Source organism: Platalea leucorodia (assembly GCF_965183815.1).
Source record: "Platalea leucorodia genome assembly, chromosome: 9".
Classification (NCBI taxonomy): domain Eukaryota; kingdom Metazoa; phylum Chordata; class Aves; order Pelecaniformes; family Threskiornithidae; genus Platalea; species Platalea leucorodia.
Window position 1 is genome coordinate 42,103,637 of NC_138831.1, and position 131,668 is coordinate 42,235,304.

General features: G+C 44.6%; 2 protein-coding genes across 2 annotated transcripts; both read right to left on the minus strand.

Moving 5' to 3' along the window:
• Window positions 1-6,047: 6,047 nt before the first annotated feature.
• On the minus strand, window positions 6,048-63,986 carry LOC309595293 (cell surface hyaluronidase CEMIP2-like; the record flags this gene model as incomplete). Its single annotated transcript, XM_082322057.1, has 25 exons — window positions 6,048-6,268; window positions 8,356-8,465; window positions 9,754-9,914; window positions 12,208-12,309; window positions 13,065-13,278; window positions 15,177-15,359; window positions 26,685-26,893; window positions 35,060-35,275; window positions 40,564-40,741; window positions 42,622-42,774; window positions 43,620-43,655; window positions 43,776-43,907; window positions 45,255-45,340; window positions 46,363-46,491; window positions 47,116-47,185; window positions 48,803-49,008; window positions 52,799-53,008; window positions 53,872-54,041; window positions 54,402-54,590; window positions 54,914-55,083; window positions 55,375-55,936; window positions 56,069-56,209; window positions 60,912-61,409; window positions 63,723-63,872; window positions 63,962-63,986. The coding sequence occupies 25 exons, from the start codon at window positions 63,984-63,986 to the stop codon at window positions 6,048-6,050; spliced, it is 4,521 nt and encodes a 1,506-aa protein (XP_082178183.1).
• A 4,797-nt stretch (window positions 63,987-68,783) lies between these two features.
• ABHD17C (abhydrolase domain containing 17C, depalmitoylase) lies at window positions 68,784-97,697 on the minus strand (the record flags this gene model as incomplete). Its single annotated transcript, XM_082321036.1, has 3 exons — window positions 97,111-97,697; window positions 72,916-73,095; window positions 68,784-69,003 (listed from the first exon to the last, which is right to left on the minus strand). Exons 1-3 carry the CDS (start codon window positions 97,641-97,643, stop codon window positions 68,784-68,786), a joined length of 933 nt encoding a protein of 310 aa, XP_082177162.1. The 5' UTR covers window positions 97,644-97,697.
• Between the last annotated feature and the right edge of the window lie 33,971 nt (window positions 97,698-131,668).

Consider the following 131,668-nt stretch of genomic DNA (forward strand, 5'->3'; position numbering starts at 1 on the left):
GCTGTTACAGAACAGTAGAAAAGAGGAATGCACTTAGTAACGCTATAACTTTGAATGATATACGTTATCAGAGAGCAATACCGTCGCCGTGGAATGTGTGCCAGAACCAGGCTGCACGTGTCTGACATTTTAACAGCATTAACCATCAATGTTTGATAAGCCAGGGCTCTTTTAAAGGAACGTTATTAGACGTACATCCGAAGTACAGCAGTCACCATTAAAATGTCAAGATTTATTAGCGATTATTACACAGCCTAATCTGCAAACCCAATCGCTAGATTCTGCTTTAACGATAGAGGAAAAACTAAACGAGTGGTAATACTACAGGATGGTCAGTACAGATAAATGTGTTTCTTATAGCGTGGACACAGCTGTATGTTAGTGTTGCATAAAGCCAGATTCCAACTGGTAAGGTATTGGCCATAAAATACAATCAGATGATAGAGTTCACAGAAATAAAAAGAAGGGACTGAATTTCTGACAGTGATGGCATGCATTTTCTCTCCTGTTTCTTCATAGGTGGCAAAGAAATTTCTTTGCTCTGGCCCATTAAAAACTCCGAGGAGCATCTCTGCTCCATCCAGCTCATGATCGTGTTTTGGACAGTAACCTATAGCAAAGAGGGAGGAAATAAGTGTAAGAAATTTCACAGCCTTTGCTTTCTTTAGAGCCAAGAACTGCACAGTACTTACCATCAGGTTGTGCAAAATGGCTTCTGCTATTACATCCCCGGTTGCTCACCAGGGACTGCTTCCCTGATTACATCCATCTTCATCAGCAGAGATCAAAACAAGCAATCAGAGACTGGAAAGTCATGTCATTTTTGGAGGTGTCAGCTGTTTGCCAGGCTCCAATGTTTCTGTAGTGTCTGATCTACCACAGTCCAAAGAATATCCTGCTTATTTTGTGACTGAGGTAGGGTGTTTGATTCGTCTCGCAGTGAGCCCGAGTTCATTGCAGTGTTAATACTAACTGGCACTCGGGTTGGAAAGGCTGAGAGCCGAGAGGGCCAAGAGGATCCGGCTCCTCTGATTCAGCTCTGACTAACACGCTGCTGGAAAAACGCTCCTCGGAGGGTAATCTCAGGAATTTTCCTTCAAAGGCTCTCAATTAAGCCTCTTTCCCAAATATTAGACACAAACAGTGACATGTTTGATTTTGCTGTTAAATATAAGAGGAGGAAGAGATAGTGACTCTTTTCATTAATGTCTCCTGCTGGGGAAGACTCGGGAGCAGTTATCTCCTGCCAGCCAGCCGTTTCATTAGCTCAGCGCTCGGAGCCGCGTGGGGATACAGCAGTACACTACATCTCACTTGAACAGGCGCCACGTGGCTGAGTTCAGCTCTGATGTAACCAGCAATGTCAACAAATCTCCCTGCAGACTTGGGCACTCTGAGAGCGTAAGGGCCATACAAGTGTCCTCCTAAGGCTATCATCTCCAACGTTTCTCAAATACCATCTGTGTCTCCTCTCTTGGGTGAGAAAAGCTTTTTCATCTAGCCATTAAAAGCTGCCTGGCAATGGCAAGTGGGACTCATATCCCTGGATCTGGCAAGGCAGACTTTCTGAAATGATTCCCAGCTGCTGGATCTTTCCAAAAAGTGAACAATAGCAGCAGACAATGCTAAAAGTAGATGCAGGAAACCATTAGTTCTCAGCTGGCTGCTACCGCAGGTGTCAGCAGCGATACTGTACTAGAAAGCACAGTGCATACACAGGATCCACTGCCCTCCCTGCGGTTTTAATGCTGGAGGCAACACAGAGCAGACAATCCCGAGAGCAAAACACCAAAGAAATGCTCTGAGGAAGCTGGATTGTCAGCTTAGGACACCCCAAATCCCGTGTGGCAGAGCAGAGCTCTCCGGAGCGGCACAGCCAGCCGTTCAGAAACACACGCCAGGCTCAGACCTCAACTCACCACCTTGCACGATTCTGGGCCAACCACTCAAGCCTGGCACCAAAATTTTAAAAAAAGTAACTCATGATATTGGGTGTCTTAACATGCTTTTTAAGACTGACTTGACACACTTTGGAGGATGTACCTTCAGCATCTGCTGCAGATGAGGCTCCTTTCTGGTATGTCAAGCAGGGCATAACAGGAGCATTAACCATCGCTTACAAACACAGCAAGGATGGGAAAAAAGCAGCAGCTACCTGATCTCCCCTGAAAAAGATGTCAAACAGGAGCAAGGAACCTGCCCACAACCTGACGGCTGCTACTGTTGCTACTGCCCAGCAAGAGAGGCCACAGACCTGTGTGGGGGCAAAGCGGGGATCTGGAGTCATCCCCAGAGAAGAGCAGGAAAAGCTCACATGGAAAAGGTGCCTTTTAGCCTGGCGGAGAGTGAACTGTCAGCAGAAATTAGTTTGCACGGGTACTTGAGAAGACCTGTGAGTAAAATCTGTGTTCCCCAGGGACCATCTCTGCAAGGTGAGATGCTCCAGGAGACCCTGATGGGTCAGTGCCAGGGCCATGGTGCACCCTGTGTGCTCCGGGTGGCCAAACCTGGACACTCCCACTGCCATAGCTGATGCTGAAGTTTTAGTGGTTTGATGGCTAGGTCTGAATTCCTGAGAGAGGGAAGAGCTGTTTAATTCGTGCCTCTGCTACATTCTTGCTGACATTGCATGGCAGCGACTGTCCTCTCACCCCACTCGGGGAATTTTGCATTTTAGCCCCAGCTGGGAAGATGGATTTGAGGAGCACATTTGCCTTTCTGACCCGAGGACATGCCTGCTCTTGCTACAGTGACATTCCTGTGCAGGGGGAGCCTTCACACACCCAGCCGCAAGCCCAGCTAAAGCCTTCAGATGGCCTTACAAATAAACAAACACATTTCTAGGATCGCTAATGGAAATGCTTTCCCAGTCCCGGCGCATGACGGCAGCATAGCTGCCGCTGCTCTTCATCTTGATCTTGTGCTTACCACCCAGCCATTAGCTGCTCTTTTTTACTGGCAAGTAGAGGAGGATTAAAGTCAGGAACAGACTTTACTTCTCAATGAAATCAATACTGGAGTCAAAAGCAGCACTCTGACTTTTTTCCCAATGAACCTTGGTTTCTTATAAATTTATCTAATATCTTTCTCTACAAGGAAGAAGGTTCTGCTCATGTATTCTGTATATAAACATCACCGCAAGTTCCTCCATTCCTGATGTTCATAAAAACAGATTCTGAACAAGGAACAGGAGTTAAGAGGAAATTTTTGCAATGAATAAATTAAACTAAGGTGTTTGCAATTTTGTTGTAATACTGGCAAACTATTTTAAGACAGAAATAGAAGGGGGAAAAAAGAGTTATTTTAAAGCTATGCTTTTTTTCAGAATTAACTTTTTTTTTTTTTTTTTTTTTGCAGAGGCTTACAGACCTTGAAAAGGAAAGGAAGCAATTTTTGGCTCAGCTAAAACAAAATCATTTGCAATTCATATCACTCCACCCATCCGAGGCTGACTCCCAGTTTCACATGCTTTCGAAGTGTTCAGCATTTCACTGAATTAAACCCTCATCCACCACATGAAGTTTTCAAAGCATCAGAGTGGTGGGAAGCTGGGTCCCATTTTCAGAGGTTCAGGGCGCACTGACTTTGCTGTGCCTGCTGACGGTAACTCAGTGTATAGCCAAGTCAATGCTTTCAGGGAGTGCGAGAGCCACTGTGTTCCCACTGCAGAAATGCTCTGGGGATAACCAGGACGGCCATAAGTCCTGAATGCATTATGTGTACTGAACATGCCTGGGTGAGCTGCAGGTCCACGTGGACACACACAGTCCATGTGGACTCCAGCATGCGGGTGGAGAGCCTGATGCTCAGGAAATCCCCGGGAGGAATGCGACAGCTTTCCGCAAGTGCAACACCCACGCGACACTTACCCCTGCAGCTTCACACACAGAGACTTCTGGTGCATGCCAAGTTAGCGGTAGGCTTTGAAAACATCGTCTTGAATGTCCCAATGGTCCGTGGAGGAACTGTACCCTCTGCAGAGCGTCCCTGGTTTTGAAGCCTTTTTTCCCTCCCAAGGTAAGAAAAGCGTGTGCAGTGGCTGAAGAGGATCACAGCATCCTGAATCCTCTTCAAACTGCTGCTTTTAACTACCCAAATAACTCCATCAGGATGTAAATATTTTTCTTTTTGCTTTTGTGGTACTTTACTGTTTGCATCTGGCTCGCCACGGCTCCACGCCTTCCTCTCCAGGACATTTGCCATTTGCTCTCCTTCTAGGGCGGGAGGAGGAATAGAGATTTTTCAGAGGTTTAGGCACATTCCTCTCCTTCCTTCACCAGGCTCTTCCTTTGCCAATTGTTTAGTCTCAGCCTGGGGTTAGAGCTCTGCAAAGTTTTATTGGGATCCACGTCTGGACCTGTCACAGATTATCAAATAAATCTCCAAGAAGCTCAAAGCTTGCTCTGTAAGTAGCTGTTCCAATGTTGGGCTTACGCTCACAAGCCAAAAACATCTTGCTGTTCTTCCCCTGCACAGCCTCAGAAATCATAACAATTAGGTACTAACAGGAGTTCAAAAGGACTTCAGGGAGCTCCTCGGAGGGTCAGCCCCAGCCACTCAGGCTCTTGTACCACTCCTCATCTCCACCAAGGACATCAGTCTCCATCGCTCCCCACGGGGGCAGCTCAGGCCCATGATGTCCTGTGCATCACTCTCTATCTTACCTTTACTGAGCAGCATTAGTGATTTCTTCACACTTTCTAGCAAGCCAGGACCTCTCCCCTGGCCAAACCTGACTTCCACCTCTCATACCTGGTGTGGGGATGGAGCCACAGCTGACTCCTCTGCCTGTAAACCTTTCAGGTATTTTCTCACCCCACATCCAAGGACCACCAGGCGGTATGTGTCTGATGGAGGCAAGCGCCCCAGCTGAGGAGCTCAGTCCCCACTCAGAGGCACAATATCAGCTGGCTGGTGCGCAGATGCCAGAGCGACTAACTCACCAGGGAGCAAAAGTCTGGCCAACAAAACACTAACCTTTCCCTGTAGCAACTTGTTTGGCCATTTCTGAGAAGTTCAAAGAAATGACGGGGCATTAGTAACAAAGCCTTCACCTACCTGTTTGAGTAACCCATGTGACGAAGACATGGATCGTCTCATATCACCTGCCCCTTCACTGCTGTCACCAAGTAACATCATGTTCAAACCAAAATGAGTATGTCATCATTTCAGGGTAATTTTGTACTTTAACTGTAGTCAGTGAGGTCATCAGTTGTTTCTCAGTTTGCATACAAAGCTGTATTTTTGTCTTTACTTCAAAAAGCAGCAGCATAAACAAAAAAAATCAAAGAGAATTAGACACTAATACTGGCAGTATTTCAGTCCTCAATGGGAGCAGAAAGTCAATACGAGCATTGTCTGAAAGGAACGCAAGAATTTATGCAACACAGCACATACTTTATCCTGAGTTTTATTCCTGTAGGTCTTTAATTAAATGTTCACATCAGTTGGACAAACATCATTTCACCAGTCATTAGCCAGAGACAGAAACACATTTATAACTCCTTATTGCACCCTATATATTCAGTTTGATTAGAAGACATTATTGTAAGATCACTGCATGCTTACCCATTGATGCAAGCAGATGTTACTGAGTTCACCTAAGATGCCACGGCAGATGGACACTTAGTTTTTTTAAAAGCAGACATTAATGGAGGGAAAACAGGACTGAAGGGAGAATTCCCTACCTCTACTGAGGTTCATCTGTTTCCCTGGACGTTGCTAAAGTTTCCATGCCAAATTTCATTTCCAGTCCCTGTGATACCGGAGAGCAGGGTTTCGCCTTCGAAACTTACCTTTTGATACGAAATCATGGATATTTTGAAACATTTCTCCTTAGGAAAGGCATCCCACAGGCTTTTTCTATCCTGCCCTGTGAGGCACTGCTTGAAAAATAAAGCTCTACCACAGAGCTTTAACATGAGAATATATTTATTAGTTATAAAATAGACAAGTGAACACCTTTGGTTTGGTACAATCCCGTAAAAACAAGAGCAGGTTTTGGTGACAGCGGTGGGCTTTGCCTGGCTGGTGTTGCCCCAGAGCTGCTAATCCCGGGGCGCCGCGGGCTCTGCAGAGATGTGCTCTGAGTGGTTCTGAGAAAAAGCGAATTTTAGCAACTTGTCAGCATTAGCTGGACATTGATATTCTTTCAGCTTCAAGGGAACATAATGCTGTAGAGAAGCAGCTTTCTGATAACCAGCATGATTAAGGACTTTAATCCAGGAGGGTTTGGCTTGTCCTTTATAGCCAAGCATGGCAAAACTCCCTGAAAAACAGACACAAAGAGAGTGACCCTCTGGATGGGTCGGTTCACTTATTAGCAGCACAGCACAGACTCCCTCCACACAGCACAGAAACTTCTTAGCCCTTCTTTTTTCCCTTGCATTAAAATAACAGAACACTTAGGGGAGAAAAAGGGTGATGAAAGAGAGAACGAGCCTCCCTGAAGCCATAACCTCACTGCATCCCAGATCTGCAGGTATTTCAATAAGCTAAGATAGGTTCCCAGATGTCAGTTAGCAGGAATATTGTTTTACTCTTTATTTTTAAGCATTGGTACTTTTTCTTATTTGACTACATGAAAATAGTTAGGCACTTTGAATCCTTCTTTTATTAGTTTACATCAGTTTCTTCCTGTTATGCCTAAACTATTCCCCATGTTGACGCTGCTCTGGTCCTCTGCTGTCACAAAGTACAAAGGCATTATGTATTCTTCGATTTTAATAATAATGTCTTGTGTTTATGTTATGCTTTTCATTGCAAAGACTCCCAAGGCTATTTGCAGCTGCTTGGATCAAGACTATTCCCGTAAACACTTCTAATTTAAATAAGGTTTTGCAAAACCAGGCAACAAGACCCTAAATCCTGATCCCGATGGGGCCAAGGGGATCAGGGGTTTTTTTTGCATTATCCCTGGCAGAAGCAATATGCACTTGGGAGAAACGCTCCAGCCTGCCCTGAAACGCAGCCCCCCCAGCGTGGACCAGTCCTGCGTGCGATCACTTTTGGAGCTGTGAAGTCAAATAGCGTGCATACCTGAATCAGCAGGAGAAAGCTCATGAAGCAGAACATAATTACCCAGACTGGAAATCAGGGCAGACACGTGGGTGAACACCTTGCCCAAGCAAAACAGGGGTGGCACGTGATCGGCCAGCAGCGGCTTAGTCCCACCGCCAGACACCAGCATCCCACCAAAGTGGCAGGGCAAGGAGATGGCCACCAAGCAGTGTGTCCCCACGGCTTTGGTGGTCCCACTTGCTGCTTTTTGTGCCCCAGGAGCAGTTGGGGCTGGAGGCTGAACCAAGCTCCCAAAACGACCTGGAAGTGCTGCGCCCAAGCGAGCAGCACAGGTGGTTCAGGGAACAAACTTCGACAAAACAAACAAAAAAGATTGCTTTTTAATAAAAAAATTCCTTTCAAAAGTATTCAGGGCTTTGATGAAAGAATGAAACAATGAAGTTTCAGGACAAAAACAAAAAAGAAAACCTCAAACTTTTGCTTTTAAAAGGATGAAAGAAAAAACAGCTTCCTGGGAATCAAACAGGCACCAAAGTGAAATCACTGTCTCTGCTGTAAAGACTCTGCTGTCCTCCCCTGGAATGGTCACAGCAATGAGCATTGAAACTGGAGCCAGAAATTGATATAAATTTCAGTAAAGCACTAGGGGAAAAAAATCCCCAAACCCCCAAGAAAAAAAAGAAGCTGGAAATACAGCCAATTCTCCACCTGATCTCTGCTTGAGAGACTGCAAATGAAATCTGAATCAAGCTGGCTGGTTGTTTTCTTGATTTCCTTATCACTCAAATTATTCATCCAAATCTGGACTCAAGAGCCCCCAGTTTTCCAGTAGGAAACCCAGCATGGATTTCCTGGACCAATGATACCAATGGGTTTCTTGCAGCAATCCAAGGTAAAACTGTAATAAGAACTTTCCAAAACTGGTGATTTCACCGTCATTCCATCCAAAAAAATAAATAGCTCCTATTTCAGGCTATTTTCTTTTTCATCAGCCTTTCAGTTTGTGATTGTTTTTCCTTGCAAAGCAGTTGAATTTTAGAGATGGAATCTTTATCAAATGTTTCTTTTTTTTTTTTTTTTTGGTTAGAAAAACAAACTCCCTTTAGGATGAAAAATTTGCAGCATACAGCTTCTCACTGGTGAAGTAGGGTCAAAGCCCCAAAATAACTCTCCTACTTCTCACCATCCCCATGAAGAGGTTTTTACTAGGTTACACTGGCATATTGTGGTAGGAAAGATATTGATAAGCACTATATAAGTATGTGTACATTTTTGGTAGGGAAACGCACCAGTAATTCTTAAGCAAAAGAAACACGGTAGAATAAATACACTTACCTTCCTTGTGGAAGACAATAGGCTTTGCTGAACCTAACCTGGTAAAAACAGACATTTCAGAGCTCCCCACCACATCTGCAATATCTCTAGAGCACACGAGAACAAGTGATCTGAAAAGAAGGACAGTAATTACCGCATGATTGCAAAATATTACTTCATTAAGAATCTGCAAGACCTTTAAGCTCCAATTCAGAGAAGTACTTAAGAGCTTGCTTAACTTTAAGAACATGCTTAAATCCCTTTGATTTCAGTCACACGTAAGCTTTCCTAAGTTTAAGCCTCTGTTTAAATGTTCCTAAATTAAACCTGTGCTTCACACGGAATCAAAACAAGCACAGATGACTGTTTGCGAGTGCATCCCTTATGGGAGAGGGACACTCAGCCACAGAAGAAATCCGGTTGCTCTGCAGTGCTGAGACTCTGAAACCATCTATATCCTGGGTCTGATTTTCAATCAGGCTTCAGTCTGGCTTTGGTCCTCACAGATGTGCTTTCAGCCCCCAGTGAATTGTACCTGCAATGAATTACAGGCACAACTGGTTGCATTCAGCTGAATGCCTGCACTTGCAAAATACACATCCTACCAGAAAATCAAACCGAATATACAGGCATCATATGGATATATGTCACTTTATGCAGGTTTCATACATGTACATACTCATGTGCATAAATACAGATGTAACAACTCAGGAGTGTTCAAATCTTTGGTCATGAACTGCTCAGAAATGTCTTGGACTAAGTCTGTTTTCTGGTTATTTGACCTGCTTCTGCCAGCAGCCAAGAATTTATCTATAAATCTCTGTTGTTCCATGTTTATGTGGCGACACATAAAACCACAAGGAATGTGGGGCAGACACAAACAGATGATCCAGACCATTGCCAGGACACATGCAAGGTAACAGAGCCCGCAGGCAGGCAGGTCTATTCATTGGCTCACCCAAGAAAAGTCCTATTGGAAAATCTGGCACACCTATGATTTTCATCTGTCACAAGAAGCAAAAACAATCAGTAAGAGTAAACAGAAATGAACTCGTTTCAGAAATGGAAAACTGAATCATCGGCTGCCAGGAAATTGCTGGACACTGGGATAGGTGCGCAGGATTGCAAATGTCATGGCAAGGACCTTAGCTACTCCATGCTGGAAAATGAATGGTTAATTTAGAAGGAATTGCCAGTTTTCCAGAAAATCTGTCTCTGTCTGCTCTAATCTGTGCAATCCTGGGAGAGAGAGAGACGCTGCTTCTCTTATTATCTGGGTGATATTTGGGATTTGTACATATTTAATCTGTGCCAGATTTCTTCAGAGCACAGGTTTGATTATGAAAGTAGGTCATTTTCCTTTCTTTGTCTATCAGCCACGGGTTGCTACATGAACGGGGCTCTCAGCAGTTTGCTTACCTCTCTTTTATAAATGTTTGAACGTAATCAGTTATTGCACTGGCAGCGTTTTCACCAGTAACTGCGTCAAAGTGCTGCCTACTCACGACTGCTCCTGAACATGCATCTAGCACCACGAAGAATATCCCACGGCTATTGAACAGGAAAACCTGATCATTTATCTGCAAGAAAAAACAGAGGCAGGTTTTATGGAGGCAGGAGCTTCAGACTCTGATCCTGCTTTTCCATAGGGGAGTTACAAGCAAGGAAAATATCAAGGGTGTACACCCTATAATTTTAAATGTATAATTAGTACAGATGAAGTGACATCACTGATAGATGGTCAGCAGCAGGAAGAAGCAAAACCCTTAGTTCTCAATGGGGTACAAAAACATGAGAAATGAGGTCATCGACATCTTTTGTGTATTAGGAAAATACATTTGGGAAGCCGAGAACCCTGGGAGTAAAATGCTTAGTTCAGTCTTAATACAGTTTCTTTCCATGTGGGGGAAATTACTGTCACTTGGCAAAGCAGATTTGACCACGGAGCAAGGGAGAGGTGCTGAGACAGCAGATGGGCGAATAGAGGCGACACATGGACTTCTTTTGTTTTCCCTAGAAATGTAAATATCCAAACCAAAATATTCCTTCTTGGTAGGGCTGCCCTAGTGCTTCAAAGAAGTTGCAGCACATGTGGCTCCTACTCTTCTCCTTTCCTACAGCAAGGGCTCCTTCCCCAGGTTACACCTCTCAGGTTGTGCCATGATAGTTGGTTTTAGAAAGGCAAAGGCTCTCTGAGGTGCCCGGCACTGGTGCATCTCCCCAGTATCCCAGAGGCAGCCCAGTCTGGGAGGACACAACCTCCACCAAGGATGGCAACAGCGTACTGAGGTCAGGCTGTCAGAAAGCTGAGCCCAGGATACACAACACGACACTGTAATCCACACAGTCATCCAAAGCCCGCAGGCACCAGGGAGCTCAGATACATCCCACCAATCTGAGCCATGTGAATGCCTCCAGGGAATATAGGGCCAGACTGAATGAGGGAGCCAAGTGTTAAAAAGTGGCTTCTGCAAGATGTCGGAGGATGCTGAATGCAATAGGGGGTCAAGGGTAAGGGAAACATCAATGTCTGGGCCATGAGTGGGCAGGGGGGAGTGAGGAGGAGCAAAGACAGACTAAAGCTTTTGCCCAGTGCTGGCTGTCGCACACTCCTTAGCCTGGGAAGTGTGTCAAAGTCTGGGTGCACAAGGAGCAGAGAGCAACCACCACTGCAAATCAACCTAAACATGAGCTGCTGGCAAAAGAAGGAGCCCTGCTGTGTATCTCCCCGTGTCCGCATGCTGCAGACCCGCCGAGGAGCCAGCACAAGGGCTCACGCAGCCCCGCGGGAGCTGGAGCAGGGCACCACTGCACCCAGTTCCCTCACTCCTTGGGGCAGCTTGGATTATAAATTTAGAAGATTTCTGACTTTTGCATTTCATTCAGCAAAACAAGAACAAAACATGTGTCTCGGTAGTGGGGGCTCCTCCGCTTCACTTATTTCCAAATTTCCTGCAACTTTTAAGATTCAGGGTAAGAATCCTCCTTTAGACATTAATCTTTATCATTTGCCTAGCCCAGCCTTGTACTTCAGCTAGGAGTACATGTGTCTGAAATAAAACATCCTTTGAAAAATGACAGATTGAATTAAAGCTTTGGAAAAGGCCAAGAAGCTTTGAAGATACCCCTGGTTTTCCAAACCTCGCTGACTACGCCCGTCTGTGCTGCACACATGCAGGTCTTTGCACTTCACCACAGGTGAGGATGCTGCCCCCATAACACCTGCTTGCTAATGGTTTTGAATAAATTTTTGATGATGCAGCATGTGCATGTGGCAAGAAATCTTGGCTGCTCAGACTCCTTAAGGATGCTGTACCAGCTTTGCTTGGCATTTGTTAGCATTAATTATAATTCAGCAGCACACAGGCATGTAAGCCTGGACAACGTCCTTGCAAGCATGATCTCAGTCACCCTTCACCATCTAGACAGACATATAAGGCATGTGCAGGGACAACCTGACCGCTCCAAGCCCCTTCAGTAGTGAAATATAGTTATTTTTATCATTTACTGCAATGCCAGCAGAGAAAATCAGAAAAACAAACGTGTTTTTTCCCCTACATCCTTTGTAAACAATGACTTCTGGTGTGCTTTTTTCCCCCCTTCCTCTACATTAGAGTGGTGGTGTTAATTCTTCTCCTGAGGTGGTAAAAGGCCTTTTTTTTCCCTAAGGGCTCAAATCCTCATCTGAATAGAATACAAACTCCCAGTGACTTTAATGGAGCTAATTGTGGGGGAGAACAATGCACTTGCCTCTTCCAGGGGAACTTCCCGTTTCCTTCCACCAAGGCTCAGCAAGATTTTGCAGTAACTTTCCTTGGAGATAAGGCTTCCCTTGTTTAATCACCATTTCAAATGTGATAAAACACAGCATACCTTAATGAATGCGGATGTCAAGTGGTTTTGTATGTCCGCCCTGCTGAGAGACTGGATCTGGATCCTTATATACTCGACCGAGGGTGTGCTAGTGATAGCAAGCTGCAATTACACCAGAGACAGAAACTTAAAAATTGGCTTGCTAACTGGTTTTCATCAACAAAATGACACCAGGTATCAATGCTCGTGTATATGATTGATTGCAAAACTTTAAGAATTCTTTTTTCAAACTGTGATCCCGGTTCACAAGTAAGTGCTCATTTATCAAAGGATCGTGGCAATGCTGGTTGGAAGGGACCTCTGATGGTCACTCTGCCACTAAGCAAGTTTAAAAGTTCATTATGAATTTCATATATTTTGCCTGGCTATAAACTCAAGTGCAGATTTGTATGAGCCTGAAACAATTCTACAGGATTTAGAGTGGGGTAAATTTACAGTAAATGAGAAGAGAACCTGGCTCTAATTTTCCAGTTATTCCTATTAATCAGAATTATTTCCCAGTTTGAAATTCAGCAGCAATGTCGTACTTTGGAATTCAAAGCTAATCCAATCTAAGCCCCCTCAAGAGTCCTTTTTTTCTTGTTTAAAAGAAAGAAATGGGGGAAAAAAGGTGCCATGAACGTGCATGCACATGCTTCCAGATGGGCAATTTCTTTAAGGCTATCTTTGAAGCATAGTACAAAAAGCTGCAGAAATTCAGAGCAAAACCCTTCCCCCTACACAGGTTACATGATGCTGGGCAGATTCACAAGTGGGAATTCCCTACGACTTTTCCGTATATGCTGTGAAAACGAATTGCCCTCATGTGGATGCACATACACTGCATAAGCTCAGATGCTGTTTCATGCGGCGGGTACCTGCGGGGCCCCACACGCCCTGCACGGCCCAGCCGGGCGCTGGGACACGGGGTGCTGGGCAGCTGCTGGCCTCTCCGGGAAGGGGTTTGGGTCACAGCTCCAGGAGGTCCCTGGGGACATATGCGCCGTGATTTTAACACGTTCGCAGCCTTGCTGAGAGCAGTAACTGTGTCCTTTCCGAGCTTCATGGGCTTGCAGGTGAACAAATAGGTACCTACAAATGGGAGCAAATGAAGGGATCAGAGCCACCGTGAGCTTAGAGGAAAAGCTGAGTAGAGGCAGGGTCTGCACTTGCTAAATTGCATTATCCCTCCCATTTCCCAACATCACAAACCAGCTCTGTCTTAGATCAGTGTAATACCGCACAGCCATTGCAAAATGGGTCCTGCAAGGATGCAGGTTGAGCTCCCCTCTCATCCTGGCATGACGAGACCTGCAGCACTTGCAGCCCATACGCCCAAGCCAGCTGTCTTCACCAGGCAAGCATCGTGTGGGGCAGGCACCCCATGCTGCCCCCAGGCATCCCACCAGAGAAAGAGCAGCAGTGGTCCTCAGCTGTTGTGCAGAAGACAGGCTTGCCTGGAAATAGCATCTCCCCTTTGGCTGTGTTGCACGGTCCTGGCCCGCAGGCTGAGCTTAGCCTTAGGCATGCATGACAAAAGCTCGAAGGCAGCCAGGTTTCTGGCCTCTGGAGTTCATTTTTTTTTTTCTAGTTGTTCTAAGTATGTTTTCAATCGTGTCCATTCTGCAATTCAGTCTGAGGAAATTATATAAACAGCTCAGTTCAGCTCCAGGATCAAAAAGATACATGAGCTTTAAAAGGGTTTTTCTTTCTATTTCTTTTAAAACTAAATATTTGTTTCTATTTGTCTGGAAGAAGGAATGAGTAAGCTTGGGTCCTCTCCAAGGGTCCAGCATGTGGGGTTAAAAAAAGAAGGGGAAACATCCCACCCATTATGAAATAAAGTCTAAAAAACAACAACAGGAAAAGAAAAAAGCCAATCCCCTAACTTCTGTACTCTGAAAGGGTAAAAAAATCACTGCTGAATTAAAGAGAAAACCAAAAGGCTGATACTGTCAGAATTCAGTTAGGTTAGATCCATCAATCTGCATGTACCAGGTCCAGATGGCTGCTGGCAGCTAATGGCTCTTCCCCCACAGACCCGCATGTGTAACCATTTTCCCCGCTACTCAGTAGTAAACAACCTGTTTACAGAATTTGGGCAACTTTCCCTCACCCCCCCCAGAAAAAAAAAAAGGAAGATTAATTAGCAATTGTTGTTTCACAGTTCCTATCATGAGAGAGACTTGGCCATCAGCAAGGAGCCTGGTTAACAGGGACAGCATTCCGGGATTCGATTGCTCATGTGTTATGGTTGAATGAATAAATATATCCCATCTCATTTTCAAATCTGGCACTTGTGGATTGATTCCTGAAGTAGCTACTTAGTCAGGTGAAGCGTCACAGGACCCATGGTTAGACCACAAAACACTTTTTTCCTCCCTAACTATTTTAGCTGACTGAGAAACATGGTTTCGTAATATGTTTTTTTAACCAAAGGTGTCCTAGAGTCTTATAAAGATAGCGCAAGATCTCTAGGACTCTTTTCATGCCTTCAAAATAAGGGATGTACTATGGTGCTCTCCTTTTTTCACAAAATCTGATTTTTAGAGTGTCATGATTTTAGAAATCTCTCTTCATGGGAATATGAAGAAGTTGAAACTTCCCAGACTATCTCAGTGCTGGAGCTGCAGCAGTCACGAGAGGGCTCCTTTTCATGGCCATTTGGGGTCCAGTGGATTTTAACAATATTTACAGCGCACTCACACCTGCAGCAATCTCAGCAGCAGGGATGCCTCAAAGGAGCAAAGTCCAGGCAAGAAATCAGCCATTTTCTTAACAGCAATGCAAATCGCTGCTCAGTGATACAGAAATAGACCTAACCCAGGTACTCCAGCCTGTAAATCCATTTTGACCTGAAATCAGTGAAAAGACCACACAAGACGGATGGGCCTGAAGTTTAACTACGAGGAAGGGAAAGGAGGTGCTGGGCCTGGTAAGAGAAAGACCCCGAGGGTTTGCTGCCCATTCAGGGGCAAAGCAGGGCTCACCCCGATGCTCTGTCAAAGTAGAAGAGCTGCTCGCCGGTCCTGTTGAGAGCGCTGGCCCGGGAAGGAGCAGCGAGGTAGTGCTTTACGCTGTGCACCGTCCCTGTCCGTCGCTGGTAGATATCTGCCACCACCTGAAAAACGGCTTCCCTGGGATAGCAGAGGGCAACGTGCAGCCAGTCTCCTCTGTCGGCAAAAAGGGGAGGCAGGGGGAAAGAGAGAAAATGCACTTAAGGGCTTGAGTACAGGAGAGATGGTCTGCAGCCAAGAGTACAGTCTTCAGGGGAAAACAAAGAAATGTCCTTTGAGGTTCTCTTCCTCCTTTAAAAAAGCACAACAAATCCTCAAAGCCAAAGAAAATCAGATTTTTTTTGCTTTGTCTGGAAACAACGGCTGCTTATTACAAAGGTCTGATCCAGGGACCCCGGCTGACCTCAGAGGACTTTGTGTCAGGTGCCAGGATGGCTTAAAACCAGAGATTTTCTCTTCCTTGCCCCATAAGGCTGCGGTACAACCAGTCACATACCCACTCACGTCTCCTGAGGCAGCCAGGGCTTGTTTTAGTTCATCCGGAGCTGCTGCGGGAGAGGGAACCGGCATCCAGCAGACGTTTCACCGGGGGCACAGATTCAGGAATTAGAAAGTAATCTCTGACTTGAACCAGAGCCACGGTCTAAAGAGACCTGCTTCCTCCACTTTACAGCAAGGTTTATTATTATGGTTTCCATTAAAATCTCCCTCTCCCCTGCTCCTTCTTCAACGCCAGTGTAGAATAACTAAGGGTAAAGTTAAATCATCTTTTAACTCTTGTGTATCACAATTTCAGCATGCACATTCACAAAAAATTGCCCCCATAGCTTTCCTTTATCCTGTGATTTGCATCATAACCCTCATGGAGAGAAAAACTGGCTCCAGACTAGAAACCTTTGTTACACGACTCAGAGCCAAAAGACGCAGCTACGGTGCACTTTGGATACTGATGGGAAGGATCTTCCACAAAACCCGACACCCTTTGCTGTCTGCGGGATGCACTTGTACTGTACAAAGCAGAAAGTCACAAGAAGTTTACACTTGAAAAGAAAAACCAAATACCAAGATAATTAGCTTAATTATTTTTTTTCTTTCCACCCTCTGAAGTGGCTCAGTGTACCACACCAAAGTGCCTGAACCAGCACCATGGTTAGCTTTCCTTATATTACCAAAACCATCCAGGCTTTAAATGGATTATTTTAATCACCTGGCTTCCTGGTTAAAATGTGAGAATATAAATTTGGCTTAGAGAAAGACAAATACCACCTTCATCAGCTGTCTTTCTGGGCCCTACAAAGCTGAGGAAGACAAAGTTTATCCAAAGGCTCCCCTGAAATGACCTGCCATCCATCCCTGCCTGCAGAGCGATAAATGGGGGGAAACCACTTTGATTTGGAGAAATCTGGGAATCTGCATGCCTAGACCTCTACTTTGCGTTACATGTGGAGAGCTCAAAAGCAAAGCTATTTCAGCCTTTTTCTGGTTTTCTCATTAAAACAAAACAAAACTATCTGCAGGATGGAAGAGGGGACAGGCTGTTCTAGAATAATAAATCAAAGCCACACAAAGACCCATCAGCTTAAGCCAGATACTGCCCTCTAGATTTTAACCAGCTCCAGCTGTGTCATAACACAGGACAGCTAGAAAACAGATATATTTTCAGATGATTTGGCCTCCGACTAGAGGAAATGAAAGAAATGCACCAGAGCCATGTTTGTGGAATATTTTTAGGACGGAGTCCCAAGACATTTGGCTGTTTCATAAGGGTGATTTGCATTGCGTTAGCACATTTCATCCCCTCAAGACACCATCAAAAAAAGGGCTTGTCATCTCCCTCAGATGCTGGGAACCAGCTTTGGTGCAGTGCTACACTGACTGCCACCTCCCTGGGGAACAAGAAAGGCACTAGAAAAGGCAATTGGAGGGTGAAAGAAAAAAAAAAGTGTGAAAAAACCCACAGCTGCGACCATCTTGAGTTGCTGGAGCATTTGGGAATACGAGTGCTAGAGCCTAGTGCGCACGTGCGCAGGCTGAGTGAAACGCTGAAATACGTTATACCAAGATTGAAAGGATCAAGCGAAAAGCACCTACTTTAGAGTCTGTGGAGGAAGAGATGGAAATAAGTGCATTCCCACAACAAAGGGCTTGGGAGGAGATGTGAGAAGGCAAGGCATTAGAAGTTATCCTTTATGTAAATACAGGAAAGAATAAGGTGGTTATTTTCTCTTTAATTTAGTGGTATTTTAACAGCTTCCTATTTAGTTCTTTACTTCAGTTCTGTTTCTTCAGCTTGTACAAATCCGCCGTAAATCCTCCCAAATACCTGGCTGTGTGGCTGAACCGGGCTCCACCACCTCCAGGAAAAGCAAAGCACGAAACGGCAGCGCTGCTGCGTGACGGCCACAGGGCTCTGCCTCGCAGCTGGCCAGCGGATGGGGCTTACATGCCTGTTCTCCAGCCACTGCCAAAACTGAGGGAGAAATGCAACCTCAGGCAACAAGCAGTAATCAGTCATGGTATGTCTTGGACATTGCGTTCAAGGTAAAACAGATGTCCGTGTGCCTTCCTCAGCCACTGCGCTGGCCACCAAGGACCTCCCGGCTGGGTCTCAAGTGCAGGAAGCCTTCATCTTTTTCCGAGCGGTCAATAAACTGTGGCTCCTGCTTTATTTCTCTGCCTAAACCCCTCCATTCTGTCTTATTTACCAGCTGCTACTCTGGGGTGAATATTTGCAGACAGAATAAGAAAAATAAGTCCTTGTTCTGCCGCTCTCAGTACCAGCACGTCCACTGGGATCTTTGCAGATGCCCCGGAGGCTTGGGGACACAGGCAGCACTAGCAAGAAGAGAAAACACTGAATTCATAGTAGATCCCAAATTACAAATTCAGAGTAATTTTAGACCCCTGCCTGAATGCTGTAGCTTTAGATGCTCTTCTGCTTAAAGACCAGCACAAACAAAGGGAAAAAAATAATAATTTAAAAAACAAGGGGTAGAAGTCAGAATATCAATGCACAAAATGCTGTCCAATGTAGTAATACACAGGACTTTTTTTTTTTAAACTTTCTTTCTTAGGAGTTTCTTGCAAGACAAGCAACTAAAAATATTCTCAGGTGGAAACTCTGACTTTGGAATTAGCTGTCAGTTTAAGTGAAAGCCATATTAACATGTGTAGGAAACTGACTTGAGCTATTTAAGATATTTAAGATATTTTCACCCCAAAACTAAGTAACTGTGTTCACAACCTTTTCTAGTGATAAAGTTCAGATAATTTTAGAAGTACGGAACATTCTTCTTTCTTTTTTTCTTTCTTGTTCTTAATCACACCAACATTTTCCTATGTGTTTATACAAAAAAAAAAAAAAAGGCATTTGAAGGAGAAAATCTAAATATGCACTAGCAAAAAGTCAGTGTTTAGCAGGTCCTAACAGTTTCAAACACCACTAGGAAAATTTTTGAGAGTCTGCCGACACTAGCATGTATAAAACCTGACACTTCTGCCCCTCTGTTACTGTCACTCAGCAATCCCCACAGCGCGTTTCATGCATTTTTATGAATGTATTTAGCCTGTTTATTTCCTTTTGGAAATGACTGGGTGAAACAAACCCAAGAAGCCTTTCTTTTTTTCACCAGGATATTGGCATTTGCAGTTCTGGCTCTTGCAGGTGAAGCAAAAACATCAGGCAAAGTATTAAAAAAGTATTCTTATGTTTTGGCAGTGAGCAGGCTTCCTGGGATAAGCAAAAGCAAAAAAGGATGAGGGAAAGGCAAAAAAAGCAGGCAAGAGGTTTCCTGTTCTTGGACATGTGGTAGATACAGATCTGCACGTACACACATACATACCTCATTTACAACCCTCAGAACAACCCCCCCAGCTCAACCCCAAACTCCCAAAGGCAAAGCCACTCAGAGAAATGCGATCAAGCAGGCAAAGGAGGGGAGACTTTGGTGAGTGGTGGGATGTGAAGTGAGTCATGTAACTGGGAGATGAGATTTGGCCGGAGTAAACATAGAAAGAGTGCATGTCTGGGACTCTCACCACCTGGGAAAGGACAAATAACACTTGTTCAATATTGGGAACATGCCCCTTGACTACATCGGATGGAGTACCAGTCCTGGGCAAATAGGTGTGATCTAGTGCTGGGGTTGCTGGTTATGCTGGACATCAATCCTGGCTGTATTTTAGCTAAGGGAACTTCTAAGCTGAGGAATATTACTCTAGAAAACATCTCCACTATGTTTATTGACACGGCGTGTCACGTAGCTGATGACCATGGAAGTGTACAGTCCAATTCCTGATCTCACTGATGAAAATCTGGGGTAAGCTAATGAGGGAATGCTGTAGAGTACAACTAAAAATTACTTATTTTTTCCTTGGGCTCGAAAAAACAAGAGACTTTCATCCAGTGAGTCAGTCTCCCCCAACTGTTATTAGTCCTTTTTAAAAACAACCCCTCTGACATTTTGGTCAACATCTACGTGAGCTGAACTTTCAAAGGCAGTGAGACAACCGGGAATTTGAAACTTTTCTATTCATAATATGGGAACTGAGCAGAAATCCCCACATGCTGCTTTCGTAAGTTTGTCTCTCACAGGCTGAATTTTGAACTTCAAAAGACAAAAAAAGCAAAGCCACCATTCAGCCTCCAACCCATCCGAAGAACAAATCACAGAAGGTCAATGCTCCTTGCTCTCAGTCAGGATACAGTTGTATTTTCTCTCAAAAAATGTCTCCCGGCCTCACAACCTGCCTAGCACCAGGCTGAATCTCTTCTGGCACAAAACCTGCTTTCAGGGCAAGCCACCTCCTCTCCAACCAGCATCACTGGTGGGGAAAATGGAGCGAGAAATACCCACACATCTCAGAGGTGCTGAGAAGAGTGGAGAAAGGGCTGCAAGGAACCTGGCCATGTCCTCACCACCTTCTCTCAGTTCAAGCTCTTTCCCTTGAACCCACGTTTCCCACCAGCTCCCTCCAGCTGTCACTCGCTCCTTCTCTTTTTCTAGATTTCTTTTAAATTTTCTGCCTTCAGCTCAAGTCCATTAAACACATCCAACCCACCCGCGATGAAAAACACGGCTACTGAGCGAACATCCAGAAATTTTTTTCAAGACCTTGTTATTAAGGATAGACTCTTCTGAAAGACCGCTTGCTGCAGGGTTAGTAACAAGTTAGGTGTGTGTTTAGCTAACTAGAGTTGTGTGTATTGGGATTTAAATGCCTATCCTAAATGTTGCCATTTAAGAAATGCCATTAAAAATTCAAAAGCACAAGCCATCTCTTAATATAAATTAAAATTTATATTTGGTTTTACCCATGTGCCTCCTTAGGCAAAACAACTTTCTGCTTTTGCGAAGCTCAACAAATTATTGAAGGGATCCTGCCCTGAGGTACACTTCTGCTGATACTCATGAAACCCGGGTCTGACTCAGACAGCATTTGGCTCACAGACAACTGTATTCAAGCAAAAATAAGAACTTTCTGCATTTAAATACAGTACATCATCTTATCATCTTTTTTCCCACCCTACATGCTTTCATGGAGGAATCGCATCCCAATTCAATTTGTATCTTTTTTTAATGCATTCCCAAGTACTCTATTGCTGACTATTGTGTAATTTGTATTTTTCTGCTGCTGTGCCTTGGATGCACATCAGGTCGGGAAAGGCTGGTGGCCTGGAGGAGCCCCAAGCCCTACTCCATGGGCCAGGAGAAGGGTGAAAGCAAGGAAAAACCTTTAGGTTTCATGTGCCAGGCTTCAAAGCAACAAGCAGCCTGTTTGCCACGGCCATCTGGGGGACTGTCTGATGCTCAGATTGCTCTAATTCATGCTGTAAAATGAGCAGCTCAGGAAGGACGTCTCTCCTCTCCAAGCCACCTTGTTAATCCCAGCTGCTGCCACCGGCCCAGCTGCAAGCGCAAGCTGTGGAGGAGAGAGAGCAGCAAGGGTTGCAGGCGGGGAGGCAAAGACGGGGCTTTAGGGTCGCTTGAACATGGCAATGTCAGCACCCGCTTTGGCCCAGCTGTACTAAAACAGTGCAATCTGCAACCTGGTGTTCTGGCAAATGTTTTAGCTTCTTTCCAATTGGAAAAAAAATATCTTGTGGCTTTCATCCACTGGTTGACCTGTGGGTAATTTAAGGGATTTAAATAGGCAGAAGGGAATTCAAATATATCTGCTGACTTCTGTGTTGTGTGGATGATTAACTCTGAATTACAGATTTTATCAGAAGGGGCAGGCTATGAAACCCAAGTAGCACTTTACTTATTATTATTATTATTGGAAATAGTGCTGGTGTTACTTGTATTAAATCCAGATCTGGGGGATCGAGGTCAGAACTCATTTATGTACAAGAACAAGAAAGCAGTCACAGCCTTAAACTGTTAGCTCCACTTTGAAATACTAATTTTGCCTTCCTGTGCATTTATCAATCTGGGAAGCAAGAGGAAAAGCTCATTTAGAACTAATCTGAAAAAGAAACAATTCAGGAAATATCGATAAACTAGGCAAGCCTGCAACAAGCACATTCTAGCCTTGTCTCATTATCTTTGTTTTCCTCCAGACCTTATCACCGCTAAGGAATTTAATCGCAAAAATGACAAGTAGCTGAAAGTATGAATCAGACTGGCATTGAATAAGAAGCCGTAGGAAAAACACCTACCTACACAACCCTGACAAATACAAATATAACAAGTGTCCCAGAGTCTCAGTGCAGACATGGGCTGCGTAAGATTGCTTGCACTGATATCTCTGCCTTTGGATGGGTTGCAGCATCCTGGAGGCCTCATATCACCCAGTGTCCAAAGGCTCCACTATTTTTCATGAAGAATCTAGATGCAAACTCATTCCAGGCCCTTGAATTTTCATGTAATTTAGATTATTCACTGGTGAATATGATAACAAGCCCTAGCGCAGAACTCCAGCCTAGCAAATACAGGAGTCGAGCAGTGCACCTGTGCCCATCCCTGCACAAACACCACAGCGGGGAAAGGCTGAACACATGCCCAGGCACACTCACGAACATTTGCACTTTTGCTTGCTGTTGACAAGAAATTTGGCCCTCCCCTGCCAATTTTTTTTTAAAGGCTCTCATAAGGATCCAACTCCTGCACCAAGGCACCAAAGAAAATCAGTGTTATGAGCCTCACTGTACCCCTCCAGGAAGCTAAGAGGGTGCCGATGAAGAGAGCCTGGGGAAGGCTGCCCCGCACTGTCCTTGGAGCCAGCATCTGTCAGGGAGGTGCAGTACAAAGGAAAGCCCCTGCTTGCAGGACTGTGGCAATCCTGTACAAAAAATACCCTCTTTATACTACTAGCTGCTCACATTTCCCTGAACTCTCTCTGTCGAACCACAGCAGAGAGCCCTAATAAGGGAAAACCCTTCCCTCTGAGCCTTTACAGACCAAGTATAGAGATATTTGCCTGTGCTCATTAAAAACAAGGAATGTTTAATCTAATTGCCACTGCTTTTCAGGCTGCTTCAACAACACAACTTATTACACTATACTTCAGATATGTGCTTTGAGGAGATTTAATTCTTATCTTTAGATGCGCTGATAGCACAAAGAAGCCTGGCTGATTTACTGAACAGCACTGTGCCTTTGATAATAGTATTTGTCTTAGCTGCTTCTGCGATTAGAAAATTTGCACAGGCACAAAGCCCAAGTCATTAAATTGAAGAACTTCATTTCTGACTTTGCTTACTGTATGAAGTGCCAATCTTTGTACTGTTTTCCAGCACCTGAAAGGAGGCACGCACTTGCAACCAAATAATGTTTTCCATCCTCTCCTCCTGGCTTACCAGCCTCTCCCCCACCTCGTAACAAGCTTGATGCTCTCTGCATGCCTTTGTGCTTCAGGATAGTAATTCTGAGGAAGGCCCTTAACTCGGTCTTACAGATAATTCTCATACATCTGTGAAGCAGAAAAAAAAAAAAAAAAAAAACAAGAAAACATACAAAGAGCTCTGAGGGGGCAGAAACTGCTCCAACAGAGATGAAGTCCATGGAGAAGGGGTCGGAGGTCTCCGCTCATGAAGGTTTCACACACACTTTATGCTCGATGAGAGCAAACCTCAGCAGATCTGGACCGGTTCTGGAGCACCCTTCATTCCTGGTCATTAAAATTCCAGCTGGTGCTCTCCTTCTGTTCACTTGCCAAAACATTCAGAAGTTACTTGTCCTGCACTACCTCTTTCCAGAAGCATCAATACCCAGCCACCTTCTCATCCTCACAGGGAAACTCCCAGCCATTAGACAGACAACGCTATCTATAGCTTAAAAAGGCATTTCTGCTGAGACAGCTATGTTCCCCAGCAGCCTGAAAACACAGCCTGCGGGTCTCCACCATGGCTTTACATTTGCCCATCAGTTAGCTGGTGCCACAGCTACCCTGAGGAATGCAAACAAGTACATCTCTCTTTGGAAGGAAAGTTGGCGTGCGTTAAACAGCTCATTTGCACCACATGGCCGCAGCTGGCAGCACGTGGAGACACAGCAATTTTGTTTGGTTTAGCTACATATTTTGATGGAAGTGAAGAAACTGAAGAATTACTCTAAACACCGTTTGAATCAGTGTGAAGGAGATACAAGTACTGCAGCAACCTTTCAAGTGCCCACGACAGAAAGAAAAAGATCTGCTCGGTGACTGCGCTCTCGCTGGTGTCCTCCTCCGCTGAGTAAACCCACCCGAGCGGAGCCTCTGAACTCACTGCACAGGATTTGCAGCTCGCAGAAAGCAGTGCTGCCAATTTCAGCTGAGTCATGTGAATTCATCCCCACCAGCTCCTGCCCACCCCAGGAATCCTGACATTCCAGTCTTTTAATAGACATCTGAACTGGCATGACTTCTATTGGGTCTTCCTACAGTGCTTCAGAGGCAGGGAAAGCGTTAATCATGCAAGTATTCAACATCAGTGCTATGCCTGACCTCCACAAAAATCCAAATCCTGGTACACATCTCCCTGTCAAATTCCTTATTTCCCCTCTGACCTTCCTTTAGCCAGCGCAGAGCAAATCACTCCAGAAGCATGAGGGCTGTCCAGCTGCCAGGGCAGCATCCCGGATATATCTATCCATCATTTTACAATGACAAGACTAAAAATAGTTTAATTGTTCACTCAGGTTATGTCTGAAATTATTAATCCTAGAATATTGCTGTTAAAGTTCATCAAACATGTTTTGGTTTGCATCACATACTCTCCACAGATGTTACTATATTAAGAGCTCATTTTTTGGCAGATTATTCGGTATTTTAGATTTAAAAAGAACAAACAAAACAGAAAGCCACTTGAGACAGGTAAAAGTCTTCCCTGATTTTCTAACTCTGATTACTCTGCGCTCCACAATCTGAGATTTCTTCCATTCCAGAAATGACCGGAATACAATGTTTAATAAAGGTCATACATGGAACTGCTTAGGCAGGCACTTGTTTTCCTTCAAACTTCTAAATCCTCTTTTTCACCTCAATTCCTTTACCCTTCCACAGGAATTTCATTTCTCCATGTTTTTGCATGCAGTCTGGACATTTCACTGTTGCCATTGCACCAGCCTTAAGTCTCGCATTAGTTAGCATCCAGCATACTTGAGGTGTACACAGAACAGCCACGCATTTCATTCCCAATTAGTTCTTAGCAAGATGCTCTAAACGAAATGAAGTAAAACTGTGGTTTTCCTTTGTTATAGTGTATTTCTTGTTTACAGTTCTTCAAAACACATACCTTGCCAACTGTTCCTGGATCAGAAAAATCTACAACCTTTTGCCCTGTTCAAATAACTGGTTTCACACAAGACAAAGAGAACCACAACCACATTGTGGTTTTCAATAGTAAAATGTAGTTAAGTTGCTGCTTGAACAAAAGCTAAACTTCAAGCTGAGTTTTACCAAAGACCCAGTGCTGCCTTCAAATTTGAATCTGTGCTTGAAGACCGTGGGCCAAAGCTTTGGCAAGTATTAATTGGCACAGTGACAGAGTAACCACCAGTTACCCCGCAGAAGACTTAGCTCTGCAATTGCAAGGAAATAGCTAATCATTTTAAGACAGATAATAATTGCAAAGCTCAGCTTGTCCGTGAGTGACTGATGGCTTTTCCTCTTCCTTAAAGTGCACAAAGACATATTAATACAGAAAACAGTGATTTAATTCTAATAATTCCTCTGTGACAGGAGTGTCCAAACACTGATCCGCCAGCAACTTGGTCATGGCCCTACAACTACTACATCTTTAATCAAGAGGACCAGGTATATGTCACTTGCTATAATGGGCATGTATAAAGAGGAAACATTGCCCTTCTCAGCTACATTCCCATGGGGCTTCATAATGGGAACTAAGGACAGTATTTGTCCCCAAATTTTTTCAGCTCCAAAGTTCAGGGGAACCAAATAGAGATCAAGCTTTTACCAAAATTATCCTAAGCTAAAACCACAGCAGTGACACTCCGCTGGAGCGGCAGAGGATGGGTGTGGGGTTTGGTGGATAATACTGGATGGACTGGGAGCCCGCCAGATTTACCAGCGGTACGTGCTGCTTCACGTCCTCAGTGCCTCTGACTTCTTTCATGTCAACTATCTAAAACCGGCTTTGCATACCTGAGCCTGTGTGCAGCTGGGTTGTGTGTAATCATGGAAGATTTCATTTGCATATCTCTGTCCTTTTATTGTATTGTGTTTTTATCAATAACTGAGGAGTCACATAAACTGCAGAACCCAAGGCGATGGCCATTTTTTTTGTGGTGCTCATCTCTTGCAGCATCTCATCTGTGCAAACCATGGCAATGTCTGTCACAGCTAAGCTGACTGGATTGCAGGACTCTTTCCTAACAATTGGACCAGAGCAAAGCACAAGTAATTTCACTAAAGTAAGAGAAGAGTACTAAAAACCATAAATGAATTTATGCAAAATGAATTTATGCAAAATGAAACAGATTGCAAGGGAAAAAAGTAGTATCTAAAATGGATAGACCCTGCTTTTATATAACACTAGAAGAAAACATGGGAAATAAATACAGCACAGCCTACAATTTTGCTGTACTGAGTCCTAACACTTTGAAACTTTATGTAAAAAGAAACAGTGGCTGCCGTGCTGTTTGGATTACAGAAGATGCAAAGCTCTGTGCACATTCTGATGTATTTCTGCACTTTATATATATGGGAGATAAATTATGTGTGCAGCAACTAGTACAAACAAACGAACAAGAGCCAGAACTCTTCTGGAGGGATTTCAGGGACAGCAGGCCAGGACTTACTTGGATTCTGTTTCAAAACTTTCTGGAAAGAGAAACATCTCTGCACATCAAAAAAGCTGGAATAAAGTGAAAGCAGAGGCATCTCTTTGCATCACTAAGTGCCAGCCATTAACACCTTGCTTCCACGCTCTCAGAAATTGCTGAGATGTTTGAAAGGTCACTTGTGAATAACCTGGGAAATTGTTAAAGCTCCAGACCTTTTGAAAACAGAACATTTTCCCACAACAGAGGGCAGTACCTGTTGAAGTTGATCGGGTACAGGATGATATCCTCAGGTGCTCTGCCGTCCCACTGGATGATATAAGCCTGCTCGAGCATGACGACAGGCTGGTACTGCTGGTATGGTGCTCCTCTGTTCACGCCTTGCAACTGCAAGGGATGGGAATGGTATGCTGCTCTGGCAATGGATAAGGTCAGATTCTCAGGGCGCCTGGCCTGAATATAAAGCTGAGGGTGAAAGGAAAAATGACAAACATATCCATTAAACCAGCCAGGCTCAGCCATAACATGTGCATTTGATCATCGTTGCCTGTAAACGTTTTTTCCCAACGAAGAGCTCAGAACATTTGGAAAGTCACTGAAACATTTCCAGTTCAAATAAAAAGGTAAAACAGAAATAGCATCTGCAGCCATTCGTGGGGACACCATGAAGTGAGATATGAATTGTACAGCACCATAAAAATGTTCGCTATTCAAAATCTTAAGGGAGAAGGGTAATCAAGGAAATATCACAAAGTAACTCTTTTTTATGAATTCAAATAGCTGCACTTTAAAAACAGGCTTATTCCATTGAAAATACAGAAAACTCTTACGTTATTTCAACAGGCTTTGGATTAGGTCCAGTTATCTAATGGAATCCACATCTCTGCTCTCAAGCAGCAGACTAGGCTGAAATTTTGGGGGCTAAAACGTGATGGCCTGACTATATGACCTTATAGACCAAATGCCATGTTCCATGGGCTTCAACAAAGAGCTCTTCTATGCAGGGACCAACAGGTGCCCTTGGCCTGTAGTTCAACTCTACAGACCAATTACAAAACTACACTCCAGTTGTATGCTTTTTCTGTCCTGCCATCACTCAGATGAAGGCCAGTTCATGTGGCAAACGTTAGTTTTAAGGCTGAACACATCATGTTCACCTGCGTCCCCCCGTGTGAAATTCCAGTGCAAAAGGAGGATGCACAGCTAGTCATACAAATCCGTCTCGGCATGTGAGGCTGTAGCAGACACCTTGTCATACTCCCTGAAGGGTTTCAAGTGCACCGAGGACAGCTGAGAACACCTACAATCCTGCTTCCTTCTCTCCCTACAGTGTGGAATAGCACTCTTTGCATCAAGAACTTAAAGCATTCAACATAAAAATCCATGTTAGCTCAGAAATATCTAAGCTTCTACATGAACATCCGTCCAGTAAAATTATTTTTAAACTCAGTTTCTGTCTTTGATGTAGATTAAAGTGGATGCAGTAGTCTCTTAACAGATTTTAATACAGCAGGCAAGGATACAAGCACAGCCAAGATGAGCAGAGAGGGCAAGACTCTGTCTATCAGGATATCTACCTTCTAATGCAGGGCTATGAGACCTTGGACCCTCACATCTCCATATCTGCTTCTCTTCCTCTTGCCTACGCAGATTGAAAGCTCTGCAAAACCAGACGGTCTCTCAATGTTTTATATAAGGGCTTATTTTAGTTGGGGTATCTAGCCAGTTCCAGTTCCAGTTTCATGCCCAGGACTCTGCGCTTGCACCTCCTCCTGGCGTTGAGTTTGAGCTCCTCAGGACCTCCAAAAGACAGGCCATCTCTGCCTACTCCTCACCCCACCCCTGAATTCAGCAGCCTTGTGCTGAATGCTCAAGTTAAAAATTTGGGTCTCATGTCAAAAAAAATTAATCCAAAAGTGGTTGTAAATGTTTCTTGGATATTCAGTCCATTCCTCCTTTCACATCATTGCACTTTAATGACGAGAGCCTATCCTGAGTGGTATCTGCAGACCCTTGGAGATTAAAGTGGATCCCAGAATTGCATTAAACACAAGCTTTTCTTGATGGCTGGAACTATTGGTCAAGTAATTCACCCAGAACAATCTCTGAGCAGCAGCCCATTTGCTCATTTTTGATGGATCAAGGAACAATAAATTGTTTTTACAGTCTGATAAAAGACCTTTTTTATCTAGGAGACCAAGAAGGAAAATCTATTTTTCCTTCACATTCAAACTATGATTGGAAAGTCAGTAACGTCCAATGCAATAAACCACATTTCAATCTCATTTGTCCCCACCCAGATGGGGAAATGCTGAGGTCAGAGCAGGTGATCAGTAAGGTCCCATTGGACCTGAAATCCCATCAATGTATTAATTGTTCTCAATCAAAACATCATTTTCTGATAAAGAATGGTTGTAATGAACTCTGATACTGCAAAATAATAGCCCACTTGTGTCTTTCTGAATAAGAGGCAAGAGTTTCTGTCCTATCGCTGCAAACTTTGACATTATTTTCTTCTAATATGTGTCTCCAGCAAGCAGAGAATATTAAGGTGGTGGCTGCTGTGCACTTATGACAAAATTAAATGCGCCAATGATAAAATAAGACAAGAAAGGAAGGAAACGCATTCAATGACCCCCAAAAGTTCCTAAATTACAGACCAAGAACAAAAGATTCCTATATACTTTAAGGTATTTGTGTAAAAAAAAAGAAAAAAAAGAGAGAGAGAGAAAGAGTGCTATGCATGGCCTAAGCTGCTCACTACGACGATTGTTATTGATTTCAAGAAAGTGCTGGAAGAGTTTGCAGTATGCTTCAATAAGATGAGGAGGAAAGCATGTCAGAGATTTGTTGGTAACATTTTCCCCCAAGTGCCTAGGGACCAAGTCACAGGCCCAACATTAAGGATAATGATGACAGCTGTTTTGAGAATGAAACAGTAGTTACTAGAACAAGGAAAAATGCCACTTCTGTGTTGACAGAAATATTTGTAAATTGACTTTGTCTCCTGCAATGACCAACAGTGGCTACTGAGTGAATGCCTTCCAGAACTGCAAGCCACCAAGGATGTGATTTTTCAGTCCCACAGAAATACAGTAGTATATCTGGTGGATTTTGCAAAATGTTTATCACTAAAGGAGGTCACAGTAGGTAAAGGCCCTGATCAAGCAATCTAGATCCTACATGAAGAGACTCTTTTGCCCAGGTGGAGCTACACTAAGTCAACAGGACGCTGGCAGCAGGGACTAGCTGAGGTGTTTCCTGCAGCAACTGGGCTCAGCTCTGGAACAACAGTCTTGGTCCTTCTTGAACACACCAAGCTGCACGGAAAGCAGCACCCCACATTTTCCCATTCCTCCCTTTCTCTGGCCTTCCTCCTCATTTGAGGGAACAAAGGACAAGAGGGGAATCCAATCCCTGTCCATGAAATCCCTGACCTCCCTTCTGTGATGCTGACTCACGTCAGTCCTAGTACTTGTTTTTTGTTGTCCTTTCAGGACTGGAATCAAGACCAACAGATTACTTTAGAAAAATCCCAGAAGAGTCATCCACCAAAAGGCTGCTTTTAATTCCCAATGACATGAATGAAGTAAAAAGAAGCCTTTGAGCTCCACGAGCCCCAGATAGGTGAAACATCAGCCACTGTCCCAGCACAGTGCTCTTGGGATGTCACAACGTGGCCTCTTTCTTCCTCAGCCTTTACTCCGTGACACCTTTACTCACTTGAACTGAACTTGGAAAACTTTATCACTTTTCTTCCTTATATCTACCTTTGAAGGGACAAAACACTTGTGAATAGGAGTGAGAAAGAGAGTAACAAGAGAATTTTTTTTCTAGAGTGAAAAATCCATCTTCCTTAGCAACACCTCCATAATTTTGGTTAGATCTACCGAAATATTTAAGAGAAGAAAGTGGGTCATAAAGATAGTTCAAAATATGAGAAGTGGTGACAGCTTAATGTAGCAGGAGAAGAAGAACTAGTTAAAACATTATAAAATGTGAGCCTTCTACTTGCCTGGATGGTTTAATGGACATAGTTGTCATTTTAGCTGCTTAACACTTCATGCTAAAAGATGTGTCAGATTTCCCTGTGCTTACATGGCAATTTTCCCAAGTCGACTGTGAAATTGAGAAGATAAGTTCTTTTACAATTCATGGGGGATCTGCTATCCAACTGGATAGCGAGTATGAAGATAAGCAACATGCAAAGTATTGGAACAGAAAATCTTGGTTTCTGAGAAAAGGTTTGCTTGCTTTCTAGTTTCTTGAACATTGCTTTTGTCCTGCTGTGCTGTCAGCTGTTAAGCTGGGGCAAAATGAGAAGTTCAAAACATACCTTCTCCTCTTTTGGTGGTGTGACTGTTCAAAAAAGGTTAATTTCCCAGGGCAAAACATTTCCTCTATGAAGTTTCCAAGTAAAATTATTTCAGAAAGAAAAAATGTATCTTCCTATAAGACATGCTAGAACCAATTTTGGCCCTAAAAATGACAGCAGCTTCACTGGCATCAGCAGAACTACTTTGATTTTCCATTGGTGCACATCAGAGATCAAAATTGGACCTCTTTGTCCAAATATGGACACCATTAGCCAAAAAATACCTTGCAGGCTTTTCCTTCTTCCCAGTCTGTGAGGTGCTGACAATCCTCAAGCACTGCAGACACTCTGGGATTGCACGTTTTTGCCTGTGCTTAGAAAAGTGCCATTTGCTACCTACTGCATCTCTCGCTTGCTTACATTTAGAAGCATCAGTACCAAAACCAGCTACACAGGCACTGAATACACAAGCGGATACCAGCTGAAGGTAAATAGCCTGGAGATGCAGGATTAGTGCAATTGCAAACATTCACTGCAAGAACAGAGTTAGCAGAAGTAGAAGAATTTCTATTTCAGCAGCCTGCAGTAAGGTAGTGACTAAGTGAACTGGTGAAAAATCAGCAGCATTGCCTGAAGTATTTTATAATAGCAAAGCATCAATTTTTTGGTAATTCAAAACTGACACTAATTCAGCTATGTAGCAGTCTCTTATGACTGTCTAACACCTTTTTAAGCTTATAAAAGAAAATAGCACAGACTGCCAAAAACTCTGCTTATGTTAATAAGACTAATACCAAAAAAGAGAAGTTTCACAGCCTCTCCTGATGAGTTGCTGTGAAGTCTGTGAGGAAGCAGTAAGTGCACAGCTTCAACCGCCCAGTGGGAGCCAAGGCACTTGTCTTACGATTTATATAAAAATCAGAAACGGTTTAGGAATCTCATTTACATTTTAACAAGTAATGCAGATGTTGAGGAGTCTCCAGTTCAGTGCCTTTGGAAATCTCACCCACCTACATGGAGAGAACTACGGGATGAGCCTCTCCCTGTATTTTTCTTTTATTACTGGCCTTTGCAACAGCTGAAAGTCAGGTTGACGGGACACCGAGGACCTCAGCGCCCTGCTGACAGAGTCTGAGTGACTCACAGAGATTGCCAGATGTGGTCCTGCCAACTCTTGTGATTTCCCTGTGAGTCTCCCTCTACTTGGTGTTCTTCCTCAAAGCCTCGCTTTATTTACACTGTAACATGAGAGTTTCAGCTGTCATTAAAAAGCAAAGAGGCTGGTCTTGTTTGGACAACACCAACCCTACAGGCTGCAGAATTGAAAGTGGAGGACAAAAAGACCTGATAGTTCTTGCTTGCATAAGTTTCATGATTTTAAGCTGGTCCCAGAACCCTTTTTTGGTAGTGAAAGGCAATGTTGGAGCCAAAGCATGAGGCATTTCTTAGTGCTCCCTGCTGAAGGAAGGTCTTGGACACCACGTGGGGAAGGTGGCATGATGCTTCTTGGAGACAGTGAGGAGGAAGGACCATGAACCAACCGTAGGAAGGTGGGAATGTCAACCTGAGTTGCCAGATTAAAACGCCCTCAGGAAAGTCTGTCCCCAGGATTTTGTGGAGCTGCCAGAGGAATAGGTTTTCCCCAGGCATTTCCTTTCCTGCGCAAATTGCATTCAGGAGAAGATGAGCATGCAAAGTGAATGAAAGAAACCAAGCAGAAAGGAATTAACTGAACTTTAGGCACTTTGCTCAGAAAGGATTTGGCTGCAACGTTAGCTGAAGAACTTGGATCTCATTTTTCCACACCAAGTAGCCCATCCCTAGGCTGACTATCTTGGGCCCAGTTCAGCACTAATATAAGAGTCACTATTTCCTTGAACTGAAAGGACATTTTCACCTGCTTGCACTAGGGAAGAATAAAAGCTCTTGTCTACCAGAGTTACATGAAAAGAAAAACAGATTTTGTAATAGAGTTGCTAAGATCAAAGCAAACCATCTTTCTCCATAATTGGATTCACTCTTTTAGGCTTCTCATCTAAAAAATGACACTCGGAATTTAGCACACAAACAAATCATCAGTTTGTCAAAGTGCTGAGAACCAGGGTTAAGCTGAAATACTCCAACAAATATACCCTCCAAATTAAATCAAACCCTGCTGCATGGGACCAATTTCTTCTATCCTGTACACATATATAGTTCTCTACCCAAAACCCATAACGTGAGGCATTTAATATGAGCTTTACTCATCCTGCTGGATGCTGATTAGTTGAAAAACGCTGGTAAGTAACGGATCCCAGAGAAGCAAATGTTTATGCTTGCCTAAACCTAGCCAAGGAAATTTTCTATGGTGGAAAAACTGCCTCACCATGTAGAGTGCCATAACTGGGAGCGTATTAATAGAAATAAAAATATAAATGCCTACTTGTTTACAGTTCTGAATTTAACTGTTAGGTTGCCAGAGCAGAGAATAACATTTCTCTGGAGACACAGAGCAAAATGTAAGTGCCAAGCACAAAACCCTAATTCAATGGGAGCCCAGTCCTGTTTCTGCCTAGTCAATAGCAAACCAGGGGGTGTCCGTCCAGTGCCTAAACACTTAAATAGCAACTCCTGCTCTCTGCTGTGCAACTAAAGCAAATGCACACATTTTTTTTTAGCTTAAGGCAGCACGTGTAATCTGGATTTGACTGTGCACATATTATGTAGGCACAGAGGTCTCAAAGATAATTGCATTCCTAAATGTTTCATGCATAAAGTTCCTTGGAGAAAGGGACCCAAATGCAAGCCCACACATTAGTATGCATCAGAGAAGCAACAGAGAAAGCACCTTCAGAAATCTCCCAATGTGGAAAATCCATGGGTCTAGGTTTGAAACCCATCCTGAGGTGCAACTGTAGGAAATCGGGCTCTGCTAATCCCCATGCTCACAAAACTGCATGTTACAAAGGGAAACCTGACAGCCTGCTCCTCTCGAGGCAATTTTAATGCTGGCCAATCTTCAGTGACTTCAGGCAGAGTTTCATCCTCTGCCACACCTGCTGATGGCTGGGCAATGGCTACTGATGCCCAATGAGACAAAGACTTTGCAGCATGCTCCCAAGTGCACAGAAGACTCTTAATAAATAAATAAATAAATAACACCTGCTGTATCTCATGAACTCTGATCTTATTTTAAGATCATTTCATATTCCATTCTTGCCTTTCATATCCAGCAGTGCACCCCACTGCAGTCTTTATTTGACAGTGCAAGGCTGTTCTCAGGGATCAGGAGAACATAATGGTCCTTTCAAAAACCACATCTTGTGTGAGGGCTCCCAGTACCCACTCTCCAACCTCAAACCATGTGGTGGTGTGTGTGCCCACCAAACACAGCCTTAATATTTGGCTTGCTCAACACAAGGAGAGAGGAGACCTGGCAAGATGTCCAAGTAACTGGAGTTTTAAAACAGGCCTGGGTACTTTTTCTGTTAATACGTTAATATCCTTTAGAAGTGGAGGAGCAAGGAGAGCCATCTGCGATCTTTTACAGGTGAGTGTGAAAGCTGTGGTGAGTCACATATTTACAGTATGCTCTACCCACACACAAAGGTCTCGTCGAAATTTGAGCAACAAACAATGAGCCACAATCTGATTTTGAGGTCACATTTTCCCTCCATTTACCATTCTTCTCTTTCCTTCTTTCCCTACTAAAAGGTTACCTGGGATTTGCAGCCCTTTCTACCAAGGTGTTGACATTTTAGCTAGGGTCTCTAATTGTGCTGAAGAAAACTGCTGTGAAGGTTTAAGACCACCCTGACCTAAGACTGACCATCCCTCAGCCAGTGATTTCAGGATAGGAAATAAGAAACAAGCGTGAGTTTGTGTCTCAACCACCCAACTGTGTCTCAACCACTTCAACTGAACCATCTTGAACACAGTGGAATGTATCAGAGGAGTAACATCTTCCATTACTGAAACTTGATTCACCAGACTTAGCCACCAGAGCCCCATGATAGAGTGGACAAATGCCTGGAAGCAAGAACTAGAAAATGCCGAACTTTCCCCCAACTCAATTTCAACTGGCAGCTTCTTATGGGAAATGGGAGGAGACAGAGCTCCTTACAGCCACGGGCTGCAGGCAGCAGCAGAACAGCAGCTTTACTGAGCCCTTGGAATTAGGCAGATAACACTGAGAGGAGTAAAATTATACCCAATTTATTATTCACCTCTTATCTTGTGGAGTGTTGAGTAGGTTTCACTCCATCACCCCTCAGCAGAGTACCTGAGGACACCCCCCAACACGCCCAGCGATGTTGCCTGCAGCTGCCCCCCATTACCTGTGCGAATTTCCCAGTACACATCACCCCGTTCCAGCGCGGGACAGTGAGACACCCGGGATGACGCAGCAAGTAGTTGTCTGCTCTGCCTATGAAAGTGTCCGGATACCCTGTCACCGAGCCATCCAAATCATGGAAGATAGACATTTTGTCACCGTCATTATCGTTGTTTCCAAACCATTCGCCTGATCTGCCAAAAAACACCTTCAGTCCAACCTAGCAGGAGAAAATAAGAAGAAAAATTACTGGTTAGCTCTAAGTAAGGACCCGGGTTTGCAGTGTTTTAACAACCAAAACAGTGATACAGCTAGAACTAGAAAGCTCTATTGTTTGAGTAAGAGTTGTTTTGCCTCTTCTATTTAGAAAAATTTCTGACTGTATTGGTTTTCCCCCTCATTTCTTAATCCCAGGAGATATTTTCACAAAAATTAGACTTTTGGTTCTTTGAAATGCACTCACGCAACCATGTATTCCTTGAAATCATACAGCAATAAATTATGTGGTGGCAAAAGGAAGAGGATGACTCAAAGGGAAGGGAAGTACTGAAGATTATGAAATTTCCTGAGGAATATCACAGCTGTGATCAAAGAAACAAAAATTGCTAGATATTTGGTGAATTTTCTCATATATTTACAATGGCTGTTCTAAGGAGTTCTGTGAGTGCTATTTTTTTCTAATTGTTCCCCTAAAACCTTATCAAACTCATAAAAGTTACAGCAATTCTCAGAATTGGCTCTTGTGCAGATTCTAATATCTCACCTGAAGAATTTTTTTTAGGAAAGAGAAATTTAACAGGAAACAGCATTATCCTCATTATGCATAGCTCTGTTTTCAAGATTTTTCAGTAGCTAAGTAAAAGAATCTGTCCTGATATGAAAATCCAGCAAAACAAGGAAACTGCAGATGTTCAGCAAAAAGGCTTGGTATATTTTAATGTCTGCAGAGAAAACTATTACAGTGTGTGACAATTAAGTTCTGAAGTAATCAAGAAAATAATTACCCCAGGTCAAGCACTCTGAATAAATCCTGCAGCAATGTGTATAAAAGCAGACGGCAGAAATAGCGACTGGATCATGCTGACCCAAAGGACTGTAATTCTTCTACTTAGCCCAACTAATTTTAATTGGACTGTGCACATGAGTAAGAATTAGGGTCAGCAGGATTAGGCTGCAAGTTTACTAAGGGCTTTAAAGGCTTTATTTTAACAATAATAAACAGAACAGCTTAGGAGAATAGGAGGGTCATTGTGATTCTGAGTTAGATGGAAAGTCCCATTGGCTTAAAAAGAATGACCACTGCAGCAAGAATTACTTGCAGAATAAAAGTCTTCATTCCTTTAAAATTAAACTAGAGCCTAGAACCATTTTTCTGTCACCTTCTTGTCTAAATATGAGTCTCATAAACAAACACCTGAAGCAGTCTCATTTAAAGGAGGCTCAAACACATGGAAATTTAATGTGTATTTTTGAGTGTTTTAAAACCTTTTCTTACTGCGCTGAAGGAAACTTTTGCCCAAAGGGCTACTTGGCAAAGTAGGAGGATCCAAAAAGTTGGTTTTTTTCTTTCATTTTAACTTATAAAAGAGGAGATATTAAAAAAATGTAAACACTGTGCTGCAGCTCAAAGCTCCATTATAAATACTTTGTGACAGTGCACTTCTGGAGTTGAACATGAAAACGGGCACTTCACTGGGGAGGAGAACAAAGTCAGCCGTACTTCAAAACAAACCAAGGCACAGCCAGCACAGCTTACATTTGATTAACACTCTCAGTGTTTCCATCCAGCAGCAGACAGTTTTGGTGCTAATGCTAATCTGATCTCTAACATTCTCCTCTAAAAAGTCTGAAAGTCAGAAATGAAATGGAAATATTAATGAGCAGTTTCACTTCTTTCATAAGTCTCAAGGTTACCTTACTTTTGTATGCTGAGGGATAGGGGTGCACCGAGTTTGCAGTTACAGCTATGGCAACATATATTTTTCTTCTAAGTGAACACAGATGAACGGAGAAAAGACTCAGCTGGTCAGGTATGTCCATGTGGGGCTAGGAATGAGCTAGAAGAGGCTGCAGAGACACGTCATGTCTAGCTACCACACTACTATTCAGACACCTAATTTTCATCAGGCGTGGGCTACCTGGGAGTGATATGCTATAAAGGTTACTTGAATTACCTGTCTGAAGCCTGACAGGGAGCCCTGACAGGTGATGCTTATGTGAGTACATAATCTCTTAGGAATGTGCTAACTCAACCTGTCCAAAGGCAGCACACCTAACACAGTTGCAGACAAGTCCTGAAGACTGCAGTGGAAAACACTGGCTATATTAAAAATTAATAATGTACTGGAAAACATCACAGTAACTTGCAACTTTTTCTAAAATTCAAGTACTGGCACAAGCTGCTATAAAAAGCCGTATCACTGTATTACTGATAGCATTTTAAGAAACTCACTTTCAGCCAGTGTGAATCTTCCTCTATTTTACCACCCAAGGACTCTGCCCTTGTTAGCATGTCTTTTACTCTGCTGGAGTGATGCAAGCCCTCAGCCTGCAAGTTCCCTTTGGTCAGGAGTCTCTTTAGTGTTTGGGTGGTTTTTTGCTGCCCTCTTTTTCAGGGGATAACAGACTTGCACTTTAACTCAGTGTCTGCTTTTCTTTTTCCCATCATGAACTGTTTGCAAACTGCTGCTTTGACACAGAAACCCAGCACTGAGACAACACAGGCTAAACATAGTAAAGGCAACATTAGGAAGTGCCCATCTCTTAGCTAAGCAGGACTGCAATCCCACGGGAGTCGCCAGACCACAGCCCGGAGCCAGTGCTGACCCCTCTGAGCTCTTCTGGGGACCACAAACCCACCCGACACAGACTGCTGGGATTTCTTTGGAACAAGTAACTTCAGAGATGCCGTAGTGTTGGCACAGCTAGGAGTAGAATAGGCTTCAATCCACCCTAAGCTCCTGGCTGCAGGGAGAAAATAACCAGAGGGACTATTGGGAATGGATGTGAATTGGGACACTTTGTGAGTCTTCTGCACCTGCTGGACGTGGCCTTATTCATGGGAGCCCAAAAGGTCACGTACAACCTCTTGCTCCTCACCTCACTCTACAGGAGCTGTGCAGAAAAAGGACAGAGAGATGAATGGGTTGCTATTTTATGACTAAAAAGAGAAATGTCAGGTCTTCTTAAGAAACGATGCACAAGTGTCTTGTTTGGGCATGGCTCTGTTCTGGGCTAGGGCCATCTCCTTTGAGCTCTTCAAGTCCTACTAACTGACAGTAACCAGATCTACAGGAGACAACAACCATCAGTCGCCCTCAGCTGGGTTAAGACCAACTACTGCTTCCACTGCTTTGAAATAACTTTCAAAAAGCACCCTTTTTAAAACAAACCAACCAACCAACAAACAAGCCTAGCAATAATTTTGCTATTGGTAAACGCACAGATATCTCAATATGTGAGATTTAGGTTTGTCAATGGAAAGGCAACTAGAATACTTTTTGCGGAATGTAATGTTTAGGTCTTCTGTTCTACTTGACTGTTATTTCTATGCTGGAATTAAACAAGAGTGGCTCTGTTATTTTGTTGTCTAACTAATCTGCTGATTAGCCTGATAAATTATACAATTATTCCTTCAGCATGACTAACAGTTTTGTCATCACTATACAACATGCAGTAATGTTTAATTTCTTCTTAAAAAACAACTGTAAATTGATTGTCCTTTAGGGAATTAATACTTAGCTACCCTTTAAAAAGTAATAAAATGAAGCCTGGAGATGGAAAATTAATTAAAACAGTCTACAGGCTCTATCTTAACTAGTCAAAGACATATTGTCCCATATAGCAATTAGCAACAAAACAATAAACTAACCGTAGTCCTTCAAGTTTGAAATCAGATTTAGCATGTCTGGGTTCAATCCAGATAAAACAGAATCGAAGTGAAAAGTGCTGGGATGCAGGTGGTTACAAACATAAATGGTTTTTAAGTTGGCAAAATACCAACTTCAGAAATGGATATTTCTTGGAAATGTACATACAATAAATAATTATTGGGATAATGTCTTTAGTTTTTTTGTAATAGGCTGAAACTGTACTATTTTAATTTGCTTTGCAGAAGTATTTAGTAAGTCTTCTGACCATTTTTACCTTGAAAACCTCAGATCTTAAAGGCATTGCAGTCCTAAACTGCCTCTCAGGCAAAAAAAGCTGGGATATTTAACAGGCTCATTGGCTTCAAATGGTGCAACTGTATTAAAGAGCTGCATTTTCAGCCATTCAAGAGGTAATCATCCCCTTTGCTAACGTGCACAGGTATCATCTGTCTGAAACCATTCTGTTGGACAGAGTCCTACATCCATTACTGGAGGAAAATTTCCGCTCTCTTCCAGTCCACTGACGGAACTTTTTCATCACACATTTTTCTCTAAGCTCCCCTCCCCAGTTCCACGTTGATTTTCTCATTCATGTTCCCCACGGTCATCTTATAACCATTTCCCCAAGGGAGAACATAAAGAAGATACAGCAAATTAGCCCTTATTCTTGTTCCAAAGCTCCCTAAAGCATCTAAGGTAACTAAGATCTCCTTACAGAAATGCACAGGAACTGTATTTTCTTTAGAGGAGCAGTCAAGTGACTGCAATCAACATCATCATTTCATAAAATACCCTCCTGTTGTTGGTCTAAAGCGTACCAGAGAGGGGACAGACAAACTAACTGCTTGCCAGAGGGAGTGATATTGGTCAATCCCAGAGCAATGGGAATTTTCCTCAAGATAAAGCCAAACCTCAAGCCAAAGTTACTACAGTTCATGGACATCCTAACAAGCACGGACCTTGTTTGAAAAAAGCTAAGGAGAGGTTATGATCCCTGGGAGCAAGCCAGGTGGAATCTATCATTTCCCAAGCTAAGTGTGCAGGGCCACGATCCCTGCAGGAATCCAGGACAAGGACAGGAATTGCTCAGCATCCTACAGCTCCTGCCAAGGCAGAGATAGAGAGCCCCATTCTGCTGTCACTGCTCAAAGGAAGTCCCTGTTGTGCTCAACAGGAATTTCACTGCTGACCCCAGAAACTGGGCCATGGCTTTGCTTCTAAGTGCATTTCCTTATTTCTGTATCAGAACTGTATTGCAGCTTACTGCCTCCTGACATCTCATTTGTGTTTCCCTCAACCTCTGAGGCCAGGTCCTCACCAGGTCCTCAGCATATATAAGCTGGTAATGCTGCACCAGCTAAGAGTGATGTTCTGGATTTTCTGGTTACCAGGTGAAATCTTCCTCTAATGCAGACTTTTTAATGTATGTCTGCCCAGGCATAAGATACCTTCACATTTTACTGGCTTATAAATAACCTTCATTAAAAACAAGTCTTGCAAAATGAATCGATGGTATGCACCAATGTAACATGCACCACTGCCTGGAAATTCCCGCTCTAGGATAAATCTCTCACTGCTTCTAAAAGCATAAAAACTTGCATATCCAACAGCATGCATTCCTAATTTTCTTACTCACGCTTTTCTCCATCAGGATCTGTGACACATTATTCTGGGGGCTTATCTGCCAGGAGTTTTTCATGAAGAACCCGATGGCACTTGAGTATCTGTCAACAGTCGGGGTGAACTTCTTGAAAGTGCATTTTGCCATCCTGACAGGCCCATCATAAATCTGGAATCCACGAATAGGGAACGTCCTGTGAGATTTAAAAACAAACACAGTCCTGTGTTAAAAGCTTGGGCAAACTCTGAGTCTTCTCCTGAAGGCACAGAAAGATATTAACAAGTAGCTAAACCACCTTTCCTTTCCCAAAACTAGGATCTGGATGCTCATCACACAGTTAATGAAAGATGAAACTCTGCTGAACATCCTCTACACGATAAGGCTCAAGGGCCAAAAAAAATGACTCATACAGCTTGCCTAAGTCTTGTAAGCTGGGGTAAAGCAGTTTAAAACCCTTGTCCCCAGCCACCCAGGGCGTATCACCATGAGGAAGACCCAAAGGGCTGTGTGGCAGCATTGCCATCAGGTTCCCTGTTCCGAGGTAGACGGGTTTCTCAGGAAGACATCAGCATGATTGAAAAAATGATATCAGTCAGACTCCCTGGAGGCAACAGCGTCTCCCTGGCAGTAAGTACCAAGTGACGCAGCAGAGTTTCTCCTCTCCATACAAGCCACTTCACACGAGATCCCTAGGACCTAGTCCACAGCACTTCGTACAGAAAAGCGATTTCTGCAGCATCAGTCCATGGACATGTTGTCAAGACATTAGTGTTGAAGGAGGCAGCACTGGGGTCACAGGTAAAGACCTGCCCCTTCCATGGTTTGTTTTCAGAAGGCACCAAGTTTTGCTTGGCCCCAGTTGTGTTTGATTGAAGGGTGGCCTGCATCAGCTTCACAGATGGTAATGAAGCTGGCTAGTAGTTGTGTGGAAGGGTAGGTCAATGCCTACAGAGTCCAGAAAGAGTTGTTCAGACATGAAAGCCATAAAGTGGACATCACATGGGCACACAGCGTCTCTCCAGCCTGGGGGTCACCAAGGCCCAGATTCCCCCCCATCCCTGATGGTTTTCCTTACTGGTTGGCTCCAGAGATCCAGAAACACTTTGCCAACTGGAAACACCAGGCACAAAGAGTGTTTCTTGACCAAATAATTCTTCTTCAATTTCCAGAGCTGTTATCCCAACAGTTGGGATCCCCACATCCCATTTTGCACTATGGCATAATGAAAGGACGGATACCAGATGTTTTGGCATACTCCTTCCCGAGAGTACCTTGCTTAACAGTATCACAGATGATTAGAGCTTGCTTGAACTGCAAAGGAGCTTTTTTGCAATTGCAATTAAAATAACAACACTGATAATAACTGAGGATAGCTCTGATTATTCCTGCTGTCCTACACAGATCCCATTCCTGTGTCACTTGTGGCCGAGACATGTATAGTCAGAGTTGTGTGCACGGTATGTCTGCTGAGTACTGCTTATTCCTTAATTTTATATTCCTCGTAGAGGGATTAATGATTGGTGAGCATCACCAAAAACATACATTAGGGTAGAATTTAGGCTTGGGGAAGCACGCCTCGCTATGGGGATGTGGGCAGGCACCGCAGTTGCTAAACAGGCGGCTATGCTGCTATCAAAATAGAAAATAGCATACAGGTATTGAAAGAGAAATAAGATGTAATAATGAAAAACGGTTTCTCCTTTGTCAAACCAGCCATGTTTGCCCAGCTACGCTGGCAGGAGGGATGGTGACATGGTGGACAGGAGCTGTACCATCAGCTCAGCGCTGCGCTACTGAAGCACTACACAAAAGCCACTTGGTATCTTTCAGATTCTCTAATCCATTCTCCAGCGACTAATAAATTAAGCAGAAAATCAAATCAAACACATTCAGTCAAGAACACTCTCAAGCTGCTGGCCTGAAGAGTGATTTTATTTGGATGCTTATTATTTCTGGCCTGTACAATAATTTCAACACCTGGTGTAAATTACTCATTGGTAGTCACATTCATTCCTGAGGCTTTTCTTCTAGCTTATGCTAATGCCAAGAAGAAATGGCAGAAGAATAACTCACTTGTTTCTGGGCAGCGTTCTGTATTCTCCATTTGCCCCTTTTCCCCAGTAGCTGTTTTGGCCTCCCTGGGAGCCAAAGTTGCTGCTTTCTCCAACAAAAATGGAGTGTGTAACCTCCAGGCTGGAGCCTTCGTCTGTCGGAAACGTCCCATCACTACAAACAGGCAAAGAAACACCAGGTAACTATGCAGCACACCACAACTGATTAATTAACACTTTTAATTACACCACAGACACAGTAGAATTTCTTCTCTAATTTGGGAAAAAGTGGATCCACTGATATAACAGCCTGCTTTAAAATCTCTTTAGAAGCCAGCAAGTTATTGCGGAGGTAGCTTAGTGCTCGGGCATCAGTAACACAGGTAACTTACTCTGGGTAAAACCAGCTCTACCCTATATATATATATATATATACACATATATATATATATAAAATTGCTCTATACCAAGTTGCTTTATAAATTTTTACCTACATCCCTAAAGTGAGAGCTTCACTGATTCCCATTGCCTGCAGTGGGCTTTGAATATGGCTTATTTTTGTGGGTCTTTTGCAAGAGGGGTCAAGATGAGAGCAGCAGGAGCAGGGTAGATACCAGCAGAGGAGGCAGGAGACCTGCTGTGCCACATGGGACCATCCCAGCCACCCTGCCCCAGCAGCACACAAGCTATGGGCGATGCTGCTCCACCGGGTTAGAGCAGAAGAAAAGTCTTCCCGAATGCAGAGCCAGATGTTTAGTCTACTGGTTCAGGACCTACCGTCCAAAAGGAAATATTCAGCAATTATGATGTATTCCCCAGACATGCTGAGGCAAAGAGAATGAAAGGCTAAATTGCCCCTTGTATTAATGGCTGTGCAGGGAAGACTTGATGTGGTCTGGGAGGGAAACGTGAGGTTTTCTTGTGTCTTACAGGAATTACCAGGGGAGTGTCTCAGCTTCCATTCTTGAGCCTCTTACATTGGGGGAAAAAACTGGAAGAAGGTCGATTTTAAGAAATTACCTTGCCAGAGTGAGTCCAATTCCATTGTCTGAAAACCTGGGACAGAAGAAACACAACGGTGTAAATGAGGAGTAATGTCTGCAGTGAATTTGGCCTACAGACCTATTTATGTCTGCTGCGAGGGGAATGATATAACACGTAATTACAGTAACCTACCCCGAGTTGCGGAAAATAATGTCGCCGCCCCTGGCCCAGGCCCCATGGTCATTATTTTTAAAAGCAATAAGACCATCAATCACGGCAGGAACTCGCGGCTTTTCAGGATCAGCATCTTGATGTGGGTGAAACCTGAAGCAAGGAGCTTAGTTAATATGGCACAGGAGACATAGGAACCGACCTCAGACAGAGAAGGTCGTGCCTGGCAGACCTCGTTTGGCTTCCAAATATCAGTCTGATGGGCCTAAAGAGGTGCTATGTCCTGGATCAGAGTCAGGCTATTAGTTTGATTTCATCTCTGTGCTTCAGTACCAAGCAGAAAACAAGAAACATTCATAAGAGTGAAATTCTGGCCCCAGTGAAATCAACGGGAGATTTCTCACTAGACTTCAATGGGCCCGTGGTTACTCCTTAATTTGATTCAGTGTAATTTAGAGGCATAGAAAACATTTTTCCCAAGTCACTTGGGTCCTTTTGTAATTGTCCTTACAAGGCCCATTGAGAATCCCTGGATTGATGCTAGAAATCAATTAGGCACTTTCAAGAATCTCATTCAGCAAAGATAAGGGAGTAATTGGAGCTGCTCTCCTTGCATATACAGACCAGACCTCCATATGCTTCTGTCTCTGCTGAAAGAGAAGCTGTCATATGAAAAAAGGATTCGCCCTGGGAATCAGGCACTTCTCAATTACTTTCAGGTTATTTCTTACTATCTTGACTGTCAATGGTAGACTTGAGTCATGTTTGGAAAAAAAATCACCACTGCTTTTTCTGAGTCTACCCTCACCTCCTACTTCTTCCAGCTGATGTCCCGAGGGACGCACCACCTCAGTGCCCAAGGGCTGGCCCAGGGAGGGAAGTCTCACAAAGGGAGGCAAAGTCACCCTTTCCTTTCAGCCATATGGGAGCATTGAGAGGGTATGATGGAGGGGAAAAAAGCCAAGGCTTGACCAGTAGCAGTGGCTGATTTCTGCCACATCCTCCTCACACAGACCCATAGGGCTGCAGTGAGTGAGAAAATGGCCTTAATTTACCTGCTTCCACGCTGCAAAGGGAAGCTCAGAGATTTTAAAGCAGCTGACAAAAAGCTTTGAGGCTACTTTATTCTCCTCATTAACCCTAGACCAGTCTCAGCAGTCTCTTACATCACCTTTCAGATGTAAGTGCTTTTAAGCAATTAATAAGAAATGCTGGAGTTTACAAACCCACAAATGGAATAATGGGATCTGGATCCCCTTTCACTTGCTTCACTGCTTAGTCCTCATAACCCCAAGTGCACGTGTATCATTTTTGGTCAGCAATAACACAAACAATTCAGTGCATAGCTATGAAGTATTTGCCTCTGCACATCAGAGAGAGCTTGTGTGGTTTTTCAGATGCTCCAGCCATAATGAGGCATTAATGATCTGCTAAACACAATGCAGAAGCCAAGCAGCAATACAACTATCCAAAATACTTAGCCATACACCATGTGCTTACCTGGCATTATCGACAGTGAGATATTCTCTGGGATCTTCAGCGCTGGCTCTCGTTGTCTTTACTCCTTTTCCAATAAACAAACCAGCCTGAAAATGCACACGACTCCAATTATTTTAACAGACCGCCCCACAGAGACCACAGATCCCAGATTTTTATCAATGAACGTAGGCAGCCAGTGCGTGCAGGCACAGCGAGCGGCTGCAGCCCGGGCTTTCTCTTCCCTTTTGGTGTCACTTGGCCCTGCTCAGCATGACATTAGCACAGGATGTAGCACGCTGAAGTCAGGACAGAGCCTGCCTTGCCATGTGTTATGCATCAGCATCTTGGGCTGCCTTCTGACCCAAAGCAAGGCACTGAACTCCCACTCTCTCTGCCCTGCAGAAAGCAATAAGGGACTCTGCCAAGCTCTTGGTAACTTTTTGGAAAAAGAGCGTTGTTAAGAAGTAAGCCTTTAAATAAAGAGTGTCGAGTCCCCCGACAGTCAAAAGAGAACATGAGCCGCTGTAGCTAAGTTAAAGACTTTGGGCTAGAGCAGCAGCTGTCATGGACCAAGATGTAAAATATACAAGGCCCAGAGAACAGCACTGATTTCAATCTAGAATCCCGAGAAATAAGTTAAAAATGCTTTTTACAGCTTACAGGTTACATTTTCATGTCAACAGTATATTTGGGGGAAAGTGTTTTTCTTGGAATTACCCTTGAATTTTTGGTCTCATTTTTCAAAGGTGATGAGCAGGCCCTGGCACAAACAACTTTTGCTCATCCCCCTATATCCTTCCACCACTATGGCCAACAGCAGTGCTCAGTGTCCTGCCTGTCATTCCTTAAATCTCACTTAGTTGTAGGTGTACCTATGGCCTGGGCACATCCCCTCTAACACAGGCACCCAACTGAGGCACCTGAAATGGGAGCCCCATTCTGCTCAGCTCCCTCTTTGATCATTAGAAAGAGCATCATCCCAAAAAGTTGATTGTCTCTTGACATAGTGTTAAAAGACCACTATTAAAAGGTAAGACACCCATGACCATCTGATTTCAGAGCATGACACATGGTCAGCCCTACGCCGTACTATTTTATTGATAGTAACATATAAAAATCATCCACATGCCTTGAAATTGGAGTGGACTCTGTTGTTGTAAAATATTCCCAAGGGGGTATGTTCAGCCTGTCCCTCTGGATATTGCCCCTCGGACTGTCCAGTTGGAACCCGGTGGAAGATGTACCATATCCCAACATCCTGAAAAACAAAGGGAGGTCTGAGAAATGGGACACTACAAGTAATGCTACAGGTTATCCTGGGGACTTAGGGTTTCCCACTATGCTGGCCAGATTTCTAACCTGAGCCTGCCAAACCTGTGTGAGTCCCAGGGGACACACACCAGCCCACGCTCCTACATCTCCCAGCTTATCCTTCGGCATGGACAGTGGGCCCCCGGCGCACACACACGTGGGTTTTAAAAATGCATATATTGTGGGTGAAATTCAGGTGGTTTATTAGAAAACATAGCCTTCTCTGTACAGGCACATTGAACACAAACATCAGAGATAATAACAAGGAGACAGTATATATTTATATATACAAACCTAAAATCTTATTGGGCATTTAACTATTGACTACTAATAAAAATCAATATTTGCTAAGAGACATCACACACCATTTCCAGCCACAGTTGTAAGAGAAATCAGTGCGAGAACTGTAGGCAAATACTTGTTCTTAACAGAGACAAAGGTTGCAGAAATAATACCCAAATTTTACGATGGCTTACTAAAAATTCATAGCCCTCACGCTAATGACACCAATAACAGTAGAATATATGGGAACTGGAGGCAAAGCATAGCTCTTGGCGTTAAATGATTTTACCTGAGCACCAGCTGCTGCATTCTCTATTAAGTTGTTGTTTGGATTTGCAATCCAGAACGTGCTGACAGCCCTGAAAAATCAAAATGGAAATGATCCTAAGCAGTTACCAAACAGGAAAGGATACATTTTCATAGCACTGCACTGGACTTGAGCCACAACTCTCCTATTGACTTTAAAACTCCACACAACCTTTTAATGATACTCTTTAAGGAAAAGAAACCATCTAGTAATGTCAGACATATTCATTTATGGAGCCACATGCTGAACCTATTGTAAATTATATGAGACCATTAACACAAAATCCGTGCTCTGTTAAATGCAGCTTAAGGAAACCCAACGTCTTTTTTTTTTTTTTTTTTTTATTTAAGCAGCTTTGGGAAATGTCTGAAAAGTGACCTTCTGGTTTGTTTTTTGGAACTTCGGGGGAAATGGCAGCAGGTAGGGGATTCTCTATGGCTTTATGAAGCTTCGACGTGGAAAACAAAACAAACGTCCTTGCAAGCCGCAAATGGCTTGGTAAGGAGGAGATTAAGGAGATATTATTTTGACGTTTGTTCAAATAAGGAGTTTTTGCTTCAGAGGGAAGATCAGCAGTGGCACAAACAGAAGCCAGATATAGCTATGCAAATATTGTCATCTGTTGTCTTACTTCATTTGTTAACATATTTTGCAGTAATAAAGACCGCATGTAAAAACACTGTAAACCTTTTCTCATGACCATACCAATTAATTTGATCATTCTAAGCAGAAAACCTCAGGCATTTTTTATCCACCTTAACTATTACATAATCAAGAATCCACACTCCTTTGGATTAACAGAACCACTGAATAGGTGCAAAATAAATCTATATTAACCATACAAGCAACCTTAGCATTTCAGCAACAATAATTGTAATTAATTCAGTTGGATTATTTACGCAAATTAAAATAAGTAGAGTTTGGCCACTGCATCCTTTTCCAGAAAACATGAAAATACAAATTTCCTTGGCTAAACTGTGTTCTTGCTTGCAAACACTAGCCAGACCAATACCTGGGTCCCCAAGTGCCCATGTTACAGCTCATCAGTCTCCAAAATAGAAGCTAACTTTGGTCAGCTATATTGCAATATTGTTGATCGTTAAATGATGCTCACTGTAGTTTATGCTAATCTCTGCATTTTCACTACATCTCCTGATGTACTCTAGATATTCGTGTACTATTGACCAATTTACTCTAGATGCTCCAGCCCCAATTCAGCCCTGGCGAAAGAAGGCAAAAACTCCCTTTGTAGTAAGTGATATTTTTGCTAGCCTATACCAGGGCTGAAGCAACTTGCATTTATCAGACAGATTTCATGGAGCCTTCTTAATAACATCCTACTTAACATCCTACTTAAAAAGAATTGAAAGGGGTTCAGAAACAAGCAAAGTGCTCTAACATAGTTATGATTCTCGGGAAACAGCGACAGGAATAACCAGCAGCAAATATTCCTTGCTTAGGATTCATGCAGGTGTTAACAGGTCTCCTCACAAGCAAAACATGGTCAAGTAGCTAAATTATTTTAAAATGAGAAATGCTAGAAAAAGCTACAATTTTTCATTTAATATCAAATAGCATCTTTCAAAAGTTTCACCACGGCATTCTTTGGGACCCGGCTATAAAGCACAACGTAAGTGCAAAGCCTGACTACAGCTCCCGGAGCACTTACATGCAGTCAGTGCTTGGCACAGGAACGTAATTCCCATAGACGCGGCTGCGGATGGCAAGGCACATAGCCTCATTGCGATCCGAAGGCAAGATCGTCCCCGACCTCGTGAGGAGGCCCAAGTTGTGATAAAATGTATTGCGTTGCTCCGTCCCGTCTTCGAGGAAGAAACAGTGCCCCAGAGTGTCATAGCCAATGGTGTCTTTTACCTGGAAAAAAGTATACAAGCCATCGATCGCAATGCTAACAGCAGTAGGAACTACAACTGATGTGCTTTGCTTATCAATAAATTCCTGCAACACTCACAGAGTGGTTTTGCCACCCTTCTGCACAGCAACCAGTGCCTCCATAGGCATCGCTCCCGGAGCTAACTCAAACTACTGTAGACTGATCTTCTTATACAGTGAAACTGCTATTAAAATTACTCTGAGGAAGATCACATGCATAATTAAAGGAAAATTGCAAAATACTGGATTTAAAACTGCCCTCAGCTCTAAGAGAGAATACTTGATTTGGTGTCATGGAGTAAATGTTTGCGTAGGGATAAGTGTATCTTGCATGATAAACCAACAAGTTAGGATGGTTAATCCAGAAATTTTCATGACTGCAACACTTCCCAAATAAAATAAGAAATTCCTTAAAATGCACCATGTGAAGTAATTTATATTAACGAGGTTTCTGTTCTTTCTCCTCCACTCTCAGAAGGTGCAGGGCCACTTCATTCCTGTAATGATCAGCTTGGGCAAAGATGGTATTTTACTGTTTCCGTCTATTTAATACTAACTGGCATGCACAGGGATATTGCATTAAACCCTAATTTGACCAAGAGGACTTAGCACAAGCCTCCTTTGATGTACAGTCTTATGAAGATAAATTCAGAAATCCTTCTTTTAAATGTAAATACTATATCAGGCTAGTTAAAATACCAGCTATTTGTTACTAAATCTTACTGAAACCTTAACTCTGTACTCAAATGATCCCTGTCAGCATATTTATTCACTCTTCAGGCATACAAGATTCCTGTTGACGTCAGAGTTATGTCTGTGTAAGACTGTGAGATTAACTAATATTAACCTACTCAGTTATTTCTGTATACGGAGGGATACTTGAACTAAATCCATTTCAGACTCATATCCTGTGATTTCCCCTTAATGGGCTGCAACTGTACATAACATCTGGAGTCACAAACAGTATAGTCCCCATAAGTATATCTCTACTGGATTTCATTGTTTTCCTGGCACTCACCCCTCAAATTTGTCATCTGCTGCTCTTGTTTCTGCCCTAACTCCCTGAGAGAGAGTTAAAAATAAGGCACAACACTACCAGGTACCCGACTCCTACCTGATACAGTTTTGGAAATCCACCGAGACCCTGCACGCGGGTACGTGGCTCGGAGTGAGCTACAAGGAGGGCAACAGAGAACCTACATGCAGCAACACGGAACGTGTCCCTGCCAGCTGAGTCTTGGAAATACAGATAGGAAATGGATTTAGATAAAAATGCAAGCGTCATTGCCAAACAGCTAAGAACAGTAAGCCTGGCTACTTCTGCCCTTCCAAATGATGGGCAAAAGCTGTGCTAAGGAGACCATGGAAGACTATTTTTGGAAAGAAACTGTAACAACAAACTGCTTGCTCTTTTAAACAGCATTTCAACTGTAGAGTTTCATTCTTCTGAATTTAGCTGAAGTTTGGCTAACCTGTACTTCAGACAGCTGCATTAAAAACCAGCTTTCTATCCAAAACCAGATTTTAGCTTTAATTAATATGATTAGTCACAGCTTCTGAATGGCATAGCAGCCTTGAAAACTTACATAAACAAAACTATATTGATTACTCTCCTAACCAGAAATAACATAATTCAAAGATCACTTACATTTGCACTGAAAGATAAGGGTGCAGGCCATTAGCTCAAAATCCCAAAAACTGATCAATTCTGGCATATCACAGATAGAAACTAAAAGCTTGGAAATGAGAGCCCACCTGCGGCACTGTGACGGGAGCATATTACTGTATGTGTCAGCATGAAACACCATCCACAATGCAGGCTACAGCCCCACTGGCCTGTCCAACACCAGATGATTAAGATGCCTTTAAACACTGAATTATATATAGTTCAGCAACACAATATAAGTGACCTTTATACACTGACACATTAGACACGAAAGACTACAGTAGTCTGTGTACGCCTGACGTGTGCCAGGGCAGCGAGAGGCATGTCGCAGCCTGCGTCCCAGCCACGGGGAGTAACCCAAGCTGTGTGCGCCGCTGCCGCCGGCTTGCAAAGCGGCACAAGCCTGGCACACGGGAGCAGCAGATGGGAGAAGGGCCTTGCAGACAGCACTGCATGGCCAGGACACAGCAAAGCACAAACCACAGCACTCCGGCAACATACTTCTACAATTACATCCTCTAAACCCTCAAAACAGGAGAGGGAAAAAACACCTATCATCTGGTTTATTCTGCCTCAAGGGCTGAAGTTTCATAATCTGATGCTAAAACAGCTACCCATCTATGTTATTTAACTGCTTTGCTGTGATATACACACTCTTCTCCGGAACTGCAAATTATTTTAATTTATTTTAAAGCAAGGCTTTTTATTACATTTTAATTACTCTTTATCTTAATGACTGTATTGAAATCACACAATTCTTCCACAGAATCACATAGTTAACCTTTGCTATAAAATCTCTTCACTGATTCATGGACTCAAAGCCCTCAGCAGTCAGATGCAGGGGGGCTGGATCTCACACTTGGATCCTTGATTTCACAACTACTGCATCCCACACATCCAAATAAACCCTTGACAGCCTCACTTCTGATAAAGAGCAAGAGCATATACCAATCTTCTCAGGACCAATATTGACACAAGGCTTAATTTTTCATCCCAGGCAGGTTCCTTCAATTCCAGAGGTTTAATACCAACGAAAAGAGAAAGTAAGTTAAACCATACCCACACATACTGGGCAAGTCTCCTGCCTCCTAAGAAGGGCTCTGTACACAAAAGCAGGCTCTACAGCCGGAGCAAATCACGTATCTGAGAAGGCAAGCAAAATTTTGAGTGATCTGGACAATGCCGATCCAGTTTAGGATACGTGAAAAGTGCTCCCAGTTGTACAAGTCTAGCATCGCATTTTCGTGAATACACCGTTTCAGGGGGGACCCCTTCACACAGGGGTCCCTCCAGAGTGTATCATCTATGCCATGTCTTACACAGCTTTATGTCCCGGGTTAAGAAAAAGTGAGGAAAAACGTGGGAGGTCATGGGTAGTTCAGGGAGTGTCTCTGCCTGAGCACACATCAGGTGAACGAGGCAATGCCCACGGACACCAAAACACCGTTCAGCGTCCTGCACAGCGCACAGCAACTGGACGTGTCGGGACTGGAGCAGGAATCTGTGTTCTCCAGCTGGGACACGTATGGCTTTTTTGTGGTTTGTTTTTTTTTTTTAAGTTCCTCTCCACAATGCCCTTGTGAGGATCTAGGTCAAAGCCAAGTTCCTGAGGGCTTTGCTGGCACTGAAGCAGCCGTTTGGGTCTGTGCCTCTCCTATTTCATTCCCTTTGTCATGAGAATATTTTTGGATATATTTCACATTGCCCTGACTGGAACAACCCCTGTCTTTTTTATCTCCTTTGCAAATTAAAGGTCCATTGCTTCAGTCAGGTCCAGTAAAGGTCCACTGCTTTCATTTTAAATGAAAGTTCCTATTACCACAAACTGTCCAGAATAACCATGGCAAAGATTTCACTGTATCTGATCACACCATTAATAACATTAATTAGGAACCTGAAATTCATTTCAAAGAAAGAGCTGCACTACCAGAGCAACAGTCCTAACCTGAATACCGGTCAAATGGAGTTGACATGTCAGAGCATTTCTTGGGGAAAAAATGCCTTGTTTCAATACTCTGATTTCTCTTTGTATCACAAATGGCTCCTACTGTTTAGCGGTGCCTAAGCAAAGAAATGAACTTGGTACTAATAAAATATGTCTCCTACCAGCAGGCCATGAGTTCCATGTATGGCAACACACCTAGAGAAGCAGTGGTGGATAGCCAGGTTATCAAGGTACGTTGGGCGTTCGTATCCTCCTCTCTCATCCACATCCTCAGCCAAGTGAAAATGCACAGGGTAACTGCCCAGGATTTGCTGCCCCATGTTTTTTAATTCCACTCCTGACATGTGAACAGAACTAAAATTCCTTAGGATCTGTTGAGACAAATGTAGATCCGAGTAAGGTATTACAACATAAACCCGCGCAAAAAGGAAAACACTTTTTTTTTTCCTTCTTATTAGGCAATATGTTTGCAGAGTAAAACAGGGCCTGATCCCAGAAGGAGGTGCCAGCTCCCTGCTCTGACTCACAGCAGCGCAGCACCTGCAGAGCAGCGTGCCAGCAGCCGCACACCTACGGGCGCGGGGCTGCCAAGGACCAGCTGCCAAACACCCTGCGCGGGATTTAGCAGTAGCAGTGTGTGACACGGCTACGGACAAGGTACTCCTGCCAGCTCCAGAACGGGGCAGCATCTACCACCAGGCTGTATTTCCTGGCAACTTTATCTCTGTCAAGTGACTTTAGGCAAGACCTGCACAGCTCCTCGATTTCCACCAACTAGCAGTGGAGTAATTTTACACAAAGCCCCTGCAGCAGCAAGAATTTGCACCTCCGCCAAGAACACATGGGACAACCAAGAGGAGGCAAAGCGCAACAGGGTGAGACCCAGCACTTCTCTGAGCCATGCAGGGAGCAGGTTTGCTCTACAAGAAGCACAATTTCTTCAGTGACATCTCGTGAACTATGTAACTTCACGCTGACCCGACTGACAGCAATGCCACTGAAGAATCCCCTCTAGCCCAGAGATGGGTATGTTTTTGCATACGCGGTGAAGAAAATGGCACTACCGCATTACAAGTCTAGTTTTGCAAAAGAGGCCAAAAAACTTTTCCCTTCTTCACAGACAAGTATATTTTTTCCCCAGATACAACAGTACTTTCATGCATTATATTGTTTACAAACCAGGAAAGGAACGACCTGAAACCACCTACCGGCAGAGGCATTAAAAATTACTCACTTTAATATGTCCTCCAAATGTGTCAAAGGAGAAAAACTGACATTGATTTTGTCCATAACAGGAGTCTTCCATTTCTCCTTGAATAAGTATATTTCTAGTCAGAAGACCAACCTCTGCCCTCATATCGACGCCATCAATGACTTCTCCAATGTGAAGATAAAGTGGGCTGCCTGTGAAAATCAGAAACCTTTTCATTCAGGGTGAGCACAGCATCTTTCTTCATTATCGCATTGTTCTAAGCAAGTGTATGCCTTTCATTTAAGCAATCACCAGGTTTGGGGACGTGTCCAGTTGTTAGTATTTGTTCCCAGAGGAGATCAGCACGTCCCCTGACTTCTACAAGGGACTGACGCCCCTGGTCAAACTTTAAGTTCCAATATTGGGGCCTTCAGCTTTCATATGACAAGGGCCCATGTGTTTACGGAACAAAAACTAGCTAAAGGGACAAGGAAATGTAAATGTAGAATGTTAAAGACAGGACAACGTAAATATTTACCACAAATGAGTAGCTTGCTAAAAATATTTCATACCATCAATTTTCACTTGATTACTTTTACATTCAGGGCAAGGAAGGAGATTAAACTCTTCAGCCTGATGCATAGAATAATCTGTACTGGCAATGACGATCCGGTCGCCAGGTAACCAACTTGTAACCTCATCCACCAAATGAAGAATTATTCCTTTGGACACTTCCACTTTAAATCCATTATGAGGCACCCCTTGAAGAAGGAAGCAATCAATTATTTTTACAGTTGCACACGACAGAATCATGCAATTAGCCAAAGAGCATAGCAATTTAATTTTTATCTAGACAACGCTGTGTGTGATAGAAGTGCTCCAGCCATTAAATATGTCAGCGTCATCTCTTCGTAGGCAGCTAAAACACTACTTTGCAAGAGTACTGCTGTTGGCTTGGTCACTGTGCACATGAGCAAAAGTCTACGGTATTATTATCACTGCACTGTTCAGATTCGCAGCAGTTAGTTAGAAAAAAATTAGAGCAAAGCAACAGAAGATAAGCGCTTGTCAGGAAAGACTAAACCTTTCATCCATCCGCTGAAAGCAGTAACAGTAAAACGGGTGCCATCGTAGGTGAGGAAATCTCTTTGGGCCACGGCGAACCCCGTTGTTCCATGCCCGCGATACTCCCGCTTATCCTCTGCTGTGGAAAGCTGATCCCCTCCGAGGATCCCCACCAGCGCCCAGGGCTGCCTGAGGGAGAGCGGGAAGGAGCCAAGCGAGTGACATCCCACACCCTCCATCCCCCGGAGAGCCGGGGCAGGAGGGGAGGGCGCAGCGCGGCATGCCTCCCCTCCCTCCCTGCCGCCCCGGCCCGGGGTGCCCGCCGCCTCCCTGCCCGCGGGGCCCGGCCGAGCCCCCGGTCGCCCCCGGTCGCCCCCGGGCCGGGGCGAGCCCCCGGCGGCCCGGCGGCCCGGCGCGGAGCTGTCCATGGTGGCGCCGCGGGCCCGGCCCGGCCCCCCCCGCGCCCGCCGCCCGCCTCACCTGTAGCCCAGGCGGGCGATGTGCCTGCTGCCCAGCCGGTCCCGCAGCAGCAGCCGCGTCTCCGGCGTCAGGCTGCGGGCGGCCGAGTCCCCCACGGCGGCCGCCACCACCCTGCCGGGGGCCTGGAGGGCCAGGAAGGCGCGCAGCCGCCGGCCCTCGCCGGGCCGCAGGTGGGTGTCGAAGCGCCCCGCCGCCAGCACCCGCGCCGTGCCGGCGTCCAGGATGCGGAGGTTGAGCCCGCGGCTGCCCCACCGCTTCTCGGAGGAGTAGGGGCCGTGGCGGAGCCCGCCGGGGTGCAGGGTCTTGTCCAGGAGGGTCCAGGAGCGGGGCCGCCGGCCGTGCAGCTCCAGGACGCCGCCGCGACCCACGCCCACGAACTTCTGGCCGAAGCCCTCCACGGCCGCCCCCTCGGCGGCTCGCCCGTACAGCGAGATGGTGGCCCGCGAGCCGTAGGGGCAGCGCTCCGAGCCGATGTGCAGCTCCCCGCCGTCGTGGATGAGGATGTAGCGGGCCCGCAAGGTGATGGGCGGCCCGTCGGGGCGGTCGGCGAACACCAGTTTCCCTGGCGGGCGAGGGGAGAGGAGCGGGGTCGGGGGCGCGCACCGCCGGGGGCTGGGGGCGCGGGGGGCCGGGAGGTGCCGGGCCGCCCCCCGCAGCGCCCGGCGGCCCCGAGGGGGCGGGCGGCCCCGCTTACCTCCGTCGCGGATGACGAGGGAGTGGAAGGCGGCGGAGCTCTCGAGGCGCAGGGCCGCCCCCCGGCCCACCACGGCGGCGCGGCGGGTGTCGGAGCCGGGTCGCCACGGGGCGAGGTGCGGGGCGGCCTCCGGGCAGGGCCCTGCAAGAGACGGGCGGCGGCGGCAGCGGCGGCGGCGGGGCGCGGAGAGACGCGGAGGGGCGCGGAGGGGCGCGGTACCGACCTGATGCGCTGCCGCCGCTCGCTGCTCCCCGACGCGTCCCGCGGCGACGCCGGGACCGGCTCCGGGTGCGGGTCCGGCGCGGGGGGCGGGAGCGGCCGCGGCGCCCCGGGGCTCCCGCAGCCGCCACCTGCGGCGGGGCAGCCGCCGCCCGCAACACGTGCGCCGCGCCCGCTCCCTGGCCGCGGCTCTGCGCGGAGCCGGCGCAACGGCACGTTTTGCTTTTGATGTGTTTCTGGCGTTTGTTTTGGGTTTTTTTTTTCTCCTTTTTTCCTTTTTTCCTTCCCTGCACTTAACCTCGCAAGACCGAAAACAGCAAACCCCCCTCCCCGGCTCCGCACGACCCCGGACACGGCGAAGCAACCACAACAGCAGGACGGACAGACAGCCGGCGAGGAGAAAACCCCAGCGGCGGATCGACGAGAAGCACCGGCGGGTTTCAAACTTCGGCTGCAAAGACCGCTTACCTATCCCCGGCAGCGCCGAGCCGCAAACTTTGTACGCCGCCTCTCGGGAGCTCCCGACCCGGGCTGCTGGGCACCCCGGCTGCCGGCGGCAGGGGCAGGCAGGCGCAGGCAGCTCCCGCTCCTCCGCTCCGGCTGCCTCCCCTCCGCCTCCCTATTTATATCCATCTTCCAACCGCTGGCGGTGCCCGCACTGTTTACAGAAGCGGAGCTGCTGGCTCCTCCCAGCCGGGGACGATCCCTCCAGCCTGGACGTGTATCTGCGACCGGCGCCCAGATGCTCGGGGCCGGGGAGAGCCCCGCTGCCCGCACGGCAAGGTCTTCCCCGGCTCCGAGCCCCTGGGGGCTGCGGGCTCCCCGCCGCGCTCCCCGGGGTCGCAGGGCGAGCCTCAGCCCGGGCAGGGCCCGGGGGGCTCTGTGCGGACCCGCAGAGCACCTGGCTGGGCTCAAATGCAAAGCGGGCGGCTGGGGGGGCAGCTGCCTCCCCAAGAAGGGCAGCGGGCTGAGGCACACCAGCCCCCAGTGTGGTCACCTTGGCCCTTCTTGGGAGGTAGCTGGCCCCGCCGGCACCTTCCCGCAGGGCTCTTTTGCCCTGTGCTGCCCTGCGTCTGGCAGATCTACGGAAAACGCTGTAACCCGGTGGCTGCAAATGTTCTCCTGGCAGTGGGTGAGCAGAGATGTATCTGCCACTTCACCTCCCATCGCCTGACCGAATTGAGCTGTAGTCAGACTCTGCGGCGAAAGAGAGGAAAATCCTTAGAAGGAGCTCTGACAAGACAGGGCCTCAAGGAAACCCACGGGCTTTTACGCCCATGCCCTGGGACTGCGTTCCTGGCTTTTGAGGGTTCCTGCCTGGACTCCACTCTCAGTGGATGTGGCACTGCCTACAGAAGGACCATCACACACTGGTTTGTTTTCCATGAATCAGAAGATCACATTTTTTATAAGCTCTAAAATATAGCATAACTGAGCTTCCTGGGGACCCATAAAGACAGGTAACTGGTTACTGTGGCCACTGCCTTCTCCCTCCCAGAGCCTGCACATAAACCTTCATCGCCACTCCAGAGCCCTACTACCAGAGAGGACAAGCCAGGAGCAAGCAGACAACAGTGCCAGCCACTGCTCCTGCCCAGGGCCAAAGCCAAAGAGGTGCAAAGCCACAGGTGCTGCCGGTCTCAGAGACATTTGTGTGCCATCAGCTGGTCAAACCGTTCCAATCTGTCACCTCTGAAATTTATTCTGGTGCAGGATTTCTTCTGACGGAGGGCACAAAGAGGCTATAGTTATGTTAATAAGGAGCAAGTGCTGTCAGACAAAATACGGGAACAGACTGGAAGCAGGGGGGTGGGCGAGGGGCACAGCCATGCCCCACGCTCCAGACAACAGCTCTGGAGCAGGAGCGACACTCACTTGTGCTAAACAAAACCCATCCGCTCTCCTACACCCTGTCCTGGGACCTGGAGTGTTGCTGAACCTGAAGATAAGCATCCAGCCTAGAGAAACAAATCCAGATAACACTCCCGCCATAAACACAGGGAAACGTTAGAGCTGCCACCTTTGCTACCGGCTGTTCATCTATCATTCAGTGCTGGCACTTCTATTCCTGTCTCAAATAGCTTTTGTCATTTTCCTTCCAAAAAAGCAGCATTAGTCAGCGTTGTGCCTCCTTCTTATCTGAGTATGACATATATGAATGTAGGTCATGGGAAAGCAGAGCTGTTATCAGAGGTATAGGAGGCCATGCTCAAATTTTTTGGAGAAAGATTTATCTACTGGTGGAAGTTTCAGGCAAGACAAGACAAATAGGAATGTTTTGTCTTAAAACACACTAACTAAATTCTCTGAATTCAACGGTTCGAGAAGTGCAAAATTTCAGGTAGAAGAGGACTTGAACCTTTATTTTACACCTGTCGGGGCCCTAGAATCTCATACATCTTTCTTTAAAATATTTACTCTGTGCAAAAGATTTCATAGACTTGCAGTCTAAATAAAAGACAGCAATGATTAACATCATAGTAATAGCGAAATAAATCTGGCACAAGCTTTGGTTCACGCTAAACTTTGTGCAGGCCTTACGAAATGATCAGCAAAGCCAAAGTCACCCCAGTTTACACGGGACTTTTCCTGACCAAGAACCCAATATTTTTAAGGTGTGAGCACTGTTTAAATCCTTCAAAGCCATTTTCCCTCTGTAGCCTCAAAATCCACAGAAATACACTGGCCTGATTCTTTTTCTGAAAGAACTACTTTCAGGTAAACGATTTCAGTGCCATTTCCCCCTGTATTAAGTTTTCAGTGGCCTGAGGAAGAAGATGTAAGAGTAAATGAGACTGGACATACCATCCTGTTTTTCTAAAGATTCCCGTCACTTTTTAAGGAAAACACAGAAGCGTCCATTGTGATCTGTAGTCTGGTGCTCAGGAGCTAAGCTGTTTTCCTTTCGCTCTTCCAGATTTCATTTTTCGGGATGATTTCTGCTTTGCGGCAGCACCGCTCTGAAGCTTACACCACAGCGCTCGGTTACGGCACGCATCCTCAGCGCAAGAACATTCCCAAACATCCTCACACCTGCGAGTGGGAAATCATGACTAACGCTCACTGCCTCGAACATACGGCTGGTGTAACTCCTCCTCGCAAAAATAACCAGCCTAACCCCTCCTTTGAGTGTTATTGCTGGTTATAAACTAAAGTTTAGCTGTCTAACAAACAAAACTGGGTCATTTTCTGTAATGGGCTACCAGGTATGAGGCAACCTCGGCCCTCTCGTGTCTCGGCATGTCGCAGTGATGGTAATGCTTTGCCTACAGACATGACCGTAACATTCAATAACAAATATCGATGACTGCCAAGGCTTCATTTTAAGGCAAGGACAGCAAACAAAGCTGCTCTAAATGAGTCAGCGGTGGCGAGCTGACTCCCAGAGCACAAACACCTCTCCCCAGGGAGACACATCTCGCACACGAAGGCAGAGAGGAGGGTTCCTCCTCTGCAAGTGGTTCTGTAGGCGATTTTCCCGGGCACACTCCCTCGCCGGACGGTTTCCCGTTTCCTCCTTGCTACTTAGAGAAAGGAAGGCGCAGCGGAGTCAGCATCCCCTGAGCAACACCCCATTCCCACGGAGCGGGAACCGCCGGCGCCGCGGGATAACCCCGGCCGTGCGGGGCGCGGGGCTCCCGCAGCGGGGCCAGCGCCAGCTCGGACCAGGCCGCCCCCACGCCCCCCTCTCCGGAGCCTCCCCCTCCCCGCGGGGGCAACGCGGGCAGCGGCCGGCGGGGCGCGCCCTGCCCCTGCGGCGCCACGGGCGGCCGCCTGGCGGCGCCCTTGCACAGCCGCTGCCCGCCCCGCGCTGCCCGCCCCGCGCTGCCCGCCCCGCGCTGCCCGCCCCGCCCCGCCTCCCTCCTCCCGCGCCGGGCAGCCCTGCCTGCGCATCCTGGCAGCGGGGCACGCGGCCCATTAGCTCCTACACCATACCAATTAATAAATAAGATCTTGTAATTATTATTAGGGTTTTTTCCTCCTCTTCCCAGCCGGCTTTCCTGTAATTCTCCACTTGTTTTTTTTTTTAAATCCATTTTACGTTTTCAGTATAGCCTAACTCTATTTCCACAGGCAGCCCCCAGCTCGGAGCAGGGCAGCGCAGCGCATCGGCTTCTGGTGGGAGCTGGCAGCGCGGGCGCGGCCGGGCCCCGGGGAGCATCGAGCAGCACCACCGCCAACGCTCGCCTTAGCGCCGCGCTCCGGGGCCGCCACGGGCCTGGCAGCCCCACCGAGCCGCGCACCGCCTAACCACTACGTGGCTTTTAGTGCCTGTACTGACTCCCACAGACTGTCTGCTTATAATGGCCCATCTGCGGCAACTGGCCTCCGCACGCTGTACCAGCCTTCGTCTAGCATCTCCTCTTCTGCAGACAGCGACTGCTTCCCACCCACCTCGTCACAGACCTCCTGCTTGGGGCTGAGCGCTCCGAGCCCCGGCTCTACCTCAGCCTGAAGGCTGAGTGCCGGCTCCTGGCACGACACAGAACCACCGCATACCGGATCGCACCCAGCGACGCCCAGCCCTCGCCCTGGCAGCACGGGGCCTGGCCCCACGGCCCCGCTCAGCCAGCACCAGAAAGCACTGAGATGCCAAAACCACGTCTCCTCCTTATATACCTACCACTTTGTTCCACTTTGGGCTTTAGCAGTGTTTTCCTTGGTTTAAGCATTTGCTTCTTGAGCCGAGAGAAGGCCTTGGACTGCTGAGCTTCAGACAACACTCCCATATGCCTGAGGAGCTGCAGTACCCTGCGTAGCAAGAACGGCTTCACCTTGTGCTGGGCCACCTTGAGAGGACTGATATGAATTTTGGGCAGGTTGACTTCTCGATCACAGTTATAAAACCGAAACAGATTCCAGGCCAAGCTAGGTCCAAAGGTATCCATTAAAACATATCTGGAAAGTTTAAGGAGCATGTCACAGGACAACTGCTTTTCTTGTGGTTTCTGGCCCAGGTTCTGACTCAGCAAACTTCTTCCCTGGTGACTCAGGAGAGAGCTGCTCCTGAACAGGCTGGAGGGTTTGTACGAGCCCACGGTCCCGGGAAGGGCTTTCTTACTGTGCAACGGTCCTTCGTAATCCATATCCCACAAAGAACTGTTGGGATTCAGGCTATGTTCTGAAATAATTGTAAATACAGTAAAACCTATTAAACATAAACAGCGAAAAATCTCGGTGCGTTTGTTTCTTTAAAATATATATAAATATGTCTACATTTATCAATGTTCTGCTGTAGCCCTGGATACAGTGCAGATTGCTACACTACATCGACAAACCTACTGAATGTTTTGACAGGCCAAATCAATAGATTTGCAATAGATAGGATTTTAGCTACTAGAACATAATAATGATTATTTGCAGTTTTTTATTTAAACTAATGTTTTCTGTAATGCTCAGGAAAACTGTCTTTGTTATATGTACATACGCTCCAGAGTACACAGATTCCTAAAAAACCCAGTCACCAAAGGAGTATGTACTATTCCATGTAAGTTTGCTGAAAAACATTAAGAATAATGATTCCTATGAAGGACTATAAAAGGCTTTTTCATATATGACTAAGAAATGAAACTCCTCCACTCCTGCTGGGCTGTTTGCATGTTGGGTCCAGCCCCAGGGCCCAGCACAGCCCCTAGGTTTCCAATAGATATAGGCTGGGTTTAAACGAAAGGCTCAGTTTTGCTTTCTAGGTGATCTCTCTGGTCTCCGCCTGCTGCTGAAAGCCATCAGCCCACTGTACCAGGGCTAAGCCACGGCTGCTCAAAGGCCACGGCAGCTTCATCCTGCGGGCAAAGCAGCACCGGTATGGGAGCATACGGATTCTCTGGAGCTTACATGTGCTTCTAAGGCAGTGCCCCGACCCAGCTCTGAGCCTGAAGTTTCAATTTACACCCTGAGAACTGATCAATAAAGCAATTAAATGCAACATAAGCAGGCTGGGACTTCATGATAAGTAGGGCTGCAAACACACAAGAAAGCTCTAATAATTAAAAGGGACAAGGAGCACAAAACTTAATTGCATCTTGCCAGAAGTGTTTGAAATAGTTAATGTTTTAAAATAACGGCATACTGCTGGAGGCCGGAGGTCACGTCCTGGGAGCCCTGGAATGTGCCTGCAGCCTTGCCTTTCGTTTCTCAGCAAAGGACAAGATTTTTAAGAATGTTCTTCTGTTTCCTAGGGGTGGATCCCAGTCCAGCATGTTTGAGAAGCTTCAGGTATTTTTGTATTTGATTTCAAGATTAAGGTTATCAGCTTCAGGTAGTCGTGATTTATGATTGCTTGCATATTGTAATCATATTAGCTAAGTGTTCTACTATTATGCTGGAATTTTACATATCAAAATGCACATTTTTGGCTCTAATTCATCCCTGAAATATAACCCTGTATTACTTAGAAACTGCAAAATATGACTGCTAGGACTAGGTGGCAGCGGATAACTCAGGACTATGTCACAATGAAAGCAGCGCTTTGCATCTTTACTGCATCTTTTCATTCAGAGCAATCAATAGCCATCGCAAGAACCCTCTTCATAAGACCCCTGAGAGATCAATACGCTCTTCCACCAGTTTACTGATGGGCTGACGCGGAGGGGAGCTTGTGCGAGATTCCTGGGAGGAACAAGGAGAGAAGAAGGAGGACCCAGCTCCAGGAGGACCCCAGTAATACGGGGTCCATATTTTCCTCTTCTCTGTGCCGATGTGCTGGGGGGCAGCTGGTCCATGCAGAGCAGGGCTGCGCGCACCGCTGCCATCCGACTGGCACCGGTCTGAGCCGAAGGGAAAGAAAGGGCTTTGGGGCAGACCCAAAGCGTCCCTCAGTGCACCTAATGGCCCTGCTGCGGTGAAGTGACTTGAAATGTAAGCAATGTTAAATCTTTAAGTGGGTCTGCAAGCTTTCTAGAATAAACTGCTGTGTAAAACGTTATTTAGAATAAACAAAACTTTGGATCAATGTCTTGTCTTCCAAGGCAGCCCTTAAACTAAAAAAGGCCTGAGGAACTACAGGAGAAAATAAATCAAGGGCCCATTGCATGCAGTCACCTCCAAAGCCACAGTCAAATCATGCCATCTATCCGTCTCTTGAAGTCAAACTGGAAAGTAGAGGCACGCTTCCCTTCCGTGTTTGCTTCGGACAGAAGTCAGGGTTAGCCCAGGCAGCCGCGCTCCTTCTCCTCCCCCGGAGAGCTCCTGCGGCCCGGGCAGCCCCCGCTGCCAGCCGGGGCCCAGCGGCCTCAGCCCATGCCGGGGCGTAAATAGCAGCGGCCGAGGCGGCGGGGGGCGGCCCGCCGCGCACCCGGGGGCTCGGCCCCGCGGCGGCTGCAGCAGCGCGGCCTGCCCGGCCTGCCCTTCCTCCTCCTCCTCCTCCTCCCCCCTCCAGCACTGCCCACCCCCGCGCCGCGCCCCGCGGGCAGCCGGGCCCCGTCTCGCTACCCACTCTTGGCGCTCGTCGCCTGCGCCCCGGGCCGGGCGCCCGCCAGCAGCAGCAGCAGCAGGAGCGGGAGCAGCGGCGGCAGCAGCCGGGCGGCGGCGGGGCTCCTGGGGGGGCTCCTGGGGGGGCTCGGGCCGCCCCGCCCGGGGGGGGCACCTGCAACACAGACAGAGGGGTTGGCCCCGCCGAGCCCCCCCCGCCCGGCTCCCCCTCCGCCCGCCTCCCCGCTTGCGGCGGCTCCTTACCCGGCTGCGCCCGGCGGGGCGGCATCGCTGGCGGCTCTCCCTCGGCTGCCGGCCCGGCCGTGCCCCGGAGCCCCGGCGGAGGGCAGCCCGGCCCGGCCGTGCCCCGGAGCCCCGGCGGAGGGCAGCCCGGCCCCGCTGCAAGCCCAGCTCCCCCTCGGCGCGGAGCCTCGGCGGCTGGGAGGCTGCCCGGGCCGCGGCAGGAGGGATTTCCCCCGGCCGAAGACAAGGGCCGGTTATGTGGAGAGCAGCCGGCCCCGGCCAGCGCTGCCCCGTGGCACAGCGGGGAGCAGGGATGCTCTGGTCTCTGCCGAGCGGAAAAACTCCAGCCCCGTCCGCGGCAGAGCGGAGGGGCGAGCGCAGCTTTGCGCCCGGCCGAGCCCGGGGGCAGCGCGGGGGCCAGGGGCCCGGACCAGAACTCGCCTGCTCCCCGCAGACCTACGGGCACCCGGAGCTTTACTTTAGAAAGCAACGTGCTGTCTGCTCACAGCCCACCCCACCGCTGGGTCGTAAGGAAAGCCAGAACAAAGCGTGTTTACCTTTACAGGACGCAGAAGACAATTTCCAATTAACATGGTGAAGGTATAGGAGTCATCTCAGGGTTTTTTTGGTTTGTTTTTTTTAAGGCATGTTACTCTCACACTTTCTGCAAAATTAGTTTGGTTACCGCAGGAACCCAGCTTCAAAACCAGATGTTGCCAGAGGCAAAGCGTCAAAGGAGCAGCGCTCACTCTCCTGCTGCAAGGACCAGCTGCTCCTTTTCGCTGTTGTAGCAAAGTTAGGAGACCCAAATATTGGACAGCTGAAACACAACCTCCCGCTTTGAAATTCACACCCATCTGATTGAAGCAGTACTGTCGGACTTTGAAAACAATAAATACTAAGCAGATAGTTTCTGTGCTTGACCTCGTTCCCAACAGCGGAGTGCCCACCATCAAAGAGCCAGCCTACCCTTAACCGGTGCTGGGAGTACAGGACGACTGCATTTGCAACACAGGAAATTTCAGAGCTAAAATGGCTGGTGAATTCCACAAAGAAGGATATAGAGAAATAAGTTAAGTGGACATAAATGAGATCATTAATTTGCATTCATGAGAATAGACCTAGGGAAGAAACCACTTTCCAAATGAAAACCATCAAGGTTTACTGCTGAACCAAGAACCGGAGGAAGAAAGTGCAGTGGTTCTCTACTTCTATGCTTAGCATCATTTAGAAAAAGCAAATACAGTGCAGAGTTTATAAAAGAAGTGTACAATACTAAGTGTAAATACAGGTTTGGGCATTTAGAAAGCTACAGGGCCAGCACCCAGAGCAGAGCTGTCACAAGTTACAGGAACGACATGGCAAAGCGAGGAAGAAAAACACAGCAGAGGCAACACAGGTAACAGGTCTCCATGTGACTACAAGTTACATTCATACCCATTACATAAGTCTAAAAAGGATGCCTGGCTGACTCCTTGGGAAATGCTACCTTTAAAGCGGTAACAAATATTTTCCTCTGGCTTTTTCAAAGTACGAACACTAGACAACTACTGACAGACAAACAGATGTGCCACATCTTACCTTCCTGAAAACCAGCTGTACATCATATATGGCTGTACTATATGAACAAAGATGGTAAGCCACCTTGGAAAAATGGATAGAGCATCCACATCAAGGAAAAAAAAAAAATGTTAGTGATGACTTACACCCTCGGAAGACCCGTTGCATAATTTATCCAGGCACAGACAGCCATTTTTATAGCGACACCTCGGTAGCTCTAAAATATGCATAGCAAGTTCTTGTCAAGGCCCACATTGTACATTTAAATGAGAGAATGTTAGCAGTTTGCTGGAACAGACTATTTTTTAGCCCGAAGTTTCTCTTTCATAACCTCACATCATCCCCTTTCCCATCCTTTAAAAATTCTGTTCCAACCTTATTTTTTTTTTTAAACAAATGGGGACCTGATATCCACTGTCTCATAAGTAGTTTTATGAGTTGGCCACAGGTTTTTTCAACTAATAATTCTAATATTGACCAGCAGTAGTGTTTTGAAATGCCTGAAATAGTGAGGCTTTGGTACAAGTTTACAATATAAAGAAGCCCACTACTACGATTTCTTTTGTTTAAAGGATATGTCAGAAAATTATAAAAATTTCAGAATTCATTTAAGAACTATTGGATGGGAATAGGGCTACAAGGAAAGTTATTTAAGGGACCAAACAGGTAAACAAATTATTGAATTAAAAGAGAAGGAAGATCCATACCAGTGGATCACTGATAGGTCATTAACATTTTAGTCAACAGCAAAACATTTGTGTTAGTTAAATGCAGATGAACTTTGCAAAACAAAACAGACCACGCAGAAGCCAGAACAGTGAGGCACCCCTGAGAATTAGTTAGGCAGGAATTTGGACAAATAAAAGATAGTACGAGTGGAAATTCCTGTTCAGCCAGCATACAGGCAACGCAGGCTGCAAGTGCAGAGACCGTGGGACATCCATGACAACGCTGAATTCAGATTTGAGGTTCTCGTTAACAGAGGAATACTGACAAAAAGCAAAGCAAATGCAAAGACAAGTCACAAAATGACTGCAGGAGTTGGAAAAGTAGTAATTAAACAACAACAAAAAAATCAATATATAGGAAAAAGGTTAAAAGTACCAGTTTGTTGAAGTAAAAGGGTAGCTACAAGGGGTCATGAGGAGGAGAAACATTGTAGGCTGAAGTTTTCAGAGCAACACAAAGTTCAATATGGGTATCAAAAAACATTGCTTAATTAAGTAAAAATTCCCCAAGTCACCACATGGACAGGCTTACACTTTCAAGCGTTATCTTGAATACCTGTACCACAGGCACTAGCTGTGTTCCCACAGGGCTATAGTTTCAGGAACAACACATGTAGAAATGGAAGAAAATTCACTGTGGATTTATGAAAGTGCAAAATAAAAAAAATGAGAGAGACATGTATCTGAACATTTATTTAAAATACGTGAGGCAAGCGGTAAGTTTGAGGTGAAGATTAGGCAAAACCTGCCAATTTTGGCTGCAATAGTCACCAAGAGAACAGCTGAGGGCCCAGCTGCTTGGGACACATAAAACTCAAGCCTGGACAACACAGATGCAAATTCTAAGGATCCAGCTGACGTGGAGCGGGATGGGTGTCCTCATTTCCCCCCACTGTAAGTAAAAATACCAGTTTTTCTCCTTTTACAGTAATAGGGCCAAGTCAATAATCAAAGACAAGAGACATACTCGCAGTGCTGAAAATTAACTACAGGCCTGTTATAAGAACTCATGACAACTATGTTCAAACATTTCTTCTAGGCAATGAATCATGATTTTTTGTTACTTAAAACCAGCTGAACACCATTTAAGAACAATATCTTTTACATTCGATTTACATACCAAGCTTCATGGAAATGTGGCTTTGTACTTCAGGAGAGCTATCCTCGAAAGGAAGGAATTAAATTTACTCTATCAAGTAATCTGTACTGTACACTTCCCTTGTGTATGAAAATTATGCACCAAATAAGATTCAAAAATTCAGCAAGCTCTAATCCATGCATCCTTTATTCCATTACAATCACTGTGTTGCATTCTAGCAACAGGACACAAACTGCAATCAATCGCAATCAATTTATACAACAATCTGAGGCTTACAGTACATTTAAGGCCTTTAAATTTGGAAAAATTAGACCTATGCTAGTAGTGTAACAATTTTTAAGTGTCTTGCATTTCTGATGCATAATCTGTGCGATTCCAGTGTCAAAGAATCAAATTACTTCTAAACTAAAAAGATCAGCTCAATGAAAATTTAGTTACATAAATTCATCAAAACATAAATGTGTAAATTTTTTTTTTGTCCTGGAAACTTTATAAAACTTTAATAGCAAAATAATATAGGGATAAAAACATATTTTAACAAAATGTATTCAATCATATACAAACCAGAATTTTGCAGTTTATTGTAACTAGACTTAAATTAAAACTACCAATTAAGAATCTATGCACAATGTAAATTCAAATATGTACAGTACTTTAAAAAGTCTACAGGAATGCTTTACAGAAGGAAATGTCTGTTATGGCTATTATTCAGACCATCTGAATATTAAAATGAGTTTTCTAGTAGTAAATTTACACATTTATTTTTAAACAAAAGCAATTTTGTCCCTAGTTCCTTTAAGAATATTCCAGTTATGTTTACACAGGTAATGGAGAGGTCGTTACAGAGTTTAGCCCCATATAATAGTTTGTTTATTTTCAGGAAAAGGTATATTTAAATAATTTACTCGGGAAGATCAGTAAGTTAACAAAAGAACACTAGAAGGGAGGAGGGGGAACTTCATCACAATAACTTTCCAGTTACAATACCACAGCTAGAAACTTTACAGAGAAAGTACTCCCTTAGATTGAACCCTTGACTGATTGTTCAGAACAAGCTGTAGCTCATAACAGTTGTGTTCTCCCACTGAGAACACTGGAAAAAGAAGTCTTTGTAGGACAGAATTATAAACGATCTGAAGTGAGACAGAGAAAACTGATCTTCGATTAATACAGCACTAGGTAAAAAGTGTCCCCATAAGCAGCTAGTATTCCCACTTCCTTCAGGGCAATGAAGCTAAAAATTGTTGGAATTACAGTAGTTGACCATATTTGTGTGCATTAGTAGAATAATTTCCAGATACAAAAGACAAATTTCATCAGATGTTTGATTAGAACACCCTAAAGACAGGGTATTTCTTCATAGTATAAAGCTATTACAGCTATCCAGTTAAAGCATGTGCAAAACCAGGTAATTTCTTCCGTTCACAGTAACTGAGGTAAGATCAGGTAGGTTTCTTCAGGAGTTGGGAAGTTCATGAGATATGAACTGTTTTAGTCTCTCTAAGTATTGTGCATAAAGCTCTATGTCATTATGCCCAGCCCCTTCCACCCAGAGGGGCTCTACCGCTCGTGGACATCGCTCGTACATGGCCAGGCCGTGGGAGAAATCGATTACCTCATCTTCGGTACCATGGATTACCAACACAGGAGAGGTTACTTTAGATATCTTGTCAATGCTGGGGGATGGAAAAGAAAAACATAGCTCAGTTCAGGGCTTTAACTTTCATACCATTACAGAAAGCAAGCTTAACTAGCGATACATGACCCAGTCACCACTGCATGTTTTTAAATGGCTGCAAAACATTGGAATTGCGCCCAAGTGATATGGAACAAGGCTCACTCCCAAAACGCACGTGTGAACAGGAGCCTGCACTGCCATCACCATCATCCCACCAGTTCTAACGACAAGAAGCTCGAATGGGCAGCATGCAAATAAAGTTTGGCACCAAAAAAACCCCCAAACAGTGACTATATCTATCACAAGAACTACTGAGAGGCAAGTAAGATTCCATGACACATACTGCCAGCACGGACTCTTCACATTACACATTATCACCTTCCAATGTAACAGATTAGGAATTAATTAACTACATTCCAGTCATAAGACTTCATTTAAAAAAAAAAAAGAGCCTGAGCTCATGAGGTTTGAACCTGTCTTTAAACCCCCAAATTAGGCAGATTCAGCTAAACAAAAACAATCTGTTCTTTGAACTGGTTGTTTAAGCTCAAATGACGAAAGAGAAACCTGTGGGAGAAGAGCATTACACGAGGATATTTAACTGCAAACCAAAAGAACTCACACAGGATTTTACTTCAGGCAACCAGCTTCTTCGCCAGCTCTGACTGCAAAATGGCCTTAAAGTAAGCTCTTTTCCTTTTGTTCCAGCTAACTTAGCAGACCACTATAGCTAGTGACCACCTCTCATGGGAAAACGGGTTCAGAGGCAAGGGAAGAGTGACAAAGGCACCTTCACACCCAAGAGTTCAGGCTAGAAAACCCCAGTTATGAAGCATACTGGTAGCACATCAACTACAAAGTGGTAAACAACAGCTTTTTCTGAATGTCTTCATGCAGGCACCAGCTTTTATTTCCAGGCAGCCATTTCATGTTGCTAGTTACCAGTAATTCCAAATCAGTATAGAGACACCAAGTGCTAATGAACTCTCAGCTTCCTACCAGCTCCACTCACATCAACAAATGGAGGAGCTGGCTCAGGACATTACGCAGAGTATGCGATGAAGCGGGTGGAAAAATGAGTATCAGTAATATTTGATTTGAGAGAAGGACAAGTCTATTTCTTTACGCTATTGATAAAAGGTGTTTGGATTTTCCTGCTCCTGAAGAACAATAAAGCATGCAATTTCAGTAAGACTAGAGATTTTATGAAGTGATCAAGACTGCTTAAAATGATTAAAAAATACAGATGCCAACATACACTGACTTAAAAACAGGTTTAAAGAAGCTTTATGAAAATAGAAAGTTAATTAAAAATTAAGATGTAGACTGAAGCACTAAACCTCACACATATAAATCTCAGCATTTAGTATTCTAGAGAACCATCATTGCTATTCCAGTAAACAGCTGAGTGTAAACACATTTCTGTCTCTGTCAATACTTCTCAAAAAAAAAAAAAACCCAAAGCTTCATGTCATTTAAAGAGGAAAAGTGTTATTTAAAATTAAAATGCAGCCTATTTCACTTTTCCTGTGTGGAACTTGAGTTGTGTACAACTAGGCTGAATACAGAAAAATATCCCAAGAACATAAGAGAGACATCAGAATAACGCAGATTTTTTTTTTTTTCCATAATTTTCATCCCCAAATTAATATCATGGCCAAATGTACATACTTTATAACCAACATGCTATATAAACTGAAGTCTTAAGCCCATGAAGGGTCTGTCCCCGAGTTCCACGACGTGACAGACATCAGCTACATACAGCTACAGAAATGTTTATACATAATTTTAGTGGCTAGATATTAAGTTCTCCTTTATTGTAGGAAACCAGGGAACCCCTTTCACTTCAGTATTTAGGTAATGAAACTATTTTTTCCACATATATTGACAGACCATTAAGCTAGATAATATTTGTATTCTGCAGAAAATTGGAGAGCGTCCCGTTGCCAACTCAGCGACTCATAAGGCAGTATTTAAACTGCACATTAGACTCACTTAGTATTCTTAGCCACACTGCTCTGCAGCTAGAAAAATCTAGAGAGACCAAATTCTCAGGGAGTCCCAACATAAAATGCACATAATAGCAATTCACTGTAGGTGCACACAGAACTATTTTGTTTCCCACAGTGAAGACAGACAGCTGAGCTGCACACATTCATAAAAGCGCACTGCTGTTTATTTTCACTGCTTACAGTACAAGCGAAGTCAGACTGACAGCAATGAACAGCTCAGTAGGGTAAGAACAAAATACTCAAGTGCTACAGTACATCTGTTGTCACTGTTCCCCCCCCCCCCCCCTTTTTCTTTTTTAAACTGTTATTTGATTTGGCTGATATCAGCTAATCACTGTTACTTTTGTAATCAGAGCTAGTTTTAAGGCTTTGTTTTTTCCCCCTCTCGCAGAAGCATTTGTAAATATTGGATTTCAGGTTTGAGGATGATGAATGAGTTCGAGTATAAGTGTTTCAAACTCTGACTGCACCTTCAACAATTTAATTACTTATTTAATTAATAACCTATTTGGAAGAATTCTAAACATGGAGACTGGACACAGATACTGTGAGAGCCACTATTACTTGGTCACTATTACTTGTAGCTGTTTTGGCATGCAGATTTATATCTATGGCCTCCCCCACCTTCTAATTTTAATCTGTTGTAACCAAAATAAAACAAACATAACAAATGCTATGAATATCCCCTATTACACTTACAGCAAACATGACCTTCTGAAGCAAAGCCAAGCTTTGCACAAGACTTCAGTGAGTCTCTGCTTTGTCTTCTCCCTTCCACAGACCACTTAGCCTTTTATCTGTGCCTCTCCTCACCCACCCCAGGTCCACATACACTGCTATGAAGAGAGTGGCTTCCCCTCTCATATTCTCCCATAATTTAAACTGTGTCAGATGAGAAGTTTTAAAAGATTCCTGTAACATCTGCTATTCCCAGGACCTCTACTATTCCCAAATATTTGGATACTCTAATTTCGGTCTGTTGCAATTGTTTTTTAAATGAAACACTAGGCTACAAAGGCAACCGTTTTATCTTGAAGCCAGTTGTATATAGCTTTCGTATATAAGATATTCTAGAGCTTCTTAAAACAAGCTCAAAATCTTCCAAAAGAGGGACAGTAACTTACTTGATTTTGGTCACAGACATTAGGATCTTACATGATCTCCACCAGGGAGGAAAAAATACAAGTCTCAGTATCTTTAGTGATTTTATATAGACAGCATACCAAAAATGCAGAAGAGTTTTTACTTACAAGGACCAAAGGCAAAGAAACACTAAATGCATTCCCTCGAGATTATACGTGAAATGCAGAACCAAGCTGAAGAGTGAACCACACCAGTCTAACATTCTAGTTTCTGACCCTCTTGTTTTCTCCCTTTAGAAGCAACAATTATCTATACCTTTTTCACTGCTGATCTGGTAAAACTATAGCAATATTTTAACAAGCAGCTTGAAAACAGCACATCCATTTCATGATATCGTATTACTTTCTAAATCAAAGTTGACTGAGATGTTAAGAGTGTACAACTACTAATTTGTTAGTCATTAGCCCGAAGGAGTTAATAGTATATTATCAGTTGTTAAGCTACTACTCCAAACTGACAGCATAAAAATTCTGATATTAACAACCCATAACGCAAGAAACAGGAGCAAAATTAGTTGTAAACATTAAGACTTTATTTGTTCATTGAGCTGACTATCACGTCAGTTTGAGACTGACATCAGCCTCTTTCTTACATGGTGAATCTCTGCTTGGATTTAGAAAGTGTGCATATCTGAAGTTTAAAATGCAGGTGACAATTCAATAAAGTTCCCTGGAAAGCTACACAACTAGTCCCTTTCAAACACCTAAACAGCATGTTGAGTATAGAACAACCCTCTTTGCAGTGTTTATACGTACCTTGGAAAAGCATCAAAGCAATAGGTTTTCCTAGTGTCAGGAAAAGCTACCCGTAATCCGGACATCAAGGGAGAATGAAGGATTACTGCTGCACACTCGTACCGAGATGCCAGGTCGACTGTAGGGACAGTACCAATACTCTGGCCATACAGAATAATGTTCTCAGGACTAACACCATACCTGTAGAGAAAAGAAATACCCCTTTAAAAAAAAAAAAAACACAAAACCATAACAAAACCAAAAAACAAAACAAACACACAACAAAACACAAAACACATTTTGCATCACACAGGCAAAAACCAAAGAAAAACAAAAGGAGAGAGGGATAAAAACCAAAGCATCCCTCTTACCCATTGCAGCTCTTTAAAATCTATTCCTAGGAGACATGAATTTACAAGTCTAAACTTTAAAACAGTCCAGTAAAGTAAATAATCAAAACATTACACAGGCTGAAGAGAGCTATCCTTGAAGAAGGAATGTCAGTTTGTTCATTAATCTTCACCATCTTCATGAACACCTCTTATCTTTCACTCCACAGCACAGCAAATTATAAATTAGACTTCCCCCCGACCCAGAGTCACTCTCAGGAATTTCAATTAGGTATTCTGAAGGCTAACAACCTTTCCACCATTAAACAAGATAGTTATTCCTCTGCCCACCTTTCTTCCCACGCAGCTGGAACAAAAAGACCAAACTGCCTTGTTAGTGTAGCTACAGACACCAAAGAAAATAAAAATTTGAGAGGATAGTTCTGTTCATTTTTTCAATTTCTGATCAGTGTAAATTATTCCTCATTTTTCTTTTCCAGTTTAAAATGTCAAGTTTATTTTGTAAGATACATCATTCCATAAAATTCAGGGTTCATAGGGAGTCCTGGATGGCTCCCCAATATTCCCATCCAGTCCATAGAACTGTCCTAGCTTGTGTGCTGTTTCACAGCTGCAAAAAAGTTGAGGATGATACCAATTCAGTTTTTATTTAAAGTATGCAAAACAAAGGAATTTGGAAGGGGCACAGGAGCAGGCAAGAGCAGCTAGGAAGAAGTGAGGAGTACAACAGTATTTGGCCACCACAACTTGTTAGGAAAGCTGCAAATCAAAGCTGTTACTCACTTAATTATCAAATAGTTACCCAGAAGATTTCTATGTATAACTCCACTTCCTATCGCAAGCGTATAAAGAATAACCAAGTGCAGAAGAGAATACATTTCTAGTAGAAAATACTTTGTGCAGAACATGTCTTTTTGCCAGTCTACACTGCCTACAGTCCTGGTGTCACTGCTATGACACTGAAAATCAAACCCTACAGTTCAGGCTGTCCCCAGTGTACACCTGGAAGGTTTCCGCTCCCTTACCAAGCTGATAGTGAGGTGTATGGCAGGCCTGGATAGTACTTGACTTTCCAGCAGCTAAATGATTGGGTATGTGCAAAAGAGACAAAATGACAATGGAAGAATAATCAATTCATAATTAAAACTACAATAGAAGAATAATCCAGTACTAATCATCCAACTACAGGCTGTCAAGATTGCCTGGTTTTATGATGAAGTAAAACTAGACTGGATTGTAGCCTCTATGAAACTGGAATTTTCTTAGTATTTCTATAGTGCTGAGCATAAGGGTGCTTTTGGCATCCACTGTAATATGAATAAGCAACTGTATAAAAATATCTCCCTGGAGTAAAATTTTATCCTCTTGGTAACCAAGCAGCAGCTCACGTTGGTGGTCTATCACCACAGCCATGGCCTGATGTTTTTAAAGAGATGTTGTGAAGCTCTTTCAGGAGAATTTTTTCTCCCTTACTGTTAGAAATAGTCCAGCACACAGTAGAGCCTAGTTGATTTTGGTATGCATGTTAACAGGATCTTGGAGCAAAGTCTTGTCCTCATGGACTTCATTCCAGCTGTTGTGGGGGGAAGGCTGGAGGCACGTACCTTTGAAGACAGCACATGCATCCAATCTGCTGATCTACCAGCTGTTGCATCGTATTAAAGACAAGCAGAAATGCATCAACATCAGGGAATACAAGGAAATGGGACTGGAACACTACATGGCACTTAAGTAGGGAAGGAACGATATTAACGCTGGTTTTGCAATACCCTCCTGAACTCCAGTATCATGACAAATGTCAAGTTCCCTTTCTAAATGGTTTACAATCTAAGCAGAATATGGAAACAGATGTTTGAATGAGAATCACAGGATAACACGACAGCATAGGGTAGCAAGAGAACTCCTTCAACACATATAGTTGCCTTAGTATGGCAGTTTTCTTCAGCATTGATCTGCTTTGGATTCATGCCTTTTGATATTATTTTGTTTCTGAAAACAGCTCATATTCTAAGTGGAGCACCTTGCTGCTGTGGTGATAGATACTCTAGAAAAAAAAAATCTCAATCTCACAGCATGCCAGTTAAAGTCAGATACAGCCTATACCATCATTAAAAAAAACCCACAGAGATCTCTAAAGTAGCTCTTCACCACTAAATAAATGCTACAACTATTCAGTGTCTAACTCTGCAGAAAGGCAATGTGACAATTTTGACCAAAAAAGAAAATCATAAAAGGGTGTTAGGACACCGAGTTAGTGCACTGGTAGCCTGTCATGAGGTCAAATGCCTTTTCTACTTTGTATTCCTACTGACTGACAACTAAAAGAATCTCTGGGACTGTTTTAATTAGGGACAGTCCAGCTTTCCAAGACAGAATAGTTACTGTAACAGATTTATCTTTTTAAGCCCTTTACCATTAGGCCATCAATCAGAAGGTGAGACATCGAGCTTACCACAAACATCAGCAGAAACAGCTACATGTAAAATTTATTTATTGCAAGGCCAAAGGACATATGACAACTCATAAGCAAGGGCCATAAATAATTGACATGCGTGAGGTTCTTGGAGCTGAAAGCCAGGGCTTGGCTCCGGGATACTCTACGTCTTCACGAACGCTGCCCAGCTGGTGACTCAGCAAGCACTGTTCAACTGAGGTACAAAATGACCTAGGGATTTTATCTTTAAAATACAGTATCCTTTAAGCAAAGGCTGGGTCCCTTCCCCACCTCTGCAAACTCCCTTGTGGTATTAGCTTCTTGTGCAACAGGAAGAGCGATACAGAAAGTGAAAGAGAGGAGAGGAGGAGCAGACACGGATAAGAAGGCGGCAATGAAAGGCAAACTAAGTGACACAGAAAAAAGGAAAGAATGTGATAGAAAAAAGCCAAAGACATTCTGAGAAAAGAGAAGTCCTGTTACAATCTGCTCTCCTATTAAGGAAGAAAGTCCTTCCACCAGCTAAACAGCAGCTCCTAAAAATATCTTCCTTGAAACACACAAGCTTTGGTCTCTGTGGAAACAGAGCTCCATCCGACAGAGCGGGAGACCCAAGTTAAATTTATGGGTATGCTCCTGCACTTCTCCCATGGAGCCCATCAGAGAGTCCAAAACAAGCAGGGCAACATTGCCATGCGGAAACCCGCCTTCGGCGAAACCAAAGCAGGAAGCAATTCAGAGTTACTGTGGGCATATGTGAAACACTGATTTGACAAGGGGGGAGAAATAAAGGAAAAAAAAAAGGCGGCATGCTTTTTTCCCCAAGGGAAGTCAATTACCGAGAACTGCAAAGCTACTGCCGTTTAAAATGATGCAAGCATTTCTGCTCCCCCTTACCCACAAACACTTACCAGGTGGCAAAGTTGTCCAGCCTAGTCTACTCTCAATAACCCATGAGTAGATGATGTGGATTACAAATTACTTTTCTTATGCATGCAGAAAAAAAAAAAAACCAGCTATCTTCACAAGCAGCACAACTATCTGCACCTACAGCTTCCCCGTTCAGGCCAGGCGTAGCTAAGGCACCAACGCACTCCACAGTTGATAGTAACACAGTATTCCCCCCCCCCCCCCCCGTGTTACTACCTCAATTTATACAAATTAGGTTTACCAGCAATTCTGGTCTCCTTATGCTAGCACGAACTATGGTGCACAGAAGTTGGCTATTAAGAATCCACACCCCAGACTCTTCTACTTACTCCTGCACAGAGTAGTAAGAGACCTCAGCCACACCAACGGGCCACTGGGCCAGAGGAGATGGGGAATATTGCTGAGTACAGCAAAGGAGGACGGGGCACAATTACTTCTAGTTCAGTCTGCTTCGCTGTATGGTTGTGGCTTAGGCCATGTCCCTCCTCATACAACACAGATGATGCCATCAATTGCCTTTGTAAAGGACTTAATGCTTTCTGGCTGACAGCGCTATGTACAAACCATGTATTATCATAAAGCATCTTTAATTATGAGCATGAGATACTGATTCCGCCCCCCCGGCTTCAGCTTTGTGTGATACAGATGGAAAGTTTACCATTGCTATTTTTACTCTCTCCTTACTCAGTTGGAAGCGCTGGTGGAATGCTGCTTCAGGGACTACAGACGTGTCATACAGCTGAAGCCCTGCAACGTTCATGGCCAAAGTTACAGCATCTGTGCCAATCCTCAAAGGTGCTAAATACATATTCATTAATGAGGCCAGTTTTTTTTCAGGCTTACTGAATCAGTGAAGTTAACCACACCTTATATTTTCAGTTTTGAAGTTTTATGGTATTTGCTGTCCCAATATCCCTTACTTAAACTGGAAAGCATATAGAACAGCACGGATATAGCAAGAGCAACAAATTAGTTTTCAAAAACAGTCATAGTAACTATCTAGGCAGAGCATTTTGACTACACAAACCCCATGTCATAATGCTGTCAAGACCTACTGTCTAACTGCTACTAAACTAAGGCAGCTGCTGGTGGTCAAGTTCTTCCTTACAACACAGCATATGAAGATAAAAGGCCAGGAACACAAGGTGACTACCTCGTGCGTTCTTGCAAGGGGACTGGGTTTGAAACTGTGCACTCCCCTCTCAAGGGAAACACCACAACGACGTAATTCATTTTCAAGACACGAAGAAAATCCAGCATACCTCAGGAACGACACAAGTCATGCCACGTTTGGAGCAAACTCTGACTTCTAGAGTATTTTTACTAGAACACCCATGTGCTCAGTTATAATAAGATCTTCATAGGCTATTCCTCAAGTCTGTTTCTTCCTGTTTATACAAACCCTTTTGTCACAACATACTATTTGTTCCCTCTTCACAATGCATTATCTCTAAACTTTATAATCCAGAGAAATTTAGATCGCTTGTTAAGAAACACAGATAGGTTTTTCTATAGCATCATTATACACTTCCATAACATATGCATCTACATTTTCAGATATAAGTGGCTATTTAATCCGGTATGAATCTAAAAAAAAAAAAAATCTAATTTTGGGGGTAGAAAGGAAAAACAAAAATCCTCAATTAAGTAAAAATCCCACATGCAGATTGCATACCTTGAACAAGAGTTTACATTGTAGGACCTTGATGTTAAAAAAAACTCAACAAGAGAAGTTTGGTCAATAAATATCATTCCAAGTAATTTACAATATCAGAACAAAACACTGAATTTCACACTGTGCTTCAACAAGTACCATTCCAGCACGTCAGCCAAAACACCACAGAAATTACAGCAGATTTTCAGCCTAAATGCCAACACTAGATTGAGAGCAAGGCATTAGATTAAGGATTTTTGGTGTTAACCACAACAACAACTGTCAGATGAGAAAAATCAGAATTATTTCAAGATTCACAGGAAACCCTGGCACACAGCAAGAGTCCCTGTGCCAGTTTCTCACTCCAGTTTCCTTGAATTCACAGAAACGTAGGTCTAAAATTCTTCATTGTTTTACTGAGCACAATAGACACTGACACTGATTCTTCAAATTATGCAATGCCTTCTTCCTCCTCTACCTCCTTCTAGTCCAAGTCTACAATTACTATGCGATTCAATTTCAGGTACAGCAGACTCTCTTTGACTTCCCATTTTCATTGCAGTAAGAGCCCAAAAACAGTTTGCATAGTATTCTGGCTTATGAAGCTGCAAAAAAAGAGACAATTTTTTTTGGCATATATCCCAGCACACTGTCACAGGAACAGACAAGTAATTCCACAAATGTGTTCACACTCAAAATAATTTCAATGGCTGCCAGAGAAATTTAATCAAAGATTCTGCCACAGTTTTATAGCACTATTATTTTACTGCCACACCAGATAGTCATTTGGTTATGCTATAGAGAAACCCCAGTGCTAATCATAGAGTCACAGAATCATAGAACGGTTTGGGTTGGAAGGGACCTTAAAGATCATCTGGTTCCAACCCGTGGGAGGGTTCCACTAGACCAGGTTGCTCAAAGCCCCATCCAGCCTGGCCTTGAACACTTTCAGGGATGGGGCATCCACAGCTTCTCTGGGCAACCTGTTCCAGTGCCTCACCACCCTCATAGTGAAGAATTTCTTCCTTATATCTAATCTAAATCTACCCTCTTTCAGTTGAAAGCCATTACCCCTTGTCCTATCACTATGTGCCCTTGTAAAAAGGCCATCTCCAGCTATCAGTAGGCCATCTCCAGCTAATCAGTATAGGCTAATACTGAAGTCACAAAATGAACCTATGACTCTTGAAAACATCCACTTGAAGGCTATTTTGGAAGTTCATTATTTGCAAATATCACACTACTACAGGCTTGCTGGACTATGGGACTGCAGCACTAATCCAGTGATGTACCGGCTCTTCTCTTCATATAAATAAATGGATGAAGTGGAAGCAACTTCTGGGCACTTCTTAGTATGATCATTTGCACTGCCGTAACTTAATTATACCGAAGCATGAATCACTACAACTGCTTCTTGATTGCTGTCTTGTGATAATCAGCGATCTGTTATCAAACACTGAGAACTGTGCTCTAAGTTGAGCCAAGTCCTAATAAGGATATTAAATATCACTGGTGAGCTCAAGCAACCACGACAAAAGCAGATGATCTACACGCTGCTGAGTGGTGAAGCCACTGAAAGTTTGCCCTGAACAACCAGGGTAGGGAGAGGAAGGCTGTTACATGGCATTCTCTGGTACAAACTGTAATGAAATTACATTACATTTACATTAACTGAATCATGCTAACCTACACTGGGTAGCTTTGGGGTGAGGGCTGGGTGTATTTTTTTTTTTTTTTAAATAAAATCCAAATAATACTAGTTCCTCTAAAAAATTGCTCTTTTTTCAAATACAACCTTAAATTACCTTGTGTTCATCTGCCTTGGACACAGGCGCCTGAAGATGTCATGTTTTGAAGTGGGAAACACTTTCCCTAACTAAAGTAAACCTGTTCACAAGCACTCTTGAACAGTAAATCCATTCCCCTCCTTTTTTCCCCCCAGCTTCACCATTACATGCAAGTTCCTTCTTCCCCTTCAAGATCCATTTTGTTGGGGGATTTAATGCCACACCACAGCAGCGGTTCCACGTGCTCGTTTTGCACCACACCTTTCTGAGCCAGCTTACCACCGCCCTACCACCAGCCCAGCCGTGCCACAGCTAAGCAACGCAGCAGGTAGCAGGACCAGTCTGCGGTCTGTCTTCTGTTCCTCCTCCGTCAGGCTCTATCCTCACAACCGTTCATAGTGCATGATCTCACAGCAGAGACTGTTTGACAAATGCAATCAGACTGCCCCTACCCATTCTAATTTTTCAAGCATTTTTGAGAAATAAGAGTCAAAAGAGAAGCAAACCATAAGAGCACAAAAGAAATAATAGATAGTATGCATCATCAGCCAGGAAAGAAGACTTCTGCAAACTTGTGTTCTGGAAGAAATCTCTTCCAAGCTAGCTGAACAGTAGCAAAATGTTGTGATACAAAAGACAGAATGGGCAGAAAATATGCGATCTGCTCTTGCAGATAAATTTTTAATTTTTTAAAGGAGCTACAAAGTAAAACCTCCTTTGCTTTCTCTTGTACTGAGAACTCAACTGTATTTACAACATGACTTTTCACCACCACAGTAACCCAGAATACTAAATTTTGGTGTTTGGTTTATGTTAGGCTGCTCATTTGTCTACCACATGAACTAGCAGTTGTATGTATAAACAACAAACAGATTTGGAACAGTTGCTTTTGCCTGACTGAGGCTTTGGGTTTTTTTTCCCCTAGATAGCAGGGAATGACAAAATGGAGTTTTCATTAAATGCGCATTGAAATTTAAGCAGGAATTTGTGCCATGTGCACGCTGATGTAAGAGAACAGAATAACTTTGCCTCTACAACCATTGATTCTTTCACATCGAGTGAAAGTTAGCAAGAAGGCGACTGACAAGCAAAACCAGACTCTTGTAGGACATCCAACAAAAATGACCAATGATGTGGCTGAGCCTTTGGTCTGAACTCCTACCTTTATCATTCCACTACTTTGTGACAAAAGGAGCATAACACTCCAATACTCAGCGTGCATTCATGCAATGAGAGGAAGGCAGCACTTTCTTAAATGAAGTCCTAAATAACCCCCCCGCTAAATGTTGGGCATTTATTTTATCTCCCTAATCACAAGAGCAAATGCAATCCAAACCCACTGTAAATTGAAAGACAAGAAGCCAGTAACAGTGGAAATAGGATGTAAACACATGGATATATTCAATTGTAACTGCCACCCCCCCAACTTTCTTTGCTTTAGCAACCTTAGAAATCATCTAGAGTTCTGAAGCCAGCCCTGTGTCACAAGGTTATGGTTTTGAAGATACAATATGCTCTCTACTCTTCATAGTTTCTTGCTTCTCTCAGTGCTTTCTTAGAGCAATCTTGATTTAGACCATCTAGTCCCAAGACACAGTGGGTAGATGGCATACTAAAATGAATCTCTCACTCCAGTTATTTTAAAAATAGAGCACTGGAGTTAACTTTAACAAAGTATTTTGCATTTAATTAAGATGGTCTGTAGCAAATAAACGTGGAATACAGAAGTCTTAAGCTTTATTTATCAAAGACAGGAAACCTTTACTGGCCACTAAGAACTATCTTCATTGATCACAGCATCAATAATTCACAAAAACTCAGTCAGCTACATTCTATTATATACTCTTTACTGTAACCAGTGCACAAAATCTATATACCCAGCCTCTGAGGTACATTTAAATAACCTGAGACAGCAGAGAAAAATTCTGTTACCTTCACAGAGAAGCTCAGTCTATAGCAATTTTCTGGATTGAGGAATTCATTATCTTCACCCCCAGCTTCTATCTCATCTCTATCCTGCTGTGGTATTTTTATTTCAGCTGCACACACCATACTCTATGTTTTATAATACAGCAGAGCTAAGACAGATGAGCATACTCCTCACAACATTTAACAACATGACATTAAAACTTTGACAATCCTTTTACTGTTGCAAGAAGCCTACAATTTCACTTTGGATATCCTACACTCAAAAGCTGAAAGAAGAAATAAACTACTCCCTAGAATTGTACACCTATAAGCGTTGTTACGAAGAACAAGGAAGATGTGATTATATCCATGTACCTAAGTACAATATCTTTTTATATAAAAGACTTCAGGTAAAACAAGTATGTGTCAGCTAACACAGAAACTGTGCTTGGGAAAAAAGTCTTCTCTGCTTCCCTAGGAAACTTTAAAAAAACCCTGAGTGCAAATATTAACACTGGTTATGCAGTCCCACAAGTTTTGTGCTTTCATAGCTGTTTCTTAGATTTCAGTTACTTCCAAGCTGGAGAGCCTTGCCTTATTCCTGAGGCTGAAAATTCAGTGTGAGCCAATGCATTCTGGCTCACCTCCCGAGCCCATCACATAACCCTCCTCACCACCCTTGGCTCAGCACTGGGAGACTGAGGGTTTACAAGCCTGGAGGAAGCAATCTTGCTGCTCTCCAACAGTTCTCAAAGCTTTTTTTGTTCAGGAGCACTGTATTATTCTTTTAGTACTCCCATCTGTTTATTGGAGCACCTCTGACACCTCAAGCTTGAGCTCTGCTCTTATCCCGACTCCTCTTCACACCAAACACTAAATTAACTTTCTGATGTATTTCCCTTACCTCTGCATACCTATGGCACCATGCAATAGTTTAAGGCCATCCTGCTGCAGCACTAATTGCTGTGAGCTGCACCTATGCACGACTTAAGCCCCTGACTCATGAGCTGGAATCACCTCCCTGAGAAGGAGCCCAGCGGCTTTTGACCGGAGCTGCTGCCTGCTCCACCCATCTCCGACATTTCTGCCCTTTCGCCAGGTACAGCTCAGCTGCTCACAAAGCAGGGAATAACTGCTCAAGCGCACAAACCAGAGCAGTCAAGGCAAAAAGAAACAGCACCAGTTACGTTTTCTTTAAATGTATCAGGCCGTGGTTTCTGAAAACATAGTTATCACTGTATAAGCATATAATGAAACAAGACTAACCCTAAACTGTAATCTAACTGCAAAGCTCACCTAAAATTTCACGCTTCTAAGTTTGCACAGCTGATTAGCTATACACACTATAACGTAATTAAAAAAAAAAAAAGGCATTCCCAACCTAAGGATCTTACAAAAAAAGTACATGTGAATTCTGCTGAAGGCAACTGTCTAGATGCTCTAGAAGAATTAAATGTTTTGCTAAGCTGGAATTAATCCTTTGGAGACTAATATTAGGAAGGCTAGAAAAAAAAATTCAAAGTAGACCACTCAAACTTTGATACCTATAGGACCTGGCCCTGGAACTACTCGGGTAACTAGCCCCCCACCACTGAATTAAAAGGAAACTACTTAATTTCTTCTTTTGTGTGTGGGGTTTCTGTTTTGCGGTTTGTTGCTTTTGTGTTTTTTCCCCCGCCCCCCCCCTTCCCATTCTTGCCTTCCCTTTGCATTCTCTTCCACTTATTTATTGTAATTTTATTTATGTTTCAGTCTCTAAGTAAAAGCTACTTCATCTACAGGTTTTACAAGGAACCTCATGTTTTCAAAGATTAACAGCATTAAATGACTAGTTTTGCTACGATTCTTTGATATAGCTTACAAGCCATTAAACATGAAATACGTGGCACTGGTACAGCATTTTCCTTACGTCACTTACAGACAATCTTAACTACATCCAGAAAACAAGCTGATAAAAAAGATTTAAGTGTTATCCCCGTAATGCTAATGGAGGAGAACAAAGAAAAAGTTGAACAGTCTCAACAAACAGCAGGTGCTTGTATGCAAAATCTTATTACAGCAGACAAAGTTAAAGCCATTTTCACGCTGTTCTTCAAAGATTGCTGGAAATGTGAATGCAGTCTCTCCCCCAGAGCACCAGAGCCAGAGTCCGAGAGGATTACATGGGAGCTGGAATGGATAAGGCCTTGCGAGTATGCAAGCAGACAAACTGGATGCATTGCTTCTTCCCATCCAGAAAAATTAGTATAGCTCTGGCAGTGATTTTAAGAGTCTCCGACAGAAAGGGGATAAGAGGGCAGAAAGGCAGGATGGAGGACAAGAACGGCAGAGAGGTCCTGATACAAAAGGGATTAGTACCAATGAACTGGCCTAATATTCCTAAAAAGAACCGACTGCAAATGAATGCATCTGTCCCCAGTATATGAATATTTTATCAGCCAGCATTATATGAAGATGACTCAGCTGGCAGTAGGATTTCTCTTTCCCTTATATACTTACATTAATATGCTCAAGCACTGTAGAAGAGCGAAGTTATTAAATAAGATTAGGCTTCTCTCAAAGATATGCAATATCTCATAAACACTGAAGGGCTCTATGCAGAAGCCAAGGGAAGAAGTGTCACAGCCTGTGTTATCCAGGAGACCACACAGCCTGCTTGGATAGTCCTCTAATTCTCTGGAAATATTTAGTTTTTCTTTAAGTTGCTCTAACCATTTCCACAGACTTAAAGAAAGGCAGTATTTTCTTTTGATTCAAAAAATCAAAACAATCGGCACTTCCTCTGCACTGACATGTCTTGTGAATCATAAATAGGAAGAAATCCTACTTGGATAAGTGACGCCGTAACCTTATTCTTCCCCCACCCCCAGATAAGTGGAGAAAACACATACCAATTTTGTAATTGCTCCAAACACTGAGCTTTATTACAGTGTGAATCTGTATGCACTTAAGCACCTGCTTTCAAAGTGCCAAATTCACAGCCTCACAGAGAAACACTACTCTCCTGATGAGTCTCTCCTGCCTTCTCTCAATTATCCAATTCCAGCTAGATTCGTTAAATATTCTAACAAATACCAAGAGTGATAACTGCCAAATGGAAGATGACAGTCATTTCATGAAAGCAATCTATTACTAGAGAAGATTTTTCCAGCATCCTTCTGAAACAAGAAAAATACCAGTGTTCTTTGTTTCTCACCATTTTTATATTGGCACTCTCACTTAAATCAGACTCATCAATTCCTTTCTTCCTAAGCATCCTCAAGTTCTTCCATTCCTGTCACTCACCAGGATTAAAGATCTGTTGCTTCACAGAATCTATACATTATCAAGCCAATATTTAAACCTGCACTGTTTTACACTTAATTTTCATCTTGCACATGTTCCTTTAATGAACTTCTAGCACAATGAATGTTCAGGCCTCAGTAACAGTCAATATAAAGCTAAGACGATTGAAAAAAAATACATAGCAATCACCAGGATTAACAGCACCAGATGTTCTAAAACAGCAGACCACAGATAACTAGTTCAGAGCTTAAAAATCAAATTTCCTAGCCAAAGCCTTTATCACCACAAACCCATCGGCTAAATCCCTCCTCCCTTCTCCAGTAAATACTACTTAGAATTGTGAACAATAAAATTTAGCACAGAGTCAAAGTTCCTCCTGTGCACTTCTCCGGTTCAGTTAAAGTGCTCATGAAACCTGCCTTGTGCTATCTGCATTTAATTATATGCAAAAATATTAAGTAATAAATGTTAATCTAAGAAATGGGAACAGTACTTCTGCACATTTAGAAAAGTACGAGCTTTCTTGTAACTTTCCTAAACTCACATCAGAAAATTCAGTCCTGAATCCAGGTCATATATACTTGTTCAGCTTACCCAGCTATCTTACCTGGCATCATCTGAGCCTCTGTGCAGTAAAAGACATTTTGCCCAGACTGTGCAAATGATGGTTAAAGAGCATGCTTGCATACTTTGTTTTCTGCCAACATACCTAGTTAACAGGGCCAATTGCTATTGTAGCCTTTTTGGTGAAAGATTTCTTGCTAGTCAACTTTTTCCCCTCAAAAAAGGATGCTTACCAATTAACAGCTAGCTACTCCACAAGTAGCAGAAGTACCGAGCAGTTAAACTGTTAATGCAATCAGTTAAGTGCATTATTCCAGCTGATGCTAAAGGTAGAAACTGACCTGCAGATGCCTCTTAGAAAATTTAAAAAAATAAAAGGGAGAAGAGAAGCAGCTTCCTGATGTTATTGAGCGTCCTATTTGCCTCTATCTGTGATGCAGTCCTTGTAAAGCAAGCAAGCTCCCTACTTGATTGCTGTATCACCAGAGAACAACTGGTTATGCAGGAAAAAAATGTTAGCAATTCCAGCGTGTGCCACACCGGCATGTAACTGCCTACCAATAAACCAGCCTAGCATAAAGAAGTCTTGTGCTGTTGGAGTTTCTATTTTCAAAATAACAGATAACAGTGCAGTGCTTGGAAAAGTAGGTGTATTAATGTCTACATTATGGCCAGACGCCAATCTGGATAGTAACATTTTGGCTATGTAGGTTTTCTGCAGCTCACCACTTCATGGCATATGCACTTTTAGTTATAAGCTACCGCTGTGTTCTCCCCCAACACACACTTTTCCTATTTAGCTCTCCACACAGTTACATTTTACAAATTAATAGTGTTTCCCTTTCTCCTAGTACCACAAAGCTTCCAAGACAGAGGCAAAAGAGAAATATTTAATGAGAATTTAAAAAAAAAAAAAATTTAAGAGGAAGCCTGATTAGTTCTACAGTGAAGAGCAGGAAAGAACATAGTTCACATTAGTCTATTGCCCAGAAGCACTGGGAATAGTGAAAGGAAGAAAAACAGCATAACAAATGACAAACAATGCCTGCTACATCGAGTTCCTCCTCTCCCTCTCAAAATCCCGGTAATAAAATTACTTAAGTTTAAGCTAACATTGCTGCCTTTATTCCAATTATCGCTCACTTCATAATAAAAAAAAAGAAAAACAGAAAATTGCTGTGAATGTCCAACCGAAGAGACTAATAATCTTCGGTTCAGTTTCTCCTGCTGCTGAAATGCAACAAGTCTAGAACTACATCCAGGTAAGAAATATCCAAGATCCTTCGGTTTAACATTCCTCATTACAAACATTATTAAAGTGGCTTTTTGGATGGAAAGGGTCATTTCCTGAAATAATGGGAAGGAGCCAGATCTTATTTGTATCAATAGTGTCTGTTCAATGCTCTATGCAAAATGGTCTACAGATCTTAGATGAGCTTTGACAGAAGGGCATCCAATCTGGAAAGGTGGTGTATTTGGCGACAGCTTGTTTAGTCTCGGGATAGAAAAGAACTCAGTAAACCAAGGAGACTTTACAACCCTCTCACCCTCTACAAAACTGCGTTAACACAGAGGATTTATGACAATCTTATCTTTCACATCAAGAACTCAGATCCAAGTTATATTCAAGTACATTCTATCATCTTTGTTCTTTGTTAATGCAAATACAAATTACAATAATTTCTTCTTTTAAAAGACAACTATATTTGTGCCTGTATTCCTTCACAGATAGTAGTTTCTGCATTATCAGACTGATTTTTAGTACAAATTTCAAAAACAGGATAAAAAACTAATTGTACTGGTTTTATGCACAGGAGGCTTTGGAAGTGAACATCACATTACATGAATAATTAGCAAGAGCTCCGGGGAGAGGGTAGAGGGTTTCTGTATCAGAGAAACACAAGTTTGGAAGCTGGCAGAGATCCATCAAAAGTCAAAACCTTTTAGGCATACTGGTCAGGCTTAAGGTTAAACCACTTAATATCTTAAACTACCGTACTGACTCCTGAAAGGGTGCTTCTTGCATCAGGAAGAGATGCCTGCAATGTATGCTAAGTCACAGTGTAATTATTAACCAGTCTGAGGCAAAGGTTACATGTTCATAAACTAGTATTCATAAAAATAGCAAAACTGTAGCTGAAACTACCCCACCTCTTCCTACAACTCTGGTACTTTTACAGTTGGTTGAACTTGATAAGATGCTCATACTCAAACTGAAACATAAACTTTTTCTGTAGTATTATTAAGACACATTAAAACCCATGCTTTACTAGAAAAACAGACAAGCTTTTTACCATAGGGAACAACAAAAAGTATTACGAAGAAAATGTGTAATACAACTCAATATGCAAGGTGAGGTACATTCCAGTCTTAAGAGAAGGAGGAGACTGACTGGCTCTTGACCAGCTGCCTCAAGGTAAGAATTGTCCAGGGAACACCTCCAAAACAAATATTATACTGAATTAGCTACTTCAATTAAAGAAAACAAAACAAAACAACACACCAAAACATACACACACTTTTGTGAGAAATGAAGCTGTAAAGAACAAACAGCATGAGGAAGATTACTTTTGTAAATTTGCCCTGATGAACATACTTCAAAAACAAGACCATTTTCTTGAAGGATGCCGCTTTCCCCAGGCCGCCATACAGCCAACATCTTAAATAAATTCGTCAGATGTTGGGGAAGACTATACAGAGATGGGACAAAGATTAGGATCTGTACAAACAAACCAGTCCAACGCCTAAGGCAGCAAGTTAACTACTTAAAATTTCCTTTAAAGCATAGATGATTCTATACACCATTTTGGTTGCAAAATCCTTAACACAAGTCTACCTCTGTATTACTGTCGCCTTCTCTTCTATTTTGCGTATTATTAAGGCTTCCAATTTATTGTAGAGTGTAATAGTTAAGACAAAGCACTTTGTTTAATTTATTATAAAGACCCATTAAGATTCACCAAATAATAATATCTCAACCTTATCTCAGTTTATGTGTACACTGGAAAAAATACAGAGCTTGTTTTCCTTCTTTGCTGATATCGAACACCATTTTTCAAGTTCTATGAGAACAACCAAAGCAAAGCTAACTAGAAGTCAGCAGAGAGGAGGAATGTCCAGAAAAATCCTATAATCTGAGCAAAACCCTTTCTAAACAACCTTATTAAAAGAGAGACGTTTCAAGCCATACTACTTAAAGGGTGCTTTCCTGAGAAACACGTTGGTCTCAAAATTTTCAGACTTGTTGGATCCCATTATCCATTACTCCAGAGTAGTTCATTTGCTGCACACAAAAAGAAGTGGCTGTGCCATGTCACAAAGTTAAATTTAGCTGGTCTAACATACTGGGATATTAAGAAATTTGGCAGCATCCTGTAAAAGAAAAAAAAAAAAAAATCTTTGAGCTACTAGCTGACACTGCTTGCCTTGAGAGGAGTTATTTGCCAGACACTAATGCATGCAGCTTGTTTCAGCAGCGTGCCTTGGCTGATAAACAAGGCTCACAAGAGTCAAAGTTCTTAAAGTAACATTTCTATATGTAAGCAGGATGTTTTAATCAGGCATGGTAGCACAGATCTTCCTAAAAGCATACTCAAAACTGTCTAAACCAACAATTAATTCCAAATTAACAGTTAAAAAGAAGCATTTTCATCTTGAAAGGTGTACCTAGAAAGAATTTCAAGAGACTGTACCAACAAATAATATTACTGTAGGAAACCACGTGAAGTTTTTCTAACAAATTTGCAATACAAATGAGATTACCTCTAATTTCAATTTTTCCCTCTGGACTTTGAGGCAAGTGTACGAACTTAAACCTCACCTTCCACATCAACATCATTTTTCATTTGTGAACCCACACGGAATTCCCCTTTTTGAAAGTTGAGATGTTACAGATTTATTTTGTGATTGCAGGGATTCTCCCCAAAGATGTTCATGTGCTCATTGGGAGACATGAAACCAAGGGTGGAAAGGTGGGTGGGCATTGAGCCAGATCCTACTGCTTAGCACGATTTTGTGCCTTTGTATTATTTGGTCTCATGGTCAGCAAATCCAACCACAATGTTTAATGCCAATAGGAGCAGCTTTGTGCTGTAAAGCTAACATAGTGGTTAAAAAAATATAGAATAAAGATATGGATATAGATAATGCCAGTGTAACACTGTTATTATACAACTGGCCTACATTTGCACCTTTCTGAGATTGTTTGTGGGTTGCATAGCTTCATGTGCAAACATGCCACAATAACCCATTTTTCTCAAATTCGCCTTTGGAATACAGAATGCAAAGATGTTCCTCAGTCCTTAAGCTTACACTATGCACTAGTCATCCCAGTCTACATTCTTAGCCTTCTATTAACCTTTATTCCCCTGTGCTCATACAGTTTCCCGGGTTTACAATGACACACTTCCATTGCTCACAAAACCTGACACATTAAAAAACCCACAACGACAAAACACTCAGTTGGAAAGCAGGAATGAAATTCAGCTTTATCATCAGAAGTCAGGCTGAGCATGCCAGACCAGTGTAAGTCATTCATCTAAAAACTGGAACGCAGGACAGTCAAGATGAAGTAGTAGCGAATGGGTCACTGAAACCGTTTATTCAATTCACAAGTACCAGTCTCTAGCGATCTCAGTTACCCACCACCCACCAACTCTCACAGATACAAGAGGTTTGCCCACCTATTGTTTTTTAGCCCATACAAACCCAGGTTTTTAGAGTTAGACAAAAACGCATCCTTAATTATTTCTATTTCAGATCAATATAAACAGACAATATATATTCAAATTAACATGAAGAGACACTTAAGAGCCACCGGTGTTCAAAGACTGTAAAGATGTGCCTTTCCCAAATACAAGAAAACACAAGGAAACCCTCATCTTGCATATGGATAAGTGCCTTAAATTTCTCTCAAGTGCAGTGGCAACTAAAACTATCTCCTAATCAACAGAGAAAGATTTCTGCCCTTTTTAAGGGCTAATTGGCAAAAGCAAGCCTGTATGTGCACAGACATGTTAGGTACAACATATCTGCAGCTTATTTTATGACTCATTTCAACTGCTTCCAATGCAGCCTTGTAATTGATTTATATTTGTGAGGGAGGGCAGAAGGGAGTATTAGTTATTCATTAAATTTATTACCAGCTTTAGGAAAAATAAAAGGGCTATGTTATTTGTTCATTTAATTTATTAGTGCTACATAATTTCAAGACTGTTGTCTTTAAAGCCAACAGAGAATGCATCTAAGGAACTAGTTTCCCAGTATTTTGCTTAGAAGTGTGTTTGAGGCAGGGTTTAAAAGTAAAAGTTGCTATAATCACATTGCCCCCTCCACCAGGCAAATGTCATATTAAAACGAAATATGAAATTCAGACATATGCTACAGAAGTTAAGCTCCAAACAGCTAATTGCTTGGCACTGCCTTCCTGCTAGTTTATCTCCGCATGAGGAAGCATCACAGGACCAAAAAACCAGAAAACTGAAAAGAACCTGTTTACTTCATTCAATATGGAAATATAAATATCCATTTGCTCAAGAAGTGTCAGTTTTCCCCACAAAACCAGTTGCTGGCAGATAATCCACTTTTGTAGCTTGAAATGTTCTCCACCTATACCCACAGGCATCTACAGTCCCACACAGCACTGCTAATTGTTTTTTTTTTTTCCTTTATTCTTTTTACTTATGTCACAAGTAGTGAGCTAGTGTAAACTTAGCCCAGCACTTAGAAACACCCCAAAATAGCAGAGTAACAAAGGATAAAGGTTGAATTTTGGAGTGATTTTTTGTTTTTGAGATTGTGATGGACTGGAGATTGACCCTGGCTTCAGAGCAAGACCAGTGACGTTCACACAGTCCAGCTCACACTCCGCTGTTAAGAACAAATTGAACAAATCTAAGTGCTACCAGCAATGTCCGCAGGTCAAACAGCCTCCCTGTAACAACCATCAGCTCGGTCTCAAAAGGTGACACCCTTCTCTATCCAGAGTGAGAAAGGGAAGAAGCTTGCCTCTGTCTCGTACACTTCATGCGATTTAGCAGCACTAAAAGCAAACAGAAACCTTTAGTTACTTCAGCATGTAGGATTTAGCAACACGGTCCTCTACAAACCTTTGGGTTAAATGCTCTGATGATGTTGAGAACCAGGTCCTACAACCTTTGTACGGCAGGGTAAACATCTCCAGGTCAGGCAGCTGAATTTCAGAACTATCTGCACCCAGGATAACAAGTATTGTTAGCCAAAGGCTTTTTGGCAGCTTATTTTTCCTCCCAAATAACTCTAGTTGCAAAACATTCTTGACAGTGAAAAATCTCTTTTTTTTTTTCCTTGAACACACTTTGATCTTGCAGTCCTGACAGAAATAGGGAAATATTTAACAAAACTACTTTTACTTCAGTGACTAAACTATGTAAGGCGACACCAAAGCTCAGTAAACATTTTGAATAACTTTAAACACCAGAGCACCTGTTTTAAACAGTTGTTGGTATTTGTCCCTGGGCCGCTCATCATCTGCATTAATCTCTGCTCACTGCATAGACAACAACATGAGACTATTCTGTGCGTTTCTATTTTTGAGCAAAGTTGTACGCTGTTTTTCTTGAAGTACTGACCGTCGCAGGTAGAATAAGTTCAGTTTTAGAGAATAGTCTCTGTAAACAATCCTTTGCAGACACCGTATCAACATTATTAAAAAACTGGAAGTGGGAAATACCCTATGAAAGTCAATGCCAGAAAAATCGACCAGGTGATGCACCATGAACAAGGGGAAGCCTATTACTCCAGGACTATTTACAGTGACTCTGCCAAGCACTGCCTTCGGCCACGTCAGGAATTTGGTTGGTAACTTGCTATCAAAACCTCTAAGTACTCAATCTAAAGAACTCAGGTTAGATCATGCACAGAAACACAATGGTAGTGAAAGAAGATTCTGTTGCAAAGAAAATTAAAGTAGAAATTAACTATTTTGATAAATCAAGATATAAAAAAACCTGAAGCTATTATTCACCTAGAAAGCTGTAACCACTTCAGCAACTCAGAATGGAGACGAACTAAACTGACACAAGCCCAGAAGATTAGTTATCACTTTAGTCTAATCCAATTAGCTGTGTTTCCTAATTTTACTCAAATGAAAACTGTAACACTTTTCCACCAACTCCTGCAAAGGAAACGACAGTAAGAGGAGACTGATAATCAGCACCACAAATAATAAAATTCCCATATAATAAGAGGTTTGGGTTTTTTTAAACATTAAATATGAGGAAAAAGTGTAAAAAACTATTTAAACAGTCTAAACTATCTGCTATCCATTGATCAAAAGCCCTTGCATTTTACTATACCATTTCACAATTCAGTTCCTTTCATCATGCCATATTGACCAGGAAGCTTAACGATAAATGGAAGCGAACCAATGCTCTCCTACGGGCTTAAAGAGAAACTCAAACGTACATGTTTTGAGAATGAAGGATTTAAACATTACAATACCAGTGATCATTTATCAAAAGCTTAAACAGAAACAGAAGATAGTAGTTTGTATTGTGCACCATGAAAAAACACCAAGCTATGTTTTGTTAAATGCAACAAGAACGCCTCTTCTAAGCTATTTATTAACTACATTTTCTTCACCTCCTTTCAATATCAAAAAGATGGACTAATACGTTCTCCTCTTCGATACTCTACTACAGAAGCAGAGGGAGTGGGGAAGCAGTGCCTTCTTTCATTTGACTGGGATTTAAAAATATTTCACAAATCTTCTCCAAATTTTTAGAGAACATACAAATTGATTTTAATATAAGTAGCATGAAATCAACGAAGCAGTCATGGTTTTGTGCTAAAGCATTGTACCCAAACCCTAAGTGTTTATCCTGTTTTTAAGTACTGTACATTGTCTTAATGTAAAGTGTTAGAAAGTTCAACCTTTCCATGTAGAATTCAGGAAAGGGGGGAGGATGACGACAATCAAGTCACTGTGCAGATGTTGTACTAAGTCAGTCAGATATTAGGATAAGAGTTAATCACATCTCAATAAAAAGCAGCAACTTAAAACCATACGGACCATGAGAGAAGAGAAGAGTCTGATACAGCTTCTCTTCAACCTGGTTTTAGAACAAACAACAGAAACAGACCAACCAGCCTAAAACACTCACAAAAAATGTCACCTGAAGCAATGAAACAGAAGATTCTTTTTGAGAAGCATTTAGATACCAGATGGAAATTTGTTAATCAAGTGGAAATAAATATATATAAAAGCCCAAATTAATTACTTGTTAATACTTGATATCAGAACTAGAGCAACCAATGCTACAGTTAAACCTCTGAAGGAACATCTATAAAAACTCATTTTAAGGGAATAAAATTATATGTCAACATCTTCACCTAGGCTGAAAGACAGTTAGCATTCAAACTTAATAATTAGTAAAATTATCATTGAAGAGTACACTTTATTCATGAGGAGAGATACTCATTGAATTAGCATTAAGGAAAATAAGTTACTCTTTACAAAGACTAAAAGAATGGAGAATAGTTGACACTGATTCTCCAAAGACAGGCTGATAATTGACACAGAACAAAACAACTTGATGATTTTATTTTTCATCCACTGTTTACAAGACAGTTTTATAATAATTTGTTATATAAGGTTTAATATCTAAACCTGTAGGTGGTAGCAAGATTCTCATTTCAGTACCTTGAAACAATACAGTAAAAATTTGCAGCCATGTTTGCAACCACAGTGAGCTCACCATCATTTCTAAAATTTGGCAGCAATCTGTTTTGTCCAAGTGTAGGGTTAATTCCTACCTTACTCTGGGCAATTTTCAAAATACACTGATAAATTAATATTTGCTAAGTATCAGTGGTACTTCACAGGCACAATTTAAAAAAAAAAAATTAGAAAAGAAAATCTTGGACTTCCAGCATTTTAATGATTCCTTTCTGCTGCCAGGTGGAACGTCTGGTGGATTCAGAAGAGCAACAGCTTCCCACAGAAGTTAACACAGATGACTAAATGCTTTTGATGGCATAGTGAACCTCTCCTATTTTAAGACTTCACTTTTAACTTTGCATTACAGTTCACTACCATATGACTACAGGCCAAATGTTAGGAATTTGCATTAAGAACGAAAGCATACACAAACTCTTGGAAGCTACCAATGAACTGCTGCAGCAGAAATGGTATAATATGACATTTTACCTCAAGAAGCAGACTCGTATTTTTACAGTAGAATATTTCACTTAATTGTGAGCCACTTGGACTTATTAAAAAGGGCTAAGAAATTATCGGTCTCAAAGTTCACACTACCACTTAGAGAATTCCTCAGCAGAAAGACTATTGTTTTGGCTCATACCTGTTATGAAGACAGTTATCTGTTAATAGACAGAATCAGTTACCTTTTTTTTTTTTAAGCTTAGATTTTACAGTAACAGATTTCTTTACTGGGCACCTAAAATACTGTAAGATTTCCTTTGGCTCTGAAAAATCTAACCGATGATAACACAACTACTCTAACAGTACTCTCAAGGTAGCACCAAGATGTGGGATTTACAAACATGGCAAAGTTAAGAGTTGGCAAATTCCAACCCCTCAATTTAAGGAGGAAAGCAGAACCTAGGTCTTGTACAAACTACAGAAAGGACTCCAATATAAAACTATAAACTTCCTCCAGTCACACTTTAACAGAAAGAGCACAGTCCTCTCGGAGCAAGCTGGGCACATGCTGGCATCACCTACTGGGTCAGGCTTCTCAAATGACTTAAGTGATGGAATCCCTTGTTTCTGCATCTACATAGATCTTAAAGATGTACTAATGCCTGTCAAGACAGAAGCACTTCCAGGCAGATGTGAAAGCGCTTTTTCAGAGCTCTAGAAGGTTTTCATGAAAAAATATCATCAACTAAACATTAAGCGAAACAGAGAGAAACCACAGCAACTGAAGGACAAACAATAACTAGGCTTGGCTTAGACAAAGCACTTTTCCTCCCTTAAACCTTATTTACATCATCCATATGCATAATAATGGCATTTATTCTGCGTACAGCATATCAAAATTATTTCTTTACATAAAACCATATTTATATTCAAGCAATTTTGGGGGGAGAGGTCCTGGAAAATGAACCCAGAATCTGGTTTACTCACCAAACAGAGAGAATGCATGCCACGAAAGGGTAACTTCCCCCTACACCTTTCTTCCCCATGCTCTTAACCTGACTTGGGCAGACCAATGTCAAAAGCCTTTTGGAGTCGATGACTGACCAATCCCTGGATCCTTGAAAAGCCAATTATCTAAATTAGTAACAACTCCTGTCACTATTTTTGAAGCTGGCACGTATCCCTAAGACATTAAATACTCATTTCACGTAAGCCAAGTTCATCTACACAACCCCAGAGCCAAGAACAGAAAACGTTCATCGTTCTTCTCTCTTGCCCTACTGCAACAATTTAAGCTTTTTAAAGCTCTCCCTTTCACGATACGCTCCGCGAGGTCCTGTTTTAAGAACCACTTACACAACAGCAAAAGGAGCTCATTGTTGCTGTGGACAGAAGAAGCAACAGAGGCCTGGGGATGGCAATCAGTTGTAGCAAGGAGCCAGAGGCGACAGCTCTGCTCAGGATTTCCTGGAAGCCAAGGGCTCCCTGTTCCTACAGGCCACGCTGCCTTGCCAGAGTCTTCTCATTGCTGCTCCATCCCTTTGGATGCCACCTACTTCGGCATCTCCTCCTGGCAGAATCCCCAGCTCTACTTCCACCTGTCAACACTTCTTCCTTCCACCCCGCTACCCTACCCAATTTGATAACAGTTGTTTGGTTGCCAAAAGAGAAAGACGTCTATGTCGCACGAGCCTGCGTGAAACCCCAGGCACATCACAGAACAGCAGCAGTTTTTTGGTAAGCACTAGCCTAGGCTACCGCCAAATTCAAAGTTTTGGCTCAACTGGGTTACCTCTAAGTGTAGAAGTAGCAGGCAAGTCTCAAACAAAAGGTTGGGCTTTTTTGTTGTCCATCGTGCAAGCTCAAACTGCAACCAGTACAATATGTCCTGCTCAAGATGGAGATTTGTAATGGTACAGCTGACTGAACCCCTAAATCTACAAAAAGCCCAAGGATGAAGGCTTGCGCATCCTTTCAACAAAGGAAGCCATCCAGCAAAGCGCATTGTAGCTGTTGATGGAACATGTGGTGAGGCCATCGAAATAACACAAACCATCTACAAACCCTTCCCCTCCACCTCTCAGCAGGTTAATTGTGCAGACACTGGACTTATCAGGATTAAACGGAGATACAGAAATACCTTGTCCCCAATATCCATTTACCTTGTCCTGAGCGCCTGCCAGGCTGCATCAATGTCTGCGTACAGGTTTTTCTCAGAGGGCTTGCCGGTGCTCACCCCGTAGCCAGAGTAGTCATAAGAGAAGACGTTGCAGTTGATGCGGGAGCCAAGGCCAATATAGAAGCTGCACATCTGGCCCAGGTCCACAGCATTACCATGTGAGAAGAGCAGCGTGTACCGGCCCGTGGGGGCACAACGTACGAACATGCAGCCCAGCCTGTTATCTCGAGCCGTGCGGGAGAAGAACACTTCCACGGCATCCAGTTCCCGCTGTGAATACTGCCAGTCCGCCCGCTCGCTCAGGTGCAGACTGCAGGTGCCTGATCCCGTCGGGGTGCCTGCCCCGGCCGCCGCCCCGGCCTCCTGCTGCTGCTCGGGCTGCAGCACGGTGTAGGTGGGCTCCGGGGGCAGGAAGGCCAGCTTGGCAGCGATGCGGCTGGGGCAAGGCGGGCAGCAGAACAGCCAGCAGAGCTCGCCCAGAGAGAAACCGTTCATTCTGGGGCCTTGTTCTGGCATCAGAGACACCGGAGAAAAACTAACCTACGCTGGAAAGAAGTCAAACCAACCGACCCAGGGCCCTCCTCCAACGCAACCTGCGCGCCTTCCTGCAAGGCTACCAGCTGCCCTCCCAAAATGCAAACAACGACAACCTTGGAGGAACTACAGTTCAGCAAAAATAGCCCAGCTCTTCTAAGCCTGAAGACCTGCTTATAGAAAGAAAAAAAAAAAAAAAAAAAAAAAAGACCAACTCCACAAAAAATAAAGGGAGTACAACCAGCCCTTTGAAATCCCACAACTAACGCTACAGTAAATGCAACCCTCTAGACCCCCACCCCGGACCCCCTCGCAGACGGCAGGTCACACGCACATGTACGCATTTACAGCACGAATTCCCAGCCCCTACGGCTCAGCGCGGCGCTCCAGAATTCAAAGCGGCCCCCCCGCGCCGGCGCCGGCCCCCGCAGGGAACGTGCGCCCACCCCGGCCTCGGGCCCTACCCCACCGCGCCGCCGCCCGCGGCCCCCGCCCGGCTCCGCCCCGCTGCCGGCCCCAGGGACGCCCAGCCCCGCCAGGCAGCGCGGGGCCCCCCTCAGCGCTACCGCCCCCGGCCCAGGCAGCCTCCGAGCGGCGGCGGGAGGAGGAAGAGGAGGAGGAGGAGGAGGAGGAGAAGGAGGAAGAGGAGGAGGAGGGTCGGTCGGGGAGGGGAAGGGGAAGGCAAGGTCGAGGCTCAGCCGCGCGTCGCCGCGGGCAGGGCCATGCCGGCTGCGGCGCGCAGGCAGGAGCAGGCAGCGGCCATGTCCCGGCGCTCTCCCCTCCTCGCAGCCGCACCGCTTCCGGGTTACGGGCGCGGAGCGGGGCCGCCCGCCGCAGGTGCCGGCGGGGACGAGGCGGCGGCCCGGCGCGGCCCACAGCGCCGCCCGCCGCGGCTCGCGGCTGCCCCCTAGGCCTTAGCGCCGGGGCGCCCGGCAGGTGCGCGGGGCGGGGCGGGGCGGGGAGCGGCAGCCCCTGGGCCGGGCCGCCCGCCCGCTGGCCCTTTAAGGCAGCCCCCCGCCGCCGCCGCCGTCACGTGGAGCGGCAGAGCCCGCGCCCCCTCCCCGCCCGCGCGTCGCGCATGCGCGGCGGGGCCGGGGGCAGCGGCCGAGGGGGCGGCGGGGGCCATTTCGCGCCGCCCGCGGGGAGGGCGCCGGCGGCCTGCGGGCCCTCGCTGTCGGGGCCGCGCCGCCCTCCCGCAGCCTTCGGGGTCCGCCGGCGCTGCTCCCGAGCCTTCCCGCGCCAGCCCGCTCGGGTCACCCTGGGGAAAGGGCTGTTCGCTGCTGGGGCCGCCTTCATCCCTCCCAGCGCGGCACGGCGGGCCCCGGTCGCAGGCGGCTCTCCTGGTCACGGCAGGCCCCGCCGGGCGGTCCGGATGGGGGGCACCCGGTGGCCTTGAGTCTCGCTCCTGGAGAACGGCCGATCTAGTGCAGAAACGTGGCTGGAGCTGCCCCGCAGCTGGCAGCCGCCAGAGCTCCGCTCTCCGGGTGTCAAGCGTGCTGTGCACCCAGGCTCGAAAGCCATGGAGACCTCTGTATCTCCGTTAGGTTGGGCTGAAGTCGGTCAGCAGTTTCAAGAGATCCCACAGAACTTAACAGATACCGTGCAACTGCGGAAGCCTCGCTTCCTTAGAAAATTGGACTGATAACCCACATCCCAAATCATTCGTTGCTTAAATCAAGAAATCACTGGGGGCATATGGCAGAACCCACGAATTGCTGGTTGCGGTACTGTGTCTCAGAGACATTTGCTGATCCAGCGAGCACAAAGCAAGAGACAACTGGACATACTTATGTGTAACATTCTGTTACTAAAACTGGTTATAACTATGCCCTTAAATTAATTAACCAGCGCTGTGTGCTTGCTGAAAAAAAACTGTAATGTAGCTTTACCTATAAACAGCCCAAGTGAAAAATATAAGGAAAATGATACCTATGCAGCTGTACTCGCCGTGTAATTCACGTACATCCAGCCAGTGCCCTGACTTCAGATGTGCCCTGCACGTCCACCGCTTTGTGGTGCTCTGCTCATGTGTGTCCGTTACCCCACCTGCTACCTATGCGGAATAAAGTTTCAGAACTCAAGAAGAACATTGAGCTGAGGTCATTTCATTAGTGCCAAGCCTCAGACGAACTTCTCTTTCAGCGCTAACATTTGCCAACTCTTAAGACAAAACCTGTATACAAAAGAGTCAGTCATGCATGATATTCCTTTGTCTTTGGAATGTCAAAAGTAGGACGAACCCCCATCCACATCAATTTTTCCTTTAGTTTTGCTAACAATGGGAATTTCAGAAATCCTAAATTCAGCCAGCAATAATTGTATCTACGCTGACTGTTAAGAGAGAAAATGAAGGCTGTGTATCTCTAGCCAGTTCGAAAGCGTGGCCTCTGACACGGACAGACCGTTTCCTCCAGAGGACAGAAAATACCCGGTGTCTTGCGTGTCCCACTGGGAGGGTGGCAGGGCCCAGAGGCCGGGGAGGGTAATGAAGCAGTCCCACATGCTGGTGCTGGGTTCCTTCAGGTGGCAGAGACCGAGCCAACGCGCCCTGCCTATGGGCTGTTCGGATGTCAGATGAAACGTTGCAAGGGACTCCTAATCTATAGAATGTGATAGAAACATCTGGATAAAGAAAATACGGAATAGATAAATGACAAACCCTGTGAAATTCCTTGGGGATCATGAACGGCCTCAAGCTCCACCTACACTGTTACAAGAGACACTATTGATATTCTGCGGGAAGACTGATACAACCCTGAGAACACCCTGGCTATACCCCGAGAAGTGATTTGGCTGATGAGATCTGAGAAAAGCCCGTCTAGTGCTGCCGCTGCGCGTCCCTCTCACTGCACACACGCTGAAACCAAGATAAGAGCTGGAATTTGGGCACGTAGCATCCACTGAAACTAACATTTCTCAGAACCCTCTCAAAGGCAGTATGACTCGCCTGGAGCCAGGCTGTTATATCGTAAGTAGATATATCGTAAGTAGATTGCTACTCCAAAGAATAGACAATTAAAAGGACAATATTTCCCATGCTCCACCCTGGTCCTTCCTTAGGTCATGTTTATAGTACTGAGATTAAAGTGTCCTCTTTGAATCCAAGGGGAAGTGGCATGAAATTTGCTTCTCGAGTGAACTGGGCTGTGCAAACCTTATTAGTTTCTTCATTGTTCTTGTCATACGCTCTCTGTAGTTTACATTAATCTCAGTCGATCTCTCGTACAATAAAATAGTTCTTGCACAGTGGGTGCCTCCTCAAGAAAGATAACATTTGCCAAAGTCTTGGAGAACAAAATGAAGAAAGGAGCAAGAGGGAGTGACTGAAATGGAAATGATGCTGGATGAGAAGGATGGAGGAGTAAGAAAAAGGAGTTCCCGAATACTGCTGCCATCACAGCAAGCTGAAAACAGTGTCCATGAGTTTGTAGCTCAAGAAAGTAAAGCAATCAGGACTTAAAATTAGCACTCATTTAGTGTGTAACCTGTATCCTGAGCTGTCAAAAGAGACCTGTAATGCACAAGTGCTTAAGAGAGTGAAAATTAAAGAGAATTTTTATCCATCCATTTGTGTGCTGTTTCAGCGGCAGCCACATCCCTAACCTTCCAGGATCCACGGTAGTCCTGCGGGGTTGTGTTGCAGCTTGCTGGGCTGAAGAGGTGGCTGTGGAAAGCTGAACACAGACAGCTTCGTGCCTCTCCTGCACCCCATCCCTGGCACTGCCCAGAGCTTGGTTTGTTCTAACATTTTAGACAAGTCTCAGAGCTGTCCTAATTAGCCCCCCAAACAACTGTGCTGGCTACTTCGACCACCATAGATAGCTTTGGTTCCTCATACCTTGCTCCCTCCTTCCTTCAGCCACCTCTTTTGCTAAAGATCTGGCACTTTCCCTGGGATGAGGATGCTTCCAGGATGTGCAAATCTTCTGACATCATTATGTCCAGGTACTCAGCTATGGTGGGCACAGAAAGACAATGGATAGGGAGTGTGCCAATATTTCTCATGCTCAACGTCTGAAATTGCTGCTTGAAGAATGGCTGTTTTGGATCTTTCCTCTGTGTGTTCCCCTCGATACTACTGCTTCACTCCAGCGGCCCCTCTTGTCTCATCTCTCTTTTCCCCCAACCCCATACTTCCCTCTGCTCTTTCTTCTCCTTTTCATTTTGCAGCCAGCAGGCATCTGCATAGTTTTCACTTGACCAAATACTGTGAAAATGCTCAAGAAAAACAAGTATTTCTGCTTGTACTGTTACCACAGAACTCATCTTTTTAATGATCTGTAAATAAAGAAGTCCCTACTGCTGTGCCTTGTAACTCACATGACACTAAGACTCAGTGAAGTACCCTGCTTCTTCACTAAATGTTAATATATGGTCTGCAAGGGTAGAATATGCAAGCATTTAATAATAAACAAGTTGTCAAGCCCACTAAGAGATGGGAAGTAACCCCTAGGAAGACGTGTTATCTATGAGACTTTTATTTTCAGCTTTTGATTAACTGTTGATGGACCTAGAAAGATGCCTCAGGTAGCAGGGAAAATCTTCAAATAGCTACCAAAAAGGTAAATACAACACACAGAGCACACGGTGATTGGTTATGTCTTGGTTATTTCCACCATGTCCTGTAGTCTCACCGCGCCTGTCACAAGGGCAGAGCGCTTTGCACTCCACTTCCTTTTCCTGAACACTGGAGAGACAAAAGAATAGGCGAGAAGACAGTGAGAGTGCAGCCAAAGAAGACACCTGGCAGCAGCACTGTGAAGATTATGTATCTTAAACATGAACCATGCCTGACTTCCTGCTGCCACTTGCCAGCTGGGTGACTGTTACAGCTGGATAAACAGTCCGCATCTAATACCTGCACACGTGCCCCCATCATCTGATTGTGGAACGGGTTACAAACACCAAACTCAGACCAGGAAGTTCCTCGATGCATTTTTGCTGATTTCCTGGACAAAAAGTGCATGAAGAGTGCAAGTAGTATTTCTTACTGTTCATGTAAGTTAGTATCTGTTTATCTTAGGCCTGTTCTAGAGCATGTTAAAGCAGTAGCAACGCTGAAAGGCAATGTTTCCCCCAGTTGAAGCACAAGGCAAGAGGTAACACTGGAGTCTACCAAACTGAGGTGCTGGGACAATGATGAAGCAGTAGTAATCAGATGCTTGGCTGTCAGGTTCTTTACAGCTTCCAGGCAAAGGTGTGCTTGAAGGAAGGATTTGAGGGAGAAAAATTAATTTGCTCTGGGGATAGGAGAGGACCCTCCCAAACACAAGAGAAGCAGAGGTAGTGGGAAGGGGTGTGTCTGAAAAAGACGATGCATGGGCAACAGATGGTGGCATCGAGAACTTGCTGGAGACATATATCACTCTTGTGCTAGCAAGAAGAAGATGAAATGTTCCATGAGGACACACTGTGAAAACCCTGTCAATGAAGTCAAGAATGCTGTGTGGGATGTGCTACAGGCACAGCATTAGCCAGTGGAGTTCATAAAAAAAAGAGGGATCATATGATGGGGACGTATTAGAGAGGCCTGAAGAAAGAACCTGCGATGCAGCCAAAGCTGGTAGGGAATCAGGATTTGAAAGTGATACCTTCATTATGCATTTTGACCAGCAGTGTCTCATTGTTTCCATGTATTCTTCCATTTGCTTGTCTTCAGTTGTATAATTAGATTTTAGCTTTTGGTCTTTTTCTTCTTAGTTTCACAGCTAAAACTCTAAGCACTAATAAGGAGTAATAAAAAGGTGTTGATAACTAAGTTTTTTAAAGTGTGTAGCCCTTTAGAAACATAGAGCCAGTTTCAGGGTTCTCGGATAGGTATGTAAAATTTACTGTTGCTGCCCCCAGCAAACCAGCGCCAGGCTAATGCTAAACCACTGCTGCAGAGGAAGCAGAGGGTAGAGGGAAGGGATGGAGCAAGGAAGGAGAGCCAGACCCCGAGCCCCCGCGGGCTGGCCTTGCTGCTCCTTCTGCTGCCAGGAGGAAGGGAGAGTCAGGGCAGTAACTGCTACTCCTGGGACATGACAGGTCCTCCACCCCACAGAGGTCAGCCTCCCTGTTGGCAGCGGCACACTGTGTTCCTTTCCAACACGCTGCCACGAACAAAGCAGGCACTGGGGCCATGGCTCTTCAGCCACCCTTGGCAGTCCAACACAGCAGCCTTCTTTGCAGAGAGCTTTAGCTGGTCCTCGTGCTTAGCGTCGCCTTGAAGCTCAAGAGGGTGGTGGGTGTTTCCAATCACGCAAGCTGCCGGGGTGCCAGACCCTGGTCTCTGTATAGTCAAGACTTTAAGATGTAACACCTAAATTAGTCACCCAGGGTAAGCGAGCTAAATATAGCCTTCAGTAGATGGCCCATACTTATGTTTTTTCTGTTGGGTGTATCCTTCCCTACATTGTGCCAGTGGAAAGAACTCTCATTTCTTATTTTTCTTTCTGCACCCAAGCAAGATCGTAGCAATTTCCTGCCATGTAAACCCACGTACCATTAAACTAACAGGTCTATATGGACAAACGTGCATCAATTACTTTAGCAGAATGAATAAATAAATGGAAAAACAGTAGAGAAAACCCACAGAGCTTGAATGATCAATTTCTTCAGAGGTGTGAGTCTAAGATAAATGACACTATTCAGGGTTTAAAAGAGCTTTCTCTAAGGTTTAATCAAGACCCAGCTATCCTCAGATTTGCTGTGAATACAGTATGAGAAGAATGTGGAAACAAAAACAAAGATGTACAAACATCAAAACTTATGGGAGGGATAGCGGGGGGAAGTGGCAGCTATGTGATATACAATGCGGGTTTAGAGTCTTGATTTGCAGTGACTGCATTTTATGCTTGTCACTGGCAAATTGACATTTTAAAGATATGTTCTTGACTGCTTTTTCATGTCAGTATCTTTGTTCAGGCTATATCTGGGCTGATGAAAGGAATTTCAATTACAGATGAATCCTTTCGTTACTTTATTGAAATGCATAGGGTGGGAGCAGAGGGAAAATGAGGCAGTGAAAGCTCTATGGAGAGTTCTTAAGGCATCTTGCTGACACAGGACAAGATAGTTTAGGAATGCCTGGGGCAGTGCACTCTGTAGCATGGTTTACTGTGCCTTTACAAAGAAGTAGTGTGCATTCGCCTTAGTGCCTACTGCCTGAGGCCGTATATCATTCAAACAGGGGGCTAAGGGTTTAATAAATCCCAATCTAGTTTAGTCCTCAAGGGAGCGGCAGTCTAGAGTCGTTCACGAGTGGTGGGGAGGATGGCCGCATAACCTGGCAAGAAAAGGCTGATTTTTGCCCTGTGAATGTAAGCAGTGTCATGGGAGATGAAAAGGGTTGTAAATCTGCATAGCTATATTGGGAAGAACTGGGATGAAGCAGAGCGAAAGCCTTAGGGGAAAAAAGTGTGAAAAAATAGTAACACATGGATATGAAGGTAGTGCTTAAGAGAGAGAGAAAAAAAAGAGAAACCAATAGAAAACCCATAGGGGGGAAAAAAAAAAAAAGGCAGGCATACTAATTGTAGAGAACCAAATCGAAACCACTTAATCTATCTACCTTGCAGTCACCGAATATTTGGGGTGAAAGGCAAATAGGTTCCTGCTGAGCACATTCACGTAGATGTATTTCTCTTTGCATTCATGTGCAGAACTTCCAAATTCTCCTGCAATAATGTGGAAGCTCTGATGGTGTATCACATTGTTTCCTGAAAAAAACAAAACTAGAACAAGTGCTTTTTGTGTTTCCTTACTTTCCAGAAATCACCAGAAAACATATGCTTCGTTTCATCATAAACCTCCAGGGGATTTTCAAGGTCAGTGGAGATAAAGCTCAGGCTCCCATTCATGAGTACTGGTCATGTAATTAAAATAGAAAAGTACATTTGGGCTTATGCATACTATTGTCTGTCAGAAATCAGCAATGCTTTATTGAAGCATGTGCACCCTTCCAACTGTCTGTCAAATGAAGACAATCTTCACATCCAAACCCTGAACCATATTCTTCAGCTGGAATAACCCTATTATAATCAGCTGGAACGTCATTTTTAAAAAGTACAAGCACAGAAGGGACAAGAGTGGTTTTTATTTCTTATGGGAGGTGTATTGATTTTTTTCTTCTCAGCATCACTCGAACTCTGTTTTCTCAAATCATACAAACCAAAACCCGCCATTAGTCTGAGACCATCCCTGGACTCACTGAAAGAGATGTAAAGCTGAAAACCAGGTCACGTTTTCACCTGGAGCATGCATTTGAGGCTGGAAACCAGATAGCCCAAGTGTCAAGCGTTACCTACTCCTCCCTTCTCTTTAAGCTGTTACATCCCTTGTTCCCCCTAGAAAGCCAGGATAAAACCTATTGTTCTCCTGTTGTTCTGGTAACGTGCTTTTATCAGTGCATAAGGAAGCAGGACACTTCACTGGAGGTGCTGCTGGGGGTTACTTTACCTGTCGCTAGGTGCTGGTGGCACACTTTTTGCCTCCTATGGCAACAACAGCAAGACATCTAGAAGTGCTGCGTGGCCCAAGCCTGCTCTCTGTTTTTGCAATACTCACCTTAAATTCTCCACCCTGACATTCTGGCAGCAAACAGGGGAAAATGTTGAGTGAAGAGATACCCTGGCAAAATGAATCAGGAGGGAAGAGGTGAAGCTACCAAAAGTGCTGCGGCAAATCTGAGTATCCTCTGTACGCAGCACCGGCTGAATGGATTGGGCATCTGGGACCCATGGAAGATGCCACTGTTTAGGGTAGATGCAGGTGAGCAGAGATGCTCCTCTCAGTGAGAAGAGTGACAGGAGGCAGCAGAAAAGACACATTCTGGCTTTGTTGCTCACCAATTCCATGCAACTGTTGCCATTACTTAAAACCAAGTATGTCGCCTTTGTAGCTCAAGGAGAAATTCTGAGAAACAGAGAGAAGAAGAAGAGGGGGCACTGAGCTGAGAGAGTCCCCTGCGCAGTCTCAGGGTCATTTTGCTGGCAAACTGAATTCCCACACATTGCCTTTTAGTCACTGTGGTTTCCAAAAGATCAAACCCTGATGTTCATAGTCTAGGGAAAGTTCCTAGAAAAGTCTTCTATATTTCTATGTATAACATCTAAAAAAGCAATACAATTACATCCAAGCACAGAAGCATAAAAAAATAGAACCCAGTGACCTTTTAGGACGTCTCCCAGTCCTGCTTGGAGGCAAACCCATGCCATGCCTAACTAACATGTTTTAACCTGTTCTTAAATACTTCTAGCGAGGCAGCCTCAGGCAACCTATTCCATTGCATCTCCATTCTTCCTGTTGGCAATTTTTTTTCTTAATTTCCAAGCTATGTGTTTCTACAATTTAAGCCCACCACTACCTTTCCTACAACCAACATTAAGAATAGTTTCTTTTCCTCTTCACAGCAGCTATTGACATATTTATCATTACCTCTATCCAGTCATTTCTTCGGATTAATGCCGTTCCTTCAACTTTTCTTTGTAACTTCTGTTTCTGAGTCATTCCTGTTCTTTGCCTCTCTCAAGCTGACCCACAACTGTCCTCAAGCACGTAGCCCCAGGCTGGATATGGTACCCCAGCTGTGGCCTTACTCATGCTGAGTAGAATAGTAGGATGATCTCACAGCTTATAGACTGCACTTTGACTGATCTATCCCAGTATGATATTTGACTTTTTTTCCTCTTTTTTTTTTTTTTTTTTTATTAAGAGCTGCATGACACTGCTGGCTCCCATTGAGCCTGCAGTCCACTCTAACCCCCATACCTTTTCAGCCAACTGCTGCTCACTCTGCTGGCTCTTTACCCCATTTCTTTGCAATTGATTATTCCTACCAACAGGCAGAACATCACAGTTGTCCTTATCAGGTTGCATTTATCCACTTCTAATACAATCAACACACTCGGCACCTGCAGAGTTGCAAACAAATACAGCGCTGAGTACAGGGGCCATGCTTAGGTCAGCCCTGCCTTTTTAGGAAGCACTTAATATTCTTATTTTCAGACCCCTTCTTTTCTATAGATGACATGCACAGTTGGCCAGCCAGGATGACTGAGGCAGTCTCTCTGACAGCCCCTTATACTGGCCATGGGTGGGCAGCAAGTGTGCTGCTGTGCAGCAAAAGGTCAACTCTACCCCAACCCATACCCCACGAGTCAGCCCGCTACACCTGAACATTGAAAAATGACTGGCAGAAGCAAATGCTCACATTTCTCTAAACAGATGAAACGTTTCTCTTCTCATCACCAGAGGAAAAAAAACAAAACAAACCAAAACAAAACAAAACAAAAAGTAACAAACATTATTTACCATCCTATGAAAAAATAATTATTTTCCCCTTTTTTTGCTGAACCTGCTGTGCAACATCTGCTGTTATATATGACATACTTTAGGGGAAATATGCTTACTGACAAGGTAGTTTTTTTCTGAAGCGCATAAAGCTTTCCACAGATTTGCCAATCTTCCAAAATCTGATACTGTTTTATATATAATTATCAGACTCTAGACATATGAACCCTCTGGCAATGCAGAACTGAACGGAGCTAGCCTAGTCGTTCTTCATACCTTTGTCTGACATAAGTGTTTAAAGAGATGTGCTGCTAATCACTTCGACTGCAGGAGACTGGGTGCGTAGGTACAAAGACACTCATTATTTACTGGTGAAGTAGCAGTAATGAAATTCAATGACAGTGATGCGGAGGCTAAACCCAGAAACAAAATAATGCAAGTTACTGTGATAGCAGATTAATGTTAAGTGTGCAATTAGATACGGCAAAATGAATGAAAAAGGAAACAGATGTAAACCAGATTAATAGTTATTTTGTATCTTCCTGCCAAATGTATCTTATTAAGGGTCTGTTATTGCTGCTTTTAAATCTCTGCTAACCAAAATGTATCAGATAAGGGGAGCAATGACATTTTCCTTCAGGGGTTACAACCCTGAGGTTCTGCCAAGCTAAGCTCCTTGCGATAACCTGCCACGATGCTAAATAGTTAATGAGGTAACAACAACTACATTTATAAGAAAGAAAAACAGCAAATGGCCAGTTCCTTTTGGTTGAAGTCTTGAGGTTTTAAAAATTAACGCCAAGGTACTGATAAACTACATGGTAATTTCCTGAGGAAAGATTAGAGGCTTGTGCAGAAAATAAAACCCAAAGCATATGTTTGCTTGCCTTGGCTTTCGCCTGTTAACCGTATATATAATGATGGAATAATTGGAGCGATCCTGTGATGGTCACAATTTGCTGAGCACCATACTACAGCTAAGCGCACATTCCGTATTCTCCCATGACCACGAGATCTGAATATCTCACTGCTTTCACTTCATTTAATAGTAAAAGGGAGTTTGGTGCTCGTGCTTGTCAGCAGGTAATAAAGACCGAATACTGCAAATGCTATGTAGGGGATGATGCCTCACAGCCCTTCGGAGTGGTGACCAGGCTGACAGATCTTTCTGTGCTCTGGTTATGAAAAGAAGACACCCCCTTCCCACAGGCTATCGGTCGGATACGCATCAGCAAGGCTTTCAGCGACCGTCTGAAATGCCAGAGCTGCATCCTAGACCAGCGGCCCACTAGCTTCATACTGACACCGAAGTTACACTCTGTAGTGAAGGCACTGTTGAAGAGGTGGACCAAGAATGGTACATAGCTGTATGTATCTGCCGGTCCACTCAGCCGTCCCTTTTCAGTCTCAACATAGCCATTACCAGCTTGCAGTAAAAGTAGCGCAGAGTTAGAAAGCAGAGGAGGAGGGGCTGACAAGTCCAGGAAGATACTGGAAAACTTCCTGTGTGAAACATCGTTTTCCTTTTCCTCCACATAGGTCACTCAGGGGGAACAGAGGAAAAAACCCTCTGGGCTGAGTCATTCACACTGTACTAAGAAAAACACTTGCAGCTGTGCTCTAGGGAGTAGTGTTACACTAGAATACGGCAGTACTAGGGCGACGTGGGCCTCCTTTGGTTTACGGTAAACGGCACTACCTGAATTCTGTTGTTCATTTCCAAGCATCTTTGTGATTCAGCCTGGGAGGTGTCTGTTTTCACAAATTGCTATGACTCTGTATTTCAAAAGGGAAACCGGTTAAAGTACAATGCACTTCTTTAGTTGTACTGAGATGGGATTGATTTTTTTTCCTTACAGAAATCTGATAAATTTTGGCTCTGGAACTGATTAGGCATTTAATCTGGTGCTTAACTTGAAACAGTCCAATACGTCCATCGAAATGAATAAAATTGTCCACATCCACTAAGTTACTTTCCTCTTTTTCTGGACCGCGTCTTGTTAGAGCTGATCATTTAGCTTAATAAATACAACTGTAAGCATAATTTTAGCCTGGTCTAAAAAGAAAGCGGGTTTAAAGGATACATCCTGTGGCTTCTGTTCATTTTTTTTCTTTTTAAACAGAAAGCTTTCTACTTCCCAGTTTGGGCCAAAAGGCAGTTTTTTGAGGGATGGAAATTCCACTCTATCACAGTTCAAATTTCAGCAGTGATGGCAACATTTGCAGTTTTGTTTGCAGTAATTTTTAACAGAAGGATTATTTCTCCCTCTTGGATACATTGGTTTCTTGTAAGCGCTTGATGCAGCGCATCCATTTGGCAATAACCCCCCTTGTCGGGGAGTTACAGTCTACTGGTTTTGTTTTTTGTCTGAAGCTTTTAAAACAGAGCAAGTCCTGAGTTAAATTTATCTGAAGCAACGTATGCGTGGTTCGCACAGATGTTGAGTCACCAGACCCTCCTTTTCCTCACACCACTTCCCAGGAGTTCCTCCTACGGAAGTCAGTCGTAGCCAGTCTCTGTGGCTGGAGAGCTGCCCCAGAGGAAAAGGACCTGGGCGTGTTGGTCAACAGCCAGCTGAACATGAGCCAGCAGTGTGCCCAGGTGGCCAAGAGGGCCAATAGCATCCTGGCTTGTATCAGGAATAGTGTGGCCAGCAGGACCAGGGAAGTGACCGTCCCCCTGTACTCAGCACTGGTGGGGCCACACCTCGAGTACTGTGTTCAGTTTTGGGCCCCTCACTCCAAGAAGGACATCGAGGTGCTGGAGCGTGTCCAGAGAAGGGCAATGAAGCTGGTGAAGGGTCTAGAGCACAAGTCTGGTGAGGAGCGGCTGAGGGAGCTGGGGTTGTTTAGCCTGGAGAAGAGGAGGCTGAGGGGAGACTTTATTGCTCTCTACAACTGCCTGAAAGGAGGTTGTAGCGAGGTGGGGGTTGGTCTCTTCTCCCAAGTAACAAGCGACAGGACGAGAGGAAACGGCCCCAGGCTGCGCCAGGGGAAGTTTAGGTTGGATATTAGGAAACAGTTCTTCACTGAAAGGGTTGTCAAGCATTGGAACAGGCTGCCCAGGGAAGCGGTTGAGTCCCCGTTCCTGGAGGTATTTAAAGGACGGATAGATGTGGTGCTTAGGGACGTGGTTTAGTGGTGGACTTGGCAGTGCTGGGTTAACCGTTGGACTCGATGATCTTAAAGGTCTTTTCTAACTTAAATGATTCTATGATTCTATAGTCTGGTGAAATAGAGGTGAAAATGCAGCTTCGCATGCCAGCAGAAAGGCTCCTCACTTAAGAGAGGTTCAAGGCAACCTCCCACCGAAGCCTCGGTGTCGACAATGCACGGTGACCCACTTCTCCAGCTTGGGAGGCTTGGCCAATCTTCACAGAAATCAGTGAAACCAGGTCAATTAACCGCAGTGAAAGGTCTGGCCAAAGGAGCGGACAGGATGGAAAAGGGGTGTAAGTGATAAAGGAGCTAAACACGGCTTGAGCTGAAGTGTTCAGGGACTGTAATGCATGTGGCAAGAGGATAAAGGTGAAGTTCAATGACAAGGTTACCCCTGAGCCTCTTTTTTCCCTTTATGCGCACTATTTAGTGTGACACAGATACCCTTTCGGCTGTTGGCACTGGGAAAAAACACAGTCCCTTCTGATCATGATTTTGTTTCTAACTCCACTGGACTGAAAGGAGGCTCCTGATTTACACTGACAAGGAAACTTGGCCCTTGGGGTTAGATGGTGGCTTAACACCCCCCTTCCTCTTCCCAGCAGTGGATAGCTCGGCTGGAAAATGTTAAAACAATTGGCTGGGCTGGCAGATGTTCAGTCTGACTTCAGAGAATGAATGAAACCCTGGATCTGCAATTGTTGATAGTTTTCTGATTAAAAACCCTCCACTGACATACAGATAGATAGATTAAAACAATATATATTTCTATAAACAAATGGAAACCACAGCACAGCCTCAATTTACACATGCACACCCAAAAGCTGTCACCGGCTTTGGTATGGGCTTCCTTCCCCAGCGCCTCACTAAACGTGCAGTGCAGAGATCCAGCCTGTCCTCGACCGTAAGGGAACTTCTTGGGATCTCATTACGGCCTCTCAGTTTGGAGGCATGGGGCATTGCCTGTCCTGTCCTATTGCTTCAGCACTATGGCAGGAACCGCATTGCTGAAATACAAAGATGATTGAAATGTTAATTGCTTCTAGGAGAATGTCAGCAGCAGCACTTGCCTGGCTGAAAGAAAAGCCCCAGGGCATTTACCTGAAGGCGGACGATGATCCTATTTACGCGGGGGTCAAGGCAGAGCAACTCCATTGATTTCTGCCGAGCTTGTGCTTTTTTCCCCTGGAAGAGAGAGAGCTCAGAATTTGTTCTCTATTCATTAGTACAGCCTGACATGGAGAAACTAACTTAGCAAGATGGGAAGTCAGCCATGAAATAAACTGTTAATGTAAGTAAGGAAGCAGTGACAGACATCAGAATTACTGCTGCTGTGCTTATGTTTTGGGAGATGACAGAATCCCAGCAGATCATTAGCAGGGGGCAAACGCAAAAGTCCTTAGGCTAAATCTTGCCATTGCTCCCAGTAATTGCTCTTTAAGCAACTGGGGGTTTGTAGGCGAAAGGTCTTACACAACCAGAATGAATGTCTTGTGACAGTAAATTTTTCTGACCGTAAGTGAGAAGCATTGAGACCCTAAATACACGCAGCTTTGCTAATACTAACAGAGCAACACAGTCTTTTAGAGGCTGCTTTCCTTAATTTTGTTGTAGCTCGTACAGCCAGTAAACAGATCACGCTAGCTTATTGCAAAGATATGTTTTCTTCGCGCACAGATGGTATTAGAAAACATCTCTGTATATAAAATCTGTAAATACACAATGAATTAGTTATCTGATATGCAATGAATTGGTTTTCTGTGCAATATCCCCAACAGGAAACGAAGCATGTGTAGTGACTAAAACCAATATTATTACTTGCTTAAATAGAGCAGTGCATCCTGTTGTTGTGAAGGGTAAGCTTTGACTGGAAAGGACTGTTACTTCAAATCATTCAAAACACTTTTTTTTCATTTAAAAAAAAGTAAGTTTTATTCACTTCTAAGCAACAACTGTTGGCATATTTCCTTACAGAAGACACTGTTGTGTCCGGCTATTACTCAACCAGTAACAGTGGAGACATTAAAGTTGCAGGAAACACAGTTCATCTTTTGCGTAGTTAGAAAGGAGTTGGCTTCCCAATTACCCTGGAAACTGGACTTGCTGCTGGGCAGAAAACCACAATTCACAGTGGAAAATCATAGTTGATATATGAATATCTACCTAAAGACTAATCAGCAAAACAAACAACATATGAGGAAGATGACCCACATGACGTTGTTTGGAGGAAATTAGTCACCAGTATCCTCTTGCTTCCTTTTGTTTTAAAATGTTAAATCACTGCCCCTCCCCAGTTTAGTTGAGAATGGGTTAATACAATCTGTTGTGAATAAGCAATCAAGCTGTTTGCAACAGACAGGCCATATTTTACAAGCGCCTGCTGTTGACCATGTGCCTGTTGCCTTCCAAGGGTTGGTGCTTCAGGCTAGCACTTAATTCCAGGTGCTAAGGGTCCTAGCAAGCATCAGCACCAAGAAAAAAAGACATGAGAAACTGGGGGGTAGCGGCAGGATCAAGTTTGCTTTCTGCATGGTCCCAACATACCTTTTGTGGTTTCCTGCCATATTCATTGGGTCAATGAGCACACCTCTAAAAGTTTTCTTTCCTCCTGCCGTTGGCTTCATGGCATACCATGTGGAGAGGTCAACAGGCTAAATATTGCACTGAAGTAAGCCTCTCTGGATCTGAAGTAACTGCACTGGCCCTGTTTGACTTCCAGCTTAATTATGCCAATGCTCAACCAAGAGCAATGGCCCCTCTCATGCCAACTGCGTGATGTACAAGCAATAACTCTGATAGCGTATGTCTTCTTCCTTCTCTGTTGGGAAGCTATGCGTAAAACATTCTGGACACCAAGCACTACAGGACGTGTGTAACAAGCAAACAAAAATGGCCACGAGATGGGTCCAGGACCCATTGAAGTCAATGGAAGTTTTGGCTGTTCGTGCCACGATGGTCAGTGGTTCACCTGTCCCCAACCCACAGACAAAACAGGACAGAGGGAAGTTGGTGCGTGGGAGCTTTGGGGGTGGTGTGGCTTCTCCTTCAGGATGGTTAACTGCTGTTTATTTTCAAAAAGCCAGTGAATCCCTTAGTTTTCAGTGCATGCTGCTCTGTGCACGCACGTAGCTCTGAGGCTGGCAGCCCCGTCGCTTCTTTGGTTTTAATTAGGCTCTAATCTCTAGCAAATTAGGTTGATTGCATATGACCACTTTTATTAGGCAAAGATCTAACTAACACATTTTACTTATAGCTTTCTGGCAAAAAAAGATCCAGACTCACCACTGTTTCACACTAGGCTTCCCTAGACCAACAGCATTTACTAACACGTAAGCTTTGGGGACAATAGCCAGCTTTGCCCTACGTCCACTACAGTGCAAAGGCATGTGGCTTTCTGAACTGGAAACCACTGCCAAAACAGTCCGTTTTGATGTGTAAACCAAAAGAAAGGTCAGCATGCTGCGGAGCAGACAGGCACCGACACCAGTGACGTGTGTAAGAGCTGGAAAAAGCATCAATCTCCGTGGGTGAATATGACGACAGGCAGTCTGGTGCTTGGCCGCTTTGGCAGCTCTCATCCTTCACCCTGAACGCTGCCTTGGGCTACCCATTATGGACACCCATTTCTGTGAGCAAAGAGCAACTCTGGCAGAAGTTTAGGGGTTGTCAACCTCTGGCTTTTGTTTTCATGCTTTTTTAAACATTGCTGTTTCATTGAAAGAAAGGAAACAAACAAAGAATCCTCAACCCAAACCCCAAAACACCATTTTGAAGCTTTGAGAAAAATGCTGTTTTCCTCCCGCCCCCAGGAAATGACTCAGTACTAGAGAAACATCATGAAAATAAATAGATCAGCTTAATTGTCTGTTAGTATAAAAATCAATTAAAAAAAAAGAAACACGCCACGAGATCTGCAGCTGGCTTGGCTGAATGAGTCTCCTAGCAGTGGTCTTCCCTCGTCTTGCCTCTTTCTGCTTTGGCCTCCTACCCCACAGCTGTGTCTGCTCCGCTCCCTCTCCTTCCAACTGCTACTTTTTCAAACAAATCAGTGCTACTAAGAGTCACAAAAAGGCCAAGCTCCAGCTCTTTCACCTCATCTCCTGGTGTCAGAAGCTCCCACAGAGCCGCCTCTCTGAGCTCGCCTCCTCTTTCCTCGGCCGCGGCCCCCGGGATCGGAGCCACAGTCATCCCGGTCCTGCAGGAGTTCAGGACAGAGCCAGGGCTGCTGCCAGCAGACCTGTGGGGAACAGGATCTTCTCCCCTCTTGCCCTGAGGCTGTGATTTGGTTGCCCCAGCAGCAGGCTGTCTTAAGCAACTACTTACTGGTTGAACTCGGTGGATATATCCTTTAAACCTCATGACTTTTCATGTCCTGATAAACAATGCAAATATTTTCTGTGATCGCTACCCACCCAACATTTTCAGCCTTGGCCGTCCATCAGCCACCACACATGCCTGGGAGGGATCATACTGGTCCCTACAAGTCACCACGCTTCGACACTGCGCTATGGCTGGCCGTGCAGGGAGATTTCTGTGTTACTCATTTAGCCACCACGGCTCCGGCACGGGCCCTGGGGAAAGGGCTGCCTCGCGCCTGAAAGGGAGCTTCGGGAACGCGCCGGCTCCTTGCCAAGTTTGGCAGCTCCCCCAGCAGCTGTAGCTGCAGATCAGGGCAGCGCATGGTCAGGGGGTAATGAGCTCGTAGCAGAGCGTGAGTGTGCGTCTGGTGTGGCTCACAGGGCTGACTTCATTTCCTTCCTCCTGGCTCCCTTGTCATGCTCTGCCCGGCCGTTTCACCCAGGCCTGGCCGTTATCCAGTTGGTACCTAGTTTCCTCAGGGCAGAGCCACAGATAGCCCTGGTTTCCCAAGGTGTGGGATAGCTAGTAATCACTTCAATGAGCCTTCGTGGGCATAAGATTTTCTTTCTCAGGAGCCACCAGGTCTCCCCAATGGCATCTGGAGAACATCCAGAGCTGATGGAGCAGCGAACAGGCACTTCCCTGTTATACCTGCCTGAACTGGAGACCGCAACCAATAAAACAGAGAGGAAGATTTCCATTCACTTGGCCCACAAGGCTCTCTTAAGAGCTGGAGACAGGAAACATTATCTGTTAGGGACTGATCTGTATTTGTGCCGCAGCAGCTCTGGAGGCTCCCACTGACATCCTGCTCCTGTTATTCTGGGCACAGCCACCAGATTGAAAACAGTCCTGGCCGCAAAGACTTTGCAATCGAACCTACCTACAACATAACTAAATAGGGCCTGCCCCACCAGCAGACCCACAGCTAAGGGACTTGGCTCTTCCCATTTAACCAGGGCCACCAGGGAACCTGCCCAGCCTAGTCCAAGTCCAACATACCCATCCCCGACCATGGACAATGCTACTGAGTCGGTACCTGGAAGGACAGCAGCAAAGTTGGAGGAAACCCAGCCACCTTCAACCCTCCTTTCCCTCCCCGATAGCTCCTCATTTGATTTATGATTTTGATGCTTAACCACACTGTCTTTAGTAATTCCCACAGATAGCAAAGCTAGACAGACACCAGGGCTGGGGGAGAGAGAAGAAGGACCTTAACTTAGGGTCACAGGGTGCAGCACAGCCAAGGGCTGAACCCAGGTCATCTGAAACTCAATCCTGTGTCCAGTCAGCTGAGCAGCACCACTTCTCATGCTTTACCAGCCTGCGAGTTTTTTACTTACATCTTCAGGAAATGGTTCACTCAATTTTTCAGTAAATACCTGTTGCTGGTAATGATGGCATTGCAAAGACTTATTTGACTGTAGCTGTGCTCCTGGCAGCTTCCTCAAACAAAGGCTTAACAAAATTTCACATTAAATCCAGGCATCTGCTCCAGTGATGCTCCTGGTAAGATACAAGGCAAAGAAAGGAGTTTTGATTTAGGTTCTACCAGATCTTCCTCCTCTTACTCACATCTATTATACCCGTCAAACCTGTACAGGGGTGTACAAGACAGTGTTTGTTTTCCAGGAGAGGTTCAGTTGCATTTCATCTCTCCATCTAAAACAACATCTTAAGTTGCTACTTCATTTATGACAAAAATGGCAAAAACCTAGATATACAGAAAAGCTTTGTCAGATATCCATTGGTATCCATTGATACCGTGAATAACCAATCCCATTTCTATTTAATTTCAACATCATTGGTACATGCTTGGCTTGGATGATACTAGGCTTGTGTCATACTTAGGAGGGATAAGGAGGAATGAAACAGAGGGGAGACAAACTGACCATTTATGGAATATTCCTGAAGTCTTTTCTTTTTCTTTGTATTTAAATGACAGGGAAAATATTTTCGTCACAGTAATTTTCTGGGGTTTCCTAATTGGAATAAGAAGCTCCCAAACTCTGCTTCTTGTTGTTGAATGGGAAAGACTGAGTTAATTGCCAGGAAGTGGAAACTGGGCTATAATATCTGGGCAAAAGCGTAGACGATGAGGAGCTGCTTGCTCTGCTGGACTTGCCATGCCGATACCACACGTGCCTACTGGACTACATGCCATTTAGAAGTCAGCTGTAACTGGTGGACCTGTGTGGTGTTGGCATGGATCAATCGTTAATCAAACATGCCGTGCCCAGGACGGTGCAGCGAGGAGAGTGGGCCAGGACAGGCAGAGGGACAGGCAGAGGCTCTCCCCACGCCGAGTGCTGCCTGCGCCGATCCTCCCCTGCAGGCAGCCTTAGTATGAGCCAGATCCACAGCACACAGGGACTTGTGGCTGCTTGGATCTGGCATCCTTCTCTGGTCTGAAGCAGGACACCAGGGCAGAAATATCTGACCTCGGGATCAGTCAAGCACATGCATTAAGGGGCTGTAACAAAGCACTTATCCGTCTCTCATTACTAAAGATTATTCTGCGATGTCTGCACCACTTGCAAAACCTGGAACTGGCTGGGTTTGTTCCTCTCTTGTTCCTCCCAGAAGGTGTACGCACAGTCAGCGCTATTTCACCATTCCCAGGAAGAGATGAGCTTTCCTGACAGGAAATCGGTGTTTCATCCCCACCCAGAACAATCGGCAGGACTGTGTGACATCCGCGGCCTGAGGTCTGTGTGAGCCCAGGGCATGGTTAGGGAGCGCGGCTGTATGAGCCCTTTCAGTCCAAATGAAACATTCATGAAAGAAGACTTAAGCCTCCGAATTTCCGTACTTTCAGTGTGAAACAGAGGAAGCCCAGCCTGGTTCGCCTCCCCTGATCCCTTTCTTTCCTCTTGGCTTCTTGCCGTTGTCTTTGGCAGAGGTGGGGTGGCTGCAGGAGCCCAGGGAAAGGGGGGCACTCTCTTCTCTTGCCCATCATACCGATTATTCATAGCCCTTTCAGGTATTTTCCAGCCCATATATGTTTTGCTTGAGCGTCTATATACACACAGACACGTGTATACATTTATACACGCACACACACCTACTTTAGGCATACATTCCTGCACATACACACACTTGTATGGTGACCTGGGTCTTTCAGAAAGTGCGTCAGACTCATTTCTGTCATGCTCATATATTTCCATCAACAAATGTACAACTCCGACCTCTTTTCCTGCAAAATGATGACGCAGAAGGGTAGGATGAATGCACCATGGGAGCGTAGCCCGGCATTGCCTTGCACACTGGCACCACAACATGAAAGCGGGGGGCAGTGGGTGGCCAAACTGGGTTTGTCTTTCCCTGGTGGTTGTGTAACACAGCTCGTGACAGCTCAGCTCCTAGTTGCTGTCTCCATCCAGGAAGGACCCTGAACACCTGCACAGCTTTTGCAATATTGGACCTTCAGGCCGGGCTCTGGGGCTTGTCAGGGCTTTGTTTAGTGCACCACAGCCCTGGGCGCCCTGAAGCAGCTTTCAACATCCTCCCTCCCCGCCGGGCAAGTCCTGGAAGCAGTCCAGCCCCTGGAAGCTGCTTCCCTTTGTGTCAGCAACACCAGTCCCCTCCGCTGCCTGCACGCACCGCGTTTCGGTGTCACAAACACATGCCCTTCCCAGGCTCCTCTATTGCTCGGCAGACCCTGGGCCCAGGAGCAGGTTCCTGTAACTAGATTTTCAGGCTGCTGAGGTTGGCTTTTCTTCCCTTTCCTGTTCCTGGGACAGGCCAAGGCATCTGGCTTTCATTAGTTTTTGGTGCTCTACTCTAGGAAGCAAATTCTAGTTTGAGAAGGACTTTTTGCTTTTCACATCTTGCTTTGAAGAAACTACTGTTTTAAAAAAAAATGTTTTCTCATCCAATGTCACCACTGGTAACGCTGAAAGGCTGCTTTCAGCCTGCCGGAAACTGGCCTCAGGGAGACCTCAACACCTGCTAAAATCCTGCCTGAGCCGGGGCCTCAACAAAAACCCTCCACTGCAGCCCCCATCAGCAAAATTCAGAGCCAGTCCGTCGCCTCGGACAGCTTACGAGGCAGCTGGGTGCTCTTCTTCCAGCCCCAGCGTAACAGAGAGCAGAGGAGCCTCACGTGAGAAAGCCAAGTCTGAAGGACCCGCCAGCAACGTCACGCAGCTGCCAACAGGCGCCCGGCGGGGACGGGGCTGGTGAACCGAACGGCCTCTCCTGGTGAAGCCGGCACAGCTTCCCCAGCCCACCCGCTGCACGGCCGCACCCTGCGAGGCGTCACGCCGCAGTCAAGCTTGTCTTTGCTCCCGGCGTAAGGTACAGGAGAGGCCCAGACCTGCCCGCCCAGGTGAGCTGAACAACTCTACCGACCCACCAAGGCCAGATGAGAGGCTACAGCCACTGCGTCGCTAATGCCGGGGCCCAGCACAGCCAGAGTCAGCCCCAAATCACTGTACCCGCGGCACGTATCACACTGAATGCATCCCGAGAGGCATTTTCTCACCCATCGGGTGGGGTTACCCCCTGGAGACAAATTCAGACCAGAAAGGGCTGGGGATGGGAAAGGGGAGAGCAAGGAAGAAGGGGAAAATCACGGAAGTGTCCCGGCAGGAAACCCAGATAAGAAATAAGCCATGAAAACTCCCTATCCGTGATTTGCTCTGTGAGAAATAGCTGTTCTCAGCCTTGCCAACGTGGGCATTTTCTTCAGCACCCAACGCTCAAACTTTCTTCCTGCCTGTACAAGGCATTCCTGCTTAATTCACGTACCTGGAATTTCTGAACCATCTTTCATTTACTTCACTGGGACAGAGACTGCCTTTTTATTTTTATTATTCACTGCCTAACACGATAGCGTGAGCAGGGCTCGCAGGCCCCAGCACAATCCCCCTGAACAACGAATAAAATAATACATTATCAATAATCAGAGCCATCGCCTGAGCTGAGCCGGCCTGCTGTGCCTTTTTGCAGTGCTCGGCTCATTACTTACTGCTGTCATTCAGACTCCAGCCCGAGAAGCCCTCTGTGGACCTTGACGACCTTGTGGGGTGAGCCTGCTGCAAGTGACAGAGACGGCGAGCGGTTCTCTTTCGCGTTGTCACCGCGCAGTCAGCAGCACAGGAACGGCGCGCTGGATCTCCAGCCCTGCACAAGTGGAGCTCCCTGGGGAACCCGGCTCTGCGTGTAACTGCTGGAGAGAACAAGGAAAAATACTACTGCTAAACGCTGCAGAAACAACATGATACAAGGTTAAGAGCAAAGCTGAGAGCTGAAACATGCTGTCACAGTCTGCTCCTGTGGATAAAGCGTTCTGCTGCTTTACAGCAGCGTGCGGAGCGGTGGGATCAGGGAAATGCCGTCACTTAGCAACTGCGTTGACACCAGAACCTGAACCAAACTGTTTGGAAGTGAGAAATTTCACTCTTTTTTGATGGAGCTGTGCCCACATGCTGGAGCAAAGGGAAGTGATTTGAGTCCCGGAGCGCGTGTGCCACCTACACAGCCAAGAGAAAGGCCCGTGATGGTGAGCTAGGAAGCAAGTACAACAGTGGTTTTTCTTTGAAGACATACATGAGTCCCACTGAAGCCTGAACCATTTGGTCAGAGAGGAATCAGCTTAAGCAAGTGCTGGGGCACTCTACTTACCCAAAACCACTACTTTTGATCCTCTCGGAGTGGTAGTAAATGGCAACCTGTCCTCTTTTTTTTTTTTTTTTTTTTTTTTTAAAAAAAAACCAGCAAAAATTCATTTTATCGGACATTGCTAAAACTGCATTTGGGAGGATGGGTCACATTGGAATTAAATACATCACTTGTTCTTCCGTACCCTGCAATGCTCAGGCAGAAAAAGAGGATTTTAATAAAAGAATAAAGATCTCTTGTTGGGTGGTTGAATGTGTCCTACTCTGGGCAAAGTTTTGTCTTCCCATAATAGAGGCAAAATGCGAAAACATAATACTGAACATTGAGGGCGCTCAGACCTCATTGTTATTCAGGAGTTTCAGGACTCATTAATTGATAGCCTTGATTCTTACAGCAACATATTTTCAAGCAGGGGAGAGGTGGTTGTTCAATGGCTGCGGAAACCTCGTAAGGTGAAAAGCGAGGTGCCTTCCCCATCCGCCATATCGGCATCAGCCCACCGCCCCCCGAAACGAGCTCTCAGACACGAAGGCAGGTTGGGAAGCAGAGTCTGGCAGAGAGGAGAGGCTCACTGTTCAACGGGAGATGGACCTGATCGTGTCACCCATAGCCCCAAACATCAAAATTATCTGGAATTATTTTGTTTTTCCTCATTTCCCGATTTTTTGTTTGCGAAAATATAATTTTGGAGGAGGGATTTAGGATTTGTGCTTACAAATAAAATAGACTATAACTTGCATAATGGGAGCAGTTCAGTTTTACATGGTTGTCTCTTGACATGTTTACACAGCTGGCCAGATACCATTAAAACATATTTTCTCAGGAGGCAGTGTGGTCTCGTGGAATGAGCATGGGCCTAGGAGTCAGGAACTCCCACGTTGGAATTTTGGGTCACCAGTGATTTGCTTTGGTGCACAAACAGAGTCATTTAACCCCTGTGTATGTCAGTGTCCCAAAAAGACACCTCCTCATCACAGCTTGATGTTAAGGATCAATGCGTTAATCCTGGAGCGGGAGAGGACTAGGTCCTGATGTGGTACCCAGGGTCAAAAACATCCAAATAAAGACCGCGGAGGGGTGTGTTGTCTCTAACTTTCTTCTCTGTCTTCACCCCTCATGGGTTTGGGTTAACCAGCCTCTGAATCAGAAATGATGCATTCGACATGGTCTTGTGCAAGCCTTTCTGCTCCAAATTGAGATCATCCATAAGCACGCTGCAACCGTTTGTCACTTTTCCTAGCAGTAAAGGAACACAAGCCTTCTTGGTAAGACCTCCACAGCTTTGCAGATCCTTAGTGAAGAAGTAGCAGCACTAGCGTTCAGCCCAGGCATGTTAATGATTAAAGAGCATCAATTTCCAAAAAGCTGATGAACATACTAAATATTACAGCTGAACAGGAGCTGGCATAGCAATGGGATTGTAAGTACCACAAACTGACTGCCTCTAGTTCTAGCTCAGACAGTTAAAAATCAAATAAAACCTAAACTGCCCGTGAACTAGGGCCTGTACTGTGGTGCCATTTGAAATCGCAGCCTTCCTTCTTAGATTCCTTCAATTCAGGATACTTTTGCCATAGCATCGAGATCACTGAGTAGACTCCACATTTGACCTAGAAGCTGCATACAGACCAAGCCGTATCGCTTCTGGGTGATGACGATGAAAATAATCCTACCTACCCTTCCTATCCTAGGAAGATATTTTAGCTGGTAGCTAAATTGTGATCTTACCCATTAAACACCCTCGTTGTTTACTTCTCCCACTGTTGTTACGTCTGGTAACTGCCATGTTTGCATTTCACTCTGCTGTTAATAAGGGTTTTATTTGATGGAATATTGGAGATCATCCAGCACAAAAATGTTCCAAATCAGGCAATGGCTATTTTGTTGCTTCACTCTGGTTCCTTTCCTCCTTCTCTCAGTTTCTTAGGGCCTGTAATAAAAAGGAAAAGTTGCTTGCGAAACTCGGGGACTGGCCTTGCTGATAGACTGTATCTCTGGGGTTTTGTCAGCAGCTTAAGGGGATTTTTGTCAACAACTTGAGTCATTTTAGAGAACTGGTCTGCTCTTTGTAAAGCACATTTCTGCAAAGGAGGATGGGTGTGGGAACGGCCAGGCGGGATAACATCTGACAGGCACTGTGGTACAAAGCACTTTCTCAGGGCTTCTGGATATGGGGAAAGGATGTGTCAAGCCGTGAAGGAGACAGAGCTGGAGGTGGCCGCAGGCCGAGAAAGACTTGCGGCCGGGTACGTGGAGTCCTGCGGCTGCTCTGACTTGCTGAGGAGGGCAGCTGGACGTTTTAACTGACTCAGGGTCAGTGACCGCGTAAGGGTCTTGGTGCCTTCTCTGCCTCCGCGGTTGTGCTGAGGGCTGGAGCTGACCCCACCGAATCCCAGGAACACCGGAGGTACAGGACCCACGGACCCACCTCTTCCCCCTCCTGGGGAAGCGAGGCTCTCCCCAGCTTGATACCTGGGCAACCGAGGCTCTGTCCGGCCGCGGATGGAGACAGCAGGACCCCTTGGCAGCCTGTTCCCACGCTGCACAAGCTCTCCGAGTGAAGAAGTTTTTCCAAATGTCCAAACTGAACCTCCTGAGCCCCAGGCTGTGGCTGCAAAGCCCGGCTGCGACCCGCGGTTCAGGAATCAGACCTTCTCCTCCATTACTGCCAAGGTAACAGAGCACTTAGTGCATGTTCTCTTCAGGAGAAACAACTGGAATAAACAGAAAGGATTGGTTTTTTTTTTTTTTTGTCAGAGAGGGATTGTTCTCTTCTGGATGGCAGACTTTAACAGCAAAGAAATTTGAGCCTTCAGGGTATCTTTAACCCAATTTTAGAACCTCCTGGAAGCAGGAGTTATTAATGGACTTGTTGCTGGAAGCTCAGCTCCAGTGTTTTAAATGGCTGTGAAGCATACTCCTGATGGGAAAGCGAGCACAAAACCGAGAGAAAAACAGGAATCCGTTATCTGATATTCCCACCTCTGCTAATAAAATTCTCTTTTCAATGCTGAAGCCTTGGTTGGTTTTAAAACAGTCTTGTAAAATTGCCTTGACACCTTTGTACAAAAATCCGCTCACCCACCCTTCCCTGACACAGGGGTACTAGGGATAAAACGGGGGTTTTACAAACCTGTCGAAGGAAATCTGTTGCCTGAGCTCGGAGTGGGTGTGCAGTCTGTGGTGAAGTGCCGTGCACATCCATAGTGATCTATCAGATATTTCCATTTACTGAATTAGGGCTTTTGTCTTTCAGTAGCCTTATTTATATAATTGACACTTGCTTCAGTGGGTTTGCTCCAGTATTTCATTACCAGACGATATATCCAGGTCAGCCTTGGTAGGTTAGTGCAGAACCCCACTCCCTCAGCAGGATCTGAAAATTTAGGTCAATTCACATAACTTTGATGAATCTTTAGAACTAAAATGATTAAAGTGACAACTTCCATTGACTCCCCGCTGAGGTCTCTGACCTTAAATCATGGAGGTCACAAAAATATGTTAAGAATCCAAATAAACTCCAATTCAGAACCCCTTCAGATCTCTGTGCAGTGAGGGCATAAATATGACTTAAAGGAAGCGCACAGCACCTTACAAGTTTCTCAATAATTAAAACTTTTCATAAGAATTTCACAAATTTCAGCGCATACCTTTTTTTTTCTCAACCCCACCAAATGCATTTTTTTAAAGACAATGGAAAACATAAGCCCTCCAAGGTAACAAAGTATCAGTTCTGCAAATTCTTCATAAAGCTGCAACCGTCTAGTTTCAGGCTTGCACAGAATAAAATCACGGCATTTTTCAGGTGAAGGGTTTGATATTTTTCCACACCGTATCAGGACAGATGCAAACGTTCGGTGTCTGAGCTTCATGGGTACAATGACAGGCCCTTTCCTACGTCACTGAATAAATCATCGGGCGAGAAATTGTCCTGACTACAGGCGGCGACCACGCTGACGCACGTGCTTGGCATTAAAGGAGGAGGCTGTGGTTAGTTGGTGCTGTGTAAAATCAGTGTCCAAACCCAGACTGTCATTTGCTATAGCGTAACGTGTTCCGTTTTGCAGAGCCCTGCAGGAGCTCTGTGGGGTCGAGCGGTGGCATACTGGAGAGCACTGGGGGGAACAGGGAGGTGCGGGGAGGACGGTGGGTCCGTGTCTGCAAGATGGTGCCAAAGGGACCCCGCGAGGGGGGTCAGGAGCTATTTGTTATCGGTACCTCTTTTACCAAGAAAGGATGCTCCGTGCACACTCACACTTCCCGCAGCAGACCGCGCTGGGGCAAGCAGACCGCATCTTTCCCTCCTACCCACAGACCAGCCCAGATTACCTCAAGCAACCCGAAATTTTCAGAGTACTCTGCGCTCTCTTGGCGGCTGGAGAAGGCGGCAGCAGGTAACGGAGGGAGGATGTGACGAACCCATCAAGAGTTCCTTTAAAAAAAAAAACAAACCTAAGTCTTCAGTCACCGGCATTGTGGAGTGTTGCCTCCTGATGTTTTTTGCTCAGAATTGTGTGAACCAGGAACAAAGTCGTGACATTTGTTTGAAAGAGTGTGATTTACACGAAGGAAGGAATCCCACAGCATTTACGTCTCCGCTGTGAGTCATGGTTTGGTATCCCTCGTCCGGGGCCTTCACAGACGTTTGGCCCAGGACAAGCTGAAATTGCATGCAACGAGGGAAATCAAGGGAGAGGAGGGCTGCTTCTGAGATAAATCCCACAGTACAAATTCCTTCGTTAAGTGGAAAGTATTACGATCCAGTCTTCACGTCCCGCTACATGCGCTGAAGAGAAGGCCGTGTGGGTTGCGTACATGTGCCAGGGCAGCATTTTCTCTTCTGTGTTTATTTAGCAAAGTGCAGGTCTCAAAACTACAAAGAAAGCAGTAACTTAGGCCTTCAAAATTTTTGCTCCTCAGTGACAATGGGTCTATCTGGCCAGTAATTCCAGCGTTAAGTGGAAAATAGCTATACTATGATTTCATCTTGCAGACCGAAGCTGCCTGCCGTCAGGGCCACACACAGAAGTGCTCTGGGCTCCAAGCGAAGGGTGATTAGCCACAGCAGGCGGGGATGGGCAGCGACGGGGGAGGCTCTGCGAGCCACCCAAAACGTGGTTGGGATGACAGGGTGCACCAAAGCAATTCAACGCTGCAGTGCTTCTATGCTTCAAGTCCTCTTGTTTCAAAAAACATTTCAAGTATTTAAAATCTCACCTTCTTAGCTAAGAAGAGGAACTTGCTATTTATAAGAGGCAGCGGCATGCTGAAGCGTGGGGTGATTTAGACTTCTCTACTAGGGTGGCTGCGTTGGGGCAGGTTCCCAGGCTGCGGCTGGGGCTTTCTTCTGTCCCTCAGGGCTGCGCCTGCATATTTGTAATTACGGCAACGCGTGCACGGCTGTTACATTTTTGTCTGCAAAAGGCATGGTAATTGCACTTAAGCACTGCTGCATCTTCCATGTGTGAGCCTTGGGTTGACATTTTTTTCATCTGGGTCCCAAAGGGCACATTTTGTATATTAGTATTTAGTGCCAGTCTATAATTAGAAGATAATTTTTTCCAGAGCTAATGAAAAGATGCCCTAGCAACCTCTGGATCTGATCCCAAATCCATTAATACAGTTCAAGTGATTCCACTTTATTTTATGTGGGACAGACCAAGAAGTTTGAAGAAAGATGCTGCCAAATATTTCCAACCAGGAATGGTGAAAAAGGATGGAAGAATTCATCCTGTATCTGCTCCTGTTATATCCAACTTGGAGAGAAACTGGGAAAATTAAATGAGTAATACTTCCTGAACTATGATGGTGTATTGATGGAAATGTGGCTAAGAATTACCTCCCATGGAAAAATTAAGAAAAATATATTTCTATCATCGTAATGAAGACTTAAACTGTTGCTGTTAGTCATTAGTGCCAGTTTACAGAGCCAAAGACGGTAAGTGCAGGGATACAGTGAGCCTCAACTGCATTTCTTTCCTGCGCGCCAGCCTTTGCGTGTGGATTTCTACCGTGGTGTCCTGCCAGGCCGAGGTGCAGCGACTATTTGTCACCAAACATTTGGCTCTGTTTCACACAGTGTCCCCAAACCTAGATTGCACAGAAAAAATGAGTAGGTCCCAGCACTTCCACAGCTGGTTGTCGCCCTGGTGCCCAGAAGTACACGAGAGCACGGATTAATGACAAGCAATCTAAAAGGAGTGCTAGGAGGGATCCTAAAACCGCCCAACCACACTGTACTCTGCTTGGCATCGGTCTAACACCCGTTCTGTGCGCACCTTTGTTTGGGTAATGTTCTTCAAAAGCAACTAAGAGCCTATTAAAATGCACCGAAAAAGCACCGAACAGCTGCCACGATGAAGGTATGCTGTATTTCCAAATGGGGTTCATCCATTCATCAAAGATTTCCACAAGGATCTGGAGAAATGCCAAAAGAACATCACGGTTGAAAACCCGATTTTCACAGCAAAACGGGGCGAAGCGAACAGTTTCACTGACCGAGCTCTCTCTTTGGGACGAGCGCTTAGTGAGCAGAGCCCGACAGCGCAGCTGGGCCTGGTGGCTGCGCCTGACGAAGCACATCCCAGTGCCCTGCTGGGGCTGCGGGTTCCCGCCGGGTCCCAGCAGAGCCCACGGCTGCTCTCCCCAGGCAGAGCCCTGCGAACGGAGTAGGAGCTGTGAGAACACCCCCTGCCCTCCACCGGGAACGCATGCCCTAGAGCACAGCCTCTTCTGCTCCTGCCGTGGTCCCGTCATCAGCTTTGGGGATTTATTAGCAAGGTAAATCTCGCTCACGAACTATCAAGTCGACAAAGAAATACAGTATAAATACAATGAAGAACCACAGTGAAAGGCAAATGCACTTTACATAAGAAAGTCTGAAAAGGTCACAGGAACGTTGGTGGGAAGGATATGAGCATTTTCTAACTTTGAACAATGAGACCAAAAGGTGGACAAAGAAGCCACTGTGTTACTGCCCCAGGGAGCGAATAAAAATTGCCACAGACTATGAATTAATTCTAAATCAATTGTGCTCTAATGAAGCCCTCTACAATACAGATACCGATTCACACACCTCAGCGTCGTCAGCAGAACGGGGCTGTTAATGAATGGTTTTCTGGAACTTCTTTTAAAAGTTGAGATCCCAAATTCCCATTCCTCTCCCGCTCCCCCCGGCCAGCCTTTATACGAGACAGAGAAAAGGGGAACTTCCCGCCCGGGACCACACAGCATCGGAGGAGATTTTGAAGACAAATATCAATGCCTAATCTTCTGATTTTTGGCACGAATCTTATCATTCAGGGTTCTTTCCTACTTGACGATTCCCAATAGCACATCTTATTTATTTACAGAAAGACAGGAATTAACAACAGCTCATGACATTTTTATTTTAATGAAATTTAAAAAGGCAGTTATTAGTTATACATACACACAACTGATTCTGTACTTGTTAGTCATAAATATAGAACATTCAGAAGTACAAAATACACTTTATCCACAGCACAATTTCACATCAATATGAAGAGTTTAAACAGATAAGTAACCAAGTGCCTAACAATGACAGAAGCCCATTTTTGGAGTTGTTTTCTTTTTCTTTTTTTTTTTTTTCCCTTTTTTTTTGTTTTTTAAAGACCATTAATCTACAGAAAGTAATCAGCGCCCAGGGCCATCAGTTCCATGAACTGCACTCTGGGTTAGAGTAGGAAAAGACTGACCTTTTAAAGACAATTAGATGCCATCCCCTTTTCTTTGCCCCATTAATAGAAACAAAACCAAGCCCACATTCTCCTCTTCTCACAGCTAACAACTGTGAAAAATGGGACTCTGGCAAAATTCACCTGAAGCCAAACTTGAGCACTGCCAGGAAAAGTGAAAATATCTGAACTAGAAATTAGTCCACTCGATACCTTGCAAACAAAGAGCAACAGCAGTATGACACTGATAAGGCATTAATGACAAAATGGCTGTATTATTCTCGAAAAAAGAGTACACCTATGTATAAAAATATATGTCATAGCAATTGGGTAAATCCAACACTATTTAACACTGTGCCAAAAGTAATTAAGAGTTAAAAAGGCAGTACTGCAAGAAGTATTTACAGTTTCATACTGTACTTCAAAAGAAAAAAAAGGCAACAAAGCTACAAATGGAACTACCTGGTTAAAGCATCACCGTAGGTACTGCCAGTAGCACTTGTAACAAGTAACGTGATGGAGTCTCTCGTGTTGAACAGGACTGCTTGGCTGAATAAATGAATGTAAATATTTTAGTATCTAAAATCTTCTCAGTCTACATGCCCACTCATTGAAATAACTCACCCAGATCATTACTATTTGCAGTTTCTTGCTCCATCAGTTTAAAAACCAAAAGATTCAGTTTCAATAAACACTGTGTTTGCCACACAGTTTGATCAGAAATCACAGCTTTATTTCCAGCTTAAAAAACACAAAAGAAACAAGAAATCCACCACCTGTGAAATTCTGGAAACAGGCAGCCAAAGTGCCAGCAAAGCTACACCAACAGCACGTAATAAAAACGTTAGCATTCCAAATGCACTTTATAACTTCAGCTATAGGATAAGTTAAGTTGCTTTAGTAACCAAACACGTGACAAAAAGATACAGCACAGCCAACGCTACGCAGCTTTTTTGGCCACAAGACCCGGGACGAGGCTGTTTCAGAGGAGCAAGCCACTGACACGACGGCAGCACACGGCGAGGGCAGCGCAGGACGCCCAGCAGCGGTAGCAAAGGCTGAACTTGCTCGTTTGCTCGCTCAGAAGCACAAAGTTGCCAAACTTTAAGCTCATTAAGCGCTCCCTCCTCGCTGGCTCGGGAACGGCAACCCAACGCCTCCCGCTTGGGCGTGGGAAAGCGCGGCAGAGGTGGGATGGCCGGGAACGGGAGGGGAGGTAAGGAAGGGTGGAAACGCCAAGAAGAAAGCACTGGCTCGGGATGGTGGAACAGAAACGAGGGACGATAACGGCTCACAGGGAAAACCCAAACCTGGCACTATCCAGACTGCCCCTTAACAGAGTAGCCATCCCCTTTCCCAACCAGAAAGGCAGGAGTGGTCTACAAGGTGAGAAGCAGTCCATGCTCTGATGCCTCAGGCATACTGGCTTCAAAAAAAGAATAGTGTATTTAAAAAACAACAACAAAAAAAGAGAGATGTACTTGAAATTCTGCTAACAGTGCACTTCTAGCTGCACAACCAAATTCTGTACACAAGAAGCCTTCTACAGTAGTATAAAAACCATGACACACTGAGGAAGTTCTCATCGCTCATGTTAGGAGAAAATTACTTTAAAAAACTTATTTTTAGACTAAGTTCAGGAACAAAAGCATATTATAAATATACTTTGAGCAGTTGGGTAAAATAAAACAGAGGAACAGCATTTTTTCAATTAATTTTTCACTTTACGGAGAAATGTTTTTTGCCAATTTTAGAAAAACTGACGTTTATCATGTCAAGCGTCTTCTGTGCAGAGATATGAACTGCTCATCTGCTGCTCCCTCCCTCGTGATCAGCCCCTTGGAAAAGCTCGCCCCGCGGTACAGACGCCGACCACCTCGCTCCTGCCGGTGCGGCATCCACGCGCCTTTGACAGACATCAATGGATTTCACTCTGGGACAGCAGAGCTTTGCCTACCTAATTCAATGGGCAGTCATTCGTCCCAGCAGCACGAGTGGAAAGGGAGAAGGCTCCAAGAGAATAAACATCCATGTATTTAAAAGAATAGTGCATAAGCACATGGCTTGCTCACCTAAGAAGGTATTTTCCCCAGCTCTGGGAGAGAAGAGATATAAGGTTTTTTGTTTGTTCTCAGTGTGATTTTGGTGAGGCAAGCACAGACCAGGCGATCTGAGGCCTCTCCAGTACTGTATCTAGAGATATAAAAAAATTTCCTAAAAAAAGAGTCCCTAGCCCCACTAGCACATAGGGTAAGAGTTTGGTCCCAGATTTAGCGAAAGAGTAGGAAGGACTCGTCCTGGATATTGAAAACTACATGCTGTTCTCAGAGAAGGCCGGGAAAGCAAAGTCAGACGGGAACACCACCATACGGGTAACTGTTAAAGCCACATCCCTGGGTTGTGTTCCCCGCAAACCAGCCGCACTGCTTGTCAGCATGAAACCTGTGCGGCCAGAGCAGGCTGCAGGACAGGGGCCTGCCCGCTTTCCAAGATATTATCCTGACAAGACGGACCGCAGTGATGAGCACGGTGCCTCCCGTCAGAGGCACCCCAGAATTCAAGAGGAGCTATGAGAAGGCAGACCTTAGTGCTGTAAGGTCTAAGAATTGCTGCGGACATTGAGATCTTCTAGGGGCTATGCCCCAGGGTTGCTGTTTCAAGGTCCATGATGGCCGCTGAAAAAGCTGAGGGAAGCTGCCCCCTTTGTCCTCCGCAAAGGCTGGCTACCACCATCCAACCGCACAGGTTATGAACAACCTGCACGCGGGAACTCTGGGCTCCTTGTCCTCTGTGAGTGATTCCTCCTCCTCCCATCCCAGAAGAAATGATCTGGATAAAAATGCTGACCTTGCAGCCCAACCTCTGTAACTTGTCATGCGTATGAAACACTGAATAAAA